General features: G+C 38.3%; 9 protein-coding genes across 20 annotated transcripts in view; 4 read left to right on the forward strand and 5 right to left on the reverse strand.

Annotated features, from left to right (window-relative positions):
• Nucleotides 1-11,269: 11,269 nt before the first annotated feature.
• Nucleotides 11,270-16,714, reverse strand: LOC112574297 (glyoxal reductase-like). 4 transcript variants are annotated; one of them, XR_003101404.1, is made up of 7 exons: nt 16,559-16,714; nt 15,680-15,900; nt 14,223-14,351; nt 13,845-13,952; nt 13,021-13,239; nt 12,049-12,190; nt 11,270-11,573 (listed from the first exon to the last, which is right to left on the reverse strand). XR_003101404.1 is itself a non-coding variant. In XM_025255289.1 (7 exons), exons 1-6 carry the CDS (start codon nt 16,565-16,567, stop codon nt 12,057-12,059), a joined length of 825 nt encoding a protein of 274 aa, XP_025111074.1. In that variant the 5' UTR covers nt 16,568-16,714; the 3' UTR covers nt 11,270-11,573; nt 12,049-12,056. The 4 variants fall into 4 exon arrangements, 3 of the variants coding, with proteins under 3 accessions (XP_025111074.1, XP_025111081.1, XP_025111090.1); XM_025255289.1 differs by having other exon boundaries at nt 12,049-12,195; XM_025255296.1 differs by having other exon boundaries at nt 12,049-12,195; nt 16,470-16,609.
• Nucleotides 16,715-16,800: 86 nt separating this feature from the next.
• On the forward strand, nt 16,801-23,764 carry LOC112574279 (glyoxal reductase-like). Of its 3 annotated transcripts, none has more exons than XM_025255258.1 (7): nt 16,801-16,985; nt 17,668-17,874; nt 18,634-18,762; nt 19,328-19,435; nt 19,729-19,947; nt 20,355-20,502; nt 21,321-23,764. In XM_025255258.1, exons 1-7 carry the CDS (start codon nt 16,960-16,962, stop codon nt 21,378-21,380), a joined length of 897 nt encoding a protein of 298 aa, XP_025111043.1. In that variant the 5' UTR covers nt 16,801-16,959; the 3' UTR covers nt 21,381-23,764. The 3 variants fall into 3 exon arrangements, with proteins under 3 accessions (XP_025111043.1, XP_025111051.1, XP_025111060.1); XM_025255266.1 differs by lacking the exon at nt 16,801-16,985 and adding an exon at nt 17,123-17,261; XM_025255275.1 differs by lacking the exon at nt 16,801-16,985 and adding an exon at nt 17,257-17,278.
• Nucleotides 22,730-32,043, reverse strand: LOC112574268 (rootletin-like). Of its 2 annotated transcripts, XM_025255219.1 has the most exons (6): nt 31,789-32,043; nt 31,276-31,581; nt 29,378-30,554; nt 28,877-28,924; nt 26,969-27,061; nt 22,730-26,291 (listed from the first exon to the last, which is right to left on the reverse strand). In XM_025255219.1, exons 1-3 carry the CDS (start codon nt 32,008-32,010, stop codon nt 29,754-29,756), a joined length of 1,329 nt encoding a protein of 442 aa, XP_025111004.1. In that variant the 5' UTR covers nt 32,011-32,043; the 3' UTR covers nt 22,730-26,291; nt 26,969-27,061; nt 28,877-28,924; nt 29,378-29,753. The 2 variants fall into 2 exon arrangements, with proteins under 2 accessions (XP_025111004.1, XP_025111013.1); XM_025255228.1 differs by lacking the exon at nt 28,877-28,924.
• A 2,346-nt stretch (nt 32,044-34,389) lies between these two features.
• Nucleotides 34,390-51,643, reverse strand: LOC112574276 (interaptin-like). Its single transcript, XM_025255243.1, has 10 exons — nt 51,367-51,643; nt 43,681-43,821; nt 39,029-39,119; nt 38,314-38,391; nt 37,713-37,821; nt 37,192-37,261; nt 36,827-36,900; nt 35,173-35,245; nt 34,891-34,962; nt 34,390-34,764 (listed from the first exon to the last, which is right to left on the reverse strand). Exons 1-10 carry the CDS (start codon nt 51,379-51,381, stop codon nt 34,423-34,425), a joined length of 1,065 nt encoding a protein of 354 aa, XP_025111028.1. The 5' UTR covers nt 51,382-51,643; the 3' UTR covers nt 34,390-34,422.
• Nucleotides 51,644-51,912: 269 nt separating this feature from the next.
• On the forward strand, nt 51,913-61,603 carry LOC112574253 (kelch-like protein 2). 3 transcript variants are annotated; one of them, XM_025255210.1, is made up of 12 exons: nt 51,913-52,019; nt 52,759-53,060; nt 53,335-53,563; nt 53,790-53,965; nt 54,334-54,430; nt 54,721-54,987; nt 55,964-56,081; nt 56,385-56,582; nt 56,858-56,959; nt 57,450-57,578; nt 58,020-58,160; nt 58,970-61,603. In XM_025255210.1, the coding sequence occupies exons 2-12, from the start codon at nt 52,957-52,959 to the stop codon at nt 59,143-59,145; spliced, it is 1,737 nt and encodes a 578-aa protein (XP_025110995.1). In that variant the 5' UTR covers nt 51,913-52,019; nt 52,759-52,956; the 3' UTR covers nt 59,146-61,603. The 3 variants fall into 3 exon arrangements, with proteins under 3 accessions (XP_025110995.1, XP_025110987.1, XP_025110979.1); XM_025255202.1 differs by having other exon boundaries at nt 51,913-52,014; XM_025255194.1 differs by having other exon boundaries at nt 51,923-52,107.
• Nucleotides 61,604-62,462: 859 nt separating this feature from the next.
• On the forward strand, nt 62,463-75,910 carry LOC112574314 (AP-1 complex-associated regulatory protein-like). Of its 3 annotated transcripts, none has more exons than XR_003101406.1 (10): nt 62,463-62,618; nt 63,501-63,552; nt 66,094-66,114; nt 66,309-66,334; nt 67,235-67,289; nt 70,147-70,316; nt 70,622-70,710; nt 71,232-71,326; nt 71,748-71,796; nt 74,566-75,910. XR_003101406.1 is itself a non-coding variant. In XM_025255326.1 (9 exons), exons 1-8 carry the CDS (start codon nt 62,575-62,577, stop codon nt 71,282-71,284), a joined length of 552 nt encoding a protein of 183 aa, XP_025111111.1. In that variant the 5' UTR covers nt 62,463-62,574; the 3' UTR covers nt 71,285-71,326; nt 74,566-75,910. The 3 variants fall into 3 exon arrangements, 1 of the variants encoding a protein (XP_025111111.1); XR_003101405.1 differs by lacking the exon at nt 67,235-67,289 and adding an exon at nt 67,961-68,057; XM_025255326.1 differs by lacking the exons at nt 67,235-67,289; nt 71,748-71,796 and adding an exon at nt 67,961-68,057.
• Nucleotides 75,911-79,534: 3,624 nt separating this feature from the next.
• LOC112573457 (long-chain-fatty-acid--CoA ligase 5-like) lies at nt 79,535-92,324 on the reverse strand. Its single transcript, XM_025253848.1, is given in 23 exon segments — nt 79,535-80,005; nt 80,344-80,415; nt 80,637-80,738; nt 81,581-81,670; nt 81,968-82,021; nt 82,434-82,480; nt 82,483-82,549; nt 82,811-82,899; nt 83,031-83,103; nt 83,321-83,471; nt 83,828-83,910; nt 84,096-84,230; nt 84,880-84,957; nt 85,243-85,316; nt 85,690-85,741; nt 86,333-86,365; nt 86,878-87,050; nt 87,802-87,901; nt 88,364-88,465; nt 88,764-88,831; nt 89,818-89,929; nt 90,653-90,820; nt 92,181-92,324. Coding segments are annotated over 22 exon segments (2,064 nt in total). The 5' UTR covers nt 92,181-92,324; the 3' UTR covers nt 79,535-79,864.
• A 1,776-nt stretch (nt 92,325-94,100) lies between these two features.
• Nucleotides 94,101-138,306, reverse strand: LOC112560319 (follistatin-related protein 5-like). 2 transcript variants are annotated; one of them, XM_025232103.1, is made up of 18 exons: nt 138,022-138,306; nt 133,782-133,895; nt 108,518-108,631; nt 107,147-108,200; nt 105,475-105,687; nt 104,967-105,212; nt 104,396-104,659; nt 103,882-104,085; nt 103,076-103,272; nt 102,787-102,904; nt 102,351-102,509; nt 101,273-101,416; nt 100,559-100,845; nt 99,812-99,997; nt 99,367-99,547; nt 98,774-98,968; nt 98,438-98,599; nt 94,101-98,079 (listed from the first exon to the last, which is right to left on the reverse strand). In XM_025232103.1, the coding sequence occupies exons 2-18, from the start codon at nt 133,869-133,871 to the stop codon at nt 97,877-97,879; spliced, it is 4,017 nt and encodes a 1,338-aa protein (XP_025087888.1). In that variant the 5' UTR covers nt 133,872-133,895; nt 138,022-138,306; the 3' UTR covers nt 94,101-97,876. The 2 variants fall into 2 exon arrangements, with proteins under 2 accessions (XP_025087888.1, XP_025087897.1); XM_025232112.1 differs by having other exon boundaries at nt 108,107-108,200; nt 138,022-138,303.
• Nucleotides 138,307-142,088: 3,782 nt separating this feature from the next.
• The window catches only part of LOC112565501 (cytosolic 5'-nucleotidase 3-like), a 7,042-nt gene continuing 4,951 nt past the window's right edge, over nt 142,089-144,179 (forward strand). The window contains exons 1-3 of the mRNA XM_025240942.1: nt 142,089-142,222; nt 143,334-143,432; nt 143,730-143,799. Of these exons, the coding sequence (XP_025096727.1) occupies nt 142,214-142,222; nt 143,334-143,432; nt 143,730-143,799 (178 nt within the window). The 5' untranslated portion in view covers nt 142,089-142,213. The remainder of the gene's footprint in view (nt 142,223-143,333; nt 143,433-143,729; nt 143,800-144,179) is intronic.

Here is a 144,179-nt window from a genome sequence, read left to right on the forward strand (position 1 = left end):
TTTCAATTTCATTTACAATGTTACGGGTCTGTCATTGTGAAGTTGACGAGCTTGTTTAAAACTTAGTGGTTTTATATTAATGTGTGGTTCCTCAGTGCCATTGGGATATCTGGACTTCTCTGCTTTCGACTGTGTTGCCCCTTTATACTCGTAAGTGGCAAGAGGTCAACCAGTCATCAGTCATCTACACCTCGCCTTGACTGCCTACTTCTGTTCCTTTTGTGTATTTTTCTCTCAGTACAGCGTGCTAAGCCTACTTTAAAATGGGAAAGTCTACAAATCTACTTATTAATCTGTAAGTCTGTGAGTATTGTTTCTGCGTGTATCATAAGGGAGACAAGAGACGAACCAGGGGCTTCGACTGTGGAGCAGAAGGTCTGCTCGGACCCCTGTCCCTAGGGGTACATGAGTAACAGGGGAGGTCACGACAGCGAAAAGAGAAAGTGGGGTTCAGGCTTTCTCGTGCCGTGCCCCTAAACCACACTGCATTTGCTGAAGTGAATGGAGATTTGTGGTGATGATGCATGAGTTGAGGAGTTAACATCTCGCGCGTGCTGGTGCGGACAGGAATGATAACCGGGATAAGGAGAGTTAAAGGCAAATAGCTGCAGGCTGAACAGGAAAGGTGTAAATCTGAAAAAAAAGTTTTGAGGCTTTGAGGCAAATAAATTCAAACTGAAAAAAAAGAAGTGCGTAAAACAAAAAGTGCGTTTGTTAAACTAAATTATTGAGTCGAGTGGGGATGACGGGAGCAGTGTCAACAATTTAGTTTTGCGGGGATTCTGGTTCTCTTCTGCTTGGAGATGAGTAAGAATCCAGCAGGGCTGGGTTGGGAGGTAGACACATAAGCAACTTACTGATTATAGCTCAGGAAATTTTAGGAGTCGCCTGGAACAGAGACTATTAAGGCTTGACATTGGTTACCTGTGCAAACAGGAAAGTTGGGAGAGGGGAGTAAAATAACACTGATGCTTATTTTTTAGGCAACAAAATCTAAACGATCTTCAAAGAAGAAATCATCACCACCACCACCATCACCTCAAAAATATGGTGTGGAAGTGGGAGAGGAAGAGTGGAAGAAAAAGAAAAAAAGAGAAAGATGGGAGTCCGGACTCAGTTTCAGCTTCCCTCGGGTCATTCCGTCTTAATCAATCAATATGCAATGCATAAACACACTCAGTGTCTTTATGACAGAAGTGAATGGCGATTTTTATTCTCCTCTTGACCGTAGCGCGACCTCGTGACACGAGCTACAAACAGTCGGCCTCGACCTCACGCCATGGGCGCAGTGATACGTTGCTTTGCATAGTCATCTGCATTCATCGATAACGGTCGAACCCTGGCTGCTCGCTGGTTGCTATCATTTGCTGGGGGGTTTTGTTTGACAACAATCTTCTTGATGTACTTTTAGTTGTCTTTCTGTAACTGATTCTCTGTAGAGAATAAAAACAACTCTGTCTCTCTAAGGCTCAAAAGGTGTGTGTGTGTGTGCACGTGCAAAGCGCTATTTTTTTCAATACTTCAAAAAAATAGGTGAATGGGTGAGAGTAAATAATTGTTTTGGTTTGCTCTGATGTCATTTTCTCTTATACTAATCTTTTCATTTCTTTGATTACTCGTAAGTTGTACGAAGCAAATCCACAAATTTCTGCTTTCGTCCATTCGGCCATTGCGAAATTGTTTATTTGGAATGTCATCATCATTTTTCACAACCTCACACAAGATATAGTTTTAAAATATACTCTAAAGAACTCAACTTAAGGATGGGGGATTGGAACCTTGCGTTCTACAAGCGAATATTTTCCAATACACTGGATAGTCTAAGCCCGGGCTTAGCTGAGATCAGTAAACAACATGTAGGTAAACAGTTCATGTACAGACTTGCTTGTGTGGTTTGGGCGTTGGCGTATCCTGCAGGTGATATTAGAGCCTACAAGTCCGCCACCTGCGTCACGTGGTCTCCTAATGCTTGACAAACTCTTGCGCTGTTTGCTGCGCTTGTTTTCTAAGCATCTGTCTACAACAGGTTTTGCACAGGTGTCAAAAGAGCAGCAGACTTTGCACTGTTCGCCATATTAACTTAGAGAGGGTGCCCCTCCCCCAACCCTCCACACACACACCAAAAAAAGAAACACAAAACACTACACAGGTCATCAGGGGCACATACGATAGATTATTTTCTACTTACCGGTAAGTGGTTATAAAAATAATAAAATCAATCAATCGAAAGATAGATGTTTTACACTCAATATTAACATATAAGTATAAAGTTTGATGGTAAAAATGGGTTGACATAGACATCCACACGTGCATCAATGTTCATCATTATCGATCATCATCATTATCACTATCATTAACAACAATAACAATTTCTTTGACCCAAATGTTCCCTGTTCGAAACTTAAACTTGTACAAGGTGTGCACTGAAAATGTCTTCGCCACAATTATTCTTATTCGCTCCACGTTTTCGATTTATAGTTCAGTTCACTTTTGTTATGTCAGTCTTATATATGCCTGACACCAAGAAAAGGTTTAATCCGAGTTATCTGATCAACTTCAATCTCCTCAGAATGGACTTCGAGAAGACAAAGAGGGATGTTACTAAGAGTCTTTTTCCTCCCTTTTTTTTTTTCTTGTCGTGTTTTTTTACCTCAGAGTAAATTAATTATGTGCAACGTGCTAGTAAGATTTTGCATTGTACAAAAGAATATTAATTAGCTTTTACACTTTGTGACCTCTGAACCTGGCAGTATTAAATTTGTAATGACGTCACTGGCGGATCTCTTCCATTCACACTCATTTTCTCCGTCTCTCTCTTTCTCAAAGATCATGTCATATTTTTCAGAAGAGTCACAAACAATCAAAGAAATTAAAATTATCAGAAGACAAAAAAAAACCCTTCACTAAAAAGTACATCTGCTCTCTATGGCTTTCATTAGCTTTATTCTCACACTCATTCAGAGTGACACAATAATCTCCTCAACACCTGAACCACGTCCCAGGAGTGTTCATATCTTATTTCCATTCATTATTGTTCTTGGGTTTCAAACAGTGAACGGAAACTGCATTCGCATTTTCCCCTCCCCTCCTCTCTCTCTCTTCCCCATCCACCCCTCCTCCAACCTGTTTTCTATTTGCGGACATTTTTTCCTTTTAGACGGAAGGACATCAGATAGCAACAGAGCTGTTACTCTCATTTTCTTTTTTAAACAGCAGGACAACAACAGAGCTGGCCCACAACAACCGTCCAGTCCTCTTGACCCAGTGGAAATCTGTTGACAGACCAGCTGCGAGTCAGCGGGCGCCGTGTGAACCCTACAGGAGGTCAAGCGCTGAGGTCAGAGGGGAGACGCGCGCGAAGGCGGACCTGACTGCGGCAGAATTTGCCAAAGGCGCAAAAAATCTATTTGCCCGCATGTCTCTTGGGAAGCCCCTGGCAAGACGTGGCGAACTGTGACTTTTAATCCTGTGTGTGTGTGTGCAGTCATCATCTTATGGGAAGGGCTCACCTGTCTTCACTTTTCTCATTGCCCGCTGCTTGTCTTCGTGAAGACAGCATCAGACGAGGACCAGTGTGTTTGTGTGTGTGCGCGCTCGCGAGTGTGTGTGTGAATCTGTGGAAGGGTTAGCAGCTATCTTGTCTTTTTCTCTGAATAATTTTAAATCAAGTATTAAAGCTGTAGTTGTATTTTCACCAAGTTCTCTCTTTCTTTTCTCTTTCTCTCTCTTTTGTCTCTCTCTCTCTCTGTAAGATAGAATAATCGATGTTTCTTGATATGCAACCAATCCAAATGACGATCACAAAACCATAACACATTTTTTTTGCAGTAATTAAGGACCCGATTTTATTCGAATCTGTGTCAAGGATATTTTTTATGGGTCATAATGGAGTGATTTAGAACGAGCGACAGGGGGAATCAATATCTGTCACATCACTAAAGAATTTGTGTCCTTATAAAAATCAAAAGAGTAACCCTATACGAAGCCTGAATGACAGTTATACGATGCTTGAGTCTTGACACTATCGATGAAGGTCTAAGCCGGAAGATTGTAGATAAAGAAGTGTCTTGCACAAATGTCACAAGGTGGATGAAAATGTATGGGGAAAAATCAAGACATTAATGGACAAATGCAGGTGGTGAATTTTATGACACACGTGGCTGCCTGAAGGTTTTTTTTATAATCACCAATACTGACGAACTAAATCTGACAAACACACTGGACGTTGAACTAGGTCTGACAAATACAAAAGAACTTTAAACAATATAGAAGAGTATAAAAGGACATTCATCAATCTGGCAAATATGGAAGAATATTAGACCAAATCGGACATTATTACAGAAAAAAAGGATCAGGTCTGGCAAATACAGACGAAAGTTGAGTCAAGTCTGGCAAAAGTTGTTAAATAACAATCGTCAAAAAATAATCGGTCAGACGTTTTACAAATTTGTTCTTTACACACAATCAAAATGTCGTGTTAAACACATAAGGACGAGCAGGAACAGCAGCTGGTCCCTGTATACACGTCTATGTACAGGGGTGGGTTGTTTTTTTTTTGTGGTGTGTAAAACAAGCATCATAAGGAAAATATTTCATAAACATGTCACAAGTGTGTCAGTCATCGATACAGGTGTGATTGTGCAGCATAGCTCCTGCTGATACCCTGATAAACAATGGGTACCCCTACACAGCACATCCCACCCACTAAAAAAAAGACTGGAAGAAAGAACAGATGGACACTACCCTCACACACACTGCCCCGAAGAATGAGTTGTCTCTGACACCACAAAACCAACACCAACAACTGAAAGGGTATGGGACTTCCTGCACCTCAGAAGAAGAGAAACACAAGAGGAAAATAATATATATACAATGACAGATATTCATCCTCAAGCATGCGCTGTGTGTTCTGTGTCGTCATAAGTGCTTATTTATACTTTTTTTTCTTTTTTCTATTATATTATTGCTAGTAGTAGAAGTATATCCGCTAGATATTTCTACGTTCACTTTGTACAGTATACTTTACTACCTGCTCTACCATCCTGTAGGAGTAAAACAAATGTCGCGTACAAATGTTCTCATGTACAATAACCAACAACATGTCAAACTGAGCCCAGGGACAAGATTGTCAGAGGACAGTTCGAGTCATCAATGGGACACACACACACAAACACGTGCTATATATAGGGGAGCATGAATGTCTTTCCATGATATTCATAAGAGTCGATGGTGGCGCCACTAGGTTCGGGTGCGAGATAATAAATAAAGTGATTGAGACGTGGATAGAATACAAGCCAGCCAACACTGTAAGAAACACTGCTTTAGGTGGATGAGGGAAGTATTTTCAACAGATGTAAGAGGTGCAAGTATTTTTTTAAAATGTAAGATGTACACAAAAATTGTGGCTGAAGGAGTACGAACATACAACAAAATGGATCGGGCAAGCAATATAACACACTTCTACTGCGGACTTCCTCGCACGTACCCATATATTATCATACAGTTACGATGTTGCTTAACCCTACACATATCAATGACGCTGACCGCTGTCTCCTCAGCTCGAATCATTTTGCAAAAAAGAATTTTTTCCTGCGAATTCAGGTAGGGCACATGCACATCCATTGCGCTTTCTGTGCTGAGTCATGCACCGGATATGACGTCACACTGCTTCGCGCTCAGGTAGAGATTTGTGCAGGTGAGGGAAATGGTCTTTTCCTAATTTCTCGAGATTCGAGATCTTCCTTGCGATTTCTTCTTCAAGGCATTGATAAGTGATACGGAAGGAATATTTTGAGCGTGAAGTGAGTCACCATACCGGAAGGTCTGTTAAACTGCCCCAAGCTGCTGAAGAGCTCTCTGAAAGTTTCACATGAGGGCGAGCACTCTCACAGGGGGAGAAAGCGACACTGCAATGGTTTGTCATATTTAATATTATATATAAGATTTAAAAAAAATTCTTTCCCTATACACATCCTGTCGATATTTTGGGAAATTTGTTTCGTGATTGTCATATAAAATGAAATCCATGATCAGGTGTTTGATAAAGTGTGTTAGGTTAATAGGACTGTGAAACTGAGGACAGCAACAAGTCTTCTTTCCTTGCCTCAGGGACGAGGCCTGTAGTCTCCACAGTCAACAAATGAGTTTACGATAACCTGATTATCCACCCAATCTCCCACCATGTACCTACCAAATCACCCCCCTACCCACTAAATCACTCACCTACCCACCTTTTAACAAATTCAACTCATATTCTCAGTGTATCAGTTCGTCACGACACTCATTTCTTCCTGCTTCTGCACCGCATCATGGCCAATAAAACTCACTGAACTGTGACCGTGAGTCATGGCTATAATAGTTTTTCTTCCTCTTGCATAAAGTTTTTTTTTTTCGGCCCCGTGAAATCGGCTTCTGTAGCCTGCCCATCCATAAAACTGTATAATGCACAAGGAGGAGTAGCAGGCAGGCAGACTGACAGCTTGTCTTTTCAAGCAGATACGTGCTACCTTGAATATTGGGAAAAGGAAAAAATAACACTGCAGTTTCTGTACTTGATACTATAAACATTATGAAAGATCAGGGGAGATATACCCAGCCAGTTAGTCAACCACCGTATTAGTCAAGCAAGAAGACAAAACAGAATTTAATAAACAGGTTAAGATAGAGTAGAACATCACCCACTCAACCCTTACACACACTGACATATTCAATAGGTCCACCCCTATAAAAACACATACGTTCGCACGCACGCCAGAGGCAGATTCAAAATAAATAGTGAAACAAATAATAAGAAATTTGAGGCTGCTGGGTGCAAGGTCACTAAGTACAAGTGAGTTGATCCGGAAAGTGAATGGCGTTGATAGATGATGTGTAACACAAATGACAGGTCGGAGCACAATTCCATTAATCACGCTGTTTTGATTTTTAGTAAGGACGGATTTAATTTTATGTCGATGTTGCCTAAGGAGAATCTTTTTCTTAAAAAACCGTTGAAGTAATACTAAATGTCGTAATCCCCCCCCCCTTTTTTTTGGGGGGTGGGGTATTTTGTTACCGCCATACTGTTAATTAAATATGCTAAGTCGTTTTATTTACATTCCACAAGAGCAAATGATGCAGCTCTTGTCAAAGTCGCATCTCACTTAAAGAAAACTTACCGACTGAAAGAAGTCCTCGATTCTAATGATCGCATAATTCGAAATCTCAGATTAATCGATTTTACAATCATTTTTAACGCTCACAGTCAAAAATATTCGGCACGTGCATTTTCCTCTTCTTCGTTTGTCACACACCTTGCACCGCCTCAGTTCCTCTGCTTTGTCCTAGTGACCCATTACATTCTGTGTTCTTTGAGTGACAGCAGACGACAGTCAAGATAATGAGAGAAAGTCTGGAGGGGAGGGGGAAGTGTTGATGGAATAGCGTTAATTAGTATTACTCGCAGGGATCCTTCTGGAATGAAAAGCAAGTGTTGCAAGAGGAACAGGTTGAAAGTGCTAAAGTTTCGAGTTATCTCAGATGAAACTGTGGGTTGGATTATTCGCGTTTTCGTTACCAAACAATCAACACGCGATGATGCGGTGCAAATATGGTGTGGTTCGGAAACTAGGACTTATGGGTTGACGATGTGAACATGAGAACATGGAAGTGAAAGCCCTCAGAATATACATCATACAAACTTGTCGTCCATAATCAAGTCACAGAAAACGCCTCGTTCCCCAATTGCATTTGAGGAAACATTAATTATCGTACATTCTTCTTCTCTTACCGGACACTGCGTGAAAAGACGTTCTCCTGTTCGAGAACAAAAATTACGACAGATATGGACAGAATACAAATTTTTAATGGTTCAGATGTACTTGGGGATCACGATAGTCACAAACAGTTGCGCTGTGACCAAGGAAGTAAAAACTACATCACAGTGAAACAGGTTGTAAGAGCGAGTCGGGCTATTTTGGATAAACAGAGAACCCAGTAATGGGAACAAATAATCAAAGTGTTCTATTTTAATCATTGTATGATAAGTTCGCCGCTTCTCTGACATGCAAAAATGAAACTTGAAAGTATTCACATATTCTCTGCAATTGGAAATTACACAATAGCAATAAAAACGAAATTCCCGTAGGCAGGGTTTTCTTTAAACTTCAATAATAGTTTATTCAGGATAAATTACCTTGAACTTGGACTGAGATTGATTGTCTGAAAAAAAATCATTTCCTGAGTTTAAATTTATATGCTTTGATATTTTTAAAACTTTTCTCAGATTTTGTCAGAATCAGATGCGAAGATAGGAAGACACGAAATCTCTCAAAGTAATCGTGTTTGGTTTGACCCCACTTCAGCTCCAGAAAAAATTTTTTACTTAAGAGTTCAAAGCAGGCTAAAATATTGAATGTTTACTTTTATTTACCGCTGCTCAGTTTCTTTGTGAGCAGCCTGACATTCCCTGTTGTAAATGCCTCTATAATATTCGTTGTGTTATAACAACACTGGCCACTTTGTGACGCAAATTCCTCTTTCAAAGTGTGTCTGCCTTTAAGCAGGATTTACATATATAGCTGAAACAAACTTTTATCATCTTCCTTGTACTGCCAACTCACGGGTTTTGTCATCCCGTAATTCCGCTGTCGTGACTGACAAAAGTTCTAAATTAAACTTTCTAGTGGTTTAAAGCCAACTACAAAGCTTCAAAATATAACAGAAGTCCCTTTGTATTGTAAACAAGTGTGGAACATTTTTCTTCTTCTTTTAATATCGACAGCTTGAAGGAAGAAGAAGAATCAGACAAAAGAAGAAATAGACAACACCCAAGAGGAATCTGCCCTCCCCTCCCAAGTCCTAGAGAAAGGCGGGAAACCGAGAGAGATGCCGAGTACTGGTGACATCTTCAGATTCCCCAACGGCCAGTGCTGAGGAACTGAGGATTTCTTGGCACATTATAGCTGTTTGTGCATCAACTTCCAGACAATGTGATTACTACATATGTATATAGCTGAGGCTCTTGCTATTTTCAGTCTCTTTCTGTTTAATTCAAATTCAGACTGTATTGAGAACTGGAATATCGAGGGTGTACTGGCTCACAACAAAACCAAGTTATCGCTGACGTCTTCACCACCAATGTCAATCGTCATCTTCATCATTTTGTTCCATCAGCATGCTGCGATGTCAAAGCTACATTCGCAGTTATTTTGGTTGCACACGCAGTTGTGGGCAAAGCAATCACATTTCGACGAAATGCCTAAGTGCTCTTAACTTCCACTCCATTTTTTTCCCCCTAAATGTATCTCCTGGTTGAACATTTTTTTTTTTAAAGATCTGAAGTTGCAGCTGGAGTTTTGGCTTTCATATTTTGTTATTGTTAGCTTGCTTTTTTTACACCGACAGCTTGCGTGATGCTAGTTCTAGCTCCATCAGCTCTCTCTCTCTGCTTCGTTCGCTCTCCTTCCTTGAGGACCAGCGTCTAACAGAAAGTAATCTAGTGAAAGCTTTTAATTTAATTTTTATTTAGGAAACGTATTGCTTGCTGCTGACTGATTGTACACACCTCCTTCTGCTCCAATATCTTGCAGACGATGACAGTGTAATGAAGTAAAAACAAAATTAGTGCAAACTTAATTTCTGTAATAATGACAACAATTTCTTCGCACACGAAAAACGTTTAAGGAGAACGTGGAGGCGGTGCTCACATCGGTCTTGCTTTGTCCAGCTGGCGGTGTCACCTTGAATGCTGGAAGTGCATCTCTGGCAGCACGTACTACAGCGAATGGATGAACGGATGTCACAATTACTGATGATGAGCGTTTGTTCTCACTATCTGTCCGCCGTTATACGTCACTGAGTGCGCCCGGTAGCACAGTGGTTAAAACACATGCTTGTCACCACTCCAGTCAACCAAGCCACGTCACTGGCCTCTTTGCTCCTCCAGTTGTGCGAGAATGGCATCTGACCTTCGACATGTAGTAACACGACAAAAAAACGGGCTCTCACTGCAATCTGTAGAGGGGTTAGGCGGGTAGGGGTATGCTGAGCACCGTTCACGCAGCCGACTCTTTATTCGTGCAAAAAGCTTCAGGACACACGAGTACGTGAGGCTATTGTTAGACTATTTGCACGGAAACGCAACAGGAAATAAAGTTTACACGCAACAGAGTCTGCTACATTACGTATGCTGCACCCAAGAACCACTTTGATGTCAGGTCATCAAAAAAACAATTACATGTAAAGACAGTTCTCTTCTTCGTTTCTCTTCTGGTCGTTATATTTTTTTTCAACTCGTTCGGTCGCCTGACATTCCTTTACAGGTCACAGAACGACCTGATGGTGAATCACCACATAAAGACGAAATTTCCCGTTGTTGGCCAGTCCGATGACAGAATGATAATGTGACAGAGAACTGCTCCTTGCACTTAACATCAACGAATTTAACAGCCGATTGCTATTTCATGGTTTTAATGGGCGAGCTGCACACGAAACTCCATACGCATAAAGATATAAGGTTTTTATTATGCAGCCCGAAACTTGTCTCTTAGGTTTTTTTTCCCCGTTATCGACATGACTGATGGCAAGGTCGCTGTGCGAGGACACACGCACGCATAGATGTCAAGGTCATAGACTTGTTCACGGGTTCTCCGACGTAAATAAAATCCCCCTCCCTCTTTTTTTTTTCCTCCATTCTTTCCTGTCTGGGAAAGCGGTCAACATAGGCATCCAACGCCGGAGGAACTCAACATCAGCCAGTTCGTGGTGTGGCGAACTGTTCCAGTTGTCGAAAGAAAGGGTAAGTGACAGAGTAAAAAAAAAGCGATAGAGAGACAAGCTGGGCACCGCCCACACTGTCAAAGCTGACCTCAGGTTTATCAATCCCAAGAGATACACTCGACTGTCCTAAAATCAAGTGGACAGGGATGAAGCTGGTATTTTCCAGGAAAAATAAGCGTTCAAGGAATTCACCAAACGAATTGTAGTCTAAGGGAAGGAACTATTAACAAACGACTACTGTAGCCAGCTATATTACTTCCCTTCAATTAATCAATCGCTGCTGAAAAAAATATTTTTGCAGCTTTATAGTTCTATCCCTGAAAGTTAACATCTATAGGAAAACACTAAAGTAGTCGAATACAACACTTAGAGTTATCTGAACGGGAAAAGGGGAAACAAAAGTCATGTCAGACTTCATACTTTAGGATATAATTATTTGCCCAAGAATTAAAACTGTGAAATTCTGAGTTTCAAATTAATAAAAGGTTAAAATCAGAAAATAAGCAAATTGTGTTTTCAAAAATTCAAAATTTCTTGTTTAATCTTTGGCACACTTTCTGGCAAGCAATAATAACCTCATCATTAAAAAAAAAAAATCTACAGCGAAATATGCCAACACAAAGCAGTCATGTATATTCAAACAACTCATCATTTTGAGGACAAATGGCTCAACGTGCAGTCTATAATGCTGAATAATATTAATAGTGTGGATCATGATAAAGCTGCAATGAACATTAAAACTTGACTTCTGTCCTTTATCCCTTCCAAAGGCTCTCAGCTGGATTCCATGTACAAGAGTTTTCGGGGAAAGAATTCTGGAGAAAAAATATTTGAAGAAAATGTTAGAGCATGTTGAGATTGAAATCAAATATGAATATGACATCTATACAGTAGCAAAATACCTCTTACTCAAAAAAAATTGTGTTTAATTATTACATGATAAATTTTTATTTATTATTTCTATAACTTTAATTAATATTAACTTGCTTTTGAGTAATAGACAAGAGTTTAATATGTGTCACTACATCTTCTGTTTTCTGCCAGTTATAAAATTTCTTTGGTAAGCTTCCAGTAACAGGTTTAAGAACATTGAATAATGTGCTTTAAATAAAATAAAAGTACAGAAAAATGACTCCCCTCTAAACATAGTCAATGACAATTCCATATGATCTGTAAAACACATTTAATTACAAAAAGGCAAGGTCAAGGCATTTTAAAAGTGAAAAAAAAACCCTCATCCATTTCCCCAAACTGACTTTAACAAGAAAATCAGAGAGACATTAGTCTCACCAGTTTTGTCATTTCTGCTCTGGTATGGACCATTCAAAGACATCTGCATTTTCAATGATGCGAGCTGGCTTCACTGTTTTCGGAATGGTAATATACCCCATTTGGACACTGTAACGAATTAGTGTCTGGCCTACTGTTTTGCCTATTCTGGAAAACAACAAAAATAAAAAAAAAAGACTTGGCATTCATACAGAGTGGAAAATAGAGTGACATGGGTAAAGTCCATGGATGATCTAGATTCTAGAAAGTAAGAGATGTAGACAATTACAGGTATGCATCAGTGTGCTGACTTCAAAATAGCACAGCTCAATGCAAAAATATAATGCAGCATGCATTCAATTTAAAAATAGTTCTTTCACAGAAGTGTTAAAAAAGCCCTAAGTGACTGTGGCATTACAGTTTTTAAATAAACAATGGTAGCACAGGTTGGTTTATCACAAATATAGCTGGTAAAAATTGCAGCAACATTTCATATGACAGACATTCTGCAGGAGCGGCCCTGGGCAGAGAAAGAAATGATGGCCCCTTTGCCTGCCAATGTTGATAAAACCAAGTGGCGGCCCATGATATTTTCATTACGGCAGAACATCATAATACAACATAGAGCTTATTGCTCTGACTCTAGAAACATTAGTAAATACAGCATACTAATTAAAAAAAAAAAAACCACAATGTTTTTCATTCACATTGCCATCAGCTGTGTCGTGTTATTTACATTTTCTGTTTTATATTCAATATATATTGGCATGATGGCCCCTGGTATTTGGCGGACTTGTGCAGGTGCACAGTTTGCAAATGCCTAAGGCTGCTCCTGCATGCTGTTATAACTTCTTGCCTGTTTTAATATTCTACAATTCACATTTCAGCTGTTGAAATTCACATTTCAGAAATACCCCAGTGGGATATACCACTATTATTTTATCTGTTTCACAGCAGATTCCATGGCTTGTCTTATTGAACACATGCACTTACGTTTTTGCCACACTGACAAGGGTATGGTCTTTCATCCTTTCAGCTTTCACTAGTGGTGAGTATCCCATGACTGCTATTCCATTATCTCGGCAGTATTTCACCAACTCATATCTCTTCATCCAGGGATGCAGCTCTATTTGATTGACAGCAGGGGTAGGAACTCCAGCCTTCTTCATCTCCTCTAAATGGTGAATGCCAAAATTGGAAACTCCGATGGACCTTTAATCCAATGAACAAACTTAAGAGGGTATTTTACATAAATGATGAACACAGTGATGACGATGAAGATGACATAAAGAGAGGATGTCATTCTCTTATTTGGCAGCTTCACCTGACCATAAGCACACAATTTTTTTAAAAGAATAATAAATGCTGATGAATCCATTTACCACTAAATATAAAAAAATCTGAGAATGGTTTAAAACAGAAGTAAAATCTTTCATCTTAAATTTTTGTAATCTCTACTTCCTGTTGTAATATTATGGTAATATATGTGCTAGGTTACACTGCTGCGTAATTGATCATTCATGATTACTTGTAAACATGAACACATGAGAAAATTAGTTCATATATTTATATAAAGTGTTGTTTTTATTATCACTTAACTGCATTTCTGCATTTCATCAATCATCTGTGTGAACCCTTAACAGGTTCCACAGTACTGCTGCAGGGAATGAGTTACTGTGATAACAGCAGCCCCTAGAACCTAATGTCAGCACATTATGGTTTGAGAAAAATTCACATCAACACTAACTTGCTTGATACTAGTTATATTGTCAAGTCAAATCTGTAAGAGATGCAGTGTTAATGCAGGAGATATGCACCTGACTAGACCTTTCTGCTGGAACTCCATCATAGCTTTATATGACTCCAACACATATCCATCTGATGGTGAATGGATGAGGTACAGGTCAATGTATCCTGAGTCTAACCTGGAAAAAAGTCACCCTGAACAACAACTGTTTACAACTCACTTGCATCCAGACTGCAACACTCCCTTGGAAATTTCACTTATTTCTCAAAATTTTTTTAGAGGCAATCATGGAAATAACCATTGCTGATAAGGTTTTTCCTTTCATAAAAATGCGACAAGGATCATACTTTGACAAGAGACCGATACAAGTTTATTTCATCACATCACATTTATAATTATTTATATAAAAAAATAATGCAGAAAACACCCTTCAGAAAACAAATCCTACTCTTTTAGGCTTGTGTTGAATTCATCTTTACATGACTCATAGCCATTGGTCCACAGTTTGGTTACAAGAAAGACATCCTCTCTTTTGACTCCTGACTTCTTAATCCCTACTCCAACTTCTGCCTGATTTCTGTGAGCAGAAAGCAATGCATTAGTTCACTGACCTCATATTCATGTAATATTGCAGCAGCTTATATGCTGTTTACTTTATTCACGATTTCAACTCACAAAATACCAAATTCCTGATGTTATTTAAAAAAACAAACTGTTCATAAGATGTGGTTACTAAGTAAAACAGGTTATTTTAAACACAAGCTTGACACAGCAGTATGAGGAATAAAGGTACCAACAGAACTATTTTATATATATTGCATTAACTAAAACTGAAGATGTTAAAGAGAGAATGAAAAAGTGTATCCAAGAGGCTGAACGTGCATGACATGAAAGATAATATGGCAAGAAGAGTGTAGTCAGCTGTTAAAATTCATCCATAGGGTAAGTATGTGAATATTCATAGGATACATTACTCCTGATGACTTTGAGACATTTTGATTATAAAAAAAACAACAACTTACATTTGTCTGGCATTTTTTATTCTATTTTTATTTTGCAGAGGATCAGTACTGAAATTGTTGCCTATAAATTATTGAGTCTATTATAGTGTTTAGTCAAAGTCCTTCCTGATCTTTTCCCTTCTCAGGTAAGGTACCTATCATTGCTGGGTAAGCAGAGAATTTTTTGGTTGAACAAGATTCCACCTTTATCTCCAAAAGCAAGCAAACTAAACACAGTGCTATGGAGTTTCCCCTAAACTGGCTTTCTGACAACCCCAACATCTCTGGATGCTCACTCATCCAATAAGTAACCAACTGAACATGTTCCCAGTATGGTGTGTGTGAATCATCGCATTAAGATGGAGACCATAAGGGTTTTTTTTTCCTTTATTTTTTTTTTTTTGGCTAGTGGGTGACACATGATAGGCATAAAAGATAATGTAAGAGATGATGCATTTAGCATTTTGCTATTTTATGGCTTAAATAGTGAGCTGCACACAAAACTGCATGCACATGAAGATTTTATTATACAGCCTGACACATTACTCAGCTCTGTTTAATGAACGACAACCAGTGCATTCGACATGAGACAGCCATTGCCAACTTATGCATCATGCTAAACTGCCAGAGAGAGAAAGGAACAGCCACTTTTAGTTAGCCTGACTGTACAACACATTTTAAAAAATGTATTAAGACACTTTTTGAAAGAATCATTACATGATGGATTGTCACTCACTACAGGCATAAGCAAAGACATTTTCTGCAGTGATGTAGAAAAGCTTGGCCTCACAGGTCAATGACCAAAAAATATTATCAAAATCAATAACCACTTAATTTTCTGTCTCATATGCATGGTCATACAGCAAGGTAAAATGAGCAAGAAGATAATCTTTGTTAAACTCACCCATAAAGTGTTGCAGTGTCTATCATTTTGTAGTTATTCTGAAGAGCATGAATCACAGCTCTCTCTGCTGGTCCATTGGGACCTGATTTAGCCTGCCATGTACCCAGACCAAACATAGGCATTTCCACCCCATCATTTAGGCGAATTGTGCTGGACAGACTTCTTGCTATACTTACCATCCTGTAGGATTTCTTCATGCACTTTTGCTGATTGTTCAAGTTCTAACATAGATCACATAAAGAAAACTTTAGTAACATTGCCAAAATAACCCCAAAGCATTATTATAATTATATATGCTTATCACGCTTTTGAAAACTATGACTAGACGATATCAACCCTTATACAAAAGCTATTTAGTTTGCTCTTCTTTGCCTTAAGATCGTGCAGAGACTGAAAGTTTCTCTTCTAGAGTAACAGCCGAAGTTCATTACAAAAAGCACGTATAGCAGTAACAGAGATCAGAGACGCCTGCGGAGCTAGGATGATACTGTGACGTCACTCCGCTACTGTCGTCTGCTTACCAAAGTCGGACAGTTATTTAATTTAACCTATGCGAAAAAGCCCTAAAATATCCCTATCACTCAGTTCGTTTTAGGCAGTTAATTATTGACACACGACTGATCTACACCCGCTGCTTATTGATAAGGGATGCAAAAAAAGCTTAAAATATCCCTGTCACCCGATTCATTAAAGGTAGTTCATCAACAGCACACAGCTCGAGATCCACGTAAACGCCGCTAATATAAACTGATGCAAAAAAACAACTATAAAACTCAAATAGCCATATCACCTAGTTCATTAATGACACTCAACTCCACACCCGCCGCTAATATAAACAGATGCAAGAAATAACAACTAAAACTCAAATAGCCGCATCACCTGGTTCATTAAAGCATGGACGTTTGGGGGATATAAGTTCGTGATCAAAGGCACACAACTCCACACCCCACTCCCCTACGAACTATTGGATCGTGCCTGAACATCGCTCCCGTCTGCATATCGGCAGGTCTCAAACAACAGAGAAAGCATGCGTTTCGGAATAGCCTCACTATTCGATGTCGTGCAAGACTACTGTGGTATCTAGTCAGGGGACATAAACGCAATAAAAGGAAGTAAGACCGGCAAATCCAAAATGAATCACAGTAGACACGTCCTGTGACAAGTATCTGGAAATCGACCTCAGACAGAGATATATACTGCAGTTGAAGATCAAGTTTATCCTCTGTAGTGCGAAGCGAACAGACTGTTCCTTTGACTTGATCAGTGATTTGAGACGGTTTATGTCTCATAACAGTTTTACTTTTAGGTAAGTCGGAAGAAGTGTAGCAGACGACGTCCGAAGATTAATATGGTAGTAGCACACGCATGATTTGAAACTTATCGCTTGAAGCTCTATATTAACTATTTACAGTACTTCTTTTGGGATCGATCATCTAATTGACGTAAATTATAATCAAGCTGCCAAAGTCAAGATTAAAAAAACATGAAAACACGTACATATGGGATCAGACACAGACTGCGGAAGTAAAATATATATGCATGTTCATCGTTCAAGAAAACTCGAGAGAGTGAACATTTGTTGGTAAAATATTTTTGTATGTGCGTATTAATTGCTTAGGCAAAGACAACTTTTAAAAAACACAAGTACGCTATAATGTAGAATGTAGTAAAACATACTATTTATTTAAAACTCTATAATCTAATTGGTATTTTAAAGATTTGTTAACGATAAAGTATACTTATATTTTTAGCACGAAACTGTCATGATCCTTTTTATCAGCTGCCCCTCAATAAGAATATTGTAGATGTTGCTTGCTTATTTTGGTGCTTAAGTCAGTACAGGCGCTTATCACATAAAGTGGGTGAAGTTTTTCATCAACTTCAGTTTCTTGACATCACTTCATCTTCACATTTCATGATAGTATTTCCTTTGACAAACAAATCACCATTTTACTAACATTTTTAATGTTCTGAATTTTTGTTTTCAGAAGTGTACTAACACTTGTAAAAAGAAGCATGGTAACAGTGGCTACAAGTTTTTCCAGCACCATTAAGCTCAATAATGGCATGGAAATGCCCTTGTTTGGGTTAGGGGTGTTCCGATCTGAGGCGGGACAGAGTGGGCCAGCAGAAAGAGCAGTGGCCTGTGCCTTGCAGAATGGGTACCGAATGGTTGACACTGCAACAATATATGGGTAAGATGGACAAGCAGCTGGTGTCAACCAATTTAACAAAAGATGAATGCAATGAATATATGCTAGAATTCAGTCTCACCTTTTCGCCTTCCTTCTCACCCATCCTCCTAATTTAAACACACACACACATGCAGAGTTTATGTAAGATTTCTCTCTTGTTAAGAACACCAGATCCAGCTGTTATCTGCACATTAAGAAATTAACTTAAAAAGGGATCCAGAGACACCTTCATTGATCAGTTCATCTGCGGCCATAGTTATGAAACAAGGTTAAGACTCTGTCCTTGGGATAAATGTCTTGTTTCCAAAGTTATAAAAAGCAGTGCAGATGTTGTTTTACCATGTCAAACAAATTATTAAGTGGTGGCAAATATGCCTAGGATAAAGAAGCATGAAGTATACTATAGTGACCACAGGATCCAGAGATTATAACTTTGGAAACAAGTTGCTTGTCCTTAAGTTTCTTATTTTCCCTTAGGAAAACAACTTACTTGCTTTCATAACTATGGCCTTAAGGCAGTACCTTCAAACTATTTCCTAGACTGCAATCTTCCATGACATAAATATATGGTTTACTGTTCTTTTTCCTCAATTGGTTATTTTGATTTGCTATTTATACTTTTGTACTCATATTTTTTTCACAATCTTAGAAATTGTACCTTTACATGTGGTCTAAATGTGTTAAACAATTTTTAGTAATGTAAATTACATTTTAGAGTATCAAAAAGATAGTTCATCTTTGTGTGTTTTGCTGTTTCAGCAACCAGGCAGATGTGGGTGCAGGCATTAAGAAATCTGGTATAAAACGAGAGGAAGTTTTTATTGTTACAAAGCTGTGGAAGAATGGCTATGAGACTTGTCGAGATGAATTGAACAATAGTCTTGAACAGTAGGCCTCCACATTTATTTCTCTTTATTCTGTTCATCACAAGATATCTTTTCTTCCATTTACTTCTTTTTCAAAACCATTCAAAGCATTAGCCCCAGGACTATCCATCAGCACAAAGAGAAACTGTGAGGTCATTAGGTGCAACCCAATAAAATTTGAAGGCCAGACATCTACTGCAGGAGAGAATGGTTTGATCCATAGAAGGAAATGAGAGTATTTGCTGTGGTTTATTGTGGCTTGTTAGCTGCCACTGCATGTACTTCTTGGCTCACTCCTTCAGGTCAAACCATTCTTTCCTGTCCTAAGGTAGAAGTTCAAGTGAATATTTGGAGGGTTAAAATAATGATGTATTTTTTCTACTTTAAAGTGTTGATAACATATTGTGGATGCTGAGTTTCAAAATATCTTGCACCTTTGAATTTAAAAATAATCTGCCAGCGAAAACAGTTACCATTAAGAACATTCATTTTCATTTTGAACATGTAAAATAGTAAATTAGTATAAATTAGTAATTAAATGTAAAATAGTCAAAAACTGTTATAATTTTTTTTTGTCACCTTGACAGATTAGACTGTGACTATGTGGATCTCTATCTAATTCATTCTCCATCTAATGGTCCTGTTTTGGAAGCATACAAGGCCATGGTTGAATTCCAGCAGAAGGGACTCATAAGGTAATTGTTTAGACAAGGGTTTGTCAGGGATGGGCTGGAAATTCAACTTTCAGACTCATCATTTCTCCAGCAAGGACTGACATTTGTAGCCATGCAGTTACTTTGACTGTTGCTTCTTGACAAGACTAGAATCATTCTGAAAATTAACCAGGTTATAAAATCTGCTTCCACTGATTTTCTGGAAGTTTTCAAATCTAAGTTTTGTTCTTAAGTAATGGTATCTCATTTAAAAAAAATTATTTGACTCTGGCATTGTAATTGTTATTTTGTCTGTTGTAAATTTTGTATACAAGGTCTATTGGGGTTTCCAATTTTGGCATCCATCATCTTGAAGAAATCAGAAAGGCTGGTATGCCTACACCAGCAGTCAACCAGATTGAACTAAATCCTTGGATGAGACGATCAGATCTTGTGCAGTACTGCAAAGACCATGGTATTGCTGTCATGGGCTATTCCCCTTTGTACAGAGGTGGAAAAACAAGTGATGCTATAGTAACTGAAATGGCTAAGAGGTAAGTAAGGAGTAAATTAGTCTGGATTTTTCTTACAGAAATGCATATGCATTTTATTTCATTGTGTAGAAGTTTTCATTTACTGCAGGATAACTGATGGAGGGGGGGGGGAAGTTACATCAAATCCATTCTTATATAGGCAATTAAAATTATAAACCAATGAAAAAAGTTATGAAAAGGCAGTCAAATAGTGTCATGTTAAAATGCGTGATGGTCATCACTGCAATGAGGACTCGAAGCCTGTCTCACACACATACTATTCAGGATGTTACGTTTGCAAGACTGGATAATGCAAGTTTTTGTTTTCTGGATACACAAGTTTCCTTCTAATTAAGTTATTTTTATTCACATTTACCTTTTGCTTGTTAATGTTGTGGTTACAGCATCCTAGTTTGTTCTTTTTAAAGCCTCAACAAGACTGTTGGTCAGTTGCTGATACGCTATAGTGTCCAAAAAGGGTATATTACCATACCAAAGTCCACCAACCCTAAACACATTGTTGAAAATGCAGATGTTTTTGACTGGGTGATTCCTGAGGAGCTCATGAAAAAACTGGTATGTTTCAATATTAACAACTACAGCATATCACATTAGTAGCAGGAAGGACTCTTTCATGAGCAATTGTCTAAAAAAAATGTGCTATATTTTTGAGGGCTTGTGCAAAATTTGTGTCAATTTACTTATAGTTTGTTCAAGCTGATAAGGCATGTTGTGCATGGGGACATAACAAATGAGTCACAAGCAGGGCTATCATGTTGATTGTACGCATTCTAATGGTACACAGATATTGTTTATGTTGTTATATTGGCTTGACCAGTCTGTAAGTGGGTTACAGAATGAATCTAGACCTGATATGTTTGATTCCATTTTGTATGCAGCTGAGATTTTTCAGAACACTAAAATAAAGAAAGAAATGTGGTTGAAGAACATATATAGTACCCATCACAATGTTGTAAGAATTGTCTTGTGACACGTTTACAAATGTTAAAAATAAAAGAAATTCTGGACACAACCAGACCAGTCTAGATCTATTTCATCTTTGCTTTTGGAAATCAAAAGTGATTTCTGTTCATCGGTTGCTTTTTTTTCTCTTCTTTGTCCATGCTTTTCTTTCACATGGTTTCATCAGTCACTCCAACAAAGCTGCATTCAATCAGCACTTGTATTATTCAGATGGCAATATTAACAATCATGTAACCTGAGCACAGCCATCTAGTCACACAGCTGTTGTATTTTTTTTTTAAATAGCAAAAAGTAAGTAAAATTACATATACAACAAGAAAAAGATACTGTTAAGTGGACTTATTTTTGAGGTAAACTCAATTTACCTTCATCAGAAAGACAGTATATTGTTTCCAATATTTTGTCTGCAGGAATCTTTTCCAGAGAAACCAAGTGGCTGGGATCCAGTAGTATCCCCATGGAAAGGTTAACATTTTAGAAGTGTACATTTGTGAGCTCCCAACCCTTGAATATTAGTTTTTATCCCCGTTTAGTATGGAATGGTAGAGGTAAATAGTTAAACCCTTCTGTGTGCTTGATAATGGTTTGGTATTTTATCAAATATTTCTGGTACTTGTCTGTGATAATTTGTTCCATAAACAATTTTCCTTTAAAATAATGACTGAAGCATTTTACTTACCACAAATGTTTCTGTGCATTAAAAACTGTATGATGTATTTCTATCAATAAAACGTAAGACTCAACTTCTAACTAGTTTAGCATGCCCGCTGAGTAAAGCATGCAATCTAAAGTCAAATACATTAGGTTGTAAGTTTTTTCAATATGTATCAACCAGATAATGCCTGAAAAAATGAGGAAACTTGCAAATATTAAGCCAGCTTTGGGATCATCAAATAGCTGTATGACAATGACTATGACACACTTTATTTGTCCCAGTGAGCAGTTTGAATATGGGAAAGGTGTTCTAGTCACAAAAGTAAAAGTTGGAAATAAAAATAAGAATGATTTTCATTCAAGTTTACCAGTGTCATACATGAAAAGATCTATTATTTTCTGGTAAATTACTACCAGTGAATGATTTTGTTTGCTATCATATAATGATAGTTTTCAATGGTATAGATTTCTTTTCCTACAGTGGTAGACAGTGCTTGGGGTGATTTTTATCAAAAGTTTTCCATCAGACCATTTGATCAAGAGATTTACTTGCTTTCGATATTCTGTAAGATTTGACTCCATAAAGAGTTGAGAGGTTTTCTTCAAATTGTTGTGAAAAGAGCAATGGTTTTATCCTTTATAGAGAAGTGTGTTTTTCATTGCCCAATAGTTTTGGACAATACAGCCAATCTTCTCCTTCTTTAGTGGCTTTTATTTATCTTGCCCATCATGAGTAAGGGTTACATTTTTGGAGCCAGTTATGCAACAATGCAAAGAACTCACAGCTCTGACTATGCAGAGACCAAGCAATATCCCTAGCCAGTGGTGTAGGAAGATGCTCAGCTTTGGGGTCACAAACTCCATGCTGACAGTGAACGAAATTCACATTCTTGTCCTCTCAATATCTTTTTGAGGGCATGGCTGTCCCCTGTGCTGCCAATGGCTCCTATGCCACTGCTAGCAACAACCCAAGTAAGTCTCTACACAGAGTTGTAAATTCTTCCTGCCTCTTTGCACATTATGAGCAGAAAATGTAACCAGTTAATTTTTCTCTTACGCAAGAGGAAAGGGGGACAGTCCTTTTAAAAAAAAAAGCAACGTAAAACTGCTTATGTGGGTTTTATTATTCCACTTCATGAAGTTGTGGTCATGATATTTTTTTTTCAGTAGGAATGAAAATCACCTGTAAGGGACTAGAAATATTGTATGTTGCATAGCATTAAAGGATGCATTTAGGCAGGGGTGCCATCACTAAAAAGAAATGTAGACTGACATGTAGCAGACATACATTTGCTCTAACTAAAGAAATACTAGTTACTTATGCGCTACACAGTAAGTTAGTTATGCACAGATTAAATTCGACAAGTTATAGACATGCCAGCAACTTAATCCCATAGCCAAAGAAGCTTTTCAAATATCCATAAATTACTGTTGCAATCAGAGGACCTTGTGATAAGAAATTGAATGTATTGTCACTTAAAAGATATAATTTACGCACTTCTAGAGGCTTTGTAGATCTGAAAAATCAAAATCAGTCTCTAAACAGAATTTTTATTTATTTTCACAATACTTTTTTTGGTTTCTGTTACACTTTCTTTTCATAAAAATGACCACTCTTATTTGGTGTTTAAATTTTCTATTTAAACAAAAAGAAATTGAAAGAAAGTTAATCAAGGACTTTAAAAGTATCATATTAGATGATATGTAAACACTGAAAAACATAAATGTTTGATGAATTTATTTAATCATTTACAAATAAAAACATAACTTCAAAATGTAAATGTTTTAAATTTCTTATTTATATATCACAGGCACAAAACATTAAGCAAAAAAATAGGTAAGTAGATAAGATTATAAGATAAGATGAAAAAAAGGAAAAAGAGTTTGACCAAAGTGGGCCTTTAGAACATTTAAATGTGTATTATCACTTGTGATGTTTGGCCTACTGTAATGTGAAGGCTGCATACTTAAGCTGATATATTTTGGTGATTGATCTTGGTTAGAAACAGCTGGAAGTGGTTATTTATGAAAAGATATCTTGGATCAGAATGAGCTCTTTGTCTAAATTTATGTTATTTTCTCTGAAAATGTTTTTCTGGCCTTTACCTATGTTCTTGACCTCCATAAGATCCAAAGCATCTAAAATTTGTATTCATGTAATTTTCCGAAAATGCCAATATATCAATATAAAGATCTGAAACAGCTTTTTCTATGAATGAAAGTTGGCGAGTAAATCTGTTTTTAAATACAAGCATTTTAAATTGCCTCTTTTTAAAAGGATGAATAATAATGTATTCCAGATGACACACTTATTTATACTCTTCAAATCTACAAGCCAGCTATATATTTCTTCTACTACAAAAACATTTTGGCAGACACTTTGGTGAGAAAATAATTTACAAACATCAAAACAGGTTATTAAGGTTGATAAGACTTAGATGGACTCATTCATTTATAGCTTCCATACCCATATCACGTTATGCTGCATTGCAGAAGAGGTAGTTAGCCAATGGAGACCTGAAATTTATTTATGCATCATAAATTTTCTTCTTCTGTTCTAAAACTTTGACTGCATATGATAACATAAGTACACAAGTTTTCTTGAACATAGATGTAGAATTTCATACTCATTACAGTTTAGGTCCAATTGTAATTCACTTTAGTGTACGTCTTTGAAAAAGAAAAATCTCCATCAGAATGCTTGGTTGCAACATCCTGCTCTCTGGTGTTCATAAGTTAAAAAATAAATATACTACATCCATTTTAAGTTTTGAAGACACTTACATTTTCTTTTTATTGTTAAATTTCAATGGAATCAAAAAGCAATGCCAAAACTAAAGCAAACTGTGCACTAAAAACAAAATAGTGTAGAAAAAATATGAAAATGTATAGCAAACATTAAAATTAATTACATCTAGCTCTGCTATAATAATAAAATGTTCTAAGGTTGTACTGGAATATACTAGATCACAGTAAAGCTTTGCAATATAATGGAAGGAACTGCAAATATCCATTTACATTTTATCATACAAAACACATCAGCTGTGATGTTCTGCAACTATAAACTGGTATAGGGTTAGAAAAGACAAAAATCACAGCATTTGGGCTTGCTACCATGATTGTGTTCATGTAAACATGTAAACAGGCATTTGACATTATACCACCTGCATGCAGCCACACTTTACATTTTCATGAACAGGATGGACATGTAAATGTGTGTTCGCAGGCATGCACATGTACCAATTCTCACCAATTCATAACATTTTAAATTTCAAGTGTTTCCAAATATCAGTAATGAGTAAGAATGGAGAGCAATAATTGATTAGTTGCTATGGAAATTGCCATTCCCAGCTCAAACTATACAAAGAGGCACTTGGATTTGTTGTGCTCACAGAGGTATGTTCTTATATATGTGTTTGATTTTCTTATGGGTCATATCTAAAGTGAATTTGACAACAAACTAAATTAAGTACTTTTTATAAAATACAAAACCTTGGCAAAAGGAACAGTCATGTTCAATACCGAGTCATGTGTTCAATACTAATTATTCTGTAAGTAGCATGGAGCTTGCAGGAATATACATTATTTAATACAAATGTGCGTTCATTGCGCTAAAAAGGCACTAAAATATATAAAAAGTGAATACGGCAAGTGCATTTTTTATTTATAAATTATTGTAAATCAAATGGTTTCATTTATTTGAACTTCCATAAATCATAATTTGTAAACCAATAAAGGCATTTTTTTTTTTTGATGTTATTTAGGACACATAGAGTGCATCTATATATCAAGTATATATAGTTTTGCTTGCAAAAAACACAATATATTTTCTCTCACCAACCCATATATCCAAAATCAAATGGTGAGGTGGTACATGTAATACTGAATAAAAGCGACTAGATTTATCTTAAGTTAACTTGGATGTGGTCAATGTAAAAACAAAATCCATTCGGTGAAGATCTGATTTTGCGCAATATCACAGAATTAAAAGGTATATTTTTGTTTTAGAGTTATTTTTAAGTTATATAAAATCCATATGTGCTGTATAACATCACCAAAGAAAGCATCAAATTTCTAATTGCTTTCTGAAAGAAAAACAGTGTCTTCATAATTCATGTTACCTAATTCAGGGATCACACTGGCATATAAAGAAAAATGTCCATACATAACATTAGTCTGAATTAAGGTAAATGTAATAAGTCTGCTAAATTAATGTAGTACGAGTACGACTTCTTTGTTCAGTGCCAGGTCACAAGGAGATGCTTATTAATTATAGTTCATAAATTTAAAAATCTCTCATAATGGAAGCACTAATTTTTCAGCAAAAGTAATATTTAATAATCATTAAATAATGCGTATGTGTCTTATTTTCAACCTCAAACTCTTAAAACATCATAAGGGCCACAAAGAGCAAAGGAACAAATTTTGGTATTTTTCCAGAAAAGCATTTTTTCTTTTAAACTAAATAAATGAAAATAAGTATAATCATTCTGGTGAAATCACTTAAGTTTGCTACATTCATCTACATGGCATTTCAATAATAATACATTTTGAAATAAAACTTTCAAGGTACAAAAAAAAAAATTCAGCAGTAAAATTGAAGATTGTATGTAGCTCATTATGATGATCAGTCGGTCTTCTTTTTCATCAGAAAGCAGCTGATAATGCTTAGTGTTTCTCCATTTTTCAAAGACCTGCAACTGAGTTTAGCCCAGTGATGAATTTTCCTGAAAAAAAATACAAAAAATAATGTCAGAGAGGTTTTGTTTCTTGTCACATACTTGTTAGACTGAAAAATTAAAATGGGCTTATCCTCTCCTTTGACATTTATCTTGGAAAAGTACTGGTGTGCTAATGTTTACTCGATCTGGCTACCATCAAAACCACAGTATGGAGACTACTGTACTGTCTGTCTCAGAAAATGTCACTGGTTGCCAGGAAAGTGTTCCATGCAGTATAAAATTGCAACTCTATCATCTTTCCATTTTGAAGGGTGCACTTCCAGCCTATCTTTCTGCAATTAAGTCTCCTAGCTTATTTTCTTTCTATCTATATTTATCACTGATCCTCAAAAGAAAAACTGCTGAATGTCCCTAGGACGAACTTAAAAGTCTTTTGCTGGGCATATGCTGCCCTAGCTGTCTGGAATATACTTTCCTTTCAGCTGAGACATGCACCACCTTTGTCAGCATCTAAGCAGCAGATGAAGATGCATTGTTCCATTACACTTATGACTGAAAACCTGTGGATGATCTTGTCCTTGGTTGTGTAAATAATGCAAAATGTTGTTATGCTTTATGTACCATCATGATATTGGTACATGGTTTAGTTTTTTGTATTTTTTTTTAATTGTAAAATTATGTGTCATATTCTCTAAGCAATCTTCACTATTATTATTACTCACCTTAGTCCAGCTCAGACACTGACACCAGTGTACTTCTTAATTAGCTCATTGGCATAGCGCCTCTGTTCATCAGAAAGTGCAATGGGTTCCTGACTGTTTGAAAAACAGTAAATAAAAGCAAATTAAAGTATGCTGTCAAGAACGATGATTTAGTAACCTAAAGAACAAAGAGCTAATTGCTTGTTCAAAAGCATAAGAGAGGGGACTGAGTTATTTTATTTAAATCACTCCTGATGATTCTCGAATGTTTTGAAATTGTCATTTATGTATTTTATCCAAATAATAATATTAAAACAGGAATAGTGGGACCCACAATTTTTTTTTCTAGTGACTAATTTCCCCAAATCTGGGTGGTCTCTTCCATTCAAATGCACACCTAAGGCAACACAGATAGTCCACAGATATATTTACATGACCTCAGGCAATATAGGTTAATTAGCCATGTCATGACATGATTTTGATCTCTTTTTGCGCTAGCTGATGACAGGAGATTCTAAGTATCTCAAAAATTGAAAGGTATAGCATTCACCCAGATTTGAGGAAAAAAATTTTTTCACAGCTGCTTTACCCAATCACAAAAAAATTGCACCCCACTATATTCCTTTAAAAAAGAAGATGTTTTCATAACTGTGCTTCAGTTAAATACTGGTTAACAGAGAAGTTCCCTGTGAAAGTTGGCTGAGATCACTTTTAAGCAAACATCAACACATTTAAAACGACAATGTTTTTGCTTGCTTGTGTTTTATAAAATAAAAATATGTTTTGCATGCACTCAAAGGCTTTAAAATTAAAATATAGCAACATACTTAAAACTGTACACAGATGAATTACTTTTAACTTCAGAAACTGTAAACATAGACTCTGACTGATGAGTTGAAATCACATCTAAGTCAAAAGTCATATCTGCATGAAACAGCCCATGCATCATACTTACTAATGTCTTTCATTATTTTTCAAACATGGAATTAATAATGATTTTTTATTAATCTTAAAAAACATGAAAGTTTACATGTTGTGCTTTAAACAGTCATATTTGTAGAAAATTTTATTATCTTATATATCAGTCACACAAAATGTTAGCAATTCTCTGTTAGTATTAATAACAGCAATAATATGGTTCGTATATACAACTTAATTGACATGTGAAAATTTCAACAAGGATGATAAGTAGTGTGAATTGTGTTATATTTAGTAAAAAAAAAATCTATCAGTGTTTCATTACATATAACATGGGCTTTTCACAAATTCTATGTCTGCGCAAAATAGGTAATACTTTTAGGTATCCTTTTATGCACAAATTATATTATCTGTTTTTTTCATTCCAGTAAACTGCAACAGATTCATAGATAGCAGTGTTTTTAAAGTATGTGTATATGTGAAACTTTGTATAGCATCAGCTTTGGAAGTGATGAGCAGTAGGTATCTGTTCTACTTCTGTTTATATTTATGAGATTTCCAGTACAGACCAGGTTCATTCTCTTCCCCACTGAATCATCATACATTTAGAAATTCAAATCAATAGTCCTTTCCTCTGAAGGTAAAGGTTTACATCTCGTATAAGTATAGGACTTATTATTTCCATCATCATGGTATTTATTGTGTTTGCTTTTGATGCATTTAAGTAATGTTGATTACTTTAGGTGAGCTGATGAACCTGGCAACACATACGGTGTACATTCTAAACATCCATCACCACCAAGCACAAATGAGGTCCAGTGCTTTCAAAGGCTTACTAGAGAATGTGAACAGAGTGCATATAGTGTTAAGAATAGTACACAGAAAGGTAGCAGTAGCTAGTAGTAAGCTACATAAGCGATGTAGAGATATTTTGCCATACAAACAGCAGAGCACAACACTATCCCCATCAATAAGATTGTTGTTAGCTATACATATTATATGCATACTTACCTAAGCTTCTTTATAAGTTCAACCACGTTAGGAACTTCTTCATTTTCACTGCCAGTCCATAAGCCACCCATTTCAATTACATCAGGTATACAATGATATTCATTTATAATACATAGTTCATGTCGTTACGGAAGCCATTAAAATTCACACACACTACAAACAGGCATATACATCTGGCTTTGTATTAGCATGCCGTGCAGACAAATTTCAAATTTCAACCCTCATTGTGACCTGTTCAAGAGTGAAGACCATATAAAACATTTCAAGTGATTTAGACAATGAGTATTTCTGCTTGATTTCACCACCTAGCAGCAACTAATATAGCTCGAGTACTTACCTTAAACGGGTCACTTGCAACTAATATTTATGCAGTGAAAAAGGGAACAAACATTTCTAGATAATATTTTGATATTTTAGGTGAGTAAGAGGAGGGTAAGGGAAGGTGGAAGAAAAGGGAAATAACCTTTCTCACTCAAAACTTAATAGATTATTAACACTTACAGCTGTAGTTCAAACCAGGACTTGGAACGATGAAGTTTCCTAAACCCATCAAGCTTCGCGTCTTCTTTACTTAAGCTTCTGGCGATGTCCCCAGCACCAGCATGAGGGAACAGAGGCTTGTTGTTAGTGGTGCTCCTGCTCTTATGAAGCTCTGGAGACAGTCGAGTTGGTGGGGAGTGACTACGATAGGCAAATCGTGGACTGGCACTCCTGTCCCTTCCACGAGTGTTGAACGTTTTCCCATTTTTTAAGATTCCTTTTCTGTTCTCACCAAAGGAAACAGGGCTTGGGCTTGGCCGTCTCTTTTTAATGTCAAGCACATCATTAAAGGACACATTTAACCTGTCAGCTGTGACGCTGCGACCTGGACTCCTGCTCATAGTCTGACTTTCTCTAAGACTTTGTGATGTTCTTGTTGGGGAATCTTCATGAATACTATTGAAACAGCTTCCTTTCTGGTTGGACTAGCCGAGTGTTTAGCATGCAAAGAGCTGGCTGTTTCATTTCTACTGTGGTAAGGGCGATAGGGAATGGGTTTCTTTATGGGGAACTCATCTACGGAGGCAGCTGGACCTGATCTGCTGATAGGTGGTGGGCTTTGCATTCTTCTTTTGAAGTCCTCATCTAGATCTAGCTTGTTTGGATTGGGCTGCAGATCTGGGTAGGTGATAAAGTTTACTGGTGATGCATGTGGATCTGGGCTGCTGCACCTATCAGAGGTTAGACTCTGATACCTGGACTTTCTGTGTGGGTAAATTTCTCGATAATTTGATGGAACTGTAGGAGACAAATCTTCCATGCTGTAGCTTAAGTTACGTGCAGGACTTGGAGCAACTTGTGTGATACTAGAAATGTTGGGTGTGCCAGCTTTGGATTGTGTACTAAGGGAAACAATATCATCATTGCGAGTGCTGCTTCGGTGATGACCAGGAGACAGATGGCCATTAGACCAATTTAGGCTGTTGGATTGGTATTCACGTTCAGCCTCATCGATGGCTCCCTTTTCCTGGTAGTTGCTGATGATAGTTTTGACTTTAGACTCATTGTGTGTCTGCTCCATGCATTTAAGTTTATGAAGAAGATCTGTCCGTTCCTCACGCAGTTTATCCAAACATTCCCGCAACTCCCTGATTGTATGTACAGATTTAGAGTGGCTCCTCTTTAAGTCATCCATCTCCTGGCAGACAAAAACATCTTTTGGTTTTATTTATGAACTGTTTGTAACATGCACTTAAAGTTTTTGTTTAATTAAAGGAAGAAACACATTACTCAAATGACTAAGGCACTTGCTAAATGATTTGAATCTTTAATAGCAGTAAGGCCTTAGTATAAAAATAAGAAATCACAGCATGAAGATTTTAAAGTTCATCAGAATAAATTTTGTTTCCATTCACTAAGCTGAGCAAGATAACTATTTCCAAAAATCTGTGTAAAAAATCTCCAGATATCATTGTTCAAGAGGTTCAACACTTATGTGAAAGACCATGAAAATGCCTTCTGAATTAAAATATATCCTCAGTTTCTAACTGGTTGTAGCCTTGATGAGGTAAAGACATCCATGGACTGTGACATTGCACAAAACATATACGATATATCTCTTTGCATGAAATATCTATCTAAAGAACAAAGAAGGGAGAGATTGCATTTACTCATATTTTGGGAAATATCTTGCTATGAGCTCAAAGTAGTCACTTGACAAAAAGAGCCTGCACTCTAGAGGATATGTTTTCCAGTGAAGTTTTTTCTTTGGCATTTTACTCTGACACAGAATATGCTAAAATATGGCTTACCTTCATTATTATTCTGTAAAACTGAAACCTGTCTAGTTTTACACCATTCCATAGTGAAAAGTTTGTAAACTAACACTTCACATTAATGTGAGCATAAAAGCACACTACCTTTTTCAATGAACTGTTCTCAGTCTCTATAACTGAAGCTCGACCATGGAGTTCTGCATTCTGCTCTTTAAGAGCAGAGATGTCAGGCTTATTCTCTGATATGGACCTGTCCAGCATAGACAGTGTATGATCTAGTTCTTCTTCCAATTCTTCATTGTCATCTTGAACCTGCTGTACCAAAAGCTCCAGTTTATGAATACGCTCCTCCATTGCTTGGGATTGTTCACGTTCTTGCTCCAGAGTTGTACGCAGCTCCATATTTTCAGCTTGAGACTTTGCCAGATGTTTTCTGCAGTCATCAAGGACCTAAAAAGAGATACTTAGGTCATAGGTATGTACTTTAGACAATGACTTCAGGGTTGTTAAATGTTGATACAAATGCAAAATAGATTGTCAAAACACATTAAAAATGCACTTGGAGGGTACAGACGAAACATTAAAATAATTGTATCACAATTGTTTATTTCATTTTTTGCAATGCAGATGATTTTAAAGAAAACATGTGTTGCTTACTTCATTTGTCTTTCCTAGTTTGCCTTGAATTTCATGACGAGCATTGTTAAGTTTGGCCTGCAGAATGTCATTTTCAACAATGGCTGATGCCAGTGCCTGCTTCAGTTCAATAGTATCTTCATCACTGAGAGTGTGAGAGGCAATCAACTGCTTATATCTCTCATGGCGATTGGGATCAAGTCCTTCAACACCAGTAAGATCATTTCCCCAGATATCCTGCATTACACTGCGGATAGGACTCTTGTACCCAAGGCTGATGGGCTTTTTCTTGGGACTGGTCTGCTGTACTAGCTCTGTTTCTCTTAATGTTGCTGGGTTATGCACAGCTCTGTCGCTGTCATCACGCAAGAAATCTGAGGAGTCTGCCACCACCTGAGAATTCAAAACTTGCTTTTTTTGGAATGAGTAACTGCCAGGCTTATAGCGCACTGGAGAGAAAGCACATCTGTCTCTATAATTTCTTCCTGGTTATTCCGTTGGAAAGATCCAGAGTTCAGATGCTGCAGTCTAGGTGATAACCGTGGTTGTGGGCTGAGACTTCCAAGCCTAGCTGTACTCTGCCATGGTTTTGAATAATTTTCTAGATTTTCTGTACCAGCAGATGTTGAATTATCTTTTGGAGCTAGAATCATCTTGTTATCAGTTTCCTGAATTTCCCTGTGAAAAGAGTAAGAATTCCTGTGAGCATTTTGTCCAGTGTGATGATCCATGGTCTAGGTGTTCAGGTACTTTTCTGTCTCTGCTAGAACTGGACTGTCTTCCAACGGGTAAAGTGTCAACATGAGCCTCCTCCATGTTTTCGATCTTCTGCTTCAGTTCTTCAATTTCCTTGCAAAGGACTTCAATAAACTTTGTCTGAGCAAGCGAGTTAACATTTCTGGTTTTGACCCATGCACCATCTTGGCGTCGCCTCTGACGCTCCCAAGCTTCTCGTCGAGGTACTCTTCCAAGACCCCCAGTCCTAGTGGCTGCAAACATGGTTTCATCTGACCAGTGAAGTGGGGACATCCTGTCAGGTGTGCTACCAAAGCATGGACTGCCTTCCGGTGACAATGCAAGCCTGAGACTAGTGACTGGAAAACTGACACCGCCATTTTGTCTGTATGATGAAGGCAGAGGTGAAGAACTGGTGTGATAACCAGCAGGACTAGATTCATAGCTTCTTGGTGACAAAGAAGAAGATAAAGAACCTCTTCCAGGGGAATAAGTCTGCTTTGTGGCTGTGTCTCCTCCGGAATGTGATAATTCTTTTCTGCTTCTGTGTGATGGGCTAATCAATGAAGACACACTGTATCTGCCCACAGGTGATCTGCTTGATAAAGATGTTGTGCTTCCAATCTCATTTTCTTGGTGTGGTGATATGGATGGATGTCTAAGGTTTGAAACGACTGAGCAAGGTTTTTATTTTTTCTCTCTGAAAAAGGCAGATTTCTTTGTGGATCTTTAGATCTGCCTAAACCAGGTTCTGCTAGTGGGGACAGATAATTGCTTTGAGCAATGCTTAAAGGGTTCATAGAATTTCCACCATCTTCAGCACAGGCAGATACTGAGCGCTGAGAAGTTTCATGTGATTCACTTTCCTCAAGCACCTTCAGGTCTGTCTCTTCAGACTCTTTCTTCTCTTGTTTACCAGTTTGTGACATTTTTCTACCATTACTGTCCCTGGACATGTTTATATCAACTTCAAGCCGTGCTTGTCTTAAAGCTTCAAAAAGTGCTAAGCTTTCCTGATCCTGTCCTGACTTCATCTTCACTGTTTCATCAGTTCCAAAAGAAGGAAATTTTTCTAACCTTTTCTGTTTCCCAGGATCAAATTTTTCAGACACTAGGCTGCTGCTGTGTTGTCCATTAACTTCTTTTTTGCTCAGATTCACAGAATAGCTGCTCATCTCTTCAGAACTATTTCTTACCTGCCCTTTTCTGCCACCTATACTTTTAAACCCACTGTGGTCCTTTGGATATTCTACTGAAGACTTTAGACGGTTCTTTCCATGGCTGCTGGGGCTTCTTCTTTTTTCTCTTCTGTCTTGTTCAAAAGATGTATATCCCCAAGATGAACTTCTGCCCCCACCCAGATATTCTCTGTTCTGTCTGTTGAAAATTGTGACTACATCGTTTTCATCACTAGACTGTCCCTCATAACTGTCCCTTTCCTCTTTTTTATGCATTTTTGTTCCACGATAGAAATCAGAATCACTTGACAAAGAACGTGCTGTTTTATGTCTAGCCCCTCCAGTGTCATATAACATATCTCGTGTTGATCGTGGTGACAATTCTGTCACAGTAGGTGATACTGTTGGTTCATATGAGAGACGATCCATTGTGTCCTCCCACTGCAGGTAATAATCCTTTGGTCTCTTAATCTTAATCCGGACACTCTTCTCATCTCTGCTCTCACTACTTGCCATTTCAGCTGGCTTCTTCTGCTCACCATTAACAGATTCACCTTTGCCCAGTGACTGCTTGGAACTGCCATCTGCTCTGTATCTTGAAGAATCTTTGAAAGAGAGCTTGTTCCTAGCTTTCTCTTTCTTTGCAGAACTGTAGGCTTCATCCAGGGCACTGCTAGAAAACTCTGACAGCGTCTCAGTTTCTCTTTCACTGTGATTGTGAGTAGCATCAGTATCCTTGTCATCATCTCTGTCGAACTGTGGAAAGTGCTGCTTGACTCGTTCGCTTGATCGTCTGCTGCAGCACCTGCTCAGCATCTGCTTGCAGAGAGCTGCTGTGTTTGTTTGCAGCTACCCTGTCCTTGGTCTCAACCAAGGAATTGGGGGAAGAAGAAAGCCAATCAGAAGTTTCTGCTGAGTCCAAACTTTGACTGGGTATGTTTTCTTTGAGGGGTGGTGGTGAGAGAGAGTTATCCCGTGAAGATACTCTGTCAGATGTGTCTTCACGTTCTGGACTGGACATGTCATCCATTTGTTTCCTGGACTGCTCTGCTTCTGATGACAGAGATCGGTTCCTCTCCTGAATCTGCAATCAACCCATCAATATTGAAATCTACTCAAACTTTGGCCAGTAATGCATTTACATACAATGTTCAGAGTTCATGTACACTTGAAAACAAAAATCTTCAAATGGATCTGTGTAAGAACATACCCGGGACATTGCTGCTTCTTTTCCGTCTACACTAAACATCTCTCGTCTTGACTGTCTGCCAGCACTGTAAACCTGTATACCAATACAAGAAGATTATTCTCTTTCCCTCTCTCTTCTTCCTCACTCAATCTCTAACCAGACAAGGAAAGAAAAACTGTTTTAACTGAGTTTTCCTAACAAATCTTTATTTGTCTGGATGATTTGTATTGTTTTAATGCCTGAAAGACATACATTTGTATTAGTATATAAAGCTTAAATAATGGCTTAAATATGTGCACCTACCCTTTTCTTTAGCAATGACAAGTAAATCATCAAAGCATGTTCATCAACTGTGCCATCAACAATGTCATTAGAGCTGAAACAAGTAATGGGCAGGTGGATAAAAACTAAAACAAGGAAAGGCATATCAAAGTTTTTCTCAATGAAATACATAGTGTTATTTATTTGCAAGCATCAAGAAATTTACGAAAATGAAAAGTGACAAATTTTTCTAATCTCAATGGGCAATTATAATTTGTAAAGTGTGCTCAGTTATGAAAGTTACAATAAAGGAGGAAAAGAACAAAACAAATGCTATAGTTACAAGATCAGGATAAGACAAGAAGTGCATCATAGCAAAATGCACAAACTTCTATCTAAAACCATTCTTAAGGCACACCTACAACATCACACACCCATGTGCACACATGACTGACAGTTCATCTATGGTTGAGCAACTGTATTGCAGAGGATACAATTAAAGCAATTTCAAGTGCCTGTTACTTCTGCTTAACATTTGCCTGAACTCAATAAGTACATGTTCTGGTATGCATAAAACTGAAAGCTTTTCTGGCAATTTGCTAATCACAAAAAGAAGCCTAACCCCTCTGCTTAACACCAGTGACCTTAGTATAAATATGGACAATACTGTTCCCATTATGGACAGCCTGCAGAACCAGCATACAAAGGAAAAAGATTTAAAAAAACAACTTTTGATGCATGCCTAGTAAAAATGGCTCAAAACTAGTGTGTTAATTGAAAAACTATCCAGCTTGCAAAGAAGGTACACTCATTGCTGACCACAATATGCTCAGTGCTTACATTCCATTTAAACTGGCAATCAAAAGCAATGCCTATAAATACCTGAAGGAGTCAACAATATCAGCAGGCTTATTGAATACCACGTTGGGAACAACATAACCATTTTTTAATTTTCCTAAAGTCTATGCTGATCTTTTTTATCTTATCTACACTTAATCAAGAAAATTCCCATCACACTAATGTACAAATTTGATAATGCATATTTGTGATATTACTATAATGCCTCTGCATAAGTTACATCAAGGTTCTATGATAATTCCACCCTACCCACCTCTTAAAAAAAAAATTAGAGATTAGATGATGACTTCAACCCAAGAAAACTACAACCATATCCAAAAAATTCAAGAGATTTAACTCAAGAGTCATATTTTAGCAAAACAAACATAACTAATATCAATTAAATTTAATTGTGTGTTTCCATGAGCTACATATATGCTCTCCTCACAGGACTTGAAACAAACCAAGTTTAGCATATCAGCAGCAGGCTGCAATGTGGTGAACATAACAGAGGATGGACAAACAGAGAATTGAGAAGAGATCGAGGAAGTATTAGCTGTATTTCAGAAAAAGGTGGATCCAGTAATGAAATCAATTTGAAAAGAAAAGTGTGGAGAATTCCAAATGTTGGCATCTGCAAAGGACTTAGTGTTAGCTGAAGACCTCTTCCTTCTAATTCCTGGCACTATATAGCTTATTGACGAGACCACCTCGTCAGAAGCACCACCAGGATCTTTCGGACAAGGTCATGAAGACATTAGTAGCATAGTGTGGGGATTTATAACCAGCTAAACTCAACATAATACATGCAAAAACAAAGTCCTTTTTTTAAACTAGCACTGATGAATAAATAAATTACCTGATGATGGTACGCCGAATGCCATACCGCTCCTCTATCTCTTCTAACAGCTTATATAAATAAGATACTTTGTCCTGTCAGGGAGAAAAGACTGTAGTATTAAAATGCCTTTCTTACAGTTCTTACTTTCTTACTCTTTTTTTGAACAAGGTTTTATTATTTTAACAATTAATTTTAAAAAACATAATGTAAGAAGTTACAATATTTTTGTTACAGTAATTATAATATCATGTGTAATTTTTTCATAAATTATTAATTTACTATAATAATTACTTGTTTCGCAAATATGTGCACATTCTGAACAGATGTATGGTGTATATTCTCATAAACTACATTATAGAGTTTATTCTCCATGATTTACAAACCTCTGACTCTTGAATGTGGTATCCTGCAAACTTATGCAGCAGTTTGATAAACCAGTTTCCTGTGCAGAGGCTGTTGCAAATCATTTAAAACAAATCTCATAAATCTGTTTAAGCTATAAATAACACTTTACCAACAGAGGTAAATTTTAGCTTTCTAAACAGAAGTGATTAAATATGATTCCTTGATCCTTGTGGTTTGATATAATGAAACAAGTGTTACAATGATTAATAATGAATTATTAAATTCATTTGTCAGTCATGTAGTTATACAGTTGTTTATGACCTATAAACATAATTCTAATTTCATATCTTTATACTAATTGCATAACAAACTAACATGCGCATTTTCCCATATGCTTCATTTCATTCATTTAGCTATTATAATCACCCAAAACTTTCTTCTGCATGCATGTTGTCTTTTATCTTTAACCCTCTGTCATAATTCCTTTGAACAATTTTTAATCCAAATTTGAAAAGGATTCTTTTAAGTTCTATGATATTATTTTAAACTAGTAGCTTACTTTAATGTCAAGGTATTTCTATGATCAAAGGCAACTTCCAGTTCCTTTTGACACCACTCAAGAAGATTCCTTTTGCCAATGCCTACACTACGTTGATAGGCATTCTGACCTGAAATAATTTGAAACAATTTTTATAAGTTGGCTCCATGGTATTCTGTCATGATTTTTGTTCTCATCAACTTTTAGTTTAGTTTTCTGTCATGCTCCCATTGAGAGTGCAATGCATGGTCAGCACCTGTCACTGATACAGTGAGAATTGGCTGTCCATGGTGCAAATCTCATCTCAGGCAAGCTGTTCTTTCTCTGCATGGGGCATCTATTTACAGAACTATTTGCCATGACATAGCTCAGTTGCTTGCTCATCATAAAACATCAATTTCACCTCACTGAGACACACATACACTCCCTTGATGAAAGTGACCATTTCTTGGTATAACAAAGTCATTGACCAAAACAGTTTTACCAAGAAAACTTCATTTTTCTTGATAATCCATTTTAAGTCATTCTGCAGACACCCAAGGGAAGTGATCATGTATTTTTTCCTAGCAAATTCTAGATCATCTGACATAAATTTCATGTTTTTATTTTCACATTTACTCACCAATAGAATGAACTCCATAATTAAGAATCAGAAGCCACATCAGATCAAGAATTGACTTGATGTCACCATCTATTACATCTGTATTTGGAAAAGGAAAGACTATTTGTCCTAAAAATTCACAATTTTCAAAACTAATGAATGCACAGTTTTTGACAAAAACTAATAAAAAAGTCATAATTGTTTTTAATTGTTACGACCAGTTACTTTTAATAATAATAATGAAGATTTCTATAGTGCCCTTCCAAAGATTTGCTCACAGTGCTTTACATATATCATACATAGACTCAATCATCAACAAACATATGCACCCACATTCACATATAAAAGACATAGTCACCTACAACACTCACTAATACACAAAATAAAAAACAGACACAGGTTATGCATATTCATGGTCAAGAGAGGGTCACAGGGAAGTCGTTCTGAAAAAATGCGTTTAGACTTGAAGGTGGTAAAAGAACTAGAGTGATGAATTATTTTTAATGTAAATTTACATCAGTAAGTTTAAATAGAAAGTAACTAATAAAAATATTTACAATATATAATGTTGCAATATTAACATATACAAACATATATGGCATGCATGCACACAGTTTTTTTGCACTCTCGTGCGCTCATTCACTGTTATGCATGTGCATGCACACGCACACATATAAACTGAATCAAGTCGTAACAACCTTTCAACTCATGAAATGTATGAATTTCAGTGACTGACCCTGTGCAGATACAGTGACTTTGATGTCATTTTCCTTCATGTGATTCAAGACCATTTGAATGTAAACTTGCTGCTGTGAAGATCCTGAGCCCTTCAGGGACAGGGAAGAAAACTTTAATAAATGCTTATGAATGTACAACTTGGTGTGCATTTCTGAGAAGAAGGACTAGCTGTAGCCAGTTAATTTTTTTTTTTTTTTGTCTTATGAATGATAAATTTATTTAGCCATGTACCTACAGAAAATTAGATTAAAATTGCCAGGTGATGATAGGTTAATAATAATAATGGGAACTTATAATGCACAGAATCATGACCAAGACAGATCACACTCATGTTGTGAATGAATGCCAGTGTGATAGAAGTTTTGGACAATTTGTATGTTGGTCTTGGCTGATTTATAACTGATTGCTCGTTTGAAAATGAATTTGAAACATAAATGGCAGGAAAAGAAGGAATATGTGTATGCATATAAAAAAATATGTATATGGCAGGAATATATAGATAACTGATTATATGTCATGAAACTCTTCAAACATTTTGGCAAACATGACTACTATATAGTATGTTCTTATTATGGTTTCTTTGATTAGACTTTCGTTAACACCAGGGAATAAGCAACGCAAATACTAATTAAATTGGATCACTATCATTTATAAAAGAAATATTTTGTAGACAGTAATTTTAACTTTACAAATTTTATAAATTATAGGCCAAGATGTTGAGACTTTTCTATCCAGATGAAAATAATACATTAAGCTGATTTTTTTGCTTTTTGTTTTTTGGAATCCTTATATAGTTTGAGTCAGCGTCTCAGGCATGAGTCACACCAAAAACTGTGATGGAAAATGAAAATGAATAATTCATGACTTGAATCTCTATGGACAATGCAAAATGATGAGAAAATCATGGGAAATTCTTCCGGAGTCTGTAAACTCAGGTGTAATGGTGACAAACATCATACCTAACTGACTTGGCCCAGAAGGGTCTTGTATTAGCATCCTGTATTACCCTTACACACATTGTGTGATATTTTTATTTTCCATTTAATATTTGTTTGTTGTTTGGCTTTTCTAATCCCGTTTGCCGAACAAATGAAAAAAAGCATCTTCACACAGATGCAAGTAAAATTATCTAATTTAAGTCTCCACATTCCTCGGTTTTTCCAAGGTGAGCCAGAAATTTTTGATCACGCATCTTCTGTCTCTAATTTTCATCTATCTATTCCTCTTCGTGCATCAGGTTGCACATATAAGGCCTCAACCATTCAGAGTCCGCCACCGATGTCGATCAGCTGAAACCCGCTCCAGATGACCCCATGTCCAGCCCTTTCCTTTCATCTCCCTTTCCACTGATCTTCTCCAAGTTTCCTTTGGGCGGCCTCGTTTTCTTCGACCGTCTGGAGTCCATCGTAGGGCGACTCTGGAGAAGTCTGCTGTCTGCTGGCGGATCACATGTCCAATCCATCGCCAACGCCTTGGTTAAACCTGTATGGTGATGGGCTTGGTTTCAAAGCTTAATTGTTACCGATGGTTTTATTGATCGAGCCCATCCTGTATACAGCTCATTCGCTGTTTTGTGAGATTTTTCTATATAAAAAGGGAGGGTGTTACAGATTTTTATTTCCTTTTAGAGGCCTGTTCAATTCAGTGAAGACATCGACATACTTTATTGAAGGACAGTGAGGGCGAGGTCTGCCTCAGTCAGACCATTATCTGGTTATAGCTGATTTGAAAATCGTTAATTGGGGCAGGGCAGTTTTGGAGAAGAAATAACGGCCGGAAAGCTCTTGGCAAAAGCCGGATCGAAATGTTAGGGGTCGAGAATAACCTATATACATATTTACAGACGCGCTTCATGCTAAACTTAATCTGCACCGTGCGCAGTGCACAACCAAGTTGGCTATTAAGCCCAAACACTACAGCTATAGGCTTGTCGACGGTTGACAAGGATATAAACAGCACGGTCACATCTCGATCTTGTTCAAAACAACTGGCATGCACTTAATCATTGGAGTAAGGTGTATTAGAGGGCTTTCACGAAGGCGCAGTACGTGTTCAAACTGTTCAACAAGGATATCGAACTGCATGAACGAGAGACATGTGGTACAAGATATATATATATCTTGATAACTTTGGTGTAAAACTGATATTATTTGTTTTTAGAAATCTATAGATATTTAATTCATTTATTTAAACTGGCCGTAGGCAGTGTTTTAAAAAAAGTCTACAAGCCTACACAGATGTAGTCTGTACCTGACCTCTTACGTTGGTATTATTAAGGTTAACCAAAATTAGATGCAAAAAGAAGTTTGCAGAAATGCAGGCACTGTACAGCTACAGAAAATTTCATTTCGATGTACTCGATTTACAAAAATAAACAATTGGCTTCTTCTTTTTTTCTCCCTCCTGTCAGCCTACATTTTTTTCCGAAAAAAGGGGTCCTTTTTGTCTTTAATATCTTTCTTCGCAATTCTACCCTCCATTTCTATTTTTCCTCTTACCCCCCCCCCCGACCCCAGTCCTGCCCCTTTTCTTCAGTTCTATATGTGGTCCTTTGACAGAACACTTGGCCACTCGCCCACTGCCATGTTCACGAGGGCTCACGCAAAAGAAAGAGACTCTGGAAGTCCGGGGGTTCTTTGTAAGAAGGTATCAATGAACGGAATGAAGGCTAAGGCATTTCTCAGAGCTGTTTAAGAACAATTTATTCTGTGAGCTTATCTAAAGAAATCGGGCTGGCCTTAGAATTTGTTATCAGTCGAAATCCAGCACCGACATAAAATGTACGTAAGCTGCACGGAAACTGAACTTGAGGTAAGAAGGTTCGAGTAGCAATTCATTGTGCAGCCCAGCTACAGCTAAGCGAAAGTCAATCCGTTTTAAAACAACTCATGTTGGTACCATTGATCACCCAGTTTTCTTGCACGCATAAGGACTTTCAATTTTTTATTTAAAGGGTGAACTTAAATGAAATGTGAAAAATCAATGTTACTTGTTTGTCTTATTCAATGCTACATTTTATGTTTCTCTTAACCCCTGTGTATATTAATTCTGTGATGTTCATATTATAATAATAATAAGAAGAATGCAAAATTTGTAAAGCGCATACTCACACTCCTAAGGAGCATGATAAGAATAAAACATGGACAGGAAAAACAAACAAATAGCATAAGAAATATAAAAGAATAAACAACCGTATTAAACGAAGAATAAAATCAAAGACAGAAAACACAACGAGGAACCAAATAACAAGAACAAGAGCTGAGAGCAGCATGATATTACAAAAGGAAGGTTGTGAAAAATGAATTGCATTATGCGAAAGGTTGTTAGGAGTCATGTTTACGGAAGAGGTTCGTTTTCAGTGCACGTTTTAAGGATTCAATAGTGGGTAGGTGGCGGATATGGAAAGCGAGAAAGTTCCATTGTTTCTCTGCACAATAACCAAAATTCCTGTGGCCAGATGTTGTTGAAATTACCTCTTTATTTACGAATGAGAACGAGAAAAAGTTTGGCTTTTGCCCCCCATTTAACTCTTGATCTAAAGAAAGGGAAAAAGAGACATTACGTTACTACAAAACAAAGACATCAATCAAATAAGACAGGGGAAGGGGATGTTTGGTATACTGACTTTCAAACCTCGAATATGATTGTTATAGTTATAGGGTTTATGCTGTTCTGAATACTACATAATTTCTTGTGATTGTGATGCGTCATTTTTCAATGAGTTTTATTTCTTGATAAGTCTTGCTTTGTCGTTGAATACTGAAAGCAGCATATATCGTGATGCTACCGCCGTGTATGCGCGGTTTTTTTTAATTGGTTTGTTTTCTTTTTTCTTTTCTTTTTTTTTTTTTTTTTTTTTTTTTTTTTTTTGTGTCGTTCACTGTCAGCATGTAGCTTGCCCACGAACCACCTCTCTTTCCTAGAGCAACTTCCTATCCCACCATAAATAAGTACTCTGTGCTTTTTAGACAGGTTCTCACTTTTCTCGATTCACCAACCCACCAACCTCCATTCTATTTCTCGCCTGATTAGGGCGAAAGAAAGTATATAATTTCTTCTAAAGGATAGCTAAAATGTACATTCTTGATTCTCCCTATTTCTTAACCACATACACTTCAGAGTTTCTAACTCATCAACCGAGTAAGCGAGGTTTTTATATTATCGACATTCGATGACTCATAATAAAGAGTTAAGAGAACAAAGCCTGAATATGAGGCTACGGTGTTTACTTCCCATAGCATACACCATCCAGCAGGATAACAGATCAGTATTTATGTGCATGTGAGACATAAGTTGCCATGAATAATTGTACAGTAGCATAGCTGTAGCTGGGTTTGCCCCGCGTTCCCAAACACCTTGATTACCAAAACCAATCGAACTATATGAAAACAGATTTAAAACATGAATGGTTCAAACAAGTAACATCAAACGTTAAAACTTCTGCATGACGTGGAATTAAACAGTGACGAGGATACACTATAATCACAAAATAATTACATAAGCACGCAAACCTTGTAAGCAACGAAACAAAATAATAATGTACAGATTGCGCAGACAGTACCTGCGACTGGGTTGGTCTAGACAAATGTCATGAAAAATAAATCAGTCATGCCTGGAACCGCAGCAGATGTGTAATCATTCAACAGTTACCTGTGCTTTGGCCACAAGGTCGGCGTTCGGTGCGAGGGCATCGATGAGCTCACACATAATGCGTCCATCCTGCAAAGCTGCCACATTGTCCACTGGCCGGCTAGACTCACGGAGAACTGAATTGACCCAGCTCAGGTACACCTGTATACAAGACAATCCATGCCTGCTCATGGGGAAAAATGCAGTAATAAAAACTTCGGCAATTATAAAAGCCATACACAACAGCTGCTCATGAACAGCAGTTTTAGCTATTGGCCAATATAAAATGTGCGAGTGTGTCAGTGTGTGAACCATTCGATATTTGTGCTTGCACTTTGAGATGGATCGATCTGCGTCTGTAGGTACGGGTGAACATGAGTAAATCTGCCTGTTTTGTACTGTACTAGCAGAGCTTCATAGGTTGATTTCTCTCGCAAACTCAACCGTAATGTTATTGTCAACTGTGCTGCATGTGAGGCAGGCCTAATGCCACCCGAAGCGTCAGTACAGCAAATTTAAAAAAAAACTCTAGATGCAAGCATGCGATGCACGTGTAATCAATAAGCACTCCTGGTTCTCTCTCTGTTCATTCTGTCTCGCGTTAAATGCAAAATAAAGTTGTTTTGTTGTTGTTGTTTTTTGTTTGTTTTTTTTTTTGTTTGTTTTGTTTTGTTTTTGTTTTGTTTTGTTTTGTTGTTGTTGTTTTTTGTCTATGCTGACTTGCCCCCTTCTTCCCTTCCATATAGTACACCATAGTGTACTAATAAAGGTTATAGGCCACACGAGCCATATCAAGACAACAGATGACTGCTAATAATGTGCTTGGATAAGAGAGCGCACATTATTATACTCAATCTTGGACAAAATGCTAGAAGAGTATGTCCCATACACCCTTGACATCCATTTTCGCGTAATATACTGCCTACAGATATTTTGCTTGTGTATACAGGATAAGGCTTAGCAAACAATTTAGATCTAACCCTATCCCTTATGTCAAACCCAAGGGTAAATAACTGGACTTGAAAAAAGTAGCTACTCCTGGCTATTACATAGGATTTATCATTTTTGTTAGGTAATTAAAATAAACTGATTATTACAAGGAACCCCGAGACTCCTGTCTACTGCTGGTAGCGCTCATAACCACCTCCGACACCGACTATGCATTTTCCCTAGGACGTTTTTCAAAATTATTTCCAATCACTCTGAGCTGTCAAAATGGTATGTGTGTTCTAAGCTAAACCTATACGAGACTTCTCGAAGACAGTGGAGTTGCAAATAGGCAGTTAGGCGTGCTTCTACAGATACCCTTTGCTAAGTGTAACAATGTTTCAAGCCTTCGAACTGTAAAAATCATACAAAAAAGGAGGCAAACCTTTGCAGCATAAAAGTTTAGTCTCCTGCTCATTCTTGCCTACAAAGACACAAGCGCTTATGTAGTATTTGCATACGATGACACTGTGCACACACACGCACACACGCGCGGCCCACGCACTTAAACCCTGGGCACTGTGCTCCTTTAGCCCTCTGTAAACACGTTAAGTCTGTATAGCTGCCGACTATCAACAGAACTACCAACTGGCTTCTGTGTGTAGTCCCGAAGGGAAATATTACCTGATACACTCAGTTCCCTTGAGACCTGTAATTTTCAAGCAAGTCTTTCTTTTCCTAAGAAAGACTGCGGGAAGCTAATAACAGCTCATTATTCTGTGTTTTAAATTTTGACTGCTTGTACCAGTAGTATACATTAGCTTTTCTAATTTCTTTTTTGCTGCACAAACAGAAACCTTCCTGACAGAATAATATACACTCCGTAAAAATTAATGACTTCTTCGGAAAGAATACCCACTCAATAAAGATATAGATATGTATTGGGTGGGAGGGAGGGAACAGAAAGAAAAACATTGCAACTTCTTAACAGGGGAGAATATTAAATTTCTTCCAGCAGCCACAAGCATTAATAAACCTGAAAAATCAGTTCCATCTTGTTTTACTTCTACACATGCCACTAGTGATCGGTTATCTGACGATGGTTATCAAAGCTCTGTGTGCACGTATTACTCGACACACTACGCTGAGACCCTGCGTTATGTATAATCGAAGTGAACCTACGCAGTCCGAGTTAGCCTGCTCAAATAATTTTTTTTTATCTATTCTTCTCTGAAATCACGATGACGAAGTTTGACATGTTGGAGCACCTTTGACGACGACTTGTGTTAACATACCATCCAACTTTATCGTTGAAATCAAAGTGAATCTGAAACGTACGTCTTAAAAACACTATGCACGCATGTAGTGTGGTCGATCAAGAACTTTACACATCCGTGGGTCGATCCAGTTCAACACACTGCGCAAAGAAATACATAGACATCGGCCCCTCTTGCGTTGAAATGGTTTGCTTGAGTGAAAGGATAAAAGGAAGGTTTTGAAATTTCCATGAGCTTTTGTGGACCTACGACAATTCCCTTGAGACCTGCTAACAGACAAAATGGAATTATTGAATGCTTTATTTGCAACTCCAGGTGGTGGTAAAATACACCTTGTCAAAAAAGTATCTTACGTGTTTGAGTGTGCCACTAGTGTTTATTCTCATGGAGCTGTGAAACAAAGAACGTTATAAACAAACATATATGTATATACCATCACTTTGCAAAAGTCGAATACTCTCAAATTGATAAGGGATATGAAAAAACTAGCATAAGAGAGAGAGAGGTCTCTCCCTGATGTCTGTGGCAAAAATCCCTGGCTATGCATTGGACTGAGAAGAATTATAAAGTCTACAAAAGTCAGAACATAGTTTCCTGGAAAAAACTGATGTCTCCATCCTTCTTTCAATGCCGTTTTAAGGGACAAACAATGCATCGTAATAAAGATCGCGAAACCTTCCCAACAGCAAAATTCATACACATTCAGGCATAAATCCTTCTCTTCCTCTTGCCGCGAGCCCTCACACACACACGCGCGCGTTTCTGATGTGTGATGAAACCATTATCACTTTTATCCTCTTCTTCTCCCTTCTTGCGCAACTACAGTAAAACCTCGATTATGCGAACTTTGATGTAATGATTTCCTCATTATAACGTTCGTTTTCGGCGGTCCCGGCGAAAGCCCCATATACCCAGTGCTTTTTAATCTCCGATTATACGTTCCTAGAATACAGTGATACCTCGGTTCTCGAACATAATTCGTTCCGGGAGGACGGTCGAGAACCAAATTGTTCGAGAACCGAAGCAATGAAACCCATAGGAAATAATGGAAACTGGATTAATTCGTTCCAAGCCCCAGAAAATGCCTATTTACTGGCCTAATTTGTATATAATATGTAGAAAAACATGAGTCTCAACAAGAAATAAGAAATAAAAGTGTATTTATTAAAACAAAAAGAATAAATAAATAAAATGTACTGTACAGTACAGTAAATTGTGTTTCATTTACTGTACCTGTACCAAACTTTATGGCAGGAGGGAATGAATGTGGAGGGAGGAGGGAAGGGGGATGGTTATTGTTTTGAAGGGGAGTCCTCTTCAATAAAAACAGAGGGTAACTGCTCTTCGGGTGTTTCTGTTCCTCTTTTGTATCTTTGAGGAGAATCAGAATCTTGCTCTGCAGTTGTTGTCTGATTTCTTTACGGAAGAATTTGTCAATTGTTTGCTGTTTTTTTCTCCTTTGCAAAATTTTGCGGAAAGTGGACATAACATTGTCATTAAAAATGTTAACTGCTCTATTTGCTACCACTTTATCAGGTGATGTTCAACAAAATTTGCGATTTCTGCCCATTTTGCACACATTTCATGACTCTCTCCACAAAAACGTGACTCTCTCTCTCTGCACTCACACTGATGACGCAAGCAAGGCGCGCTGGGCCGAATGAACGCCATTCGGCTCAACTCGGCTCATCTCGGATGTTCGGATGTTCGAGTTCCAAATATTTGTTCGGATTCCAAGACAAAATTTTCTCGAATTTCCTGGTCGAATACCGATTTGGTCGAAAGTCAAGGCGTTCGAGAACCGAGGTATCACTGTATTCGTTTTCCTCAGTTTAACCATGGACGTGTATTTATGGACTGATGTCTGATGCCGACATTCACTCTTGGCCTCTTGCAAAGTGACCCGCTGTTAGTCCCGGCGAACCGTAACGAAGAATGTGAATAAACCGGAAGACATGTCGTCTAAGACCTCGTTTTAGCAGTTAACTGGGAAAAAAAATCGTTTACCAGCAGTCCAGGGATATTAGTTCGCGGTATAACGTTCGTTTTTCCTGGTCCCTCTAATGCATGTACAGTACATATCGTATGCAATCTGACTTCAATCTAGCGATTTCCCTTTAAAAAATGAAGTTCTACGAGATGATTGGGACAGATTAACCTCGATCTGGTGCATCTGAATTCGACTTCGACTTACTTGCGGTAAGAACATTTCTGCTCAACCGTTTCTTATGTGAACTGAAACCAACTGATCGAAAATTTACTGTACTGACAAAATGACGTTATGGAAGAGGCCGTCTGTTTACGACATGTAAATGGATTCTTTACTATCCTCCATCTGAGGAAGCAAGTATATAGACAGGTTTATAGTTATAATGCAAGGAAAAGCACTCACAGAATGCATTTGTTTCTTTTATTTTATCAATTTTGAAGGCGCTTGTGCTGCTTAGTGAATGAAATTTAGCTATATACGGGGTACCGCGCTTTAAGCTTCGTCTTATTTATTGCTTCTAAAAGCTGTTTTTCTCAATGGAACCCATAGCTGCATTTTCACTCACGTTTGCTCAAACGGAACTGTGCAAAAGAACTGCTTTCTCTCTGGCGGTTAACGACTCGGGTGTCAATAAATGTCTACCAACCCTGACAAACGCTTATTCAAGGCTATGCATGGTGCGATGCCTGTATTTATTCTATCTTATCGGTAGTTTCGGGAGCGTTGGTGTCCATAGATATATGCAAAGACATTGAGAGAGGCTTTTATCAAACCTTAGCAACGGTTACCCAGTAAGAGTTTCAGCGCTTCAGAACAGGGGCAGGAGTTAGAGATCTTCGTAATATAAATAACTAAACAAGATGTACAAGTTGACTTTATAACAGCAATATAAACAGTGGCAGATGTCGATGTGTTTGCTTTGTGCACACGGGTCTAAGATTGAGTGAAAAAAAGAAGGAATGGAGAGGGAAATTAAAAACAAAAAAAGAGTGGATACATATAATTAGATGGACCAGGAAAACGGAAAGAGGAACATATGGAGGGAGAGACAGAAGTCTAAATGTATGCCTGGGTGGTAATTGCTTTTCGTTTGCTTATCATTCTCTGTCTGTTCTCTCTTTCTGGTATTTTCTATTTCTACCGCCGATGCCCACCACTGCAAGTACACAAAGACAAGCACACGTCGACGAACAACAATTATAATCGATCAATGAGACTGCAAGTCAGGTTTTCTCCCTTGCGGTCTAAACTCGGGTAAGAACTATTAACAGGCAATGAAGTGAATACAATCCAGAACAATGTACTTCCTCCCCTTCATGATGACCCTTATTTTTTCATTAACTTTTGGCTCTTTAGTCTCTGCATGGCTGGTTCACAAAGCTCAGTATCAGGAAGAGTAGGTCTCGAGCTATCGAGCAGGCCGCAGGGTGAAAGTTTGTCCATAACATAAACTTTTATGCCTGACTATATAAATAAATACCGTTTGTCTGATCCCCACCATATGTGGTAGGAATGTTCACTTTGATTACTTTCGGTCGTGGGTTGTGTATGATAGGTGTTACCGATGTCTTCCGTTTAAATTATGGTGATGACCGAAATACGTTGTTTATTTTACGCAAAATTAACATGGACAACGATGTAATCTCTCTCTCTCACACACACACACACACGCAACATACCATGCAAACTTGTTGTTTATAGAACATGTATGAGAAAAAGATAAGAGTGATAGATTTGCTTCACTCCCCAGAATGTCGTGCACTCGTTGCTAAAAATGAGCCGTTAAGTTAGGAGGCATCAAGAGCACACGTGTTTCACTAGTTTTGCTGTACTGATGTCGCGCATGAGTAATTAAGCTAGACTCAAATCGAAAGTGGCGAACATGACTGCCGAAGCGTAATTAATAGCGACAAAAAAATGAAGCTGGACGACGGCAAGTACGTATTACTACATGCTCGGTTCTGTCTGCTCTTGCATTACACGCCGCTCGTTTTTGTGGGTGATGTGGGGATTCAACAGCTTCAAAATGTTTTTAAAAAAGTCACCTTCGTTCATGTCAAGAAAATATGCATCAACTGTTTTTTGCATAAAAGATTGGATTTGGAGCTCTAAAATGTGACCTATAATCCATAACTTTTACAAGTCTCTATAATCACTAATTTTTTTTAAACTATAAGGTATACGTAAAAACACAGCATGATATACTAAAAACATTTTACGATTTTACAAGACTAATACTATTGTCCCACAGTGCACTTAATAACTACAAAAATTCCCTTGATTAAGTAGCTTATATATTTGTGATTGGTTAATAGCAATATTTTTTAAAAGCTATACTTTGGCTTCTCCTTGTGAACTGTTGTGGATTTGTTACACATTCATTTGCAAATGTTTTTCTCCTGAGATGGGAGGTTCACAAAACTATGTATACTATATACATGGTTATATATATTAATACATAATATACAACATTATTATTGTAACTAGACAAGAGTACGTGTCTCTTAATTCTTCTTCACCTCCTCCTTACTCTTTTGCTTTCTATTTCTCACTTATACAAACACCTGTATGCATCCATGCACACACACAAATGCAAAAAAAAAAAAATAAATAAATAAATAAAAATAAGGTACATACATATATTAATGAGATAAATTTCACTCTGCATTTATCAGCAAATACTACAGGCATGGAAGGTATAATTAGAGGAGTACGTATTTTCACAATGCATAAATAGTGTTAACCATAGTAATTAAAGGAAGCCACAGTTAAACTAAAGCTATAAAAAAATATACATGCATAAACTTTTCCATTAAAGCATTTGAAACTGTGAAAACATAAGAGAACTGTAAAAGTAAATTGTGTTTGATTTATGATTTATAGATACTCGATCACAGCCTATTACTTTTTATTTACTGTATTCAATCATACAGTATTTGCTTTTAAAATCTTCACACATTTACAATAGCCACGCTGCATTGTTCACAATTTTTCTTCAGTGGGTTCTTAAGAGTGTCAAATTTATTCTTGGTAGATCAACGAGAGCACCTGTACTGTCAGTGGCAAAATAAATCGTAAATGTACATGGGAAATTTATGAGCCATTTACGATCGAGATAGGGTTATGAACGCATACAGAATTTAAAGGCTTTTGTTCCGATCCTCATACAAGTATATCTGTTCAGAGGGAATATATTTTATTCACATTGCATTTTAAGAACGGTATTTTGTTTTTGTTTTTGCTTTTATTATTTCAAGCTTTATTTATTGCTACCTAAGTAACAATTCGAGAACAGACGTTTGGACATGATTTGGTACACATTTGGACACCTTGTTATTAAAATCTAACACTGAATACACCCGCGCTTATCGGTGCCCGGTCAGACTCGATAAGGGGTTACACCTGCATGATCGAACGTGTTGCAACAAGCTTGGAAATAAATACTGTTAAATAAGAGCTCAAAGTTCTACTACGGTCTAAAAACTGCATTAAAAGTAGAAATTTACTACTTACTTGTAACACTGACATTCTTGCTAATGATAGACACTACATCTGTAGCGCAGCTTGATTTGAAAACATATAGTTAGCAGGCAGAGCAGGCGCGTAGCAGCAGACGCCAAGCTCAAGCACTTGCATGACTACCATTTGCTTGCGCATGCGTGACGCTTCTCCTTCGGCAGCAGACGACATAATTTTCGGCCGGGTGTGCTTGCAGTATCTACTTATCCTGTCATTTTTTTCATTAGCGATTCAAAAGAATTTTTCAAGAAACTGTCTTTAAAATTTTTTGCAATGTATAAACATAAGTGTAAGCATATACACACAGATCTCACTTCGATTACACACAGAGATTAAAAATAGACAAGTAAAACATGTTGTTTAAGACTAGTCAATATAAACATTTGTTTTGTCATTGGGCCATAGGTAATCCCTACAAATAGGACAATCAGATTCTATATAATTATATAATGATCTAACATGTACAGCAAATGATTCCTAAATCAGAATAGTTTGTCAACTTCCTGTAATATTCTCAAAAAGCTCCATAATCCTTAAATGGTCGATTTCTAATAATTCTGTGTATACTGTGGCTTCAGTACAATCGATTTTATTTTATTGGTTTTTCGGTTTTGACAAGGAAAAGAACATAAAAAGCTCATCGTAAGGTGCGATGTGTTTGCCTGTTTTTTAGGTTTGAAAAATTCAACCTATTTTGCGCTAGAAAGGTGTTCACGTTAGATTGGATACGACCAGGTCTGTATGTAATGTATCACTACTAGTATTAGCGCTATGAATGTAGTATGGCTGGACGGCCCGGGTGAATAATAATATGAAAGTTAATGCTAATATTTATAAATTTATTGTGTGATTTGCTCTGTAGACGGTATATTGTTCTCTGTAATGATTTTATCAATGCTACTGTTTTGTCTTGTCTGCAGTCCGAGACTTCACACATAACGCAGCGACGGTTGACAACTACATTTTACGTTTTAGTGATTAATAGTAATAATACTAGTAATGCTCGCAATCTAGAAAAATCTGTTTCTTTTAAAAGAATTAACTTCAGATAAATATATCGTGGTGTCGGGTGTAATAATGTAGACTCGTAAGAAAACATTTGCTTTTACATAAAATTTCATGGCAAATCGATCATGGTTATTGAAAAGTTTCCATGTCGTGGCATCAAATTAATGTTTGTCGCAGGCAGTTAGGGAACAGCAAAGATTTTGCCTTAGTATTTTTGTGAATCGTTACTAATATAGTCATGTTCAGAGTTTATTTATTTATTTTGTCGAAGTGTTGGGTTTACAAGATTATCAATAAAAATTATGACAGATTGATAGATGGCCTCACAGACATATCAATACATTTAATAGTTTAAAAGGTAATAAATTTTTTTTTCAGGATTGTTAACTTCCCTTTCACAACAAACAGAGGGATTTAAAAATAAATTTCAGCCATGGCTAAAAAATTCCTTCATTTAAGATGCCATGCTGCAGTTTAGCAACAACAAAAAAATGAAAAAGGCTGTAAATTTATTTTCTTTTGGACGTGGGAGATGACATATGATTCAAATTGAAAGTCAGCACAGTTGTGTACCAAATGGATACAGTTCGTCCAAAGATTGCCACAGGAAGGGAGCATCCTGCTTACAAACATCCACAGCACGCTCAAAAGGCATTTGAACTACTAAATCAGATGAGAAAGTAAGTGTGAAGCCTTTGTTTTCAAGGTCTTTTAAGCAGGTATTGTCAAATTGTAATTTATTCATCTTTTACTTTAATACCAGAACAAAGTTGGAAAACTACTATTTGAAAAAATGTTATTGTTTTTAATGATAAAATTAAATCATAAGTTTTTTTAATAACTGAGCTTCTGAAAGAATAAAGTTAGTGGTCTCGAACAAAGTGGTTAATGAATTGAAATATATATTTAATTTAATTACGTAATATTTTCATGCTTCCCTTTGATGTTTTTCAGATCTGGCTTGCTGTGTGATGTAACCTTGGTTGCAGGGGATGTAGAAATCTTGGCTCACAAGAATGTTCTTTCAGCATGCAGCCAGTATTTTTATGCCATGTTCACAGGGGAGATGGCTGAATCAAAGTCTGATTGTATCACTTTGCAGGCCATTGACCCTAAGGCACTTTTACTTCTTGTTGATTTCATCTACACATCAGAAATTTATGTCACAGAAGAAAATGTACAGGTATAAACTTGCTTCTAGCATTTACGATTTGTGATTCTATTGTTAAATCTTCTATTGGAAGATTGAAAATGATGTTTCAAATTGTAACATAATTATAAATAGGGAAATAAAACTATTTTATAGTCTGCTGCTAGTAAATACAAAAACAGACAAACTATACACACTTTATTGAAACATCTTTTCTTGTTGTTATATTTGATATTGTATTCTACATGTTATTTTTCAGACATTGCTGCCGGCAGCAAACCTTTTACAGATTACAGAAGTACATGATGCTTGCTGTGAATTTCTGACAACCCAGCTTCATCCTTCTAATTGTTTGGGGATTTGTGATTTTGCTGACATCCATGCTTGCAATGATCTTCTCCACCACGCACAGACATACATTGAACAACATTTTACGTATGTCATTTTAAAAAATAAGTGATGATAAATTTGTTCATTTCCTCTAATGTATTTGCCATGATGTGGCCATTGTTGTTGACATGGCATTAAGCTACAACATACAACTATCCTAAAACACATTTGTTTTGCATGTATATCATAGATATATATATGTGTGTGTGAGAGTATATTATATATATAAATATAGTGCTTTAACTTAAAATCTATGGAAATAATTTTTCTTCATAATAGTCAAAACAGCAATAGCTGCATAATTTGAAAAATATAGCTTCCTTCCTGGTTTTCTTTGTAATTTTATATGCTATGAATATATTCACTAATGAAGTAACAGTAATCATGACCTTGAGACCTTTTTTTTAATCCAGGGAGCTGGTGCATTATGATGAGTTTTTGTCCCTGAATGCAGAACGCGTTGCTAAGTTAATATCCAGTGACAGACTGACTGTTTCTGCTGAGGAGCAAGTAAGGGTATCTATTAAATGCTGAAAAAAATACTTTGCATACATAGCATTTTATTCTTTTGCAACAATAAAAATTATTGAAGCAGTTCTGTTTTTATTTATTTTTAATTTTTATATTCATTTTGTGATGGTTCATTATTAAAAAACAGAGTAAGAGGTTAGAGTCATTGGTCATTAGACACATATTCCGCTTTACATTAATAGATATCATTGGTATGGAGAGAAATAATTCACATTTTGTCTCTTTTTGTGTTTATATAATATAATCCGTACGTGTATTTTACCTCCCAGGTTTATGAGGCTGTGATGTCCTGGGTGAATCATGACTTACATAGGCGGCAGGAACACCTTGAGAGATTGCTTGAGCACGTGCGACTGCCACTAATGGCACAGGACTATATAGTGCAACGGGTAGAAGAGGAACCACTTATCAAAGGAAATTCTCGCTGCAAAGACTTTTTGATCGAAGCCATGAAGTATCATTTGCTGAAAGTTGAACAGAAAATCCTTTTTAAGACTCCGAGGACTCAACCGCGAAATCCTATTGGACTTCCAAAGGTTTGTTTTTCTTACAAAGATAACTGTGGATTTTGTGTACAGTTTTCTATTTTTACAAGTTAGTTGCCATTGCATTCCTACTAATACCTCTTTATAACAAAAATCTATTACACAAGTTAAAGTAGATTCTGTGAATTACTTTATAAAATTTTAAAAGTAATGATATGTTTCCTTTTTCACCAGTATCTTGTGTACATGACTATACTTGTAAGTGCATACATATGCACAATAAAGGGCTACTCATAACTTTCAGAACTATGTTTTAGTTGGAAAGAAAGTAGCAGTGCCAAGTAGCTGGTACCAGCATTTTAAGGTGTATGAGGTCATTTTTGAACGTTTTGATGACTGCTGGCTTCTGGGGTTGACAGTTCTGTGCATTGCAATGGCTTAATTGAAAGAATGATGTGTTTGTTCTTGATTTTTTTTTTCTTTACGGGTAAAAATGGTGACAAACTAACAAAGGGCTGTTAGATAAAAGGGTTGTAGGAAAAGCTCTAGTCTGTTGATTTGAAACATCTAGTCCCCCTCCCATCGGTATTTTTGAACAATCTTTTATATGAGTCTGTCATGCACACACATTCATATACATACACATACATATGTATGCGCACACACACAAACACATAGCTGATGGCTTATTTGTGTGCAACCACTTTTCTTTCTTTGATTCCGGTGTCTTCAATTCTTTTGCCTTTATTGCTTCGCAGTGTTCACTATGGACAGTTTCCTGACTCATTTAAAGACCCGTCTCTTTCATGAATACCTTCAGTAACTGGTCAGCTCGTAGTCCTATCTTTTCTAATCATCTCTCCCATGCTGACATCACCCCAACTTTGTTTTTGTTGTTTTCAAGCTGTTCTGATATATTTGTTGTTGGTACTACTCTTTTGTTAAAACACATTAAGCTCACTGCCAAGTTAGAGAAATATGTTATTTAAATAAGTTTTTATTATTATTATGATCTACTTGTGTAAAGGTTCTTCTTGTTGTTGGTGGTCAAGCACCAAAAGCCATCCGGAGTGTAGAATGCTATGACTTCAGTGAAGATAAGTGGCATCAGCTGGCAGACATGCCATCAAGGCGTTGTCGTTGTGGTAAGAAAGTGTATATGTTAATGTTGTTATGGTATTTGGTGATTACTATGACTGGCTGAAAGTGTGATTGTTTTCAACTTAAGAGTTGAAAATGGTCAGTGTATAGATCGCTTTAATTTACTGGTAGATTTTTTTTTTTATGTTTCTCACAAGTAATGTTTAAACAAATTAAGCCCATCTTAAAGATTTGCCAACCTTAGTTGTTTTTTCATCATGAAAGCTTTCTGACAAACATACTTTCATTTTCTTTTCTAAAAAGTTTTCTTTTATTCAAGAGTATAAATTATTGTTCCTTTCTTGCAGGACTGGCAGTTTTGAATGGCTTGGTTTATGCAGTTGGTGGATTTAATGGTTCGTTAAGAGTGAGGAGCATTGATGTGTATGACCCAGCAAATGACACATGGAATTCATGTCCAAGCATGGAGGCAAGACGAAGTACTTTAGGGGTGGCCGTTCTCAATGGCCATATTTATGCTGTTGGAGGCTTTGATGGGGCCACAGGTATTAATTAAAGCTTAACTTATGTTTATATTTTTTTTATGGTACCAATTTTCATTCTGTTTTACTGTTTGTTTGGGTCTCTTTTTTTGAAAGTTCATAAATTGTAAAACTACATTTAGTTTGAAAAAATAAAAAGGAAAAGAAGACTTTCAAAATTTTGTCACTAGAATTTCTAATTTACATTTTTACTCTGATGATATGTTTATTTAAATAATCTATGGAGAGACAGACTGCTTGTGATTGTGCATGTGATGTTTGGCCCCCATCTTTCCCAGGTCTAGACTCTGCAGAGTATTTTGATCCACGTACAGGAGAATGGAAGACAATATCTTGCATGAGTGTGCGACGCAGTAGTGTGGGTGTTGGGGTTGTTGGAAGTAAGTCATTGATCATCATATTTCTGTTAAAAACAGAGCTATGCCTTTTAATTTTCTTCTAGCCTTCCTAATTAAACTGATTGGACTGTATTAATTTGCAGGTTTTTGATCAAGATTCATTTACTATCCTGAATGTCTGCAGTTTCTTCTGTATGATGAGCTTTGGAAAATAGTTTTCATTCCATGTAGTTAAAACCTGCATGAAACTTCCTATCAATTTTACTAGGTTTTGATTGGAATACAAATGTTTTGCCCTCATATGTGCTTATATGAATTTTGTGGTTCATTTTGTGCAATGACTTTTTTCCCATTGTCTTGTGTCATGAAGTTAGTGAAAATCTCAATTTGCACCACTATCACAAAAAGTACATAAAGTCTTAAGGTCATTATTGTTGCAATATGTCATTTCTCCATCCAGTTCTTCTGGTGAAATTTTATTACTCAGTACTGTGTTTTTTTATGTTTTAAAAGGGTTTTTATGCTTTCTCAGATCTTCTCTATGCTGTTGGAGGATATGATGGTGCATCAAGGCAGTGTCTAAGTTCAGTTGAGTGTTACAATCCTTTGAATGACTTGTGGATGATGGTGGCAGACATGTCATGTCGACGAAGTGGAGCAGGTGTGTTTTGACTGGGTTTCACCATAGATTTATCACCTGTGGCCATAGCTATGAAGTGAGGTGAAACATTGCTCTGGAGCAAAGTGGGGAAACTAGGAGTAGTTGACTTGTCTCTCAAGTTGCAAAGCAGAGTGCAGACACACACAGACATTGCTTTACTACCTTATGCTAGTGGCATCTTTGCCACTGCTTTGTAACTACAACCCCAGGTATAAAGCTACATCCCTAATTTCCTGACATTGCTATGAAGACAAAATGCTTGCTTTAAAATTAGGGCTTCAGGTTAGTTTTATGCTCATAGAAAGTAACCATTATTTGTACTTTTCACTTTCAAAGAGCAGTTACACGTGAGAATGCAAAACAAAAACATTTAGTTAAAAAAAAGAAATAAATAAACCCCACCAAAATAAGAATTCATTTCTATTCTGTTATGGACACAAGGTGTTGGTGTTGTCAATGGTCTGCTGTACGCAGTAGGCGGCCATGATGGACCTCTTGTCAGAAAGAGTGTGGAAGTTTACAACCCAGACACCAACTGCTGGTCACAGGTGGCTGACATGCACACTTGTCGAAGGAATGCAGGTGTGTCAAATACTGTTGTTACCAAGGGTGAAACAATTCTTCAGTTTTCATTGCCAGCCTCAATAAGGATACATTGGCTTTCACAGGCATACACTTTGACTCTTAACAGGCATAGCATAGTAGTTTGAATAGTTTGGTTTTGGAAGCGTACTTCAGAATTTCTTTTCAGTTAAATAGATGCAGAAAAAGAAAATCATAGCTAAATGCATTCTTTGATTTCGATTCCATTATAAGCACTCCTATAAAAATGTTAGTACTAATTTATATCTTTTTTTTTTTTTTTACCAATTTCTGTGTGGTCAAAAAGTTTTGTCTAACTCATTGCAAACATGCTGTTAAAGTTTCATATCTGCCTCTGAACCCATATAAATGTACAAATTAATCAACACATCAGTTCTGACATAATAAACATAAGGAGGATAATGAACTGATAACAAAGGGTTAAAGGTAATGAGTAGTAAATTGTTTTCAAATGATTTAATTTGGTACATGTACTTATAAGCCTTTGTATATTGCCATTCTCAACTGCTTGGAAAGGGTTTAGAATCCCAGTACATGCACCATCACTAAAGTAGAAAAGCTGCCATGAAAATGTTATTAAACCTCTCACATGATCTGTGATTGCATAAATGACAGGTAGATCATTGCCTAGAAAAGCAAATGCAACTTTGTTACAAACTAATGATAATGAGATGTTTTATTAACCTATAGGTTATTTTATGTGTATTATTTTAATGTGCAAGTCCATGAATGATTTCTACTTTCTCCTGTTTTTAACCTCCTTCATTCCAAATTGTTCATTCCATCAGGTGTAGTGGCAACAGGTGGCTACCTGTATGTGGTAGGTGGAGATGATGGTTCCTCCAATCTTGGATCTGTGGAAATGTTTGATCCCCAGTCTAACACATGGACATTGCTGAACAGTTCCATGATGACCAAGCGGAGTTATGCTGGCGTGGCTATCATAGAGAAGCCAACTTTGTAACCAAGGATGCTTGCTGATAGTCTTCAGTAACATCTGGGATACATTGCATGTGTTCAGAAAGGTGTAAACAGCAAATAATGGGCAAATAAGTGTGCCGAGTGTATGTGTGTGCTCATTTTTATTTGCATTGTATGTGTGAATGTATACTTGCACCAGTCTGTATATATAAGTGCATGTGTGTGTGTGAGAGAGAGTGTTTGTAGATGTGAGAAAGAGGAAGGAGAGAATTAATTTATATTTCATGTCTACATAAAAGTTCTGAGGCAAATTTTAGGGAGATTGGAGAACAGCTGATTTTGGTGCACTTTTGTTATTCACTACAAGAAGTGAATGCCGTATTTTGTCTTAAGCTAAATCGGCGAGGATACATATTTTGTATCATTCTGCCAGAAGGGATTTTTGATTTCTGAATTAATGAATCTCTTTTGAAAAATAAGATGCTTTGGACAAAAAAACCAACGAACACAAATCCGCTTGCTTAGACATATACATGTAGATATTGTAAATTTTTTAGATATGTTCTTTTGTAAGTTAAAAACATGCAAAATATTTCAGAACAAAAGTTTAATAATAATTGACCCCACAGCCTCACAAGGAGATCTGAATATTTTCAGGAGCAAAATAAAAGGCCATATTTTCATATAAGTTTAGTTTTTAAATGCAGCCTTGGCAGTCTAACAATTTATGGTACTAATGAAATTTGAGTCTTGTGGGGATCTTGTTACACACGTGCCATACTGGTCTTGCATCCTTACATTTTGTGGAAACTGAGTCTTTGTAGGTCTGGTTTATCAGTTCATATGCCAGGAAAAAAGAGTTGCTGTTTGTGGAATCATTTTTTGTGTGGTTATGTTTATGAGTGGTGGGTGAGAAAACATTTCAAATTTAGAAGCTTTTCGTTGCAGCAGAAAGTTTGATATTTAAAGTCTGTTTTCAATCTGTGTTGATTTTTAAAAAATACTGTTTCTTTATGCTTTGATTTTTATAGGAACAAATAATCTTTCAAAAGGATCATCTGAAGAAGCCAGTCATTGAAGTATTGTATGAATTCCTCTTCATTGTGCAGAACAGTATTAGATGATTTCAGTCCTCAAAATATCAGTTTTTCTTTACAGGAAATTCAGTTTATGAATTTTGAATTTCCTCTTGCAGATTCTGTGTCATTAGAGTTGTATGTTTGGCTGATGTGTAAAATCTGCTTGCTGGAGTATGAATGCAGTATTATTTGACATCAACAATCACATATTTTATTTATATAAACTATAGAAATTTGTTATCCCTAGGATTATTTTGGTCACATTGTGGCTAGAATAAGATTTTTTTGTACTTGCTTATGAAGCATTTCAGTAAAGTATTAATCATTTATTTAAAATACACTGTGCACTCCCAAAAACAGTAATTGAACTGGGCATTTTAGTTTTGGCATGACCATTCATTTTACTGTCACACTGTCAGTTCAAGCAACTGATTTGGCTGTAGCTACATTACAAAAATTTTAATTGGTTCTCTTTTGTAATTTCAGTTATTATTTGCTCAAATATTTCATTCAAAGCTATAGTTAAGCTGCCTAGTTTTGTTTGCATTTCAGGCTTATTATTACCTGTTGTTCCATGGTGCTTTCAGTGAGCTATAAAATAGCTGGGATCAAGACTTGCATTATTGCATATCAGTGAAAAAGAGGCTCTTTTCAATCTTCCAGGAGTGAACAATTTTATTTCATCATTGAAGCAAATAATGAACAATTATTAGCATCAGCCCTTAGAATGTTGTGCTAATGTGTGTGTTAGTAGCCATCTTGAGTGTAAAGTTTACATGCATTCATAGAGCCTAAATGCTGTTTTCAAAGACAAGTACTTTGAAGATGTGCGTATGATGCTCATTTTTTATGCCATAAAGATAAATTGAGTGCAAACTGCAAAAATAAATGTGGAAAAATAGGACATAACTAAAGAGATTTAATATTTATAAAGAATCCTCTAGAAGAATTAGTGTCATATGCCAGTTAGGTTCTTTACTGCAGAAGGTATCAAGCACAGAATTGTCTTACTATGACTGTATAACTGCTGAATAATTTGCCACAAAAACATTAGCACAAAGAAATACACATACAGATACATGATGGTTCATAGATTTTGAAATCACACTAACCCCTAGAGACAAGGCATGGCAAACATACCTGCTGCTATTAAACTGAATGATGTGGTTGTAAGAGCACAGCTCAGCCACTCACTACCTTTCATTGAAAAGGCAATACACTGTACTTGCATGCTACACTTGAGACAAAATAGTGCAATATTCTCTTCCCTATTCCTATATGCACATACAAAAACTGGCCTATTTCTCATTCACCATTACATGTATTACATCACAAGATACATTACACAATTGCTATTTATGAGATACTTAGTCCTAATTATTTCCTGTTTATAATTCTAATAATAAAAAGGGTAAAATATGACTTCTTGTGTTATATGTTTAATATGTAAATTCTTTTGTTCTAGCTTAAAAATAAAGTTACAAAAACCACAAATTCCAAAATAATCCATTCAGTTACACAGTAACAGCACATGAAATACATTTACTATGATGCACTATACTGCAACAAGTTGAAATCATCTACAGCAAATTTCAGAGAATAAGTCTGACGTGTTGTTCAAATTAAACACACATCTCGTGGCTCTGTGCAAAATTGCTCGTGTTGCAGGACACACTTTGAAAATGATACAAAGATAAATAAAGCATTAAACAGCATATAGTGATTCAAAGCGACATTGACAGTTTTGCAAGAATGATGTGCAAAGTGGAAATTATATTTCAATTTATCATGAAAGAGTGGAGTAATGCATGTAGATAAAAATAATCCAAGATGCATGTGTAAAATACAAATGGGTGATGTGATGGATATTCGTGAATAGGTCAAGAAGCCTAGGCTAACCATAGCCGGTCCCTATACTATTATAATGAAAACTTGTCAGAAGCATAACTTTCTCAAATTGTCGAATGCTTTATGAACAAATCAGATGAATCTATAAACTAAATTAAAATTATGGAGATTCTCACTGAAAATTTCAGCTTAGAAAATCAGTACCACGGACATGTTGGTAACGAAATGAAAGCAGAAAGTTCTCCCACAATATTCTTGTAGGTGTCAAATTTCCTCAGCTTTAGCGTGCAGCTACAAATAAAATGATGCCGCTTTCTGCCACAATGCTTACCACTACAACAGTTTTTTTGGTGTGAAATTAACAGGACTACACGTGCATTTGTGAAACATTTATCGGCTCCCTTTAAGGTTGACATGCAAGGAGTTCTCCCCAGTACGAGCTTCCGCTTTCGAAAGAGTGATAATATCGAAGGAAGTATCATTGGCATGTGACAACAGAACAAGCAAATGTGGCCTGTTATGAACCAGGCCACCAACTTATCAAAATGGGAAACTGTCTAGCAAGATGTTGTGGCAAGCTAGACAGGAGGTGAGATTTTTTTCTCAGTGCTCCGGCTTGTAACTGTATAGTGTATGTATAACAGTTCAACTCGACACGCCTCCCTAGCCATCGTTAACATCCGAAAAGTGCCTATCTGTCCTTCGTGAAATGTCATTCATCATCGTTTTGACTGTAAATTCAAATTAGAGGCAACGTGGCTGCATGTTACAATTCATTCAGTACGGTTCTTGTCTATCAACACCTCGTGATGATACTGACGTTTAAATCAATCTTATATGTCGTCATCTGAATTTTTGCTCAATCGATCAGTGTAACATCCTTGAGCGAGTCTTAACCTGAAAAGTGCAGGGTTACTCTAAGCACAACTTTAAGTTTGCAACATACAAGTGTGAAAATAGTATTTACATCAACTTCTTTCTTTGCGTGACAAGGATGTAAATAGGTAAAAGACAAAAAGAGCCCAAGAGGGACACCAGTTCGTATTGCAAGACTTGATTTTACGACGCGTTTACAGTGTGACCTGCTTTAAAAATCAGTGAAGATCATAAGTATTAGTTGTGACAACCTTGTTAGGGGTAGTTATTAGAAGGGGAATAGTTGTAATATACTGTGTATGAAAATTACATCCTGTTTCTAAATTATGGAATGGGGTATCTTTATTCTTTCATATCTCCTCCCCCCCCCCTTTTTTATCTTCCATCGTTTTCTGCCTTTCTAACACTTTTTCTAGCCCCTCTCCATTTTTTAATATTTAATTGTTTTTTTTTCACTATTTCTTTAAACGATATTTTACAATCCATCAGCCATGCATCCATTAGCTTTTTATTTTATTTCTGAGAAAGGATTTCAAATAGAATACATATATGATATAGACATCAATGCCTACTTAATTAGATATTATTATTTCAGGAGAAATTACTTCAAGTCAAGAGATAGCACAGACCAGTTTCAGTCAATAGAGGTGAGTTGTAGATTTTATTACAACATAATAAAAGACCACACATCTTCTAGTGGCCTCACTGCAGTATCTAAGAGTCTAAACATATAGAAGGTGGAGCCTGACCCTCACCTATCACTGCCTTTTACCTTTATGATATATTCAGTTACATATGTCATTTTGTGCTTAGCAGCTGCTGGGTGGGCAGGGAAGTCTCCTGAAAGAGTCTGAATATTGACCTCTCGAGTCTGGCATGCACAAACCAAGTTTCAGAGCCTTCCCAACTTACTTTTTAAAATGCATAAATAAGGGCATATACATGCTATTATTGATCTGTATAATTTATAGATATGCTACTTGTTAGTGCTTTTTATGTTTCTGCAAATGTTTTAATACATTTGCTTATTGAAAAATCTTTTCACTGAAAATTTCATGCTGTTGTTTTAAAACAATTATACTTTACCTGTCATATTTGTGCTACTTCCTTACTGTCATTGTAAATACATAATGTTACAACAATTTAAAAACTCTTCTCCTTCCTCACCGAAAGATGGATGCGTGTTTTACATTAAAACATGTATTCAGATTTTTGCAAGAGAGTATTTGTTGTGAATATCCCTTAACTTTATTTTAAAAATAAGCAAAGCACCTATACACTCTACAACTATTCTCTGAGTAAATACTACAGTCACCATCAGATTTTGATGCAGTATTTTAACAAGAGTTGTTCACCAGAACCAGGCAAACCAATCTGAAGCATGGTACAGAAGCCAAAGTAATGCACAGTGTAATCTTCATCTTATTTGTTTCCTCTGCTGCAGGTTGCATCAAGTGTATGTAGTCTATTCCTGATATGTTTTGCAACCCTCCTTTCATGCAAAATAGTTTTGCTTTGCACATTCAAGCTCTCGAACGCCTAGCATATTAAAAGTTACTGATGCACTTGTGTAAAAGGGATTTCTTTTGTATGCATTTAGTGCTTTGATTATTTATTTATATTTAGATATATTGTAGTTTTATTAGAATAACTACTGATTACTTGGCTACATTTTATGTGATTGGGACAAATATTACCATTTCAGATACTATATCTGGTAACAGAATTGCAGAGTTTTAGCCAGTTACCACTGTTGCATTTCCTTGTCTGCCAAGAAGTCTGTAGTCCATATTTATGCTTACGTTGTCCATCTTTATGAAAAAAAACAAATAGGACTGTGGGAACAAAAAAGAATGAGTGATTGTACAGAGATTCTTGGAGCTTTAGGAAAAAAGTCAAAAGCCTTGAAGTCACCTTTATTTGCTTTAAGTATTTTTATTTAAAAGTAAGTCATTTGGTTCTTAACCATAAATTCGTTTCTGAAACTGAGAAAACACATTTATCACATTTTGTTGCAAAATTGTCTTTTTTTGAGGGGGGTTCTCCAACATTTTCTGACAGCTTAGAAAGTGTGATATTTATCTGGGTTTTTTTCCCTTGAAATTTCTTTCTCATTTACTTCTCTAAAGCAAGTTCTGCAGCACCTACTGACTGTGCAGATGTCAACCATGCATACCAGCCAAACATCACTATGCTTCAATCTGGACAGACCTGCATGCTTTTATTTATTTGTCCCTTTCAGTTCCAATAAATATCACCACTGAAATATACCTGTTTTGCTTGATAGATGTAAATTTAAGTGAACATCTCTCCATCCATTCATCCATCTGCCATCACACCATCCTGCCCTCTTTCTGGCTGTTTTTCCCTACCTTCACTTCCAGTAATGCTGGTTTCACTTGTTGTGGTGCTGCAGGATTTGTATTCTTTGAAGGACTATTTAGGTGCAAAATTTTCCTCTGAGCTTACCATAAGATGCTGCTTCCCTAGATCTTGGTTTTACGTCTCTTCTGTTTTTGAGGTAGATCACCATGCTCAGAAAGACATCACACAGACATCAGGACTGTACATGAATACGTTTACCTTATGAAGGGCTCAACCAGTGGGAGAGCTAGGACCATGGGTTAATTAGACATATCTGTATACAAATGTGACTTCACAATTTTTACCTCTTTTTATGCATGATGGTGTTGTAGATGAGCATTTTAAGAACAGAAAGAGTGTACTTGGGCAGATAGGGGAAATAGTATCAAGCTACTCAATCATTAGAAAAATTTTGAACCCCACTATTCCTGAAGGAGTTAAGTTTTTCAGCAGAGAAGTATTTATTTAATAGTACTGAAGAAAAGACTCCATTCAGGCTGAGTACTACATGTATGCTTTGTAAATATTTGCAAAAATATTTCCAATTAGGGTAAATTATTTTTAATAACCACATGCTTATTATTGATCAGTTTGTTAGCAATAGTGCAAGTGGTCATTTTATTTTCACAAACAAAGAGAGTTTTGTTTCCTTAGTGTCTAATAAGCTTTGAGCTTGGAGGCTCAGTAGTTTTTCAAGAACAAAGGTTTATCACAGAATGGTATAATTGCTTGACATTTTTTTAAGTAGATTGTATTTGTATTGGTTGGAAATTAGCAAGTATTTGTCTTCCATTCATTCAAAAGATTTTATTATTTTATTTCAGTTTGAAAACTTGATGGATGATGTAAGTATTAGCAAATTCTGTATTATTGCAGTTTCTCGTTTCCCTACCTATATAGTGTGTGTGTGAGAGAGAGAGAGAGAGAGAAATTTTGGTTAAAGTGAATATATGTAGCATTCATTTAGGTTTCTTTACTTTGGTTTTTGCATTCTTGGAATACAATTTTTAACATTTTCAAACTTTTTTTTTTTTGGCAGGATACACCACAGGATGAGATGAGCCGGTGAGTCCAACTTGTAAATTGTGGGTGGCAAGATGTTTTACTCAAACATTTTTCTGCTTAACTTTTTTATTGGTCAGGTCATTTAGAACAGTTACTTATCTCTCACTTTGCAAAGGCTTCTCAGTAAATGTTCAAAATCTAATTAACAGACATGATTAAGAGACAGCACTTATAATCTTCCCATTAAATGAGTAGTCATTGTTTTGTTAGTTGTTCTTTATAATGATTTATTTGATATTATTACAGTATATTTTCACACTAATCCTGTCAGTTTTTTTCTGTCAATCCTACACATTTTAGGGTAAGTCTTTCGATCAATATGTTCGATCGCTGTCTCAGTAGTTGTTGGCTAGTAGAGGGTTGTGCTACACACAACAGAGTGAACCACTAACAGTTCTCTACTCCTATAGCCACTAAACTATGGAACAGTTTTCTTGAAATTTATTGAAATATATTGATATTTATGATTCCATTCCAAATGTACTGAAAGAATCACATTCATTGTGGGGTGGGAGGGTGGTAAGCATTCTTCAGCATCACCACAAAACATCTAGAACCTTCCAGAACAGTGTTAGGTAGAAATTTGTGAAACTGCACATGGTAGAGCATTCTTATTTTTTTTCTTCTCGTCCCTTAACTGGTACTGGAGCTACCAGTCATAAGGAGACAATACAATGCAGTAATCAGTGGGGGATTACTATTGTTTTAATCCTAACTGCAAGTTTAGTAATGAGTATTCTTTGAATAGATATGTTTATTCATTTATCTGACCTTTTTTCCATTCATGTTCTTAATACTATACATTGTATATCAGCATTCTTTTCAAATTGTATTTTCTTACAAACTCTAAACACAGCTGCACACTAACTGTACAAATATGTTTAAAAATGTCGCTGCCAGAGGACAGCTAGAGCTTACTTCAGCACCTTTCACAGTGTCTTCTTATGTGCAGTGGGTATGTCTGGGCATGGATAGTCATAGCATTGAAAAAGCCATATTGTTCAACATACTCTTTTTCCTATGAAATGTTCATATGTTGATGTGCAAATTTAAAAGATTGTTGTTGCTATTCCCTTCCATATTTGTTGTCTTTATGTTATGTGTTCCTGCTTATTTTGGGTTTGCCATCAATTATTCTTTCAATCTTCATGATGTAATTTTTCTATTCATGCAATGTTTCCAGGATTGTGGCGAAAAATTGTTATATGATAGGCATAAGAAAAGTTACCAAAATGACAAGAAATCAACCATTTTTTTATACTTTTTGTAAGGCATATAAACAACAAGCGCTTTTGAAAGATATTTTCTCCTGCTTACATCCACGCACATTCCCTGTCCACCCTCATGGCACACCATCTTTTTACATTGATTTTTACATCCCATCTTCAAAAACAAAATCATGACACAGGACATAGGATAAGTGCTCCCCCCACCTTTTTTTTTTTAAACTAGCTTTAATTGCCTGCCTACTCAATTTGTTAACACTTTCTTTCCCTCACTCCATAGTTACCTTTCCCTTTCTGTACATACCACTATTGATGTTCTGCTTGTCTTTTACTAGTTTTCACATTTATTTTTGTATAATTTTTGAGCTGAGTTGTTTTTTTAAACTTGTTTTTGGTCAAGACTGTTGACTGACCGAGAGGTACAGCTGCTGAAGTCCCGACAGTTTGATGTCATAGTGCATGAACAAAAGCGAATTGATCAAGAGTTAGAGATAAAGGTATGCTTATATATGTTTGGTTTCTTTGATCACTGCCTTTGTTGCCCTTTCTCATCTTTGTTAAATAATATGTATATGCTGGAAGTGCATGCCTTTTTTTACTCCTGTGACTATTCTGTATAGAGCTAGTCCAACAAGGATATTGCAGCTTACATTCATTTTACATATTTGTTTCCAAAATGGTATGGATCCAACTGTAAATAACTAAATTTTAAAAAATTTTGAGAAAATGTGTAAAATTCTATTATTCCAAGATAGACTTATAGCAGAGAGATTCACCATGAGGGAAAGTGAAGCAAGGCTGCTCTGTTTTCCAATGTGGCCACCCCTTCCTTTTCTATCATGCAAGAATATGGTTTATGGCCTGCTGTATCAAGTTGTCAAAATTCTGGACTAAAGGGCTATAAATGTTTATGAAAAGTAACAAGAAATACATGTAAAGATTTTTTTTCCAGTTCTTAAATGGCAAGAGCTGCATCAAAACTCACACAAGAGCACATTAAGTTCCCAGGTTTTTCAGCCATATACAGTGTGCTACAACTTAGAAAATAGCTTCATAAAATGTATATGAATAAATTCTTCCATATTCCATTTTGAGCCGAGACTATTTTTGTATGAGGTTAGGAAGACCTCACAGATTACCCATATTCTTGGCATTTTCAGTTCTATGTGCACCAGGTATTTGTAGATAGTTTGATCATGCAGAGTGCAAAAAGCAATGGCATCAAAGACAAATTGCTTTTTTCTGAGACTCAGCATCGGTGCTCAGTGCACAAACACCTCTTCAGTGGCTTATGAGATGTTTCCAGTACAACAGATGTGCCTAAGCAGCTGTCCCTGTATACTTTGCTAAATGGGTAGTGGCAACCATCTGGTTTCAAGCACTCAGATTACACCGTCCTGTCTTGGTGAATCTCTTTGCTTATAAATACATGTAGTAACAGCCAGTGCTGCCTAAATATAGTTTGACTTAAATGAGACTTTAATTATGTTAAATTTAGAATGTTTATTCCTCATATCTGAATAAAACTTCTACTGACTGTAAATTATTATCCAAAATAGCTTATACACTTTCATAATTTTGAGATAACCATCTTGGAAAGTATTTGCATGTGTAGAGATGATGCACATTTCCTCTTGTTTGATTTTTATGAAAACAAACTGCTTTGTTTCTGTGTTTCCTGGTGTTCTTACAAATATGCTTAAAAGATTGCAAAGTATTTATGTTTTTTTCAATACTCTAACTTCCGACCATTAATATTATTCATACTCTATTCCACACATTTTCTGAAAATATTGTGCGGTATCACTGCAAGCTCTAGACTTGCTAATTGAGCAATGTCTCACTAGCATATGCTTAAACTTCTTACAAGGAAGCTGATTTCAGTGCAGTCGATGGCTACAATTTAGATCAGTCCATATAATTTTTTTAATAAATAAATTCGCAACACATTTTTGTATTACAAATCTAATGACAGAACTATATTCTGTTAACATGCTAGCAACTTTTATTTGAAGTTTATATTTGAGTTGGTCTAGCCTCAGTTCAGCTCCTTCAAGTAGATTTTATATTTTGAAAGAGTAGAAAATCAGATTGCTTCATACGCCTCCATTTTAAGCATTGAGATAGTGCAGTTTAGCAGCACAAATCTTTTGATACTGATCTGTTAAACCAGCTTTTTACCTTGATTTTTTGTCAGCAGATGTCCATCATAGCAGACTTAAAAAAAAACACACACTCTTTCTTCAGGTGTAGAGAACTGCTTTGTAACAGAGTACTTAATATCAGTGTGTACATGATGACATGAAGAGGAAACTGAGTCATTCTGACATGGATTATTTTTATCTTTGTTTCTTAAAGTCTACTCTTTGAAATAATAAAATACCCTTAGAACATTAATGCATATTAATAATGACTTTGAGCTTAAACCTCATTTTTTAAAATTCAGACTTTGTGTTTCAATAAATGAGGAAGTACATAATTTAGATAATGGAAGAGTTTATAACAAAACCAACATTAAAATTTTGTTACTTGTGTGTTTAAAGAAGTTTGGTTATCTCAATATGAAAAATGTGATATCTGTACCAGCTGTCTCATCAAGAAGAGGAGCTGAAAAGAGAAGAAGAGGCCTATTTTGAAGCCAAGCGAGAAGCAGCTTACATTGCCAAACTCCAGAGAGCCAAAGAAAAAACTGCTATAAAGAATGCCTCCATTAACGGGTCTCGTTCATGGCTGGGTGATGATGAGGAATGGGAAGTGTACGTGCACCTTATTCTTCTTCTTTCTTTGCAAGAGCACAGCTTTCATTTTAAGTTCTTTCTTGTGTATAGAGCAGTGGAAGTGAATAAGACAGAAAGGAACAGAGGGCTTACATTTTTTCATAAATGTGCTGCCAAAATATAAAGATACTTCAAGATACTTCCCAGTTGATATGTTCACATGCATGTAATTATGTGTAATACAATTATAATATATAAGTATTATGTAATTATGAAAAACATTACCATCTTAAGGGTTGTTCAAAAAAATCCAATGCTAACACAATTGGCTTTTGTTTTTCTAGTGCAGGAGGAGAGGATGATTTTGAAATTTTTCTGGCAAATGTTAAAGCAAGATCCTTAGCTGCACGTGCACAGATACATGCAAGTTATGGTATGTCTCACAAATTCAGTATTAAGTTTGTCATCTGTTCTTTGTTAGAAGAAGAAGAGTAACAGTAACCACAGTTTTAATGCCTTTATGCATTGAATAAGATTTCTTCATCAGTATCTGGATCTCCGCAAGGATGTTGTTTATTACTTACCCCTGTTGTATATTATGTATACATACAGCTGCAGAAGTACCAAAGAGAACAGCTGTCTCATTAAATTTTCCAATGATGCTACATTATTGACTTTTTTTGCAGGTCATAAGCAAGATCATGGCAATGCCTTATCAAATTTTGTACATTGGTGTGATGAGAATTTTCAGGAACTAATAAGATAAGACCAAAGAGATATGCATTAAAAAAAGCAAAAGATGGTGCTGTTGTTCCCAGCATGATACATGACAAACCTGTTGAGATTGTTTTTTTTCCTTCAGGTAGATAGGCACTGCTTTTGATTGTTGGCTTAAATGGCATATAAACACTGAGCATGTTGTACTGAATTTTTTTTTCTGCTGTTCACCTTCAGGGGATGTAAACAGCTCAAGCAGCAGCACAGCCAAACTAAAGACCGGTCTTTGACAGAAGGATCATCCCTTGATCTCGAATGGGACCATGAGGCAGGTGAGTCTTGGCTTAGGTTTCTTTTGGAATATTTTTTAATACTTAATGTGCAATTCTTTTTGTAAAGCATATAAATGACTTTTATACTTTGTAGAACTTTGAGAGAGCATTATTATATAACTCTTCCCCTTTCCTTCCATAATTTAAATCACACCCAGAGAGATTGTTTTCAAAATATAATCTCCTACAGTTGAAATACAAGTTGTTTAATATTAGATTGTGGATATGCCATTTGTCATTTTATTTCTGCTGTGTGCAAAGCCTAATTTTAATGTTTTGCTGTTGCATTTTTTTTTTTAAATGGTATAAAAACATTTTTTGCTCTGTATTACTTTTCTCAAACTTTTCTCCATGTCAGAATTTAAACAAAGTGTTTTCAGGTTTATTTGATGCAACTGGATCATTTTTGTGTATTTCTTAGATGGGCAATAAGTGCAACCTTTTTTTGAAAGTTTCTGTTTTTGTTGATGGTAAGTTAATTACATAAGCTTTCTCTTGTACTGCAACTTTGACTGGGGATCAAATATCTGCCTGCAGACAAATCATCTTTTCCTTGGCTGGGATCAGAATGTGTGCCTGCTTACTAATGTTATTGGTTTGGTATCTAACTACAGGCTTACTAACTGAAGGGGAATGGTTAGTTTCAAAGAGTCTCCTCAGGGTGTATGAAGCATTGAGTGGGAAGTCTTTTTTGCAGATGTGTAGTAGGTTAGTCTGTCTGCTTCTAAACTAAATACAGCTTAAACCAGTGCTGTAAGGCTGTAAAATTGTATTATGAAGTATAGAATTAGTCTAGCTGTTTTTTGTCAACAGCTCTGTGTAATAAAACTACGAGAAAAAAGGGATGGTTAGATAACCCAAGGGGATAGTTGACACCACCTCTGGCTCGCCTCACCCAACTTTTGCCCTTCTATGCTTACTCATCTGATTTTGCATGTCCATATGCACTCACCCAAATTAACACTGTCTCCCTACTTGCATGTGCAACAACAACTGATGACAAAGTTATAAACCAGTGCAATTGATTACTATTAAACTGAGTAGGTTAACATGAAATCAAACAGTTACATAACATTTAGTAGTAAATATTAACGCTAAGTGTCTTATATCTGTATAAACGACATCCAGACACAGGGTCCATCCCTGAGCCAAAGGTTTGCAGCTCTCTGAATTCACACTTGCATACCCCTGCTATGTGATCAGTTCAGCTTCTTGCAGAGGAAAATGGCAGTGCCACTTGGCTACCTGCCTCTTGATGCTTTGTATACGGACAGTCTATCCTAGGACATCGCTGTCACCACTGACTGACCCCTCCTGGCCTCAGTCATCACCTGCCACTTTCTCTAAGCAATAAATGACAGTGGCGGTGATCCAAACAGCAGTGATGATCCGAATAGCAGTGATGATCCGATAGGTAACCCTGCAGGTGACAAGAAGCTGGGCTGGTGGCATGATAGAATTCACCAGCCACTGCCTCGTATCACTTGCTGCGGCAAGGAATGACAGTTGTGATGCACCGGTGTCGGCACACTTATTCACTCATCCTGGGAGAAGCAATAACTCACTTTTTCAATAAATTTTTCTTCTTTGTACAAATCAGATTGCATATACCAGCAGGTAGTTATCTGTGTCCTAAAAGAATGGGCCTCCCTCCTTCAGACCTACTGCCTATGGCTGTCAGATACTCAGAGAATTTCATCTTCTGCTGGAGTATGAGGAAAGGCACATTTAAGCTATATATCCTTCTAAGCACATGACCCCAGAGAAAATTCTACCCTACCTGGATGCTTATCAATATTTTACTGAGTAAGTACTGCACATCAGGCTATACTCCTAAACTATATGCCCTACCTCTCTTTTCTCCATAGTCGACCACATCATCGCCACGGCCTGTTAGTAGTGAAAATGGACAGAAAGTCCTCCCTAAAGTGACCGCAATCCACCTATAATTAACATTCTTTTAGCTGGTTTATGGCACTCTGTATATTCAAGTTACATAATAATACTACATTTTATAGTCAGAACTGTTGATTAGTCTCATGTAAAATTACTATTTCAGTGTATCAGTAAATATTGTATGCAAAAATTTACTTGCTTGTTTCAGTGTAAGTAGGTATAAAATGGCTTATTAATCTTGGAAAGTAGTGCTGAGTGCTAAATAATGAAATAAAAGAAGTTAACTGGGAGACTTACAGATTAGGATTTTGTTCTCTGTATTTTCTGCATGACATTGGGCATAAGCAACTTTCATTTTTGTTTAAGCATGCACTCTCTCACTTGCCATGATATAGCCTTTGTTGCTGGCTAGGTGTAAAACACCAGTCTTCAGTCCCTGCTTCTGGGGATGATGCATACCTTGATTATATTATATGAGCTGCTTTTTTAGGTTTTTTAGTATTACTTTCTACCCTACAAGTTCTTTTTGCATGAACACTTAAGCTTGTGGATTTGGGTTTCTGTGCATATACATAATGCATGCTTTCTTCAGTCGTAATCTCAATATAATTTTTGTACTAGTTATCTCTTTCAAGACCTTTTGTATTTGTCTTAGTTTCTGATTTTTAAGGGCTGATTGTAATGTTTCCCTTTAGACATTTTTCTGTTTATGTAATGCTAAATAAATGCTCTTTAGTGCAGTTTCAAGATATCATGCTGTGCAAATTGATTGTTAATGTTCATCTTCTCAGTGAGGAAAAGTCTTGGTTGAGTTCAGTTTGATGTGGGACAAAGTTCTTGAGATAAAGGGAAATTCAACATTTAAAAAAATCTTTCTCTGAATTAACATGAGTAGTCAGACTGTTACTGATATTGTCTATCAAACTGAAAACACAAAAATTGCCAGTCACTAAAGATGCACCTTTTATCTTTATTTACTCTTCCATTGATTGATAATTGCTTGTGTGACTGACTGGATGTATATAAAGATAGGTAAAAGGTAAAGATTGTCCTCTGACCTTTTCAGGTTGGTGGGGAATGAGGTGTTGAGAGGGAATGAGACCTCATTTTTTTCAGTCAGGTTCATTCCTGTCTGCTGGGTCAAGTTGGGGAAGTTTGCAGGGTATCAAACTGGCACTCTTCTCAGTTAAGATGCCAGCTCTCTAACCACTTGACTATCAGCCTCCCCCCTGTCTGGGTGTGTGCATGCCTTAATCCTTAGTTTAGTTGCCATATAAATGCTCACTATTATTATTAAAGAGTATTTTACCACATTTCAGATTTTTTTTTCTGTTGCTGTGTAGGGGTGGAGCCAGAGATAAAACCTCGTTCACACACAGAAGAAGACTTGACTGAACTTGTGTACAAGACACGGGCAGAAACTAGTAGCTCATTACATTCCAGTGACCTTGAATGGGATGATACATTTGTTAGTGCAGATGAGACTGAACGCCAGCAGTTGATCAGAATTAGCTGCAAGGATGAGATAAGGTGATACCATGAGAAGTTTTGTATCTGTGAGGATCTGTGTAGTGTGACTGCAGGATAGAATGATAGTGACACTTCTGCATTCCAAAAAGCCGTATATAGATTCAGATTAGACATAACTGTCCCTCCTGAAAATGCAGTGCTCTGTATGAGGCCATTGGTGGATGCATGTCAAGATATGCTCTTCATCTGCATTGATATCAAATTGCTGCCCCTTATTTTTGGCTTTAGAATCACAAGCACTCCCATTCACATTTTTCATGAGTATTGCAGCATAAGAAAATTAAAAAAGAAGCACTCATATTTTTCAGAGGTCTTTGAAATTTAAAAAAGGCTAAAAATGCCTCTTCTGTTTTTCATAAGAAGTCTTTTTTTTAACAGATAATAATTATTCCAAAAGGCATTTTTACCAGTTTGCTGCTTTATGAAACTCATGAGGTTCAGCGGAAACTGTCAGTATGTTTTCCAGCAATGATTGCTTGTGATTTCAAGAAAATAAGACTGAAAATTTTATTTCAAGAGATTTTGGAGTATTTTAAAATGCATAATCCATGACACATAATCTCAAATTTCATTTCTTTTAATATCTTAGTTGGTTCCATTTGAAGTTCAGCTTTGCATTCAATTTAAATGTTAAAGTGTTAGATTGCCGATGTCATAATTTTATCCTTTGGTCAGTTGGATGAATGGTCAGAGAATAGAGTGATAATAATTAATTTATTTTTTAATAAATGATGACCTTGAGGGTTGTTACGGAATGTTTGACTCAGTTCTGGTTTGTTAAAGTGGCCACCAAAAAAATACTGTAGATTTTTTAATATTATTTTTAGCAGGCGCTGCAAAATTCATGCATATTAATGTGAGAGCATTGATATTGTGTGTGCATGTGAAGATGCATTTATGTGCAGTGAGGATGCATTTATCTGTAAAGCACTCTTTCATGCTGGTCTAAAAGGAAGAAGCTTAACAAGCAGTTGATAGAATCGCTGTGTAAATATGTATTGTATGTGGTGTATACTTCTTTGTGTCAAATGAAAGCAGGTAACTGCTTAATCCATCCAGAGGTTATGTATAGTGGGTCAGTCATCATTTCTTGTCCATGTGGCTGAGAAATCCTCCGTCTTCATTTGTAAAAATGTAAATAAAACTTTCTAACACCTTTTTGATCTTTTGAATCATCTGTACTTCAATACAACTTACTGTATGCTGGGATGTCAAAGTTGTACAATGTATTAATGTTGCTGCAACAACGATTTTGTATATTTTTTAGCTGGGTAGAAGAGATGGTTAGGGTCATGGAGGAGGCGGGGGAGAAGGGGTGTCAGAATATGTCCATATGATGCGTACAAACAGGTATTTTTGTCACTACAGTCAAATCTCCCTACTATGCCACCTACCGGGACCGAGCAAAAGTGGCATAGTAGGGAGAGTGGCATAGTAGAGAGTGTTCGTAAAAACGGCTTTATTTGCTCAAGTTACCCGTCAGTCCAAAGCAGGGTGGGCAATTAATTTTCCCAAGGACCGCATGAGACATTGGGATGGTTTTAGAGGGCGGACTAATATAGTTAACTCAGTTTTACAATACTGTATATATAGTATATATACTGGCGGGCGGCCGGTTTTGCCCAGGTCTGGTCCAAAGCTCTCAAGAATCGTCGGCTTCGCTAGCTGTCTCCTCTCATTCTCCCCTCACCTCTTCATCCTCCACCCCTCCAACCACATCCGCGCACCTGAATCCTGTCGCTAGTCGACTCCCTCACACCTTCCCTCTGTCACGTGACTGTCACCCGGCTAGCGACCACCCCCCCCCACATTGCCAGCCTCCACCCTCCCTGTGTGCGTGCTATGTTCCATCCACCTAACTGCGATGTCCCACACTACCATACAGTTTAGTAATCGAGCACTGCGCGGAATTTTACAACTTGTGTCTTGTAACAGTCACAAAAAAAGTGGCATAGTAGGGAGAGTAGGGGTGGCATAGTAAATTTTTTTTTACATTGAATTTATAGTCGGGACCGAGCAAAAGTGGCATAATACCGAGAGTGGCATAGTAGAGGGGTGGCATAGTAGGGAGATTTGACTGTATCATGCAAATGCATTCTTAAAAAGAGACCAGAGACATTTCAACTTTATGGCTTTTTTTTTTTGTAAAATTTCTGATTGCGTGAAGCATTCCTTGTATTTTGTCATCAGAAGTTAGGTATTTGTTTTAGCATTTTCTGTGCATCTGTCACCACAAAAACCATTTGGTTTTGGACTGATGATGGTGGTAATAAGCTCATGTAAAGCACAATATGGTAATGTGAAAGGACTTGTTGCACTAGTATATACCATTCTTCTAAACAAACCCTACACATATGCAACCACTTTAAAAAAGAAACTATAGAAATACTTGTACATGGGACCACCATTTCAAACTGCAGCAATATGGTTGTGATGTCCTCAGATCTTTTATTAGCATCACCTGTAAAGATTTTATCGTATCTTCACCTGTACAGGTTCATTCATATCATGGCTGTGGGCTTTGACATCTAAGTTTATCAAAAATGTTCAAACCTCCTTTTAAACAAATTTAAGGAAACTGTAGGTATTATACCTTTGAACTGAAGGTTTATTTAAAAAATTTCTTTTAAAACTGTCTTCTTTTTTTTTTAAAATTTCTCCCAAGAAAATTCATCAGGAATTTTTCAAGACATTTTGGTAGTTGTGTTCATATATGTATAGGTATATGTGTGTATGTGTAACTGTGCGTGCAGGAGTACATGTTTCAGAGAGGGAAAGAGTAGGGGAGGGGCAGGGAATGTGACAAGTGTGAGTTTTATTTATGTGTGGAAGCATAATAAGGCTTGTCAGCGAAATGTTCGTACTTGCTGTGCAAGTGTAAAGACAGTCATAAATATATTTTTCAAAGCAGTTGTTCTTGAACTTTTCAATAAAGTTTTGGAATTTCGCTTACAACAGTTTTGTCACTGAGGCAAATACAGCTTTGAAAGCTTATAATTCAGTTAAGAATAGTTTCATGACTTTATGACCAATGCACGTACAGTTACGAGAAGTACTGGCAGAAACTATGCAAACTTGCAGGAAAAAGTATTCTTAGCATCATGCAGCTTCCTAAAAGTGCATAGCAGCCATATGAACATACATTTGCCATGTGTCTTTTGCAGACTAAGAAAATGCATTTTTGCATCATACTTTGAATGTTTCAATATCTGAAGGGAATAAAACAAGAAAAAAATGTGAACAATATTCATGTGATTTTTTTAAAAATGTGTGATACTTGAAATTTCTTAGTTTTATTTTGTACTAGATATAGTGCTAGATATATTGTAAAAAGATATTGAAATTTTTACTTTTGTAATAATAGTATGTTTATTATCAGTATGATATGAATGTAAATATTTGTAAAGTGGTACTCTCTGGTACTAGAAACATTTTTTTTAGGGAATATGCAGAAATGCTAAAGCATCAGAAACAGTGCAATTCGACATAGACATAGTTTTCATACTTTACAATCTGCTTATAAACATGTGATGCACATAACTAAAGCATGGTTCCTTTCAAAACAACGAAAAATCAGATTTTATTGGGACCCAACAAAGCTTGCTTATAAGCATAGTATGCTTGCAGCTGACATAACCAGACTGAGCCTCATCTTAGCATCAATGATGTACTCTTCATTTTAAGCATTACTGACCACCAAAACAAGAATACTTCCACTGCATGGTATGGGTAGAAGTAACAGTTAAAGTCTCTGCAATCATCTACAGTGTACTTGAAGCATCAGTCTGTAATCATGTTTCTTCGACACCAGAAAAAAAATCCAGAATGAAAACTGCTTGTACTGTTTCTTTGCCTGAAAGCCAAAAACATGGATTCAAATGGAATGACTACTTTCAAATGTTTATGTTCTAGCTAGTTGAAGTCAGTAAATGCTGAAAGCATACTTGGTTTCTCTGGTTTGATCCAGACACTTAAAATATACAGAAGTAAAAAATGAAGCATATACTTGTCTGCTGGTGCAGCTCTTCAAAGGTTGCATTTTTTTTCAAGTTTGTTTTTCTTTAACATAAGACATTGTCTAGTATAGGATACACTTTGTACAATGCTCAATGAAAAGTTGGTCATAGACTGGATTATGTGCAAGACAACACCACCAGTATCCAATAGACCTTCACCAAACAGCTAGAGGACCTGGACTTCGCATATGACATTAGTCTCTATCTCATCAGCAACAATATGCACAACCAAAATGAGTAAGCTAGCAGAGAAGACTGGCTTAAAGGTCAACAGAAAGAAGACCGAAGTGATGAGAATCAACAAGCAGGAATCCCAATTCAACTTTAAGCAGAGAACATCATCCTGGAAACAGACTGCTTCGTGTATCTGGGGAGCATTGTAAAGGATGGTGGAGCAGACGATGACATCAAAAGCCACATCAACAAGAGCAGGCATGCTTTCAACAGCCTATGCTCCATCTGGAACTCCTGGGCATTATCTATCCGCAGTAAGACTTGCATCTTCAGCACCAATGTGAAGGCAGTCCTACTGTATGGTTCTGAAACCTGGAGAGTGACAAACACCATCAACAACAAGCTCCAGACCTTTACCAACTGATGCCTATCCCATATTCTAGGAATAAGATGGCCTGAAAAGATCTCCAACAGCAGCTTGTGGAAAAGAATGCCACTAGCCAAGACATCAAAAGGGAAAATGGGGCTGGATAGGACACACCCTGCGCAAAGAACAGTAGAAAGAGAGGCAAAGAACATCAGAACCACATGGGCCCAACTGAAAGGTGCTGTCCAAAACTGGGTCCGCTGATGAGGTGTTGTTGCGGCCCTATGCGCTCCTCAAGGAGTAACAAGGACTAAACAAACAAAAACAAAAACAATGAAAGGTGGAAGTTGTAGGAAGAGGTCTTTCTCATGCAGTCTGCATATCATTCCTTGAGGTTGAAGCAAACTAACCGAATATGTTAGTATGAAAACCTTGGACAGTTGTGAAATATTTATGTTAAGATGGATTTCCAGTTTAAAGAAAGAAGATACTGATGAATGTGAATATTGCTGCCCATAATTAGGTGGAAGTTGAGTTTCATGGATAAAAACATTTTCATTCTGCAAATTTTGCATATATTGCAGCCACTTTGTCGGCAAAGTGTTTGCGGAGTTGTGGACGTCTGTTTTTGAAAGTTGGAGTCAGAAGACCAGATTCAACACTAAAAGAATCGGGCTCTAGACAGATATCCAAGACCTGCAAAGAAAGGAAAAATTATTAGAAAGATTATCACAATTTGCACTAATCAACTACAGATGTGGGATTTAAACACTCATCTTGTATTCCTGTGACTGCATTGATGCCACTAGTTTTGTGCATGCTGTCAGGTCGCTTAGTACTAAATTAATAATTCAGATACTGATTGATCCCTTTTATCATTATAACAAACCATGATTATCTCAATTTCTAAAGTACTCAAGCTTGGTCTGCTGTGATTTAGATTTGACCTAAGTGATGAGTTGTCAAGCATGTAGCATCTTTTACAAGAAATATGGTGGGTGGCATAATGATTCAATTAACAGCAAATACAATACCTGTTCAAACCCTTTTAATTCAGCTTTACGCCCAACATCCAGCATATCTTTCAAAATGGTGTCTTTCAGATTCTAAGGAATCAGAATTAAGACATTAAAAAAAATGTTGCAAATGCAATGAATAGAAAATATTTTAGGATATCTAAAATTAAAATTGATTTCATTTGGTTGCATTCAAATACAAGAGATGAAAAAATATGTACACTATATGTGTATAATAAAAGCACACATGCACTTTAAACATGCAGAAACTTTTTTGCATGTACCACTCTCAGGCTTTCATTAGCACACACCTTGTTGTTGCACAGTTGTTTTATATCTGCTGGACAGTTGTTATTATTAGCCCACACTTGAGCAACATCAGGATCAGGCACAACAACTGCCACACAGTAACTCTGTGCACAATGCAAAATATCTTGAGAAAGGGGCAATATGACTAATATGTACTCTTTATATATATATAAACAAATAACGGACTTCATTAAAATAAGAATAATTTTATGAACAAAATAAGGCTACAGAAGAAGAATGGAATTGTATGATTTGGCTTAAGACTATGTACACAATATTTATGCAGTAATTATATACATAGTTTTTTTTTTAACTAATTTGAACGCGGCAAAAGTTTGCACTTATGCTTCAAAAAATTAATCATTTATTATACAAATAAAGAACAACATGCATTAGAAAACGACAATTTTTCTTCCACAATATAATTTTCTGCATAAGATTACAGCAATATTTTTACAATCCAGAAAGCACCAGACCAGAATAATGTATGTAAGCAAATGGATCTGCGATGAATGATGATGGTAAGCTAAACTTGTGTAAAGTATTTTTTATAAGTGGATTTGCACTCTTTCCTTTGTTTTGTGGACTCATGGTTTTGTTCAAAGAGGCATTCTGCAAACTATACTCTATGAGAGGAAACAGTAAATTTACACCTGTATCATCTGTTCTCTGACTGGAACAGGGGTGTGAATTGAAGGATTTGCAGCCTTGATTACAGGTTTCATTGTGTTTTTTGGCGGTGTTTTTTTTTTTGTAAATTCCAATGAGCTTGTCCTTAGGGCTGGGACATGGTGCTATATAAGTTGTCATTATTATTAAGTGTACAGTCTGATCAATGTTTGTTTCAGTTTAAATCTCTTCTTATTACCAGGAAAGGTAAAAGGTTACATCACTGTTGTTGTGTCCTAGTACCAGATCTCAGAGTTCATAATGCAGTAATATTTACCCTTAAACTGTTGCCATCCACAAAGCACTGTGCTACGTATTTGCTATGTGAGTAGATTGTTTCCAGTTTTTCTGGTGCAATGTACTCTCCCTGTAAATGACAAAATGCATTTCTATGTTGGTTAATCCTTCCATGCATCTATCTTTAAATCAATCAGAAAACAACTTATGAGTACAACACACATAAATTTCAGCGAACATTAATAATTACTGATTCTTAAACTCGAAGGATAAGCAAAATGCAAAATACACTTATAAGTGATTGAAGCTGCTGTAACAAGCCAGGTGGTACATTTCACTTGTAAGACTGATGGACAGTCATGCTGGTGGGCAGGATGATGTTGCAATTTTAGACAAATGACCTGATGAAACAATGACTTGCACAGACCTGAGAAAGTTTAAAGATGTTTTTGCAGCGGTCAATAATTGACAGGGTTCCATTCTGCAAAATGACCAATATAGGGTGGCTCATAATACCAGAATAAAAGTTACTATTGAAGGTAAGGATTATTATGAATTTTCTTATATGTATATGAGATGAAGAAAAAATACTTCAGTGTCATAGCTTCTAGCATTTTAAATTTAACTTAATAAATTGCAAATTTTGCAAATGCATATGTTCTTTTTAATGATCTGTGGTCATAAGGTAACAAGTGTTGGTGATATTGTTTTTAACTGATGGCCTGACAGGCAGTCGTTGCTATAGCTCTTCTTAATCCTTGTTTAAAATGTTCTTTGATTTTAAGCCATCACAGTACTCAGAAACATGCAATTAGCTGCCACATTTAGCATGGAAACCAAGAAAAATTAGCTTCAAGACAGAGTAGAACAGATTTATATTCTCATTCACATACAGGATGAAAGACACCAATATCTCCAGTACGTAACCAGCCATCAGATGTAAATGCTCAAATGTCTTCTGTGCGTTGTGGTAGTAACCAGAAGTCACATTGTTACCTTTAACACACACCTGAAAATTAAAATCTATTTAAAGGAACAATCCCCACAGTGGTGAACTGTTGACGCAGTGAAGAAACTATTCTGTAATTGAGAGATATGTTCAGTGGTCCCCACTGTCAGAAAGCCCCATACAGGCAACTGTTTATGATGAAAATGCTGTACTTGTGATATGAATAGACAGATAGTTTTAATGTACATATTCATTGGCAACGAGCTAGGTGGTGGCTTTGTCTTTATTTGAGAGGAAAACTGCCTCACAATATCATTTTACCTCCCCTATGCCATCTTTGGCATAGTATTCCATTTCTGCCACATCAATGAGTTTCACATAGTTACAAGCAATGGGTCCTCCAACATGACCTGTACAGCAGAAAACTGACATTATTTGAAATCTCAGATTTCTGAGTTTTGAACTTATTGGATAAATTTGATCAGAACAAGAACAAGACTTCACCCATGCATGAGTTAATACAAGTGATTAATAAATGTACCTGGGACAGGGTCACCTGGAGATTGAAGTGTGATAACAGTTGTACACTCAGACTGCCCATAGCCTTCAATAACCTGGGAGAGACAGTAGCCATCATAATCTTACTTTTTAACTGATTAAGTACACAAGTTTATGTCCTCACCAGCTGTAACATTTTTGCTTCATTGTTAAAAAGTATGACATGAAACTATGCAACAGTGATTATCATACATACTTTCAAGGAAACTAAAACTCAGTTTTGAATTTGAATCATCAGCCATTGCAGTTTAATTTTTGACAGCTGTAACTAACCTGGCATCCAAAGGCACAACGAATGAAGTTGTTAACATCTTGGGACAAAGGGGCAGAACCAGTGATGACAATTTTAACACGCCCACCGAGCAGCTCCTGAACTTTGCCAAATATCAACTTGTCCCAGATGCTGTTCCTTCGAATGATACCCCTGTAATGGAGAAAAAGTTTCCTCTTGACAACAAAGATATGTAATATGTAATCTAATGTGCTAATGATAAAGATTTTTAAAAAGAATGTCAGAAACTGAAGAACAAGATATAATAGTAGTAATGTATATGAAGAATTAAAAGAAGTATTACTTCAATTCCTGTAATGCATTTGACATGAAAACAGATTTAGCCCTGACATGACTGGCTTTGATGAGCTAGGTTATTTTTCAAAGAATCATCATCTTGAATACTTTTTAAGCTTTCCTTTGAAAGTAATAGAGTAATAAATTAATTTGTACTACAATATATGCAGTAATATAAATTTTTTGTCTTAGGGAAAAAATTAGATAGTAACCTATTGACTTCTGCTAATTTGCTTCTGAGGGCCCAGTTGAGAAAGAATGACTTGACTTTGCTGCTTTCAGCACTGCTGATCACCTGTACAATCCAGATCTTTTCCATTGAAGTGTTAGTAGACTGACATTTGTCATTGATAAGCTTCTTTTATCAGTCAACAACAGTCTTAATTTGCTATACAATATTTCTCAATAATTAACTGGGTCTTCAGTCTGATCATTTAAATGCACATTCATATCACACTAGTTTTCATATTATTATTTTACCTTATCCCTGATTTTATTGAGCAAGCGTGGTACAGTTGGGAAGTAGGTTGGCTTCAGTGCCTGCAGGTCATCTATTAACAGTTTGATGTCCCCAGAAAAATAGCCCACGTGAGATCCATGGCATAGAAGTGCAACCTGGAAATGAAAATAATGAGCAGAAAATTTGTTCAATAAAATGCTTAAGTATATCTTGGAGAATGAAACACTAAGAAAGGAAACTGAAAAAAAACAAGAGGAAGTAATCTTCTTCCCCCTGTATGGTGTAAGGGGAGCTGCCACATCCTGGTGGTTCATGAGCTCAACTTTATCCTTAGTTTGAGGCTACCCTAAGTATGTAACTTGGGAACTCCTTTCTCCTGGCCACCCAACAAACAAGGTCCAAGCAAGGACAAAGATAGAGGGAAGGTTGGTATGTACCTTCCACATACTGTGCTCTAGGCATGATGAGCCACTCAGATGGATGCTAGGCTTTGTCCCCTTGATTATTTTTCAATGTATTTATTATTATGATTTAAAGCTGGCATTCTTAATGCAGAAAGAGATAGTTGAAAGCATACAAATCTCAATACACCTGATTATAGGCGTTCACCTGTCTAGTTTTTGTCTGGTAGCCATGATAACATTGCTACACAAGTACTGTGTAGTTCTTTGTCTAATGAAAAGAATAATGCAGCAAAATTTATTCTTTTACATGTATGATAACAATGGACAAGCATATTTTATTATCAGATAGGTTCAAATATTATCTCTCTTGCTGGCTTATTGAGTGGCGGACATCACTTACCAGGTTTGCTCTTTCGTAGACATGAGCCAGAGGCAAATAGGACAGATGACAATCATCAGGAGTAAGGTCTTGAAATGTCTGCAGATAAGTACAAATAACTAACAGAAATCATCAGACTTCACCAAGATCTTCTAAACTAGCACAAATCAAGAGTATGACCGACATGGAGTAACAATTAAAATGGTAATCTCTTTTTGTGAACAACTAAAAATATCACGCTGGCATTTCTTTTTCTATTGATGAGTTTATTTGCTATAGAGCTCTTCTATATACTTGTACTAATCTGCAGTTGCTGAATGTCAAAGAACTGAGTGATTATCTCAATGTTTTCTCCATTGGAGGATCGGTAGATGAGAAACTCACCTTCAGAACTAAGCAGCTTGCAGACATGTCTGACACCATGTTGAGATGAGAGATAATTACACCCTTTGGATCACCTAGTTGTCGTCACAGAATGCAGGGAAGTGAAACAGATGGCCTTCATAAAGTCAGGGTCTTTAAAGTCATATGGGTCATGACAGCACCTGTGTACTCATAACTCTCATGTATGCAATAGCACAATAAGGTTGCAAAGAGCTACAAATATATGGGTTCAGAATGTGTCACAACTCTTAGTCAATACATAATTTATATGCTGTTACTGCTACCAACACACACACACAGACACATACACACAAAAGACACTTAGGGTGGTATAAGAGATATCCCTAATAGTGAGAAAAAATGTTTAAAAGGTCTGGAGAGAAAGGTAACAAAACAGAACAACAGCTTCAAATCCATTTCAAGTGCAGATGTCCACAACTCCTTTACCTGTTGTACCACTCGTTAACACAATGGTACTGCAATCAGAAGGCTTTGGATGCTGCATATGATAGAAAAATAACAATCATCAGTTCTTTACATGATTAGATGATCTCTAATCTAAACAGCACTAGTACCCACCCCCATCCACACACTGGATTTTCTGAGAGCAATGTTTTTCTGTTGGAGGTTTTGATATGTTTAAATTACAACATTTTTATACCATAAATTTATTGCATATGGTTACAGACATTTTGTATGGTTTTTCCATATATAGGATTGTCATCAAAGATTGTCTCTAGATCATTGTCATTGTCACTGTATCTTCATCTCCAGCTACAGTTTCTTGGTCTCTCCTAAGGATCTGTATTATGCAACTTTCTATGGAAATACCTCAGAACTTTGTTTGATCTTACTCTCATCGGAACTAATAAGGCATAAAGTACAAATATACAATATATAAATCAGCTGTTGTGGGTTCAATGTCAAATAACAGTAAGTGTAACTAAAGGCTACATCACTGCAAGATCAGGTATTGAACTGTATAAAATGTATACCTACCTAATAAGCAACTTAAAATATTTCAAAATATCTACATGTTAAAATTTAGTAGCAAATTAAAAAATGATTTTATCCTAAATATGTAACCTACCACAGGGTTCTGTAAATCTTTTTTGCCCATTTCCTGAAGAAAAATTGAAAATAATTAATGAATATGGTTTAGTCTAAAACTTGTTTTCTACATAAAATAATTAAAATCATGAAATGCTGATGGCGACTTGCATGTACACATGCATTTGTGCACTCACACCAGATAAGGATTTTTTTTTTCAAAAAAAAAAAGGGAGCTATGATATGTAAGAACTTTTTATCCCACGTTTCTCAGAGGGTTAACTAAAATGTTTAGAGGAGAGAGAGAGAGAGCAAAGTGATGTTGTGTTTGCTGCAGCTTTAGTATGTAGTATATATTGACCGATTCCAATGGTGCCTGTAAAGGGACAGGAGGTATTAATTAAGCCTGCTTCCAGGTTTAATGGAATAATGATGTTGGCTACCAATGACTTCTCAGTCCTGTAGCCAAGGAAAAGCCCCACGTTGGCTCAACATTACATGTTTGTTAGGTAACTGTTCTATAGGCTGCAGCTCGACTGCAAAGTCAAAGGTCAATGATCTCTTGAATGAATTACAAAATTCTACCTCCACATCACTGAACCTCACAAGCGTGACACCCGCCGCCTCAGCCACATCCTGGAGTTCCTTGGTGATGTCTTCAACTAAGACGATGACTTTGAGGGAGGGTATGGACGTGGCCTTGTTCAAAAGAGCAGCTGCCCTCTGAACCGTGTCGCAGACAATAGTGCTGATCTCACCTGTGGACATGAGTTCGCTCACAAATCTGTCATTTTCATACTAGTTTATAGCACTTGTCCCCAACACTACCCCTAAACGCTATATTTCTGAAATGTTCTAAGGGAATAAAACTTTTTCCAATCAAAGCAAATACATTAGTAAAAATATCACACACATAAATACGCATGTTTGCATTCCACACCCTACCACCTATCTGGCACTCCAAGGCTTTATCTTTACACACCAAGATCCGCATCTTTAATACAAATGTAAAGTCAGTCCTTCTGTAGGGATCTGAGACATGGCGTGTAACAAATGCCATCACCAACAAGATACAGACATTCGTCAACAGATGTCTTCGCCGCATCCTCAACGTCAGATGGCCCGAGAAGATCTTCAATACAGACCTATGGGAGAGAACCAACCAAAAAGCTGCCAGCCAAGACATCAAGAAGCGGAAGTGGGGCTTGATCGGTCACATCTTACGAATGCCAGCAGACAATTTAACAAGACAAACTCGGGGTTGGAACACACAGGGGAGGCGCAGGGTTGGGAGACCCAGACAGACATGGAGGAGATCAGTCCATAGAGAGGCGGAGACAGCTGGCAGGACATGGTCTCAACTGGAAAGGGACGCCCAGAACTGGGTCCGATGGCGGGGTGTGGTTGCGGCCCTATGCTCCACTGGGGGCGAATAGGAACAAGAAGAAGAAATACGCATGTGCACACGAGTGATCAAGAGACAAATAAAAACAAAACCTAGCTTCTCACACAGATTGATGGCATAAGTGACGGCGTCCATCCCAAGTGTTTCGTATAGGGCCACACTGATCCTTGAGAACATCTGGCAAGACATATCGGCAATGGTCCACTGTGGCACAGAAATGTTTAAAATAAATTCTTTCATATTCTTGCAAAATGAATAATTTTATTGTTTGGGAAATGTTGTTTGTGCAAAATGGTTTGTCTTTAGGTTTGTAGGTGTATATGCTTTGCCAAGAACGTGTCGACTAATCAAGGAACATACAGTGAATGTGCATGTGAACATTCGGCCAATGTACAGAAACGGGACCGTGTTAAATGTGTGTTGCATCTAGTGTGAGTGGACAGGTGTTGATGACAGGTGTTAATGACAGGTGCTAACTGTTTCGCCACCAGACAACCCTACTTGCTGTAAGAACATAAAGGTAAAATCGTGAAGTATTTAAAAATTTTTTAAATTATTTAGTCACTATGAAAGTTCAGTGTGTGTCTTAAATATGGTTTGCCAGTGATGTGTAAGAAATAAGAGAGCGAGAGAGAGATGTATGATTCAGCTGAGTCCAATGTATACCTCAGGTATGTTCTTGGCGAAAATACCAAGAATACTTTTTTGTCCAGGATTTAGTCCAAGCTGACTTAACCCTGACCCAAAAGCCTGAATTTTGTCAAACACCTGCACAGACCACAAAAACTTTTTGAACGAGCACAAAGACAGAGGCGCCTGTAGTACTCCCCCCCTTAAATGCCCCAAGGGTACAGTAACAACAGACAGGTGGCGTTAAATGTTTCCATTCCATGCAGCAGAGCGATTCGCTTCATTGCCTGTCCTTCAATAGGTACGCTTCACATAAACATATTTTATAGCTTACAACCCAAACGAAAAAGATTTTTGTAGGAATTAGTTTGTGGACAGGTTAACACGTTTTCCGAAGATTAAGGAGATGAGAGCGCTCGTCTGTTATAAAACTTACTTGGTTATAACTCATCCATTCGTACTCTCGGTTAGGCCCAGACCTGGTCCCAAGACACTTGCCATCTCCTGAAAGTAGCAAAAAGCGAAAACAAAACTGCTTTATCAGCCTTCTCCTGGTAGTGAGCAGAACGTCTAGCATCACTTAGCTTCTGGAAGTGGCGAAACTCTCTGGATTGTCAATCTCTTCTCCTGCAAGCTCTGGAATAGTGAGTTGTTACCCAAAGTGTCCTATTAAATCTTGCCATGGTTGCCCTGGTTGTTCTTGCCAGTGTGCTGCTACTTAATGTTGCGCTGAAGCATCCGATGGTGTGTTGCTGCTGCAGCAATTCCGGATGGCTGCGTGACAATGATTACGTAAACCAACAGTCTCTTCCACCAAGAAACGCGTGTCTGAGTTTTGTTTTGTCTCCATTAGATTATTCCAACTCTCTTTTCGCTGAGCCTCACAACAAGTTGCTCGATCAGCTACAAAGAGGCCAACACCATGCTACACACATTGTCATACGTAAGCGCAAATCGGATCACGTGACACCATTCCTCCGTGAGCTGAACTGCTCGTCTGTCCATACTCGCGTTCACTACAAGGTGGCTTCTCGCTTTCATCGTTTTCTCTCGTTGGTTCCAGTGTTTGGAATACTTTGCCACCATCAACTAGCACAGGTACCACCTTTGATATCTTTGGGACCCACCTTTTCCGGTAACACTTTAGCTGGTGGCTTTCTTTTTTCTCCTTTCATACCTTCCACTCCTGTGTGAACGTGTGTCTGTTTCTTGTGTAGGCGTCTTTTGTGTGTGTGTGTGAGAGAGAGATACTATTAAGCCGTTTATGTCAAAGCACATTGAGATTTCTATCAATATGGAAATGTATCCTCCTCCTCCTCCTTCTCCTCCTCCTCCTCCTCATCATCATCATCATCATTAATCATCAATCATCATAATCATCATCCAAGTAACCTTTGATACAAATAACTTAAAAACGGCGTAAATGTAGAGCTTGTCTTGAAAGTACACGAATTCCCGGCAGGACGCCATTAAGTGTCTAGACCACTGACCTGTGATTCGTCTTCCGCGCAAGAAACATTCGTAGACAGTCTTGGCATCGTCGTAGAGATACTCGATCAGCTTCCCAGTTTGCCCCGTCCATCGCGATGCACGGACTCCGCCCTGTATGGATACAGTAGATGGTACCAAAGAGATCCTAATTATGCAACCGATAACCTCACTGAAACATCCTTTGGAAAAAGACCGAGAAAAGACAGAAAGTAGAGGTGATCGATCGAATCATTAGAAACACAGAATTTTTCTGTAGCAGAACACTGTTATAATCCTCCAAAGGTTCTTTCTATCGGACGTAACTGATTAATTTTAAATTCACTGAGTGATAGATTAAAAAAAAAAAAGTCATGAAACCTAAATGGGAGGACCAATGGCTTAATGGATGCCCAAATCATCGAATTCGCTGCTGGATTTCACTGGGTATATTTTATTTATACAGCAGAAGACAAAGTATTTTCCGAGGCACTCCGTTCTAACAGACGTAAACGCTTCAGGGAAGGTTGCTGATGGTGGTATCCTTGACGTCTGACGAGGTTGCTATAGTTCTGGCATCGATAAGCCGTGCCGTTGATACAGTGAACCACTTACAGGTTACTGTCCTTATGACCGTTTATCGTATATAAGACATCAACTAGACTGTATATTACATATATACATTACTGTATATGATATAAGGTCTTGTATATATCATATACAGTAATGACTGAGTAATGTATATACGTAATATATATATAAGACCTTTTATAAGACAGAAACACGTCTTACCCTAAAATACCATTGCATCCTTTCAATCTGTCGATCGTTTGAAACAACAGAACAAGAATCACTGACCTGTAGAATGAAGCTTTGGTTGTCGTAATCCAATCCGAAACTAAGAGGCTTAGGTCTGCTCCACAGGTAGGAGGTGAAGCCTAGCAGACCGACTACAGCGGAGCCCACTACCACTATCCCGGGTGTGTGTCCCACCAGCTCCTGTATCCACTTCAAGACATCCGCCATCTGCCCGGCATAGATACATGATGTCACATTTTACATGTCTTGCAGAAGAGGTAGGTGATATTACCTGTTATGTTTTGTTTAGTAGTACATTATATCACCTTTACATTTTATCGATTTAAAAAAAACGAAAAAGCAGATAACACAAATCATCGACTGCACCATCACAGGTGTCTGAGACAAAGAAATAAACAGTTGCATGATTTATATTGTTTCAGTATGTGTTGCTTGTCGGATCTTTCGTTCGTCAGCAACAATGTGCGTATTTCATTCGGAAAAGTCACCTACTTTATTTTGTTCTCCCAGTTTAAATTACACAGCGCAGTGAAGTGAGCCAGACAACAGGTAACTTCGCCTGAAACTCGATGAGTGTTGTAAGTAGCTCACAGATCCCTCTGAAGGACACCATGCTCCAGGGCACAGACCACAGGTACAGCTGTTTTGACAGACCCTGCTCCCTAAACCTTCATTCAAACATGCATGCAATGCACATCAGGGTGTCGTGATGTCAGCGATCTCGACGCACATTTGAGGTTTTGTACAGGTCATTATCCTGATTTCAAATATGAAAAAGATGTTGCTCTGTGACAAGCAGAACTCCTCCCAAGAAATGTCCTTCAGTCACAATTTTGATCTTCTATTTTGACTTGAAAGCTTAAAATCATTATTTTCTGCATGATTTTTTAAACATTTCCTGAATGGATATTTTTGTTGTTGTAGATGTTTATTGATGACACGACATTACACTATCACCATTCAGCTCAGCCACATTAATAGTAAGTGACGTCACACGTAGCAACAAGGAGCGAGCGACGTCAGATGTCGCTCTGAAGACGTTGCAAGATTAGAAGCCATGACGTCATTGCTGCGTCAGCCTAGACTGTTGTAGAACGTTCGAGATATATATAATTTCTTCTGGAACTTTCTACTTATATGTGCGAGTAGTATGTTAGTATGTAAGAACGTCTTCTGTGACGGTGAGGGTCGTGTTAGTGAGACAGTGAGATATCAAGTAACTGTGGTGGACGAATTATATTTATTTTATACATCTAAAGTTAGAAACAGTCTTGTTGGTATAAACAGATTTCAATATTTTGTAAAATATGTATGGTAACTGCACTTTTACCTCCCTTTTATTTTTTTATTGTGATGCGTATCGTTTTTAATCATTTTGTTCTCTATAGAGCAATGGCCCTGGTATTAACCAATCAATCAATCAAGCTCTCTCTCTATGTGTACACACAGACACACACATGCATGCACTAACAAACAAACGCACACACATGGACATTCACGTACAGAGGCACGAATGCGCGCACACACAAAATTAAATGAGAGGGAAAGGAGGGAGTTATTTCTTTACCGTTGTTAGTGGCTCCTTATGTAACAAAGGCAGTGAAGTAATCAACGTCACGTGCTGGCAGTCCCCGAGGATCCCGTAGGTGAACGACAATAAAAAAAAAGACGATGAACGCGTCAACGCAGTTGCTTGCAAGACACAGACCAGCCTCACCTGTAATGTCGTTGTCCTAAGACGTACAGAGACGTCCCTCGTCACGCAGGTGAACTTATCAACGCCGCACGTCTGTCTGGCCTCGCTCGAGCATGGAATGTGACCTGCTGCTCCGCTTGTTGGTTTGAATGAGAGCTTAAACACGACACAGGTGACGTGTCAAGTTCCACTCTGTTGTTAGAAAGAAAAAAAAAAGTTTCAAAACCGCAGGGAACACGAGGACCGCTACGGGACAGCTTTTTTTTTTGAGGTCACGTGACTAAGATCTTGCCTTCTTGTAGTGACACTAGAGAACAAGATGACGTCTTCCTTAGAGCAGGTTGCTAACTCTACTTCTCACGTTCCCGCATTTAGTTCCTTCTGTTGAATCGAAATGGTAGTCGATCCAGCCTGGCCCTTACAAAATGCTTGTTGGCTGCAGGAACATGTCAACTCTCGCAGGATCCTTGCAAACACAGTACACCAGGAGAGTATACTGCTACCATAGAAGCCAAACTAGACGAGGGACGAGTCTTTCATTTTTTTTTTTTTTTTTTTTAGTGTGCGAATGTAGTTTATAACCAAATGGAACGCACCCGCTGACTGCGCTCCGTCATCACACCCTGCCCTAGTTCTCGGTCACACGAGGAGTGATTGAAGGACAAACTGGCAGCCTTACAGATAGGGGGACACATATCACACGTCACCCCGATTTCAGCATAAACAGCGCACGAAAGTCAGTGCTTGCACCTCCCAATACCACGAATTTTACCAATTTCACCAGAAGAAAGGAGAAGTAGCCATAAAACTGCCAGTAAAAGTTCAGTGAGAATAACAAAATAGACTCTAAAAGAAACCGGAACACCTCAGTCATTCCGTTCTTTTTCCCAAATCACGTAGATGCAATCAAACAAATAACAAAAACACTGAAGAGCGAAAGCTTCAAGGGGGTCGTTTGTGGACTCCTAGGGTTGTGAATCGTCGTTTTCAAAAGGTAAAGTGCACACACACACACAGAGATCAGATTTCTATTATCCAAGAAAACTCAAGCCAAAATGTTGCCGTCAGCTCATTACTGCTTTTTTAGCACTTTTACTGTTGTTGACTTTTGCAGAACACCAATGAAACTGGTGCTGAGGCCGACATGACAGAACATCAGCAGCTCCGGTGTACAAACAGCAAGTCGCTGTTCATTGCACAGGTCGACTTAATGTCCTCTGGAGCTTTCTCCCCGTCTCACCTGTTGAGGTGATAAAGTCCTTTTCCCCCAAAGTATTCTCTGGGGTTATTTTTGGTTACTCCCGTACTCCTTTCAGGACTTAACCCTTCGAAACAACAGTACACACGACCGGTGCGACAGAGTGGTGGGAGAGAGAAAGGGGAGTGGGGAAGACAAAGTAAAAGTAGCGAGAAGGTAGTCGCATGTTGGTGTGCTCCCATCGAAAGTTAATCATTGTGTAATGTTTTAATATTTCATCAGCAGCAATGAGTTTAAAACATCGATAACAATATTATTCTTGAAAAATTCCATCGTGTGAAACTTCTTTTTAGAGAAATTTGTGGACTTTTTCATGCTGTTATGATCGCCTTCATGAGAAGACGCTAAGTGGTGAAGGCAGCCATGTGTGTTAACACGCTTTGAGTGAGACAGTGGTAGTACAGAAAGGTGGGAGAGAGAAAGAGAAACAAAGTAAAAGTAGCAGCACATCGTCAGCAAGAAGGTGAAGTGGCTGGAGACATGGATGCAGACATAACACGCATTCCCTCTCAGCATTCAAAGCAACACAAATGTTCGAAAACCAATGAATTTTATTTCACACTGAATTCATGGAGTTTTCACACATAAGAGTGAAAGTGAACGGTTAAAAGGGCGATATGTGAAGCTGAGTAGTAGTGATCTGACAACAGGAGCAAAGTAAGGAGTAAGGAATGTTGCATAAGACGGCCACCTTAAACGGAAGGAGAGAGGGAGAGAGAGATGTAAAGACGCCATGTTCAAGCCACAAGTATGCATCGGACAGAAGTGTCCTGGGTGAGAAACCGTCATTATTACGACAGGGAAACACTTGTGAACAGTATAAACGCAGTGTTCTAAACAAACTGGTTATCGGTCTAAACAACGATTTTGGGAGAAACGGAGAACAAACAGGTACACCCTTTAACAGGCGCACACACAGATCGAGAAACGAATGTCCCGCTTCGATGAGGTTGGATCTTTTTCTTTGGAAAGAAAAAGGAAACAAATCCAGGTGTGCTCTGAATAACATGCGGAACGATTCCGCATAATGACTTAAAATCCTACTGTGATTTATAGCCGAGAAATGCAGCAAGTTCGTGTTTTAGAAGTAAATGGTTGAGGACTTTGTACAATAGTTTGTGAGAGCGCTCCTTTAAGAAATGGACTTTGAGCACAACAATGCTACTTACACATGCCTCCCCTTTCATTTCTTTAGCCCAATGTGAATACAGTCACAAATTTACTGTCCTTTCTGTTCACAAATGCTTTCCAGCTGTCCATCTAAAAAACAAAAACAAGTGGACTTCAAAGCCTCCTAAAATTAAAAAAGAAAAGAGAGAGGTGGGTAGGTGGGCGGGTCAGGTAGACAGAAGAGAGAAAGAGAGGGAGATCGGACTAAACAAACAAATATGGGTGGGGGAGGTGACGAAAGAGAGAGAGGGGTTTTCTTTTTAAGTGTTGAGCGGGAGAAACCGAGAGTGACTGCGATGGATGGCGAGAGCCCAATGAACATCTGTGGTCAAAGACATCATGCATAATATGCAAGTGTATGCGAATACGACACAAAGAACGTACACTGTTTACAGGTGTGAGAGAAGCGCAGCAAGGGGAATTATTGACGACTACACCATTTGTGCCGATAAAAGGACACAGTACACACGGTGAGGCTTTAGGTGACTCAGTAATGCACATTTGCATTAGCCTCTTAAAGCTTTGCTAGTGAAAATCAAGGAATGTATTAAAGGCTCCCTTACGTCTATGTAAAACTGGTGTCATTAAAAAAAGCCTCTCAAAAGCAAATAAGCTCTGTATAAGTCAAGAGGTTATGGGAGGTTAAATTGACAAAAACCACAACAGACTCGAAATATAAATGCATTGTGGAAAAAATTCATTTGGTGGAATAAACGTTTTCAAACCAAATAAAATAAATTTAAAAAAAGGGCAACAGTGCAGTCTGCACACATGGAGCTGGCTGTTAAAACTGCCACGGAAGGTCAACTTGTTCACAACATCAAACAAAAAAGTGCTACAAAAAGGCACATGTTAAAATCGAAACATCCATCGCAACAATGATTGCCCATGGTAAAACAGGAATGGTTAATGTACAAAAATCCTGGTATGCTAATCACAGCAACTTTTTTACAGATAGCTGAAAAAAAAATCAAAATCTCAATCTGTTTGTTCGCCTTCCACTTCAGTCCCTGTAAACATATCACAATAAGAACAAAACAAATCTGAAAAGACCTGGAGCAGGCCTTCATCAGCAATTAAACTGGTGTTTTCCACCCAGTTCCCTTGAAACAATGCAATGCTATACACCAACACCACCAGTGGAGCTCAACGTTTCACAGCTGCGTACAGTTACAGGCTACACATACACCGAAAAACATGCTTCTCTGCACACTGTCCTGGAGCAACTCTGTGGTCTTTTTAGTTCTTCTGATTCTGACACTCATGCCAATACCTGATATCTGATATTGTACTTATCCTGGAGCATTCACTATTGTTCATCTTGAAATGATTGCAGCTACACATTATCTGAAGCCCAGATGAAAAGCACCTTCAGTAATTCTTCCTTTACCCCTCTTTCAACCACCACAAGAAAAATAAAAGGCTGCTCTAATCTCAGATCCATTAAAGATCTCACCAACAAAAATGCTGTGTTACTGCTGCTTCAAGGTTTCTATGGGAAGGCTAACAAATGACATCAAAGACTGACCCAACTGCTGCTAGACCCACTAAACTTGGTACAACCCGACACAAAAATTTAATGACTGTAACAAGTTTTCAAAATCCACATACAGCTAAGCATATATGATGACCTTTAGATCTAAAAAAACAGATAATAACGAAGAACTGACACAATGGCACCTTGAGATAAAACGTAAAATACAAACCCCTCCAAACAAATATTTTAAGGTAACCGACTCAAGAACATAAAACTGTAAGTTAACACTTCATGATAACGCAGCCCATGTCTGACTTTATTATGTGCATATTGTTGGCACAGTGATCTGTCGGAACAACTACACATGGAAAGCATAGTATTGAAAACTGCAAACCTATTTATTGTGACAACAGCCTAAACAAGATGCTCATATGACAAGTTTAATACCTTCGCATTTCAGCTCAAAATAACTTCATGCAATCTAAAATAAATAGTTTCATACAATCTATAATTTGCAAGAGTCAGTATGATATCTGTAGTCCAAACCTCAATAAATTGTTCTTGTTCTCACATAAAAAGCTCAAAGCAAGGCTGTACATTGTTAAGTACTGAGGACTTACGACGTACGAAGGTAACTACTCGAAGATACTCATGACAAGAGAATGAGAAAATAGATGTGTATGTACTTGCATGTATGCATATGTGTGCCTGTGTACATAAGTACAAATTGTGTTTGTAGACAAAGAATTTACAAATTAAAAAGGGAAATATGCTGACAAGTCAGTTTTACAGGTAACCAATTTGACTACTTTGACACAAATAGTTGTTTCAATTAACACATTCCCCAAAAGATCTCTCATATGTCAACAGTCATACTATACAATAAAAAACACAGTTATGCATTTTCATGTAAGATAATGTTTGCACGAAGCTGTGCTGACAAGAGCAAGTAAATCTCTGTGTATGTGTTTCGAGGAGAGGTTGGGGCGCGTGGGTCAGTGGGTGGGGTAGGTCTGTTTCAAAAGTCGAACACGTACAGTGTCTGAAATTGCTTAGGACTAGGATGTTATGCAATATTAACTGATCCCCTGCCTTTAAGCTAATGCTCCAACACAATGCATCAATGACCTACTAATTAAAAACGATGGGAATATGCTAAGCAATGGCTGTAGACATACATGCAATGCTAAGTTCAAATGAGCCATCACAACCAGCTGTACAGTAATTCATGCACAAGCAACAGGGATCTCTGCTGCAAGGCTCACACACATCATAATATGAAACATGCAAAAAATTAGAATGTGTTCTCTGACTCTTGTTTAAGCTGATTTCTCCAGTGCAACCTACCCTTGTCTTCCTATATTACAAATTACATAAAAAGTAATTTTCCCAAGTATCTGCATAGTGGCACAAAAGCACAAATGGGGACAAAGGTAAACACTATTACCCTTAAAAAGAGTTTCTGGAATATTATGTCTTATGTTCTAAGTATACGCACGACACATTTTTGTGTCTATGAAGCTGCAGCATTTTCAAGATGAATTCCTTGTGTTCCCTAAACATAAGCATGAGTAAGCGACATTTTTTTCTTTGTGTTTTACAATACAGCATTCAAACTTGCTAACCCCACATAGTACTCGGATGTGTCATGCAAAAGCGTGTTTACTGCTGCCCGACAAATGCCATGACGCTACCATGTTGGATATCTGAGTATTCACACTGCACCTTGCGGAACTTTATGTCCACTATGCTCAGGGAGGACTTTGAGGGCGCAAGCAGGAAGTCACTGAATACATCTCCACTGACAATGGTACGTGTGACTGGAGAGGGATGCCAATCTGAAGAGGTGTCGGTCTTGGTTGTTCCTAAAGATGTAAAAGAAAAAAAAAGGAAAGTTTAAAAACAGTGGTGAATGCAGCAATAAACAAAGAATGCTCCAATATTGTATTCAATATCCACCCCTCCCGCCCAATAAAAGAAATTACTCACTAAAGGATTGTGGACAGCACTGTGGAAAACTCTGTTAGATGCAGCATCTAAACAATCACCACTGACAACCAGACAGGTCAAGGGACTGAACTGATCCACAAAAGGTTTATATCTTTTTCATCTCCTAGAATTACTTGTACAGTAGCCTACATAATACACTGTCCTGGTCTTAAGTAAGAGATGACAACAACCAGTTAATACCACATCTCACTTTCTAAACACCTCTCTTCTCACCTTTGGTCTTCTCTACTTTGCCTGTTGCCAGATTGATTATGATAATATCATCATCGTCAGCTGAGGTCAATACCAACAGGTAGCCATGGCCAGTTAGAGGGAAGAAGTCAACATCGCTGATGCTGGCAGACACTGTAACCTCATATGCTGGCTCCAGTACACCTACAAGTACACAAGTACACAAAATGCTTTCTTTTAAGCTTGCTAACAGTCTTCCAAGCTCTTTTTATACAAAAAAGGAAAATGGTAAAGACTATTAAAAAAATCCCCTAAACAAAAAAGGATGGTCCATTAACAGCTCATAAATTCATTTAAAAAACCTTAAATACTACACACCCTCATTAGAAACACCGGTGACAGAAACTTTGCCAGTCAGGTCATCCACCGTGACCACGTGACGAGAATCTGGAGAAACATAAGGGCGGCCTGGCAGCACCGTTGTGGAAATGACGGCATCTGTGATGTAGTCGAGAACCAGCTGCAGCATCTGATGGTTTACAGGTGATGTGCACTGAACAACTACATGGCCACCTGTTCCAAGCAGGAAGAAATCATTACAGATCTAAAGATTAGCTCTTCATCAATACTAAATGATCACCACAACAGCTACCTCAAAATTTTAAACATACAGTTTGAAAAGCAAAGTAATAATGTAAGTTAATGTTAAAAAAAACCCCACTTTTATTCAGAACATTGTAAAGCAATCGGACTGGGCATATCTTTACATTTGGGTCCCTTAGCAAGAACAGCGATTTAAGATAGTGTGAATTCCTCTTTTAATATTAAAAATGAAAAACTGAGATGAAAGGATTCTGCAACGTTCCACTTGTTTCAGCATGATAGCTGCAGTGGTCAGTATACTTACATCATGTCAACTTTAGGGGATAGCTGGTTCAAAATATGCTAAACAAATACTAATTCCAGCTTACCAATTGGCACGAATGCAAGAGCATGTGGCACACAGTCGTAAGGAGACAGGTCAACAGCCTTAACATAGCGCATGTTGTCCAGGTCAAGTTTTGTGAGAGCACGCTGGCCACTGTGTGTTATGTACCCATAGTTGTAACTATGGTGCAAGTCATTGGGTGGTGGAATAAAGAGATCCTGCACCTAGGAACATAATTACAATCTTAATATAAATGACACATCATTAACAGGAACATGATTATAAACCTAAAATAAATGACACCCCATTAACAAGAAGCTGATCAAGAAAAAAAAATATCAAGCCACTGCTGAAATCTCCTTGTTAAAAGAAATGACTACTATTCATTACAATCAAGGGGAAAATAATGATACCTCTTTCTACCCTAGTTTCTGGATTCTATCTTACATCTTCAAAGCATCCTATGACAAAAATATATTCAGCTTTACCTGATCAAAACGATTTCCTACAGGTTGTGTATGGACAGCCCGATGCTGCACAAACTTGCTTGCATCACGCACAACAATGATAGTCTTGCTGCTGTCATCCTCCTCCCCATTCCAGCACAGCACCCATACCTGATCCAAATGCTCTACATAGTGCACCTGCATTGGTCGTTTGTCTGTGGCAACTACCTGCACACAGCAGACAAACAGAGTAGGGCAAAACAAAACATGAGATGGAAGCACATTAGTCAAATGAGTGAGTCAGGCCTACCATCCTCACATTAACAGATATTTTAGCAGCATGTTGCCATGGTAAAATAAGAGGAATGCCCCTTGTTAAAGGAAAATAATAATTTTCATTCGGTTCAAATGAAGCTGTTGTTATTTTTCAACAAGGAATATGACTCTTAGACCCACTTTTGTGCTCTGAAAATATCGACCAGGCCACCTCTTTCCTGTCTACTGGCATTTTTTCCTAATGATCCTCTGGCATAAATTTCAACAAGCTTTTATTGTATTACCATATCCACTCATTCTTCTATCCAGTCATCTTTGTAGCCTTATTTAAATTTTAATTATTTAAAAGAAAGAAACAATATGAATACCAGCAGTGAGATGGCATGAACCTCTGTTAAATCATGTGTATATTAGTAATCATAAAAGAAAAAGAAAATTTATATTTATGTGATATTAAATGAAACACAGCACACTAGTTTTTTTAAATTCCAATATTGCATCACTTCCACAGACCTGAATGGGAATCCAATTCTTTGTGGTCTCAATGACAACCACCCTGTTCAGTGCTGGCTGAGTCACATACACAAAACTGTTTCGGACGTTGACAGCCCCACCCCACTCACAGGCCTTGTTTTCCTCACACAGACGCAGGGGACTATCTAGGTTGTCAGGGATAAACTTGAAGTAGCCAAAATCTCCATGTACATTTCTATGCTGGAGGCAGCTGTCTGGATTATAAGCAGTGTAACCTTGGTCATGGAACACTACAAATGTACCTGAGCTTTCTTCTGAGAATCCCACTGGAAAAGAATTACAACAAAGTACATGTTTCTATAGGAGGTCATTTCCATGTTTGTAAAATGAACAACAATTGTTAAAAAGGTAAAGCATTAAGATGGATTAATGATTATATGAAGTAGTATGCATTTAAAAATGTTCAATCTTAAAAGTGGCTTCAAACATGTCAGATTGGTAAAACACTGTTTCTTAACTTTTGAAAGAAGAAATCTAGACAGTATTTCTTGGTATACAATCAAACATTATTAATTTATGTTAAATATATATTACATTAGAATGAGGTATTCACCACTTAACATGCTTTGGTCTAAAAAAATTCAAGGCACAAGTAGTTATAGCACAGCAAATCTGTTCGACTTTACTCAGGACAAAGCGCTGTTTTACAAGACTTTTCAATGTATACTCTTTAATAACAAATCCTGAACATACTGTTCACTGTTCTCTCCTTATCACCAATGACAAACAGTGAGGCAATGTCTTCTGCAGAGCCAGCCTGGTTCTTGGCAAGACACTTGTAGGCCCCAGTGTCCCGTTCATAATCTGTCTTGTGGATGGTCAGTATCTCAGCACCATCTGCAAGTGATCAGAAAAAGGGATGATGCCTATGCGATCACAACAATTATTGAGGTGGAGCACATTAAGCCTCATCTAATTGGAGACATTGTGGCACCACCAGAAAGGCACATGTGCATGTCTAAGAGATTTCAATATAGGTTCTGGAGTGAGATTTAAGCAAACATTTCTGATTTATATATATATAAAAACTCAGCGTGGCTAGTTCTAGAGGTTTCAGTTTAGCTAAATGCCAATTTGCCAAAGCTAATATTTAAGCAATATTTAAAGTCTAATGTATATTTTAATAAAATATTTATTTGGCACTTTGTTTGTATATATTGTGTAAATAATTTTATTTTTAATTTCTGCCTTGTAACCTAAATCTATGACAGGAGCTTTCCATTCCCTACCGTCTTTCATTTCAATTTAGAATATGAAAACAAAAACTATATTTCTTGCAAATCACTTAAATGTTTAGAAAAAGCTCTTTAAAATGGTGGGTCAATGATGGCTGTCTTTGTTGCAGGTTAATAGGGGTAATACTGGAACACGTTCTTCGTGCCACCACTACTATTCTAAATGTTCAATCTGTATTGAACGAGTTAACTATCCCAGTTACACTCTTCACACAAGACTCCTGACAGTGTTTGGGAAGCCCTACTCACACACAGTATTGTTGTCACAAACAACTGGCAAAGAACATATGCTTTCATGAAAATTACCCACATCCATGATTTTACAAACATCACATGCAAATCTTGTTTTTTAAGTCTTGTCATCTCCAAGGATGACAAGTCTTTATCAAAAGGGAGAAAAAAAAATCTAAAGGCACATTTTAAGAGTAGGCACTCTGAAGAACAAAAATTATGGAGTTAGCTTGACTGGTTTGAACATCTTGAGGATATACACATTGTTAAGGGCACTGAAATGAATAGTGACATTGCAACTGTACCTGCAGTAGTGTAATGGTCAGGTTCGTTGGGAAGGTCCATGCCATTTATCTGCCAGGAAACGGTAGGCTTAGGAACCCCTTCTGCGTGACACTTAATCTTCTCATCCACTTTGGATGGCTTGATCAGGGAGTGAGGAGAAACTTTCACAATTGGAGGCACTGAGAAAAAAAATGCCTGATTGTTTGTTTTTTCAGCACCTCAAACATTTTTATAAGACAAATGATAATAGAAGAAATAGTACATGCAACATTCTTGAAAATGGTTGCAGGTTGTGATAAAAGGAATGTAACAGTTAAACGAGATAGCACTGCATGGAAATCAAAATCATTACACACATATAAGGGATAATGGGAGGACAACAATTTAATATTTTAGTATATTGAGATTTGTTTTCAAAATCTAGCATTAAAGAAAGAAAAATATTCTTGAACTCACTCTGTACTTTGAGAGCATGAACCTGTATGACAGAAGGGTTGGAAGAATCCTCACAAGAGTAGTTTCCCATGTGGTGTACCCCCATCTTGCTGAAGAACAGAGAGCCGTCATCCAAAACCTGTCATAAAAATAAAATTTGTTTCTTAAAACGTAAAGGAATTTAATGCAATACCCATCTTAAAGTACTTTTAACAAGACAATCATTCTCCGAAATGGATTACCAAAAAAAAAATTAAATAAAAGGTATTACTGTAGTATTAATAACATTTCATATCTTCTGAGAACTTACCAAAAGTTCAATCATGGACAGGTCACGAATGTTGACCCCATGACGACGCCACATGATACTGGAGCTGTCAGAAGCAAGTCCACACTTGAGCTCCAGCCCATTGCCAACGGTTGCTAGGGTTGGGATTATGTAAACCACAGGAGCGGCAGCTGTTGTTTTGACCGGCTCTGGTGCATTATGTACTACTGGTTTATGGTCTGGAAATAAGAAATTCAACACCAGACTGAATACGCCGAGGCTTCCTGCTCTTGTCTACAGTTTCATTCACTCCTTAAGATTATTTTTATATTAGAAAATATAAGATAGATATAATGATTTTTAACAATGTATATATGAAGACAATCTTCTGATGGTACACTCAACTACTCTTTATTCTAGTGATTTAATCTTCATATTATATCATGAACCTTACAGCTGCCATACCCTTAATGCTCTTTGCAAAATCAATAAATAAATTTTTTGCTTTTAAAAACTTCCCAACTTAATACTTTAAAAACTTATTAAACAGAAATCAAACATCCCTCAGTGCATAAAAATACACACTTTAAATGTGGATTTGAACCTGCCCAAAATCCAGAATAGGCATCTATCTTCAATACTAGCTATTATGCTTGTGAGATTATTGTGAAACTGTAGTTTTCAGATTCTGCCCATCATAGAGGTTTATAGGTTGTCTGAAATGAAAATTTTCTGGAGGCAGCCACATAAATTTGCTAAAGCGACTTCATAGAGATATTTTTTTCCAAAATTATACAGCACATAGTTGGAGAATTATTGCATCAATTTTCACAACAGTTTGTACTTACTGAAAGCTGCGATGAACTCATCAAGTGAAAGCTGTCCGTCAGCATTAGCGGTATCCTCATACCAAATCAGATCAGTTAAAACACACACCGGACTCAGCTCCTTGAAGTTTTCCTTCTTCTGCTTGTTAAGCTCATTGTAGTCAAGCTGATAATCAGTGTTCTTATCCAGGTAACTGAACATCAGCTTAGACAGGTATTCCCTCTCTGAAACATTGGAATAGGAACAAATAAGGAGGGGATAGGGAATTACTACAACATTTAAAAGAAAATGTTATAATCAATGTATGCTTTAAATACATAAAGTCGTACAACTATGCTGTTAATGTATCTTTAAAAACTCGTAAGCATATGCTGCAACACAAAATTATCATTGTCATTAATGCTTTGCATGCACAAAATGGTATTTTGTACCAAAAGAATAAATTAAGGTAACTTAATATGTAACACACACAAATATGCCACATAAAAGCACATCACTGGACTGACATATGGCTGCTCTCTTAATGTTTCTTACCCTGTTGTAGTTCTAGTTTACAGTCAGGCTCTTCAAAGCGTTTACAGTGGAATGCTAGCAACTCTTCTTTGAATTTGGCCAGCTCCTTCTCATCGCAGGTCTTGACGCTGGCATCCTGTTGGTAGCCCTCTTTGTCCTCATGGTCTTCCTTGGTTTTTACTGGCTCAAACTCTTCCCCAGTTTCTTCTTTCACATAGTCCCAAGGAGCAAAGTCCTTTTGTGTTTTAGCTGGTTTCTTGGTGGTTTCGCTTGTGGTGCTGGAGACTGCACACATCAGAAAATCAGAGACATGGAGTGCCTGAACAAACTGTTGCTCTGAATGGGGTGCGTGGGCAGTGAGGTGCACTGTTATTCTTTGACACAGCATCAAAATCAATCAGAATGCACTGACCAAATCCACCAGTCTGCAAGTTTTACATTTAGCACTGCCAACATCTACACATGCATATAAATGTGTCAACTTTAATAACAACAGAAATAACCATAAAGATTACTTAGCTCCCACACCAAATTACAAAATAACCTCAAAAAAGGAAACAAATAAATAAACAAACAAAAATTAAGGCCTTGCCTTTTTTCAAATCCTTTGTGTAGTTGTAGATTTTGCTAGAATCAATGACTGTCTCCTCAGAATCATCATTACTATTGTCCTTAAACCATTCATCATCAAAGTCATCTTCTTCTTCCTCCTCATCATTGCTACTGTCGTCATCTTTGTTCTTGCTAGTGCTGTCTTCATTCTTCTTGCTAGCCTGTGGAAGCAGGTGCTTCTGTTGTTGAAGTTCCTCGATCTGCTTCATTTTGTCGATGGCCTCATCTAGATATTCACAGGAATGTCATACAGTTTAGAAAAATAAATAAAAACATGTGCACGTCATACAGAACTGGACAGAAAACTTATGACAGCTTCTTAAGCTTGCAAGCCTACTAAGTTTGTATAATGTCCAGAACAGAGGAAACATTTATGGAAAATTGCTTCAACACAGAATACTGAATGTAATGGTGCTTACACATGCACAGCAGTTTGGGTAAATAAGAGAATATCTATATTTGCAGATTAGGCAGCAAGTGACACTCACGTGAGGCCATACACCTGTTGGACATATCCACTTTGATATGGACAGCCTTGACACAAGCAGTGCGGTGCAACTCACAATGGCTGGAGTACTTCACACCATCAGATCCACACACTGGCTTCCAGTGACCTTCGCACCCATCCTCAGGCAGACATACACATAAGCCCTCTTTGCACATTCGGCCACTGCGGCACTCTCCATCAAACTTGCAGTAAGCTGGTGAAAAGAATGCATAAAATTATGACCCAAAGTACCACATGAACATTCTTTTCTTTCATCATTATTATTTCTGATTTTGAGAGCCTCCTTTCAAGCATTAACAAAGGAAGCACAGAAAGTAACAAATTTCATTTAAAGACATTTTAAAAAGTCTGTCGTAAAGGTTCTCTCTGTTTCCCTTTTATGTAGAAGTGGTTTATTCATTGAATTTACTGTTATCTCCTTAAAATACAAGATCTCAACAATAACATTAATAAAACATGAAAATTCAAAAATACATTTTTCATCCAATAGACAAAGAACCAAGAAATAAAAAAATCTTTATACAGTAAACATATTCCATGATAAACAAATGGATCAAAATCTTAAAGACTATCTCAACAAGAAACAGGTTAATTAAACTTTTTTCTTATTCAAATATTAATGAGAATGAGACACAAGTATTCTAAGTAACCTTCTAATGTGGCACTATGCAAGCAAACATTCAACAGATTTAAAAAGCTGTATAAAACCAAATGCAAAACATATCAACCAAATAAGAAAGTGTATCGTTTCATTTTTATGTAAATATAGTTTTCAAAATCTGGTGTTGAGTTGTATGAAGTTTTTGCTATCCAAGAGTTTCCTATTGTGTGAATGTCAATCAAATCGATAATAATTTTGCTTAAATTTTATCAACCAAATTTTTTATGCCCATGCATGAGCAAAAACTGAAGGACCGTATTGAAAGGTGTCACCGTGGAACTCCATTTTGATCTCTATTACAATAGCCATAGCTACAAAAATTATCATCATTATAAAACTACTTTTTTGATCAAATTGGATTTCATATCACTATTGTTTCTGACCTGTGTTTCTGTGATATGTGACCTAAGATACAAAACCATTGTGGTAGAGAGAACTGCCAATAAGCCTATATTTCAGCAAGACAACAAAACATGTTTGTCATAAAAACAAGATCACAAAGTTTCCAAAAAATGTTAACAAGCTTAGAGACAGTAAAACAAGGTTTAAAAAGTGCAGCTTAAAGAAAAACATGCAAAATGTCTTTTGCAAAGTGAACATCATGGAGAAATATGATACAGACAAAAAGGAAAATGTGCACAAATAAAACAAAGAAAAACACCAAAAAGCTCGTACAGACATTAGAATAATTTAATTATTCTCAAATTACATGCAGCTCTAGAGATTTATATTTATACATTTGTGTTTTTGATGCTGGGAAAACTGAAACAAACCTGGGAAAACTACAATAAAAGCAAACTGAAGCAACTTTGTTGTGGAACAGATTTGAATACAAATTAAACACATGACTGAAGACTGGTTTTGTATGTAAGGTATGTAACAGCAGCTGCTCAAACAAAAGAAAAAGCAAGGTGAAAGAATGGTATGGGGAGGGAGGAAACTTAAATATAAAAGTGAGTTTAAACCAACATCATGAGAAAACATGAAATACTTAGTGGGTGTGACTTGATGAAGTAAGCTGGTTCCTTCTTGGTGTCCTCCCCATTTCTGTCAGGCTGTTGGTGAGTTGTCTGGATCAGTGTTGTTGTCTCCTCTTGTGTGGCATTTTTGTTGGCAAGGCCAGGAGGTGCAGGGTTTGGACTGGTGTGTGGATTGGCTTTGGTGTTGACAAAGTCCTTCATGTAGTCCTGATTTCCAAGATCCTTCTTCACTGAGTGAGTTTTCTCCTCTGTTTCACCAGGGATCTTGTCAAAGATCACACCCTGGTTGTAGTTTTCTTTATTGTGCAAGTGTGCCGGTTTCTCTGTCTTAGGTTCTGCAGTAGCAGTTTGCTTTGTTTTGACCCCAATTTTCTTCTCCAATGGAAGAAGTGGGTCAGCCTCCAAGCCAAAGCCATAAAACTGATCAACAACACTCTCTTTGTCTTCTGCTATGTCTTTGTTCTTGTCTTCCTTTTGTATCTGCAATTCTATTTTCCCCTTCTCAACCACAATGTCCTCCTTTTTGGTCAGATTCTCTGCTTTCTTCTCGGAAACCAAGGACTCAGGTTTAGTGTCCACATCATTGCTGACATATTTGCCCAAGCCCCCATAAGAGTGGTAGCCCCAGTCCTTCTCACCGGCAACCTCATCTTTCGGGCTAGCATGTAGACCAGGGCTAGGATCTTCAAAGGGACTGATGGTGTCTTTGGCAAAGGCTGGGTCCATCTTTTCTCGTGGTGTTTCTGCTGCTGGCAATGCTTGGTTCTCTGAGCTGTTAGCAGCTTCAGAATCTTTAGCTCCTTGCAATTTGGACTCACTAATGAGAGGCAAAGCATAGGGCTCTGGCACAGTGGTTGTCTCCTCATTTTGAGCTGAAGGCTTTTCATCTGCATTTTGTTGGCTAGGAAGCTGTGGAACATCTTTACTTTGTTGTTTGCTGGTGTCCACAGAGGGAAGGGTCTGGTGCTCACCTGGTTTACTGCTGATTGTGCTGCTTTCTTTAGGTGCCCACCAGTCATCTTCTTCCCAGTCTTCTTCCCACCATCGTCGCCATACAGCTGGTTTCTTGACAAAAATACAGAAAGATATGCATGCTTAAGATAGCTTTGATGTTCGAATGAAGCACCAAGAAGGACTGCTATTCCATTAGCCAGATGCAAAGATGAAAATAGCAGAAGAGACAGAAAGTGCTGTAGACAACAATATGAGATGATGATGATTTGAAAGGAAAAGTGATAAAAAGGAATACAATATTATCCTCATTGTGGTACACAATTCATTAAAGTAAAGTAAAGTAAAATAAATAAATAAATAAGAATTTAATTTAATTTTTTTCTCAGACTATGCTGACATTACCTGAGGCAAAAATTTGATGAACCTACCTCTAGTTTGAAAATTTTCCAACCATCTTTGGAATCGTCAGTTTCTTCCTTGCTTCCAGAGGTCCACCACTTTGACTGCCAGTCAATGTCACCATTTGCTTTGGTTACTTGTTTCTAACAACAAAAAAATATTCGATATTGCAGCATCCAGTATTGTTGCTATTTTGCTTTAACCCATTTTTATGAAATTTTGGAGTTTATTATATGGTGTGCATGTCACTGCCTTGGAAAAGGGCAAGACGCTTAGAAAAGGGGTAAACTACAAACATTCCATGGCCATCTTCTTCTCTGAAAAAAACTGCAACATTATTAATGGCACTGTTATTTGTTATTGCACACATTTATGTTTTTCTTGCCTTGATACGCTTCTTCTCTTCATGGCAGCTTTCGATTCCCTCATAGCATACCAAATTTCCTCTATGAGTTTCAAATTAGTTTTAAAAAAGAATTTATACTTTTTAATGTAAATCAGCCACTTCAAGAGTTAGGAGCCTTACCAGCACATCATTCTGATAGAGGCTCTTCAATGACCTTCATGCATGGAATACAAATGCTATAATTGCTGCAGTTGATCTCTCAAGAATATAAATTAGCACCACTGAAACTTACTGCTATCAACTGCTGATGCTTTGATGGTGCTAGTCATCATCTTGATGCTTCTGCCATCAAGTCACCATGACACTAATGTCAGTTAAAGTCAACAAACACCTTCACAGCAGACCCCTGATTCCTTCAACCTGCCATTAAGTATGCATTAAACTGATGAGAAGGAAAGTCTGTGCTCCTTCAAAATAGTTTTCTCTTCATGGAGTTTAGTTTATTCCTTATTACTCCTCAAGAAGCATAGGGCCACAACACCCTAAGGCTTTCACCAGCATGTGTCATAAGCTCTTCTAGAGAGGAATCTTTCTAACCAGACCCTTGTTGTGATAGTTTTGGTTTCTGAAACAGCTTTTTTTTTAAACATGAGTGGGTTCTTAGCCCAAAACAAAACCCCCAGCCTGAGGGGCCAGGGTGCAACATTTTAGTCTGAGTCCTGACAGAACTGTTTGGCTTGGTTAGACCTGCCAGGAGCACAAGGCTCCTGCCGACAAAACTCTGTGGATACGACAAGGCATGCAAGCCAACACACCAATACAAGTTGCACTAATTGGTGGTTGTCTCTTTGTGGAAACTTCTTTAAAATAATGTTCTGAAAGTGTGCTGTAAGCTGTTTGATTAAGGTGGAGAATTTGATCTAAGTCTTTTCTCATTATTGAAACAAAAAGTACAGCTTGATATCTCTCTTTCCTTCTTGTTGTAGGTGCATGCATGCTTGTGGCCTATGTCCTCAAGTCTTAATTTTGCTATCTGCACATGTATCCATGCACTCAGGAGTGAAAAAGCCTTGTTATTTAAACAATTTTAAAAGAGCTATGCAGGAAAGACCAACCTTCCCCCAAAAAATGTTACATGAGTAGTACCACCTACCATCATACTTTCAACAGTCAACACATGTACATTTGAGGATTATGGTTGCAAGGCATTTTTATCTACAATACAGAAAACTCAGAAAAGACAGACAAAAAAAGCTCATCGATTGTTATAGGAAGTTGGATGCTATGCCAACCCATGTCACTCCTGATTGATCCTCCCTCTCCCCTTGCCCATGAGGTGGCGTGCAGCTACTGGTACAGGAAGGAGTAAAAAACCCTACTGTCTTGTCTGTCATTGTAGCTGAACAGAAAGGTCTGATGGTTCCCGCTGATTTGATGCCTAAACACATTATTCAAATCAGCAAAATGCCACTGCTTACACAGAGTCGCGACAGTCAAACTATTGATCTTCCCTTGGCCTTGCTGGTGTCAACAACTAAGACGATGCCTCGCATACTGCTAGGTAAATCATTCACCAAACTCCATTTTCTCTTTCTTTATCCTCCTTTTCTTCTCATTTTTTTGCTGCCTTGAAAAAAAAAAACCCATCGCCGATCGACTTCTTCGGGAATGTCTCACAATAGAACTTTCACACATCGGCTGTCATCGTCCACTGGTGCTAAGTGCACTATCATCGCTCTATGCCCGTAAGGTAATCAGTTTACCGCTGGTACTGCTCTGACCCTGTGAGCTAGGTCAAGTGGCGCCAGAGCCTTGAAGGCTGCGCTACTAAGTCCCGCAGCCCTCTGCATAAATGTCACTTGAGGCAGCGAAAGCCCCAACACGCGCACGTATGCAGAGAGAAATGAGAGAGAGAAGCACGCACGCAAAAGCAAGGGAAGCAAAAGGAAATCGGTTTGGAGGAGACAACAGCAAAAGATCCTGACAGTCTTAAAAGCACGGCCAAAGGGCTACAAGTACAGCGCATTAATGACTGTCAGCGCGAAGCCTAGGGTGCCCACGGCCAGATCGGCGACAAAACCCTCGTTGGAAGCATGCGGACGGCATGACAAAGAAGCAAAAACAAACAGATCTTTATTTCCCTCCAATGACGGTGCGAACACTTTACTATTTCCGCACTGAGCCGCGGCTGTCAGTCGTCTTGCAGTCAGGCTGCCATTTTCAGCTCTGACGCAGCTGGGACTTTCTGTCTTCTCGGCCACTTGTCCAGGCCCACTGATGCTCCACTTCAATCCCCTATAACCATAATACATTGCTGTCAAATTACTTCGCTTCCCCACTTAAAAGCGACAAATAGGAGCCATAATGAAAAGAAAAGAACAGAAAAAAAACCTTCATGATTCCTGCGGATTTCTACATATTCTACAAATTTCTAAAAATGTCCAGATTCTAAGCTAGTCTCCATTAATGTAAAGCCTCCCCATTCACTTATTGGATTTCTTGTGCAAGGAATCTGGCGTCATACTATACTAATGCACAACTTTATTTGTACAATACTGTCAATCACGCTGTGTGCTCTAGGGGTATGGATGTAGCAAAAGAAAGAAAAAATCTGGGGGCGTCTTCATAGAACCACAGTGAACCAGATACAGCTGGTGTTGAGCAGAAACAACAGCTCAGAGCAGAACCGCCACTAGCCAGCTTTCTCTAAAGGCGCGATATGATGCTGACAAACCATCTTCCCACACAAAAAATGGGCGCCATTCATGAGACGTCTGAGGGCTTGCAGAAAGCATCAGGTTCTTACGCATCCTCCTCTTCATCCTGCATTCTCAAGGTACTATAATAATAATAATAGAAACTGACTAAAGATTGAATTTCTGAACAGTTCTCGCTCTCTACTTCAACAACACTTTTGCTCCCAATGACTCCAAATGAAGTCACTGATTTTTGTTCACTTATCCTCAGCTTACACCGTTGGGAAAATTTCAAATTTTAAATAACTAGATGATTCCACATAAGAATTTAAACCATTTATACCATGCTCATCATTTCTACTTCATGGGCAATGTGTAGTAATGTATTTGAGAGTAGAAGTATTAATGGCAAGTCAAACGTTGTGGAATGTTCCAGCATTAGATACACATGAAATCGCCAAAGAATCTGAGACAATGTCCAGCAAAGACAAACTGGACTGACAAACCCTGACATTGTCTTCTCTCTCTTCCTGCGAGGATCAGGCAAAGATAACGAGGTTTAAAAAAAAATCTAAGGAAAAATAATGGTTACATTTCGTGCAAACGATAGACAAGTTGCCTTTGTATCTAGGCTTACAGCTGGGAAGGGGTTGCACTGAAGGTTTAGGGAGCCACTCTTTCAAGAAACTGTCTTCGCGGGAAAAAAATGGCATGGCTCTGAGAGAGAACTTTTTTGGGTGGGAGGGGAGAGCAAATACTAAAACGTGAAACAAAGAATGCGGGAGGAAAAGCACGAAAAATAGGGGAGCGGTAACAGTGAAAAGAGGTTTTATATGCTGCCTACCATCCTCTTTCCCCTTCACAATAACAAACACACACCATCTCCGCGGTCAATCAGTGAGTGCCCGTTTCCATGGTGCTGTTTGCTGCTACTGCCGGCAGACGGTTACGATCGCCCGATCAAGGACCACCGCTGGCTGTGAATCTACATCCCCACTTTTAGACACCATCGATCGACGCCATTCGTTTTTGTGTTCAGTCTCTTGTTTCAATTCGTTAGCAATAACAGACAGTAGAACTAACGATTTTACGTCCAGACATTTTTTGACGGGGCGTAAGAACCGTGAGTCACCAGGCACAGGCTGCGAGCCTCATTCACCTGACAGCAGGACTGAAATGAATCTCCCTCGATGACCAATAAACTTCATTTAACGATTCTAGAAAAAAAAATTAATACAAAGCTTGTGAATGGAAGAAAGCAGAATAGTGAAAAGGAAAACTCGCCTTTTTTTTCTAGTGTCTGGAAGCTAAAGGTTAGCCATACGGGTGTTGACAGTTCCAGAAGACTCCTCTAAAAAGAAAGTGTTACGACACTCTAAAGGGCTTTTTAAGGATAACACATTCCCACAAAAGTGTAAAGGTATTCAGCTCTCCAATGTTCTGCTCCTTGTTCCCTCGACTGGGAAATTAGCCATATCATTAGTGGTCGGCTAGCAGCCGCACTTTTTTGTTTCCCGGGCCCCAAAGGACAGTCCACAGCCATGTGCTTCTCTACATTCCCACCTAAAGCAGCCACAATAAGCAGGTCGCTCTCCCTGGAAGCTTCCTTCACACTGTCTCTACAGCGACTTTGCACGCAAGTAAGACGGTGTTAGTTATCGACGGATACTTCTTCATCGTAAGATCAACATTCCCCTTCATGCAAAATTCGACAAGAGGAACTGCCGCCATTGCTGGCAAGCCCTCGGGAACCTCTAACACGACCTCTCCTATCAATCAATCATGCAATCTTCAAGATCGTGAAAACTTGTCTACAACGGCTTAACCTTCGTTGATCATCCTTTTGTAGGCGAACAGGTTGGAGAACGGAGTGTGCAAGGAAGGGATGTGGAAAGAAGGGGGAAAAAAAGGGAGAAAGAAAGAAGGCGAGGGGGTACAATCTGGTACAAGCATGAAGGTACATACTAAAAGATATAAACGAAAGACCGCGGGAAAGAAAACAGGTACTATTATGTCTAAGATAATCTTCCTTGCTGCCATCTTCCTCTATGAGGCACTGTCCACGTTTGCCAAGCCTAAATCAAAGTAAATCCTACATTCTCTATAAAAGGAAAGCTCGGTAATCGAACAAGTCTTATAAATTTCTGACATCGGAAGCCCGAGAGGGCTGGACCAATTATAGGAAAAATCTGAATTGTCTATTAGGGGGACATGCAAGATATGGATATGACGCAGGCCTCTGTATTTCAGGCGTATCCTAGTTACACAACAGCCGACAGACCTCCACAGGACCGGCTTACTTTTGAAGAAAGGTTTTCTCCGTGTAGGAACCAGTGCCGTTCAACTACTCCAAAGCGGCAAGCTTTCATTTTATTTTGTTTCCCACAGCCCAATTCCACTTCCCCTAATTGCCAATCCATTAAATCTCTCCATTTTTTCTTCACCTCTCATTGCGTCTTGATTCTAGCCAAAGGAAGAAAATAATTGCTAACAGTGAAATTAATGGAGATGTTATACATAATAAACTCTCTCTCTCTCACACACACATGTGCGCATGAACGCATAATATTTTAATAGATCAACATCATTATGACAGTTTCAAACACATTCGAGATAAATGATCCCTTGATAATGCTGACAGGTTAAAAAAGCCAGAAGAACGAAAAAATTTGTCCCAACTGCAAGCATAATTAAAGTTTAGAGAGCGGAAGTGTGTGTGTGTGTTTTGGGGTGGGGAGAGAATGAGGAAAAGTGGATTTAAAAATAAACCGTAAAACCCCTGGGAGCTGTTGACATCGTTCCCGTCCTAAGCACACAATTGCACGCTAGCTGTGTGCTCCAATGAATGACCTTTGTCGCTAAATGCCAATAATTTCTGTCGATATTTCACGTTTAGATATTTTTTAAAAAGTTACCGAAACGCAAATTTCAATATCACCTTCCGTTTTGGACTGCAGCAAGCATATTTACTGGTTTGATCACATGAAGAACAGAGTGAAGTCTTCGGCTAACTAGCTTGAGGGTGGCTGCTCTCGACCTCCCCTCCTCTCATCTTTCTTTTTTCCTTCCTTTCGCTGCCTGTGGATTTTCGTCAACTTTGATGTCATCTGTTCATACGTGCTTTTGTTTTGCCACTTCCTTTTGTCCAAGATTGATTTTCCTTATACCTGCGGCAGCTTTTATTCTTCGTCGATTAACGGTCGCCACAGCCACATCTGCACTATTTTTTCCACTTGCCAATTTTGTTCATCTCCAGACCACTGACTACATTTCGATACTGGGTCTACATGTGTCGGCCCCACGGGTGACCGTGATCTTTTCATCGCCTGCGCGTTGTTTTGCTCTGATGTATCATCTCTAGTAATTAATATGCTTGAACGCAAAAAAAAAAAAAAAAACCCAACAACAACAGCAACAACAACCACGCGCCTCGCTGTCTGCATCGTTTGGACATTCATCTCTGCTTTCTGTGGGTGATCAGATTTGTGCACACTACAACTGCTCTGTCTGCTGAGATTCAACAGCGACTGTAGAACTGCCTTGTCGTGACTAGTTAGCCTTCTGCTGCGGTGTTTATGCGGCATGCTTGTCATCGAACTGCTCATCGTTTTTTTTCCCCCACTGTGCTTTATTATCGCTCTGATAACGTGATGCTACAGCGCAGTGCCATTGTCCACAGGACTGCGTTATGGCGCCATCCTAACGATCTTCTTCTTCTAATAATTATTAGCTATCAATTCAATATTATGTGCGGCTAGAGCACATCTACAAAGGAGATGGTCTGTTCAGCGAGTGGGTAGTGAGACACAGAGAGAAAGGGATCCGGCAACTGCGGAAATGGAAAACAATGCTTTCTGTTTAGCGTTCATGATCACATGCAGGAATGCCGCTAGCATAAGAAGGCTGCCATGGCGACGTGTAGCTGCCACAGCTAAAAAAAAGGAATTAAAAAAGCAGTAGCACAGTGTTGCTGGCTGCACACTATCGATCAACATCTTTATATCGCTAGGCTGTCACCCCCCACTGCCCTCGCCAAACGAAGCGATGACAAAGTCACCGATGCAGGCGGTCGTTAAGGGAAACAAGTCTACGGCAGTGAAAAATGTGGGATGGTGGGAGAGGCAGAGGAGAATGGATAGTCCCGCCTAAATGCGTTCTAACAGGAAACTAGGGAAACAAAGGCAACAGGTTTGGTATCAAACGATGTGCTACCTCTGCACAACAACAACTGCTGCAGTACCGAGAAAGGTATGGGTAGGTGCAGGGTGTGGTAGGTTGCTGGACAGGTGGGGATGAAATAAGAAAAGGACGACTCTTAAAAAACAAAACAAATAAAAACCAAATAAAAAAACCCAACAAACTACCAGGTTTCCCTAGTGTCAACTGCATTTTTATCAAAAAACATTTCTCATTTCATCGGTTCTCTCAGGCAATTTTTGTGCACATGTATGCTACTTCACACTGTTGTTCGGTTAACATAAAAATTAAGGCCTCTTGTGAACTGGTCTAAAGGATTCGACATTTTTTTTTTTAGCACACTCTTGTCAGCACACCTTTTAACTGGATAAAGCCAACATCTCTCAAGCAGATGAGCCAATTGCATGCAATTTTTGCACAAGTTCGCTGGGGGAAGATGTTGGGCGGGGGTAGGGGGTGGTACGAGCGGAGTCTGTTGGCGCTCCGGATGCTGTGAGCACACGTTCAACACGCGGATAACCGGAAAAGGCCAACATTAAACTGGAAAAAGAGTAAAGGAAGTTTTAAAAAAGCACAAATATTAAATAAGAAGCAAGAGGGAGAACACGCAGGGAAAGCAGGAAAAGAGGAAACAGGTGAACAAATGCACCAAGAGATGCAACGGAAGAAAGGTTTGGTTGTTTTTTTTTTTTTGGAGAAATACGCAAGGGTGGTCTGTATAAACTATACTGCTCAAACTATTAAAAGAACGCCTTCACAGTTTGGGTCAGTGAATGTGTCTTTTAAATAATGCAAAACATTCTCGAAAGATTTCTTTGGCATTTTGGTTCACGCTTTAAATTGACCCATATAAAATTTATCCCTGTTTGGAAAGTCACAGGAATCGGCCGAAAAAAAAAATCACGAAGATGGGTGCTGATCAAATGCTTATGAAAGACACAGTATAACGACTGCAAGGCACTGGCTTGGGCTAACATTTTGCTGCCGGTTATACTGGCAACGCTGCAAGCCATGGGACAACACCAGACCACAGTGGATTAGGGTCTTCTGCAGCATCGCGTCCCGCATGGACTAGTAGTATGTTCATCGGATCCGAAACCGACCGAGATGTGCAGTTAAAGCTGCACTTCCATCTGCCAGATAACCACCCTTCGGAAGAGGACCTCAAGAAGTTGCCCTTTCTTTTTCAGAACGGATGACAAGTGATGCACTGGACGCTGGTTTAGTCCAATGATGCCTCGAATGCACTCTGGCCAATGGAAGGACGCTGTTTTGTCTGCAGTACAACCATTTAAAAAAACGGTTTATAGCTATCAAAATCAAAAAATCTTGCAGCTGAAATAAATTAATTTGTCAATGAAGTCTGTTGTTTTTAGTTTGATTAACAGTAAATTTCTGCGTCACTGTTATTGACTATTTCTTCTGCATCAATGTTATTGTTATTTGACCTCGAACAATTTTACAACCTGTCTTGTGAGCTGTATATCTTTAAGAAAGTGGATGACATTGTTTTGTGGAGCAAAGGCTGAAATGAATGACAGGGAAGAAAGGGCGACATCGCACTATGACAGGCTACTCAATAACAGTGGGGAGGAAAAAAATGGCGACACATTCTACCTTCACTTTAGAGCCCGCCAATGGCACACAGACAGCTAATCGATCAAACACTGCACCAGCCTCACGAGACCCAGAGACGTCTGCGGGACAAGCCCCAACCTCAAGTCACGCAGACGACAAATCTAAGTGCATGCCACGCAATGTAAAATGACACCAGTACATCTTTTAGAAATAGAAAGTTTGTTCAGTTTATTCACCCCCTTGCCCTCTTCATACATACTGTCGTATCTTGTGGATGCCGAGTCGCGAGCACTAGCCCCGTCCCACGGGCCACCTCGGGTCGAGGACATCCGCTTGCGCAGTGATGTTCCGTGCTTAGGTTTCAATTCTGCTTGCATAATGCCGCCGCCTGGTTGAGATCACATCTAAATAATCGCACGGGAGTCGGCACCGATGCCACTATCTAAAGTGGGCAGCAGCACGATGAGGGCCATGTGACGAACGACCTTGACGAGCGCAGCCACTGTCGCAAGCTCCAAAACATCCTACAGCATTTAAGTATTTATTTTGCTCCACTACTCCTGGGAAGGGGTTGAATAATATAAACATGTAATCATAAATGTTTATGCCATGACTACTCGAAATGGTGGCGAAAAACGCGCGTTGCACAGCGGTTTGTGGCAGGAATTGCTCTTTAAACACGCTTCTTCCCTCTTTCAAAAATAAATAAATAAATAAAATAAAATAAAAAATCCTAAAGGTGGACATGCTAAGGAATATTGATGGTAAAATACATCTCACTAAATTTATATGCAGTCTCCAAAAGAAGCAGTAAGGGTGAATGGATGGAGGCAAGTGACTAAAAAGCAATCAAGCTGTCGCAGACTCGTCTACAGTCTTATGGATACATTAGACATATGTGTACCTACTCTAACTGAGCAGTTGGCATTACAAGTGACTTTGGTTTGCTTTCCAATATCGTCGCTGTTGAACACCACAGATCTTTTATGAAGAATAAAGGTTGTAGAGTAAAAGTTATCTTCTTTTCTTCTTGTTACAACGTTGAAATAAGTGTCAGAACAGTGTTACTGCATTTAATACTTAAAAAGCTTATAAATCATTATAAGTTCTTTTTAAAAATGCAGAATTTTATGCTAGACTCTCCAAAACTTTGCACTTTATCCTCCCCAGGTTGCAATTTTAGGCACTTGAAGCGACGAATAGGAAACGTAATATTAGACCAAGAATTTAGACAAATGTGAACAGGCAGAAATAACAAAAACACCGCATGTTTTCTTTATTTTGACGAGCTCTCTCCCATTAACGTCGCCTGTAGAGTTTTATTTCTCCTTTTATTAGGACTGCTTGAAAATGTTACATGTACAGCTCGTTGGGTGGTTTTCAAAGTTGGATGTAGCTATGTCTTAAACTAATGATAACATCAACACTATAATAAAGCTATTCGAAAAGCCGAGATTGCCGACATTATCTTTTTTTTTTTTTTTTGCTCTCCATCTTTAAAAAAAAAAATCTTTATTTTATTCAAAAACAAATTCACACAAATTAAAGTACACTGTGAAATTTTTATTGCATTTTCTTTCTAAATAAAATAACAAATTTCGTCCAAAAGTGCTGAAATTCATGCAGCTTGAGCAGACATGAAACAAGGTTTTCAATAACCAATCAATCCGTCTGCAACGAAGATTTGATTTTCGTTGAAAGACAGCATCGTCGCCTCGGAGCTTCAGCGGAGAAGATCCAGCGAAGATCAATTCCGACCGAAATAAAATCAGAGTTTGGGTTGCAGACTGCCGGACTATTCATTGACCACATGCCTCACTCGACAGCACCAAACTGCGCGAGGCCGGCCTTACAGATACCGACAATAAGCAGGTCTCTGCCTATTCCAGGAATTCCCAGCCTTCTTAGAGTTTCCAGCGTCTGCCTCATTTCTGATGTTTGTCACGTCTTCGAGCAGTGGTGCTATGGAACTACCCCTCTGCCACGCCGCCGGTCCTGCTAATGAACTTTCATTCACTGGCTGTTTGCAGCATCAGAACGCTGATTTTTTTCCCCCACATCAAAAACGGCGAGAACAGGAAAAGCTCTATTCATGCCCACCCTTGAGTTTCTCTGCAACCTTTACAAACGTTGTTCTTGCATAGCGTCCCAACTGAAAGCCAGTGAAAAGTGAACAACAGGCAAGATAAAGCGGAGAGGCAAGATGAAGGTTCCCAGGCAGTGACGGGGGAATGAGAGACGATATCTTTCTTTTTTTCATCTTTTTTGCTCCTTTTCTATTGTATTACATCACTCTCCCTATACATATATATATAAACGAATAAGCACATACACACACAAAATGGCCATCATATGTCTTTCATTTCGCCAAATACCACAAAACCTCCACAAGGGCACCTACAACATCAAAGACTATTTCCTTGATCGCCGAGGTCGTTTCCCGCATGACGTCTTCTTCCGCAGCAGCCTGTGGCGCACTAGACACGATCTATCGAGCAGCATCTCCCTGGCCACTCTTATGGATCGTGTCGCTATCGCGCCCCTCGTCTGGGACACACGCGGCCGCCATGTTTGTCCTGTCTAGTGCGCCAGACGCTGGGGCTGCTGACGTCGAGACCATAGACTAGCTTGCAACCTACATACAGAAGCCACCCCACCCCCCGCAACCGGTCAGGAGAGGTCAGGCCCAAACGTTGGAACCAGAGTCTGGCTCCGTCGTTGACGGGCCTTGCATACGAGGGTATCCACTGTTGGGGCCACAGCGTGAATTACGATTCGGCACACTCTCGTAGCAGCATAAATTACAATTTCTGCCAGACGGTTGCGTCAGCCATGTCAGGAACCACGTGTTGGGACAAGGCGCCCGATTCCCACCAAACCTGAAAGCGCCTCAAAACTGTTTGTCATGTACGCAACATTCTCCACAATCGATATTAAAATCGATATTATTTATTGCACACCCCATTCTTCAATTTCAGAATCCCTTCTCCCCAACACAGTGGATGGTTCGCAGCCGTCTGACTGCCTCCGCTGCGTGACCCTGCGACAAGCACAGCTGTAAAAGATGGACCACGAAAGACAACGGCATGAAGAAAAGCTTGTCACAAGTGAAACCTTGTCAGATCATTCGATTATACTCCTAGCTAACTTCCAAAAAGGCCTCAGACAGGACAAAGTCTTGTCCGGAAGCACGTTTCCCCACTGGCGCACGATAAGACGCGCCAGCCCCACGTCTTATACCACCCCCACCCCACATCTACCCATACCCGCTATATTTTCCGTCTGGCGATGAAACGCAGACGCCTCCTCTGGAAACGCCGTGAAAGCCAACGTAAAACAGATCAGAGGTGGTAGCGGTGATTGCCCCGGGGCTAAGGTTTGTACAGGGCAGCGTCCGGAAGTTGGAATTCTGCAGCAGCAGCGCTAAGCTTGGAGTAATGGATCCCCAAAACATCCTACTTTCTTCAGTGCCACTCGGTGCATGCTAAGGCCCTGCTCAATCATGGGCCAGCTCTCCGATTACGATCACATTTGTGACCGACAGGTCAGAGGCCCCTTCCGACAGCACGCTCACGTCACAGGAATATCATGGCTGTGTAGCTGGCAATGAATCGAGAGTCTGCAGAGTCTGAAGGTCTGCTGATGGATGAATAACATTGAGAGAGAGAAATAAATAAAAAGAGGGCGAGAAAAAAATGTGTTAAAATACTTTAAAATCTCTTCATTACGATCGTCCGTACTGCAATCTCTTAGAAACGACCCAATCTTTTCACGAAGGTTTTAAACTACGAAAACTTCATTTCTATTACGACTAACTTCCCAACGCGACTTGCGATTGACAGTTTGAGCTCTATTACGACTTTTTGCAAACGTTGGGCGCTGGAAAGAATTAGTATGTTTTTTAGTGACATTAGTACATTTTTTGACCGAAAGAATATCTGCACAAATAACGTAAAATAAGTTATTAAGTACATTTTGAAATAGAGTACTTGATATCGGGTCACCGGTCAAAATTTATCGTCCCCATCCCAACTACATCGTCCCAACACTGAAAAACAAATCGACCCAAGTCTAAAAGACGAATATATGTCCGATGACATAAAAAGCTACTAATGTCAAATATTACCAGGAAAGCCATGAGTGGTTCAAACAAATTCCCCCATCATCTTACTAAACAAAAATAACCGCTTGGAAAAACACAGAGAACAAATCTCTCAACGGCACATAAACGTGCTTTAAAAATTGTTTGAAGTCATGGTTCGTGGAATGAAAGCAGACTAGTTAATTTCCCTAGTTTCCCTGATTTCGGTGGATTTGATCAAGTCTTAATAGAATTTTTTTTAACATGAAAAAGCTAATTCGCAACAAAACGCATGGAAACGAGAAAACCGTTCCCGAAGCCTAGTGTTAAAGGTGCTAGTGCTACATATTAACCCAATGCCGTTCCTAGAACTGCAGTATATCAATCCAGTGTTATATGTACGACCATATTAACACGTACAACAGTATAATATTAGTGGATTGATGGCCAAACTGCGGAAACGTTGTTTTGGAAGATGCATGCTGATATTATGTCTCCTTATATTCTTATCGGTGAACGAAGAAGCATGTGGATGTGTGTACTAACCTTCATGATCCCGTAAAAACAATGACCGCAATAAAGATCTAGCAACATTGCCACTGATGGTGAGGGCAGAGTATGAATATATTATGGGGCCTTAACAAAACAGAACAAAACAAAACAAAACAAAAAATTAAAGGGGAAAAAATGTCTTCAAACATAGCGTGGAATAGAACGCTCCTAAATTATCAAGAATCCTAGACTAGTTGCTTTAAAGAAAGACGCAAATAAGAAAAGTGTGTTGGGGTCGGGTTTGGGGTGGGGAGAAAGAGATTAACAAGCTAAATGTACAAGGTAACGCCTAAGGGCAACAGAATATATTCGATAGGAAAAAATGTCGCGGTGTGACCCAGACGAATAAAACTACTATTTGTCGCGCCCGTAGAAATAGGAGTAAAGGCTATCGAGCGAAATTACGGATGATACAATAGCTTATTGAGCGTTTGCCAGGGAGACAAAGGTGAGACCAGACCCGTGATATCCGGTAAAGGCACTTTGTGTGGAATCGACCGACGAGTGGTAAAAATGGCCGCAGCTGCGTTTGTGTCCATACGTCCACCGGAGACGGTTTACTGGAAACTACTGTAGATGACGCAGCTAAAACTGTCAAGGTTGCCGTATGCCCTTGTGTGTTTGGGGGAAGGGGAGGATGGAATATTTAACACATCAAAGCGTGGGTTCCATTTCAATTCTTCAAGCCTCATCAAATCCGATTCTTCCCAAACTGCGTTTTTCTACGCGTGCATCCATCCGTCCAGCCACCACACAATGCAAAGGCTGAAAATATGGTTGCTAGACCGAATAAAGTTTACAGCTAATCTCCGGTCCCATTTTCTGGCGGTCTGAAAAACGAAAGTTATGCACATTTTCACTACAATTTACACGTCAGTCTGGTGCTGGTGTAAATGCCAATCACACAGAGCCTAAAGCGTTCAACCCTCAACTTTAAAAAGAAAGTGGGGGAAACACGGACGCACCCGCGCATAAACGATGCCAAAACGACTTCGTGGACGAGATTGTGCAAGTAGTTCCACAGAGATCTAAAAACAACAACATGATGACAATACCAGCTAGCAAGACCAACCATACAACCTGTTCATCCAAGGAAAAGGTCGGAAGAGATGATGCACCCTGGAATAGTGCCAAGTGCTTAGCCTTGCGTGTTCTCATCTAGCCACAACCAACTCTCGAAAAAAAAAAAAAGGCTGCTGTATTTTGTCGATTATGGATATTCATTTTCGGTTTTGCCACATATTACGTCAGATTCTGACCTGATGTCCTCAGTAGACAGGTCGCTAGTGTTGGCGAGGTGGGGGGAAGGAGACGGAAACGGATGGAGGACATCCAGACCTGCTGCTTTATTGAAAGGTTTCATGATTCCTTACAAGCGGACTTCGCACGGTTGGAATCATCTCTCCTTCTCTCTTGTTATTTAATTCTTTAATCTTCTCCCGTTCTTTGCGGTGTTAATATCGCATCTTTATACGTGAAGTCGGTAAATATTACAAGCTGCGCATAATTTACAATCAAGAAAGAATTCCAACCACCACCACCGCCACCACCACCACACAAAGAGCTTCATATGGATGAAATGTTAAAGAACCAATACTTCTTCATGCTGATAATTAGGTGATTTAACTGCGACGTCCAATCACAAAATTATTTTTTTAATTCGGTGGCTGCTGCTTTGAAATGATGGGAAAGGGAAAAATGACCGAAATTTTTTTTATTCAATAATAATAATCATCCTAATTGAATCAGTAAAGCATATCTCCACGCACAGAGGCGACCTCAATGCACGAAAGACCACGCACTAACCGACACACACACACACGTGTCAGCCAATCGATGACAGTGACAAACATGAACAAAGTGCATGGAAGACGATAAAAGAGCCGAATGAACAGAACAGCTTGCTTGACTATTTCTCAAAGAGGTGGATTTTGAAGCTTCGAACGTAGACACACAGTTCAAACAGAAAGGGGCAGAGAATTCTATTCAGTGAGTCCAGAGTCCAGTGTCCATGGAGAAGGAGCTTATGCGGAATTTCTCCCGTCTGATGTGTGGCACAGAGAGGAGAGAGCAAGACAAGCAGACCCAAGTGACTGAGTCGGGTCGTAAGGTGTCTGTAGCCCAAACAGGGATGCTGGGGGGGGGGGAATTGGTGTTTTACGCCGTGTCAGCAACTAAGGCTATATTACGGCAAGCAGCCAGCCCTGTAAACAGATGTCACGTGCAGAGAAAGATCAGCGTGCCCGAGACGAGAAATGAACTCAGGGCAGCCAACCTTCACTGTATTGGTGACAGGCGCTAACAGCGCTAACCGTTGCGCCACCGGACCGCTCAACAGAGATGCTGGGGCAAAGCCGTGAAGACAAAGGAAGGAAAAGTATATCTTAGCATGGTCTGCTTGTTGCATACAGAACACAATACGAACAGCATTATTTTGAGCCCTCTGAAGTTTTCAAGTAAAGAATTGCCGGTACAACCCAAGAAGAGACATGACCTAAACAGCAGAGTGTGACTTCTTATTTTTACATCTAGACCTCCCCTTGAGGCCGCAAAACTATGTTTCACTGCTGTCAACTCACTATAATAACAAAAGAAATAATATAAGAACAGAAGATATAGTGAAAAAATGTACAAAGAAATCATTATCTGCTTACATCTGTTCGCGGTGTTACGATACACTACAAAAAGGTTCAAGTCATTCATGGCTTATGCAAGTTCAAGGAGAGAGAGAGAAACTGTTGCATAAATTTCATGTTGCAAACAAAATGCATCCAGCTCTCTTCACAAACTTGTTTCATACACAGGAACACAAGAAAAGCTGGATGTCTCTTTTCTTCGCACGCCACCAAACTAAATTAAATAAAAACGCTCCATCGTAAACTGGGAACGAAATGACTGGCCGCTCCAGAGTGGTTCGCCCTGATAATGAAATGTAAAAAGAACATTCCCCCAACCCCCTCGGGACATCATGCCTGAAATAAAATTCTAACAAATAATCTATAACCATGGCATAATTTGGACAGGCCATGCAACAAATTTGCTTCCCATTCGCACTTCCACAACTACCCTACCCAGCGACTCGGTGCCCACGTGAAGCTGGGAGCGATAGACACCCTTCTTGGCATATTGCATCGAATACAAGGTGCTGACTTTCTGTTGCAGATATAATGATTTACAAATTTATATAACATCGAAAAACATCTAGCTCTGAACGTTAAGCAGACGCTTCAGCAGGGTTGGGAGATGAACGTTAGGTGGTGAAACATATTAAAGGACGGCTTCATTATTGTTTGGCGATTTCTTGTCAGCTCTCACTGACGTCGAAAGAGGTTTAAACAAAATTTGCAGAATGTGCAAATGGCACATTCCCAGATTTTTCAGTATGGGTAGAGTGAACGGGGTTAGATTTTGCATCATTTCAGTGGTTAATTTAATATTGAACTGAACATATAATTTTAATCTTTTCGATTGAAAAATATTCAAGAGGAAAAATAATGAGCTCTTATAAAAATGTGATACTGCCATCGTATAGCAGGTCTGTTTGCCTACATGTAAAGCCAGTGAAAGTAAATAAAGGAAAGAAATTGTAGCTGACAAATCACCTTTTGAAGCTAATTCGATCACTGATTCTAGACACTGAATCACTTTATTTATAAGTATCACACTCAAAACAGAGACACTTCATTTCAGACGCAGTCCTAATCCTATAAACTCATTCCTACCAGTGATGTCAGACAGTAGCTTGTCTGCAGGTTGTATAGCTCGTGATTTCGCACGACCAGTTTCACAAATGGCGGCGAAGGCTGACAGCTGCTCGATATAAACGGGAATATTTTGATAAAAACGAATACTGGCAACAGATATCGTGGTGGTCAGAGTTAATTAAGTGAATAAAATATCCGAAAATCATTATATCTTTGACAAGTAAATTGAAATAATGACGGTAAGTCGTTTTCGAACACTTTTTGCGCGACATGAAAGCCGCTTAACAATAATTACACACCCCTTAATACTTTCACATTAAATTGTAATTCAATATCCTTATCAACAGACTTATCTTCGACCGTCTTCAGAGTCATATTTGAAAATCATCACTTTAAAGAGACAGAGAGACATCAAAATACTCTATACGATTTGAAGTATTTTCTTGTCCCGGAAACGCTATGCTGAATAAAACTGTGTGAATATGTACCTCCTTTTTATTTATTTAGCTTTCGTCCAGTTGTCCACTTTACCAACCTTTAGTCGACCCCTGCCGTACCATCAAACCATTTAACTACGCAGACGTGATCTGAAATGGCTTCAATCAAACCGAAGATCTGCTGGTCATCGTGCTGCTTTTTATTTTTTTTTTTTTTTGGCATCCCAAAGGAGCTTTTCCATCGTCACCTGACAATTATCTGACCCGTCTCAAAAGACAAGGAGCCTACTTCGTCTCTTAGCGCAAGAAAAACATTTCAAGGAGGGAAGAGCTTTCCAGAAGAAAAAGCACTCGTTAAAAAAAAGGGGGGGGTAAGGGGGGAAATGACGATGTGACCTTGTGTTCAGTTAAAGGACGACATGCAATTAGTGCTGAACAATTAAAAAAAAAAAAGGGGGGGGGGGAATGGAGGAAAAAGGGTACATATTTGGCAGTGCCAGATGGTTCCTGTCTGCTGCCCGTCGCGACCTGGAAAGGTCATTTGCTGACGGCAGTTATTAGAATACCGCTACAAACATCACCCACGTCGCCAAATTCATAATGGGAGATAATTAGGACTAATTTTCGGGACCAGAATAATGGCACAATGCAAGGCTTAGCCTTAGATAATCGCAGAAGAGGCACAGTTGCAAAAAAAAAAATGTCACAGAATAATATGCGTCTTTCTTCCACGCTAATCTGAAATTCATCAAGAGTGAAAAAACGAAGAGAGAGAGACCGGAGATGCGGGTGCGCAGTGAAAAGGGGAGTAAGACCTACGACGCCGAAGAACAGCTTTAATACTGCTGTCAAAGACCTACTGAGAGGATGAGCAATGCTGTGACAGCAAAAGTAATGCTGACTCAGACCGCGTGCGCAGCTCATTCTCTTCCCCAGACACCTCAGACCACAAGCCCAAGGACCAACACCGTCTGATCACGTGCTTCCGGGTACAGGACGGAGAGACTTGTCTACGATCGCGAGTGACAACGGACCAATCAGAAAGGCGATCAAGCTCCAAAAAGAGACGAAAATTGTCGACCTCCTGGTGTGGCCAAGATCCCGGGTAATATCAGCCGACCGAGCTAATGACGGGCCTGATTCTTCCCTTGCAGAGGCTTCCCCCTCCTTCAGACGGGCGTGATTTCAGCTTGTGTGGCATGGAGAAGCTGTCGCCAATTCCAGATCCACAAACAAGCCACTGTCACCAGTACAAGATTGTCGTGAGCGGCCGGCTGTTTTGTCGCTAACAGTTCCGCCTATACAGTCACTAAAGAGAATATCTGTTGATGCAGGTGTGGAAACTGCGTCCGGCAAGGGCACAACCTTAGTAGTTTCTTTATGGTTCTTATAGCACCTCGGGATGGTCAGCGACATTTACAGAGAATATTCCATCAAAAATAGTTACGAATGTATGCAAAAGCGCATGTTTGAAGCCACCCAACGCTTTCACACGCACACCTATATAAGTACAACACCCATACGTCTTCATAAAACTAAATCTCAACTTCCTGAATGTTAATATAATCCGCACTGTCAGTCATTCGTCTGATGTTTAAAGGTCGCCCGAGGCCTAATTTGACACAACGATGCGCCGACACAGATGATCAAAAGCAAGACACTACGTCATGGCTGCTCATGACAGTGTCACAACACTCCGTTAATCATGTTCACAGCGTTGTGAGTGAGATTGTCACTGCCACTGATGACTCAATCTGGTGACTGCATGTCTTGCCTGTTGATGACTCGGTGTCATGACAGTGTGTTACGATGGAGATTTATGACGGAGAGTTTCCTACACTATACTCCATGGCGACGCATCTTCGAAAAATACAGCTACCAACACACTGCTAGCTCGAATGCTTCAAAAAATTTTTTTTTCTCTCTCTCCAAAATGTGATTCAAACAGCTGCTGAGAGGTGAATGTTGACGCCATATAGGGATAGCATTTCACTGTGCGGATTCGCCCACTCTTTGTAAATTTATGCCGAAAGATTCCAAACTAAAAAAAAACAAACACACAAAAAAAAAGCCTCACTCCGTCTATTCCATTCCACCCGAGGTATCGAAATAGTGTAATCTATGCATATTAATTACCTGCTGCCTGACTTCTTTTTAAAGCAGTATCTATCTCTTTAAGATGTCAAAAAGAAAAAACCTGCCCTTGAAATAAAGAAAAAAACCTGCCGCTCAAAGCCATGCCAAGTGACGCGTTAACTTGCCCCCGGGCTGTTTGATTTTTTTTTTTTTCGGATGGATGAACCGTTGTCGAAAGCCGGCAGGACAACCAAGAACGCAAAAGGACAATGACAACCGAACAGATTTTTTTGTTATTCATCGCACCTTACATGGAGTTCAATAATTTAAAAAAAGAAAGAAAAAAGAGGTTGGCAGCCGGATCCCCAGAAACAGCCAAGGGCTGTCAAGCCTGTTAGCTGTCTGGGCATCTAATGGACACGTTAAGGATCCCGATGAAAGCCGAATTGGAACGAAAGAAAAAACATTTTAAACTGGTTTAGGGGGTGGGTGGGTGATAAGGCGGAAAGGAAATGAATAAGCAACTGAAAATGAAACTTCCAGCACTTAAGACATTGCAGCGTCAAACAGGACTAACGCAAAATAAGCGTTATGGAGGTGGAAGGGGTAGGAAGCGAGCTAAAAAGAAACACTAGGCAAAGCTCAGTCTAGTAAGCTCTGCAGTTTCTGGAAAGGATTGATTTTTGAAAACACCAGTCTTAAATTCTCCCTGAATCGGAAGTTTGGTTAACAACGACCCCAGCGGTCGTTTCCGCAATGCCGATCACCGCTGGCTTCATCACAGACATTGCATGCCACACACCATTGTGACGACAGCAGTGCAGCAGCAGCGGGAAGAGGGAGGGAAAGATGAGGGGGGAAGGGGGAATGGATGTGGGACCACGTCTTTGCTCGTCAAGTGAGTCGCGGATTCTAGTAACTTTCAAGAAACACGGAACACGAAACATACTACATTGGTGGGGGAGGGAAGAGGACATGGCGGGCAGTGTTTGTAACGACTCGATCGCAAGTTAGATCTTGGCCTGGTTTCAAAGCTAAACTTTCCATAAGAACTGCAGATGAATTAAATGAAAATGTTAAAAACAAGAAAAATTAAATAAAAGAAACGAAAGAACAACGTAAAAGTGGTTTTGTATCATGCAACTAGATGCTATGTTGGTGGGCGGGTGAGTAAGGGTGCGTTTCTAAGACTAGGTCTAGTTTGAAAGCTGAGCTTTCACATAAGAACTGTTGATGAATTAAGTGAAAATGTTAAAAAAAAAAAAGGAAAAAAAAATGAATCAAAGCACTACCAATACGTGGGCGCACCAAACCTCATTTTCTTATATCATCTGACTTGCTTGCCAGATACATGCTTTGCTGTTGGGCTAACATCTGCTTTGAATTGCAACGCGAAACCCAGGCATCAAAGTTAATATAAACCAATATGATTATTTTGTTTACACTAAATCTCCCCACTTCAGTTCCCCTCTTTCCTGTTCTCCGTACTTTTTCATACCCACTTTCATTTACAACAACCGGTTCTGAAGATGAGGGGGCGAGGTCCCTACTTAGCACTCTCTGAAATTAAATTTACTTTTTCCTCTTCCATCCTGACTGTTGACCATCCTGTTGGACACAGCGCTGCTTTTAAGATGCAAACAGCAGCGCTCGTAACTACATTTATAATACATTCATAGTCGAGTCAGAGCCTCCAGCACAAATATTTAAAGTATATTTGCGACAGGATTTCTATATTAAAAGAATTATTATCGTGGCAACAAAATCAATTTTCACCGAGTTAGGAAGGAAATGCGTCACATAAATAAAGAGGTCGGCGCTCCATTCCATTGAGTTCTCCGTCAGGATTCGAGACTAAAGACAATCTAAAGACTGGTTTTTATCTACATTTCAATATGCATGTCACAGCTCCTGACGCTTTCAAGATCTCTGTAAAGAATCCCCTGACATCCGATGTTAGCCTAGTTCTGAAGAATTGTACTGTTATATTAGGAAGCTTTAAGTGGCCGAATACATTTAGACTACTGTACCATTCTGCCTGTGATAATACAATTTTACACATTTATTTTTAATAGCTTGTGGGAAATGGAATATCTTGCACCAGGTCCCTCTGAAAGAAACTTTTCAAATCCATACAAAACGCAAAAACAGAAACAAAGGACGCCTAAAATAAAACACTATGCATGTGCATGTGCGTGCGTGAGTGTGCGCGCGTGTGAACGAAGGGAGAGATGCCAAAAGATTACAAGAAAGACTGACTTGTGGCACTGCTGCCACTTCGTTTCATCGATGGAAACAAAATATCGCTCCATTTTGCGACAAAGGAAATGTCTTGGAGCATCTCGCAAACCCTTAAAAGCGGAATGCTGTGCATGTTCCATTTGCCGAAGTTGTTTCGGGCATAAATCTTGCACAAAACACAGCAACCAGCAACTCGCTAACCCGGATGAATTTCCGAGAGAGAGAGAGGGCATCAAGAGGTGAGGAGGTGACAGAAAAAAAAAAATCAGATTACGACTTTGTATTTAGGCTTCACTTTATGAGGGAGGAAAGGGTTATTTCGATTTTCTCTCTGAAACAGAAACAAACGTACGATAGACAGCGAGACATTAAAAGTTATCACTCTTTGCTTTTTTCTTTTTTTAGTGAATAAAAAAGCACTCTGAATGCATTAAAATATGACAAAGTTTCAATAAGTATCATAAGTATCCCAACAGACTCTGTTTTTAAGAAATCGCTTGCAAAAACATCACGAAAAAAGATCAGAAAAAGATTAGGAAATGAGACACAATGAGTTGGTAAGTAGGATTCACTATGTCAATGTGATATTGTGCAGGAAGACATAATAGCCTCTCCACTTAAGTATCCTTTAAATGAGGGAAATATGAGACTCTCCATCCGAGTTCAAAAATGAGTCTCAAGAGAACAAAATTAAAAAGTCAATATGAAACAAAAACAAAACAAAACCAAAAAATCATGGGAACTCGAACAAAAAACTCGAACCGTAAAAACCCTGCGAGTTAAGACTTTGGACGACCAAAGCTGATAAAGTGATCAGCAAAAAACTACGTTTAATTTGTAATTAAAGTTTTAATTTTTTAAAACTCTTTACCTACATGACAGACACTGTGACTATTCTCAGAATAAGGTCGCGGGGCACCAAGGTGCTGTTAATTCCTGATAAATTATCCGGCGACCAGAAGGCATTTCTATGCAGACACTGTACACCAAGTAGGAAAACTTATTAACTTCAGACACTAGATCGCTCAGTCGGGTAACTGGATAAACCGGAAACGAGGTCTGGCTCTTGACATCAATAGAGTCGGCACTTGTCCCTGCCGTACCAGCTGTCACCCTCACGTTTACCCGCCAAGTTTCCACGGCTGTTGACAAGACGGCTCAAAGCTTCGATCGGACTCTGCACTTGGGTTTCCGCTGTTTGTCGGATTTCCAGACAACATCTAGAAACACTGCCTCCGGAATGGACGGATGTGAGGCCTAAAATGCGTGCGCGTGTGTTTGTGTGTGTGTGCGCCTGCGCGCGCGTTCCAATGTACCCCCCAACCCCAACCCCCCGCGTTAAAGCATCACGCTGCATGAGGAGTCTCTCAGCTTCAGCAGATCTTCACAAAGGTATGAATCGTGTTCCATCACTGCAGCAGCCGCGCCAACAACGCGAACCCGAACCGGCCGTGCCGTTACGACCGATTGACCTTTGCTGCGGCGTGAATCATACCGCGGTGGCCGCTGATAACGCCATGGCACTGGAACTCTGGCCAGACGCATTATTCTTCGTGCGACCAAATCATCTTGGGACGGAACCAACCCCCTACACGCGCGCTTCATCACGAGAAACGCGATTAGGACTGGGCTTTCCATGTAGCGTTCAATTCGCGCGTGGAGGGCGAGGTGACTTTCTTGTTAGTGCGCCATCAGATACCACGAAATTCCACGTGCAGCAACATTCTAAGAATTCACATTTTGCAATATTCTCTGTACTTTCGAGCAGCAACATACACAGAAATATTCCCTGCACCTTTCGTGCAAAGCATCTCTCTCGGACCTCAAAGGTTGAATGTGCGGATAAAAATGGCGTCGTGCATACTTTATCTCCTGGGCTGATCTTAATCACAATGTATGTTTAGTTGGTGTATTGGGAACGCTTGAAACATATTGCCCCCACCCCCACACACACTTCTCCTGCTGTTACACTTAACCAACTCCTCCCTCCCTTCTGACCCATCCGATCCATCCTCTCTCCTTCGTCCTCGTGCCTCTCTGGTGCCTCCAGCACCATCTTTGCTCGTGCATCTCTCGCGCCTGTAACCCGAGTTCCATTATCCCGCCGACGACGTCACCCAGGTGCCAAGCGTTCACGCCATCGATCGTCACTCCGGAACGAATTACTGCAAGGTCGTAGGAGGAGAGGGGGGTGGGAGTGTGAGTGGAGTGTACGAGAATCAACCACGTCCCAGTAAATGTGTTGATGGTCCTCGCTGAAAGCGCGCAGGTTCCAGGAGACTTGTTTAAATAATAATGTAATATACGAATGAAAGGCGTGCAAGCAAACTGCATACTGTTGCTTTTGGCACGGTTTGGAAGAACCACAGTTCGATTACCTTGCCTGTCTGTTGCGGCGTGAAATATGGGGCGTGCGGAAAGTGCACGTGTATACAGATCGATCTGGCCATGTCGTTCTCCCCCGACGCTGCGGCAACCTGCCTGGCCTCCTGTAGAAGAACGCCATTACAGCCCTCCCTTCCCACCAACTACCTTTTCCCCTCTGCAATGACCGCACAACTGCAGGTCGCTGCCGCAGAGACGCTGCACGTCAAAGGTTGTTAGCATGACCGTCCCGCAGGGTCACCAAGGTCAAACTTCGCTTAAACGTCGAACTTTTATACGACCATCGATGCAAAACGCTTTCGCTTCGCATTCGACTAGGTCGCCTGCTATCCGCGGATAATAAGTTCATTTCAACGCTAATTTGAAGCGACATTTTCTGGAAGGCCGACGGACGTGGTCGGCTTTTTTATTTCTATTTTTATCTAATTTTTGCTTGTTCCCCATTTGCAGAAGTGGTCTGCTTTCGCAGCGACATAAAGAATGAATACCAGCAGGCCCGCGGAGGATAGTGTAAAAGGAGCAGCAAAAGTAAAGTAGTTTTACCTAGAATATTTTGCCATGAGTTACAACGTGAATGTTTACGTTATGGCTATATACCATCACCTATCCTCTCTTGTTTCCTTCAAATAGTTTGACATTTTGTCCTAAATGTAACATGGCTTGAATCAACAATAAAACATATCGACAATCGGATAAAATAGCGAATTCCTATTCTCCATCGCGATCACAATAACCCTGTTATACTAACAGTGTAACAAGCAGGTTATACAGCAGGAAAAAAAAAAAAAAATATCCTGCGAGAGTAATAAGATTTTATTTGACTATACCAGAGAAATACCACTATACATCAGGTAACCAGATGCAGCGTCCATAAACGAATCTCTACACTGAACATGAGTTACATCTGATTTGGCCATAACTCAAAATAAAGTGAAACTGTGGACAGAGAGACAGAGGTGGGGTGTTGGCAGCGTTACACATAACAGAAAGAAAATCTAACCTTTGCGTTGTCTTTGCTAGGTCTGGCCTGTGTGGCAGGAAACACCGCCAGCAAGGTCAGCAACACACAGCTCTGTAAGACGGTCTTCATGCTGGCCTCTCAGATCCTCATTGCCTGCAAAAGAGGTCAGTATGTGCGCTTTACAACTGGAAACGGTGCAGCGTGCGGCATCGAGCCTGAAAAACGACACAACGAACGCGCCCATTTGCATATTTATCCAAATGTCACGAACGCGCTAAACGCCTCTATCTTTTTCGTTCCGTCTATTTTTCTTCTCCTTTTTTTTTTTTGTGTCTATACCACAGGCAGTTCACACCGTAAACAATGGCAAAGGACAAATACCTCTACGAAGAACTCTGAAAGAAACCTGTCGGCTGGGATAATGTCAAAAATACCCGAAATAAATTTGACGTAAATTGTCCAAATGGAATAACTGCCTCTGAAAATACTTGTCAAATTCAGGAAACATGTCTTTGCAGATTGGATCAAAATGGCAAACGGCAGCAGCAGAAGTTGTCAAAGAACCTCCTCTACAAGGTGTTTTTCAGACAATCTCCTGACAGCCTACACAAAAGTAGTTTGAAAAATGCACTCTTCTGTGTTGAACGATTTACATCACTACAAAAAGAACACGTCTCACTAATGCATCTTCCAGACAACCCATTTCCTTATTTTCAACGTTTTCGTTAGCAAGTATTTGCAAAATTAATTTCATGAATTTAAGAACGGGTACATTTCAGTTTGACACTAAAAACTACCACCGATGCACAGTTTTGGTTAAGACAGAAAAATAAGAGAAGAAAATCGTATTTAACTAAAAGAATAAAGAAGATCAATGGGGTTTTTTTCAGTCTGGTCTAAAGAACACGAGCGGTAACCGATCATTCTGCCTCACTGACTTTAGTGGCCTACTTCGCTGCCACGATGTCTGGAGCCCCTCCCACCGCTGGTCAACATGCCTCATTTCGTACGCCCATTCTTCATCCGCCCACCCCTCCAACTCGTCCCCCCCCCACTCCTCACTGAACATACAAACGTCGCTGCCATCTGACCCTGCGTTTCTTCCAGCCATCAGTCTTCCTCGCTGTTCTCTCCTTATCCCGCCCTCAACACTCCCCCTCCAGCTCTTTAGCCCCGAGGGTTTCCACCCCTTTTACATCATCCTCTAGAAATCTGTTGGAGCAAACATTCCTCTTATGAATACCCCCCAGTCAGCTGTGCATAAACTTAGTCAATACATGCTCCAGAAGCAATATTTCCAACATCTGAGTCCCAATCCACATTTTCATAGCAAATAAAAAAAAAATGAATAACTGAATAACCTTACAATATTAAAGTTTCCCTACTATCCCAGGCTTCATGAAAATAAAACATCTATAATGCTGGAGATATTTAAAAAAAGACAAACACTTTATTTTTTTAATACAAAAAGATTAGCAATTTTGTGCTAACTACCTGAACATTTTACTGTTATCCTTAATAATGATTTTATTCTTTTCTGTTCTCATTTAGTTCTGTCCTCAGCAAGTTCAGCAGAAACGGCCTCATTAATAATGCAGAAATATGTCTGCCGTCCCCTTACAAAACAGCGCCATTAGTTACTACAGGCAATGACCTCTCCCTGCTCGCAAGTCATGAAATGTACAATTACTACTTTAAAAAAAAAAAACGCTTCGTATAAATTCACAACAAAAACACAAGCAAGAAATGCGCTTAGTGGTGTTTTTTTCTTTGGGGGGGGGGTGGGGAGGGTCTAACGCCAATCATAAATGAGACATGCAACTTTGCTGGACCGCGTCACGGGTTTTTCACATTTAATTTCAACTTTTCCTTTTTTTTATTTAATATCTTGTGGCAGGGATGCCTAGAACCGTTTGCTTTTCTCACAATTGCAGCGTTGCATGCGCATAATGACGTAGCCTTGCATCCAGCGACTTCGTGCTGGGCATCAATCGTTTACTCAGCCACTCACAGCGCCCGAGCCGCATCTGCAGGCGAACTGGCACGGCAGCTGTGTAACACTGTGGTAATGTAGCACAAACCTGTTCTTGCTTCAAACAGAAATAGTGTGCAATGGTGACCATCATCCTGGTCACGGCAACGCATACTCTTCAACACACACAATACTGTTAGGCTCTTCAGAATAGCTTAATGTCAGTTCCAGGTTTATATTTTTACTAAAAAAAACGCTGTAAGCATTAACATGACAGCAATTATCTACAGTGGGGTCTGTGGAGAGTGACAGCACAGTCTGCTGGCATCAGCCTGCATTACTATAAGGTAAAATGTGCTGATTGTCCAGCGTTTCTGCTCGATGAAAGCATTAGAAATTGATATATTTTCACTGTGGCATGTACTTTTTTTACCTTCTCTTTTATATTGATTTTCATAACAAAATCTTACTATCTTTATAATATTAGTATTACTAGTTTATAATAAAAATTAAAATCTCATGGCCTTAGTAATCTTTAAAAATGCTTAATTTTACTCAATCGTAATCGACATATACCATATTAGCATAAACAAAATGCATCTACTATAATTTTTTAATGGCCAACAAAACAAATTGAAAGCTTTAAAAATTTGAAAACATATATATATATTGCTAGACAATTATAATAAAGATATTTTTAATGTTTAAAACAAGCTACATCTACCGAAGCCTTAATGATTAATGTCTGTTACACAAAGTATGAAGAGATCCTAAGTTTCATCATCCACAGAGACAGCCTCATCATCTTTGTGTCATACAGACGTTTGGATGAAGGGGGTGGATGTGCAATAAAGAAAGCACTGTAGCACGTTTCAAACCAGGAACTAAGTCATATAAGCATTGAAGCTTCCAAACCTTTTGAAAAAAAAAAAATCTAGAATTTGTTTCACACAGTTAAATCCTGGAAAGGTTGACATACAAAAGAACATGCTGTAAAATGCTTTAAAATTTTGTAACTGCACCACCAATCATCAAAATAATCTTGGAAAAAAACACTGTAATAGCAAAGTTTACACAGAATGATGTTTGTTTTTACTAGACTCCATCAGACTTTATTTTCTGTATTAAAAATCAATACAAGATATCTGAACTTCAACGTCCAATTCCCAACATGCTGCCAAACATGTGATAGAAATCATTATCGAAGTATCAGGCTACAAAGCAGGACTAAATTCGGTCTCCAAGGAAACACCATGAACTCTGACCCTTTCCCATACCCTGCTCCCTCAAAAATAAAATAGCAAGACATTGTGTCTCAGCAAATGTATACAAGAGTGAAAACTCTAATACTGACTGATCTTATAAATTTTATGCTGCATGTTACAATAATCTGTGATGTGACTACATATTACTGATCAATAATAAGCACAGGTCAAATGTTTAAAAATGTTAATAAAAGAAAGACTACTGGAGGTGAAGGTACCCATCAATACATCAAGGTGAAAGATTTGCATAAGATTACATTAAGCTAAAACACATCCACATACTGAAAGGAATTTTTGAGGGAGGAAAATAGGGAAAAGATGAAACAAACCTCTGTGAATGAAATAATTACACTTTATACCTTATAAAGGAACAGAGGAGATATAGAAATGAAAAAATTTTGAGGAAATCTTTTTTTGCTTCAATGATGTGAGCCCTCGCAGACAAATGGGACAACATACTGCATGTTTATAACAATCTCCTACTTCTAAGTGTGTACTACATAACCTTATATGTGTATACAAAACTGGCAACACAAAAGCACTAGGTAATGAAACGCCACTTTTGCATAACTTAGTATGAACGAGTCTCCTCTTTTCTTTCCTGGCCAATCCTCTCTCTCTCGTCCTTTTTTTTCTGTTCAATAAATCAAATACAATGGCAGAAATAACGATATACAATGTTTTGTTGCCGTCATAACGGTTTTCTTGCTGGACTCGAATTCTGTGACTCATAAGGCAGAATGATTCATGCCTTTATGTCACGAACTGCATCTCATTTTCATGGAGGCAAATGTTCTCGTACAGCATATGAAGCATTCGATTCATGGATGAGCAATCCATGAACTCTTTGCTGTATGCCATAAGAGACTACACTAGTATGGTATCTGTTGGAACCAAAAGCGAGTCGATCGTCTAACCCGATTCGTTTGTTCTCTTTCAGACCAGCAAGGTAAATTAAAAGAAAATCAAAAAGCAAATGAACACACAGTCGAAAGTATTCACAGCTTGATTTTTGTCTGGAAATGTTAAGCCTGTAACTCACCTGGTGCACAACTCAGCTGCCGTATACTGATGCTCGGTTGGAGATCGCAGTCGCTTCTAGCAGCCACAGATCTTGGAAAATGGCGTTCTCTCGGTGCGCAAGAGCACATAGAGGGGAGACAACCTTTCCTTACCGCCTTCTCCACTCGGCTATTTTTTGCGAAACAAGTTTTCTTCAATTAGCAGCGCGATTAGGAAGAATAAAGTCGAGACTTTTAACGAAAGCTTTATTTTCGCTAAGCGAAAGCGTAATAAATTTGATTGTCTGTATCTCTTGCACCCCCTTCTACAAATGAGAACGCGCCGCCTGCTTGCATATTCCTTTTGAGACTATGTTTCGCGATCAATAACCCGTGATTAATTATTCATCGTGGGCGCGCGGGCGCGCGCGTGTGTTCGGTCGTTCTTGCGACACGCCCTTGGTTCAGTACAGGCATTCTCTTGAACTGTGGCCGAGTGGAACAGTTGACTATCCTACTTTTGCTTTCAACGCCGGTCCCAATACGCATCTAAACCTATTTTCGCCTTTTCTTGGAGAAAGTTTGAGGATGTACCCTGATTTCTTCTGTGATTTGTGTGGGCACCAAACAAGCAGGTCAAAGTACTTGCATTTGTATATCAAGGGGGAAAAATGACTGCGCAACTATTTGCATAATAAATTCAGTACATGGCCTGATAGTCAGGTGTTTATGACGTAGTATTGAAGAGCCTGTCGAGCTGACAGGATGCTTTGCTGGCTTCCAGGTCAGATGGACAATGAGTGCAGGTTTGCAGGTTCGCAGGCGCCGTAGCTTTTCTAAATGACGTACATCATTATTTTATAAGACCTTTATAATATCTAGGTATGGCACATCACTGTTTTACTAGCTTTTAAGTTGCCGTTTGTGGGTGTTCTCCCTGTAAACGTACTGTTTGCAGTCTGGATTTATGACTTTTAATTGCTAGTCTCTGAAATAAAGAAACACCAGGAGTAAGAGAAAAGTGGTGTGTGGCAATTATAATCGGCTTTGTTCTAGTCTGCCGAAGGTGCAAACTTTTAAAATTGTATGCCAGCGTACATCTCTTTTTCATAACTTGCTAGAGCATAAACATCTGATTCCCCCCTAGAATTACTGTATCAAAAGGATACCGGTATAGTAACACTAATGTATATGACATCAGCAGTATTTAAAAAAAAAAAAAACAAGACCAATGTCAGGTGAACATTTCTGGTAGCTGCTGAATTTAAAAGCACTGTTCGGTGAGCAGAGCGAGTCTCTCTCTCTCTGTGCATATAATAATAGTTGATGGTGAGACTTCGAAGAGCTTACGTAACGATGTGGTTTTCTTGTGTTGAACACCATATCTCATCTCCCATTCGTTACAACCAAAACCAGATCCATTTTTAGGTACAGATGCATGGACAGTTCATGACTGATTTGTTCGAGTTAGTCAAGCCTTGTGTGACAGCACGTATACACCAACCGTTTTATTCGGTTGCTACGGGTAATCATGACGTAATTCATGTGCCTACACAGTCACTGCCAAGAGCCTTCATAATCGGTCGCCTACTGTTGAATATGGGAGGATGTTTGGTAAATTTTCATGTGGTCGCCATGTGTTTTTGTTATGTAAGCATACTATGCTGCATAGACACATGCGACAATATCCGCGTTCGGTGAAAGTTGCAATGATTACTGCAGGTCCTTTAAAAGAAGGGCTTCAAGGCTCCATTTCGATGTATCAATTGTTATACTGCTCACTTAAAGTGAACACAGTCAGGGACAGTAAAATTATTTAGTCTGGCAAGAAAAGATAATGGAGTTAGACAAGTCTTCCTAAGTTCCATAACAGCGAAGGGTTAAAACTAGAAAAATCGCTCCTTTTTTTTAAAACTATGGCTGCCTTTTCTTATAATATCCATCATTAATGTTTCAAAGAGTGAAGGGGAGGGGTTGAAAGAGAGAAGGAGAGAGAAGAAAGAAAGGGAAGAGAGGGAGGAGAAGAAGAAAGAATGAAAGGGAGGGGGGAGAGAGAGAGAGAATGGGAGAAAAAAGGGAGGGAAGAGAGATCATCTAACGTCATAAAAGTGTTATTTCATTTTGATTCTGCGTTTTCTTTTGCGTGTGTTGAATTTTGTGTTCAAGTAGTAAGCTATGTTACGATACTGTACACGCAATCCTGCTGCAACAAATTCCTAGAGAAGACAAACTATGGAAGAAAAAGTACCGCAGATGTTCCGCTACTGATTCTTTCAAGGGGTCGGGAGAAGATGGCCCAACAACTCAGCGGGATGAGGACAGTAAAGTCGATAGTCTGGCACGTATTTCATTAACTTGATGAAATAAATTATTGTGCAGACATCGGGAGGTTCCTGTGTAAGAGTCGCCACTAAACTGTTAATGGCAACAGCCTATAAGAGTTCTCCAAGCTAAGCGCTAAGGAGACATCACCAACTCAAAATGACTGCACAGACTTGAAGCTTAAGTACTGCATTAGTTTCTTAGAACTTAACCAACATCCTAGCACACATAGCAAAAAAGAAGAAATCATTATTAGGGTGGTTATAATAAAGTTGCATGTTTAAATTGTACTGTTTTATTTTATTATGACTGAGGCGCTTCTCTGTTACGATTTTGTTGAGAAACAACATGAATGCTATTCCCTCCTCCTCCACAAAGATTCACAGGTCCCATTCACTGCTTAAATCGAGCGGTAGTTATAAAAAGAGAGCGGAAATACTTCACTGATCCCAGACTTACCTTCACTCACAGCTCTAGCAACCCCCTGTTGTTATGGTCCATACACAGAACGGGAGCATCTCGATTATTTGCCAAGTTCACGTCTGTTTCCACAATCACATGACCTCCCTTCTGTAACACAGAGTTGAGGTGATATATGTTACTTCTGTTTCTTAGTATCGAAATGGAAAGGGTGGGTGGGTTGTGAACTCGATCTGTCTTGATCGAGTGTTTGAATGGCGGTATTTGCACATTTACTAGTACAAGCTATCTTTTCTTAGAAATGCAGCAAACATTTTCACTAAGCATTCATTTTCCCCATCATATCGATATATCGAGAACTGCCATAACGTTATAAATGCGTTTATGTCAGTGTTCAGGGTATGTTCTTATATATATATTTAACTTTCTTGATCATAAAAACTAAAGAACGTGGATTTAAAATTCCAAACTAATTGTTCTATGCATCTTTCTATAATAACTTAAAAATTGAAAATAATAATAACTAATAACTGGGTCTGTGTGGATACAAGTGCGTTGCTCGTTAACTATACGTGCAGTGTAAGCAAAACATATAGAACAGGGGGATGGGGGAGTGTTTGAAGAAGTGTACTCTTGATTATGAAAGATGTTTCATTTAACATATTGGGATTTTTAGGCCGGATTTGTAGATACGGTCAGAAGAAAAAAGGTGAAGAAAATTCCAGACAGTCGATCGAGGCTTAAGACGGAATTTAAAGGGAGTGTCGGCCAAATTTCTCGCGTCTGCAATGCGTGGCACAGAGAGGACAATTCGAGCAGACCGAAGAGACGAAATCGAAACACGCACAACAGACTAGGAGTACTGTACGAGTATTGTGATAGGATAAATGTACAGTCAGTAACGGTACTTATCCTGGTTATAATTAAAGTGCTTCAGTTGCTGTACGGGGTTCAATGCATGCGTTTGCACGGTCACACCAATTGGCGCAATTCTGGCTTCGATCCGTGTCGATGTATCGCAGACATCGACGTATAAGGCATTGCGTCGTTTCATCCCAGAGTTGTGTGATGCTGTCCTCTTACACGCTCCACAATTACGAATGCAAGCACGCATGAACTAACACGAGTCAAAACATGTACATGTATATACACGCTTCTTTGAGTCACTATATTTATATTATAGCTGCTTATAGAGAAATTTATATCTCTATGTATAAGTACACAACCTAGTGAACATGAAAAAAACAAGAATTTTTATTAAAATGTAGTCCGCTTAAAAAAATGAAAAAGAAGTTGAAAATTTGAAAACAATTAAGCACTCTTTCTCCCTCCCCCTTCACACAAGAAGGTGATAACCCAAGTGTATTTATTTCCCTTGGTTGAAACTCTTCTATGCGAGGTTATCAATAAAGCAGTTGCGTGCATAACGGTATCTCCAACGAATGGGAAGGTCAGCAACGCTGTAGCGCTGCATATTCTGAATTTAGAACCATGAATCCGGTAAGGATCGCACAGTGTTTGTTGATTTAGCTAGTGCATAGCATAGTCCAGGTACTGTCTGCAGACTTGATGCACTCTTTGAGGTTTTCTGTCAGGTCAGAGCCCATGCCAATGTTTCTGCTAGAGTGCATTCTGTCTTGCACAGACACTGTGATCTGTAACAGTATATTGTTGGCAAATTATCAAAACCCAAGAAGCCTACTCGCAGCTGATATAAAGTTTCGCTTTCGTTTTCGAAGATTTCGATTTCATTAATTTAATTTTATTTAGCCTTTTGCGTCCTCTAGACAGCCTTTAAAAGAGAATCTGACAACAGAACTTTCCACACCTGTAGCGCCAGCAGTTATTTATTGGCCCCGTTATTGGTTTTCTCAGTAAAATAATTTTTTCCCAAAAAATTCGTTCTATCGTTAACTATCAATGTTAATTTAAATAGATAGCTTAAAATGAGAATAAAGGGTTCTGTAGATTGTGTGCCATCCAAATAATCTGAAATGCTTTTCAATAGAAGTCTTTGTGGCGTTAGGCTAGCCCAAGGTTAAATCAATGGCTATTTCTGTATCATATTGTGATGCTTATAAACTTCAACTTTTATAGTGTTTTGTGAGGAGGTGAAAGCTAGCATTATTATTATAAATATTATCTGTTTCATTATGATTATCAGATTCAAAGAAACTCCCTTGATAGGGTAGGCAGCCTGTGCGGGTAAAAAAAGAACATTTAAATAAAAACTGTTGGTTCAAGCAAAGTCACAGTAGCACAGTGCATGATCAGTCCCTGCTTCTGTTGATCTCGTTGGCACTAAATCTGAGCATTAACCATGAAAACTCCTTGCATTTTATTGATGAGAAAACCTTGGGGTAAGCTGTGTTCAAAATAGGTGCAGTTTTGAGCCTGAGTAATGCTTGAGGAGGTTAAGACTCATTTAGATTGTTGAGTAAAATGTGGATTGGATTTGGGTATTACAAGAGAATAGTTCTGTGTGACAGTTTTGACCCAGCCCTGGGATTTGTGCAATATTTTACAATGTCTGCTGGCTGATTTTCAGCTAGGTATTCAGCAAGATCAGTTTACAAACATAGTCACTATCATTTATGTAAACACTAAACAGATTCCAGAACTACAGAGAAGCCATGTCTATATGAAGGACCCAGAATACACTGTCAGGGTAATCCAGCAAATGATGGAAGATGCACATCACAAGCTCCAAGTATGTATTCCTTTGTGTAATTCTCTGGAAAAATATGTAGTAAAATATTTTTAACTTAGTTGCTAAACTAAACGAAATGAAAATTAAAAATTTTAATGCTCCTATTATTTTTGTAAACAGTAGATCTTTTGAAAACATTTAAGTGTTTTTTTATAAAAATTTTTTTTATCTATTTACTTAAGTACATATTACAGAATGATTAATAGTAATATATCATTAAATATATTTTGTCTTGTATAAACCTACTAATAAAAATATGATATAAAGAGTTTCTAATGTCAATTTCTTTCTGTGTAGGTTGTTGCAGATTTTGATAGAACACTATCAAAGTATACAAATAATGGCCATGTATGCTCAACAACCCATGGTAATGGTCATTAGTAAATGGTGTCTTAATTTTGTGGAATTTGTATAGAAAAAATAATGCTTACCAAAGCGAGAGACTAGAGGCAAATTACCTAATATAGATGATTGCGTGAGTTTTGATGGGACTAACTTTCTGCCTTTTAATTTCAAGCACACTGGAAGAAAAAAACTCTTTATAAATAAGATTTATTCATATTTAAACTTTTTTGTGATGACATCTTGGAATGATCTTTATTGCATGGTTACGGTCATATTCTCTATCTTTTTTTTTGGATTAATTTCTCTGTTGTTAGCGATTCCGTATATTGTATTTATGGTATAATGTCTTTGTTATACACAGCCTTGCAATGAAAGGAAATTTTCTATTGCATTATTTGTTTT

Source organism: Pomacea canaliculata, linkage group LG1 (assembly GCF_003073045.1).
Source record: "Pomacea canaliculata isolate SZHN2017 linkage group LG1, ASM307304v1, whole genome shotgun sequence".
NCBI lineage: Eukaryota > Metazoa > Mollusca > Gastropoda > Architaenioglossa > Ampullariidae > Pomacea > Pomacea canaliculata.

Coding starts and splice junctions, on each gene's coding strand:
- LOC112574297 (XM_025255289.1), bottom strand. Junction 14,352..15,679: donor GACACTGCAACACTTTATGG/GTGAGTTTAACA, acceptor TTCTGCTCACAG/AAATCAGGCAGAAGTTGGAG. Junction 13,240..13,844: donor CAGCAGAAAGGTCTAGTCAG/GTGCATATCTCC, acceptor ATTGGATTAAAG/GTCCATCGGAGTTTCCAATT.
- LOC112574279 (XM_025255258.1), top strand. CDS start 16,960: ATGTCTCATAACAGTTTTACTTTTAG. Junction 16,986..17,667: donor CATAACAGTTTTACTTTTAG/GTAAGTCGGAAG, acceptor TTTTGTTTTCAG/AAGTGTACTAACACTTGTAA. Junction 17,875..18,633: donor GACACTGCAACAATATATGG/GTAAGATGGACA, acceptor TTGCTGTTTCAG/CAACCAGGCAGATGTGGGTG.
- LOC112574268 (XM_025255228.1), bottom strand. CDS start 32,010: ATGCAGGATATCTGGGGAAATGATCTTACTGGTGTTGAAGGACTTGAT. Junction 31,582..31,788: donor AACTAGGAAAGACAAATGAA/GTAAGCAACACA, acceptor ATCTCTTTTTAG/GTCCTTGATGACTGCAGAAA. Junction 30,555..31,275: donor AGAACAGTTCATTGAAAAAG/GTAGTGTGCTTT, acceptor TTTGTCTGCCAG/GAGATGGATGACTTAAAGAG.
- LOC112574276 (XM_025255243.1), bottom strand. Junction 38,392..39,028: donor AGTCACTGTATCTGCACAGG/GTCAGTCACTGA, acceptor TTCCAAATACAG/ATGTAATAGATGGTGACATC. Junction 35,246..36,826: donor ATTCGGCGTACCATCATCAG/GTAATTTATTTA, acceptor TACTTGTTTCAG/CTCTAATGACATTGTTGATG.
- LOC112574253 (XM_025255210.1), top strand. CDS start 52,957: ATGGATACAGTTCGTCCAAAGATTGCCACAGGAAGGGAGCATCCTGCT. Junction 53,966..54,333: donor TACATTGAACAACATTTTAC/GTATGTCATTTT, acceptor TTTTTAATCCAG/GGAGCTGGTGCATTATGATG. Junction 58,161..58,969: donor CACTTGTCGAAGGAATGCAG/GTGTGTCAAATA, acceptor TCATTCCATCAG/GTGTAGTGGCAACAGGTGGC.
- LOC112574314 (XM_025255326.1), top strand. CDS start 62,575: ATGGGAAACTGTCTAGCAAGATGTTGTGGCAAGCTAGACAGGAG. Junction 63,553..66,093: donor ACCAGTTTCAGTCAATAGAG/GTGAGTTGTAGA, acceptor ATTTTATTTCAG/TTTGAAAACTTGATGGATGA. Junction 66,335..67,960: donor CCACAGGATGAGATGAGCCG/GTGAGTCCAACT, acceptor TTTTTGGTCAAG/ACTGTTGACTGACCGAGAGG.
- LOC112560319 (XM_025232103.1), bottom strand. CDS start 133,871: ATGAAGACCGTCTTACAGAGCTGTGTGTTGCTGACCTTGCTGGCGGTG. Junction 108,201..108,517: donor GGAAAATTTTCAAACTAGAG/GTAGGTTCATCA, acceptor ATTTTTGTCAAG/AAACCAGCTGTATGGCGACG. Junction 99,548..99,811: donor TAGGAAATCGTTTTGATCAG/GTAAAGCTGAAT, acceptor TTATGTTCCTAG/GTGCAGGATCTCTTTATTCC.